Source organism: Molossus molossus, unplaced genomic scaffold (assembly GCF_014108415.1).
Source record: "Molossus molossus isolate mMolMol1 unplaced genomic scaffold, mMolMol1.p scaffold_m16_p_13, whole genome shotgun sequence".
NCBI lineage: Eukaryota > Metazoa > Chordata > Mammalia > Chiroptera > Molossidae > Molossus > Molossus molossus.
The window spans coordinates 6580901-6693171 of NW_023425348.1; the positions used below are offsets into that span (position 1 = coordinate 6580901).

Genomic DNA, 112271 nt, shown 5'->3' on the forward strand with positions numbered 1-112271 from the left:
GAACCAACAGATGGAATTAAGGTGCTCCCTGACATCACTGAGCCCCCAGATCCAGCTGTGACTTGGGCTGTCACTGGGCTTCCGGTTATGAGAGATGTCACTAGTACTCAAAGCCCTGTGTCCATACTCCCCACCTGCCCCCCATCCCCTTCGTCTTACCCAAGTTCTACTTGCCCTGGAAACACCAGTTTGAATGGTAAATGCTCCTGCCCTATTCTCCCCGGCTCCTTTCTTCCCACTACATGATACGTTCTAACATATAATTATACTAGGCGACGTGGACACCAGGACATGTTGTTTATTGTTTGCTCTCCACCCCTTCCCACCAAAATGTGAACTCCGTGATTTTTGTGGATTCAGATCACTGACATGACCAAGCACCAAGAACACACAAGAGTTCTCCGTAAACATTTGTTGCTTGAATGATTAAAATTTAGCAGAGAAAGGGGGCTTTACCAGCTCCAGCCTGGGCTGAAGTCTGCTTACTCTCACTCCATTGATGGAGTGCCCACTGTGCACCAGGCACTGAGGTGGGAGCTGGGCAATTTCTTCTTTCAAACACGACTGGTCAGGACAGAGGGGCCGACACAGAGTCACCCATCGTTAGTCCTGGTGCAGTGTTTGCAGCACAGAGACAGGGCCTCAAGCTCAGCAGGGGACACAGGTCAGAGAGGCCAGCCAGCCTGGAAGGGTTGGTGTCTGAGCTGCCCCTTCCCCAAGTCGGAAGGAAGAGCCGCATGGGTTGAGGGTAGGGAAAGGAGATGAGGAGAAGCCATTAAAAGTCAGACAACACCAAAGGCTGGTGCAGGAAAGGGGTTGATTCTCTTCTTCATGCCTTTAGTCTGGACTGACTTGAAGACAGCTCCATTCTCTGCAACCAGACCAGGTTCTCCCTCACAAGGCTCCTACATGTCTGTTCTCTCTCTCTCTCTCTCTCTCTCAAGTTTCAAGGCAACAAAGATTCACAGCCCCCTCTGGGCCGTTTCCTCGTCATTCAATGCCATTTTCAGGGCATGGTAAATGCTCCTGCCCTATTCTCCCGGCTCCTTTCTTCCCACTACATGACACATAGACCCTCCAAACCCGTCTCGGTTGCCAGGAAAAGCCTGGCCCTCCAGGCCCACCATCACTGAACACCTGGGGCGGGGACGCTTCAGTTCTCATGCTCAGAAACCCACCTCCCTGCACTCTGGACTGCTCCCGATTCAGTCCCAGGACCAGCCGTCACCCCTGCCTCTGCAAGGGCACCCCGACAAGTCCTTCAGGAGACAGTGGGCTACGCAGAGCTCTGAAGGGGCCTCTTTCCCTGGCCCGAAACTCCATCTGCTTGACATCCTATGTGTCAAGTTCCCACCCAGAGGCACAGTTACCAGCACAGATGTAGTGTCCCTCCTACCTGGCCAAGGGGCTTTCCACAGTACAGGGGCACATTGATTTCCTTGCCGCCAAAAGAGCAAAGACAAAGAGACATGTCCACTGTGACTAATCCTGAAGTTTCTCCAGAAATCTAATTTAATTGAGCTAATAACACAGACTTCCACAGGCACAGCTTCCAAAAACATTTCAGCCTCCGGCAGTGTCCCGATGAGAGTAATATTAGCCAGCACTCCGCCTCAGCACCAGCCCACCCACCTGAGGGGTTGACGGAGGATGGACAATGTCATCGAATACCTCTGGTCTATAACCCAGGGGATCCTCCTGCTCTCCGAGAGTCGAGGCTCACACCCCACACCCCACCTGGATGAACTCTGCAGTCTGAGGGTCCATGTTTTATTCTGGCCATATTACAGTGTTAAGAGTTTGTGCCTTGGCAAGAGGTAAACAAAGGTCAAATCCCAGAGCGGTTAATTACCAGCTTAGTTCCTTAGCTCCTCTAAGTCTGTAAAAATGGGAATAATAACAGTACCAGCCTCAGAAGATTGGGTTAATTGAGATAATGCAGGTTGATCACTGCAAATGGAGTGGGCACAAAGCTAAGGTTCAGCAAATGACAGGTTTTATTACTGCTGTGGTCGCCAAAGCCTCGCCATCAATTTCTTCTTGTTCATCAGGAAGCCCGATGCTTGGAAAACCATATTTATGAAAAATGCACAAAGCGTTATAAATGGTCAAAAGGAATCTGACTGGAGGAGGTCGGAGGTGAGAGGCATCTCTGAGGGACGTCCCCAAGGGAAGGGCCACAAGCTTGACTTTTCCAGGAAGCTTAACTGCCTGGAGGTCTGAGCAGCCTGGCCCTGGGGCGTGGGCGGAGGTGGAAAGACTCATTGAGTGTGTAGGTGGGAGGGACTGCCAAAAGTCAGCCTCTACCCCTGAGTTCCACCTTCCCATTCATTCATTCATTCATTCACTCATTCATTCTCAAATATGGCATGAGCTTCCTCCCACAAGCCAAGTGCTGAGGACGCAGCAATGAGCACCACAGACTATGTTCCTGTCCAGGAGCCCACATCCCATTAGTCTATTTGAGGGGGTTTGACTTTTAAGAGTTGTGTTCTGTGCTACTGTTTGGGCCCCATTCCCGGGAACGTAATGGGTCAGGGTGGGGAATGAGCCTTGATTAAGAGAAGAAAGTGTGTTCTTCACAACCAACGGGCAGTGAAAAATCAAACCACAGACAACAGCTCTTCTTGGTTTCTTGTAATGTGCCCAGAGTAGTCGGACCAATCTCCCACCTGTGAAGAATATGAAGGAAGAAAGAAAGAACTTGACTAAACAGTAAGGAAAAGAGAAAAAAGAAACAAAATACAAGAAGCGTGAAATCAGGCAAGTCTTAGACATCCTTTTCAGTCTTTTTTTTTTTTTTTATCCTCACCCGAGGATATTTTTCCATTTTTTGTACAGATAGAGTGGGAGGGAGAGAGAGAAAGGGAGAGAGAGAGAGAAACATCGACGTGAAGAGACACATCGAGTGGCTGCCAACCGCACGACCAACCAGGGCTGGGGACAAACTTGCAACCGAGGTACGTGCCCTTAGCGGGAACCGAACCCGGGTCTCTCCGGACCACAGGCCGATGCTCTAACCGCTGAGCCAAACTGGCCAGGGCATCCTTTTTAGTCTTTAGTTCCTTCCCTTGTCCCAGCTCCTCGGCACACCCACCCTGGAGGGGCCTGGACCAGGGGAGAGGCTGGCTGGTCCCCCAGACACAGCTCTGACCATCCTCGGGGTTGATATATGGGGGTGTTTTCCCCCAGGGCCCCCTCTACAGGAAGTCATGGGGTATTTCTTCACGTCTCTCTAGCTAATTTGTTTTTAAATTCAAAGAGTCATCTTTAAATTTGCAGTTCCCTTGTCACTTCCAGAGAAGATATTGACCATGGCCTCCTGGATTCATTGATGAGCTCTAAGCCTGATGAGGCCCGTGTCAGACTGAGGCTCTCTAAGCCCCGCCCATGGCCAAGCCTTTCCTCTAAGCGGCTTGAGGTGGGAGGGTTCTTGGGACATTTGGTTCCTGTGTTGCTGTGGGCACAGCTCAGGATCACAAACATCCATGTCTACGAAGGACCCACGGCCATAATTTTGACAAGAACTGTCTTTCCTGAAACTCTGGCTTCTTGACACTTACGGTGGTTTTGATCAAAAGCCCTCGGAGGGAAGCCCGGTGCCACCCAGAGGGGAAGAACATAACCTGTCACGTTCAGAAGTGCTCCTGCTCATCCTTGACGTACTCCGTTTTCACTCCGCTGTGACCCTGAAAGGGGCAATTTCTCTGCAGTGTTAGGGACCCAGCCCGTCTGTGTGGGTAGACACAAATGACTGTGCCAGGCTCTCAGCATCTGGGTGCACCAGCCGGCTCCTCGGGGACATCCCCGGCTGCAGCAGAGTCGCACCCAGCCCACACCTACATACCTGCACGTCTCACCTGCCAGGACACGGCGCCTGAGCCTCTGTGCGGCACCTGGACAGACAGAGCCTGAAATGATTCTGAGCAGGACAGGCTGATCTTTTTTCTGGCTTTCTCTGAATGACTATTTCCAATTTGGTTAATTAAACGTAATTCAGGTTTTATCAGTAGGTGCCAGCTCATCTGACCAAATCACCTGGGCCAGAGTACTGAGTCAGGAGGGACCTGGTTCAGTGCCCCCGCCAGCCGCCCCCCCAGTCACTTACACGCCTTTTCTCTCCTTCCCTGGGGTTTCTCGCGCCCACGGGGCCAGACAGTCTCCTGACAGCTCTCCATGTGCAGGTAGATTATTCCTTCTCCTGTACGGAAAGGTTTTGCTTCTAAGAATGCAGTATTGCCTGGAAATAACAAGAACAAGGAGAAGAGGGAAGAATAAGAAGTAGAATTAGGAGGAGGAGGAAGAGAAGGAAAAGGAAGAAGAGGAGGAGGAAGAAGAGGAAAGAAAGATGAGAAGGAAATTAGAGGAGGAGAAAGGGGGCTTCACATTCATTTAAAAAAACCTTTTTGTTTTCAGGTAATAATAACATGTAATTGTAAGAAATAATACAGAGATTCCCCATACCCCTCCCCCAGTCTCCCCCAGGGGTAACGTCTTATATAAGCATATGATAGTATCACAGCCAGGAAATCGACAGTGATGCAGTCTGTGGACTCGATTCATAGTTCTCCAGTTTTACATGCACTCATTTGTGCGTGTGTTTAGCTCTACACAATTTTATCGCGTGTAAATTCATGTGACCACCACCACTGCCAAGATGCAGAACAGTTCCACCACGAGGACCCCTTCTTAGCCACAGCCCACTCCTCCGCCCCGCAAGCACTGATGTGCTCTTTATCTTCATAAACTTGTCATTTCCAGGATGTAGTATAAATGAGTCACATGGTAGGTAGCCTTTTGAGACTAGCTTTTTTCACTCAATCTAATTTCCTGGAGATTCATCCGAGTTGTTACCTGTATCCAGAGTCCATTCTCTCTGTTGCTGAGTAGGGTTCTGTAGTATACTGGTTTGTTGACCGTTCACCTGTTGAAAGACATCCAAGCTATTTCCAGATTGTGGTTATTACAAAGAAAGTCGCTAGGAGCATTGAAGGTAAGGTTTTTGTGTGAACATGGGTTTTCATTTCTCCAGGGTAGATGCCCAAGAGGTTGCATAGTAGTGATATGTTTAGTGTTATAAGAAGCTGCCAGACTGTTTTCTGGGGTGGCTGTACTATTTTACCTCCAACACACGAGAACCCCAGTTTCTCTGCACCCTCACCAGCATCTGGCGTTGTCACTATTTTCCCCAGCCATTCTGGTAGGTGTGTAGTGACACCTTATTGTGGTTTCCATTCACATTTCCTCAACAGCTAATGCCATTAACATCTTTTCATGCATTTACATGCCGGTTGTATCTCCTCTTCAGTGAAATGTCTGTTCATGTTTTTCCTTTCTTTCTAATTGGATAGCTTTTTATTTTTACCATTGATTTACCATTGATGGCGAGTTCTTTATATATCCCAGAAAATTAGCATTGTCGAATATGTGGTTTGCAAATACTTTCTGTCTGTCTGTAGCTTGACGCTCATCCTGTTCAAGGATCTGCTACAGCATGAACGAGTCAGTCGTATTTATGACTTTTTTCTTTGCTGGTCTGCATTTTTGGTGTTAAGCCTAAGAACGTTTTCCTAACACTGGAGCCAGAAGATTTTCTTCCATTTTTTTTCCCTAAAAGTGTTGCAGTTTCACATTTTACATTTAAGTCCATGACTTATCTTGAGTTAATTTTTGGATAATGTGTGAGGTTTAGATTGGTTCATTTTTTTTTGTTTATGAGTGTTCATTTTGGTGAATTTTAAAGGTCATCCTTGCAGCAACCTTTTGAAATGGGTATACATTACCACCCCGTTTTACCCATAGAGAAACTCGGAGAGCTTTAGCGATGTGCCAAGCCCACAGTGAATAAGAGGCAGGGAAAAGGCAGGGTTTGAATGCAGGGCCAAATGACTCACATGCTTTGCATTTAAGGCGGCTCCTCCCGCCTCCTGCATCCTTTCTCTCCTGAGAGCTGCTTCCTGAGTGGGTGTTCCAGTTTTCTGCACACATTTCCTCCTGCGCCCAACCTGCCCTCCCCGTGGTACACGGGCTACCAGAATTAGACCCCCCTGGACTTGTCCAGGTGTCCTGTGACATGTCTGCAGAGTGGGGAAGGGGAGCAAATTGGGAAAGTTTCCAACATGCAAAGAGTTTGTCATTCGGCTTTGGGGACAGGCTCCCACTGGGTTTCGTCATCTTCAGAGTGTTAACAACAGCTTTACCAGTACACTGATTTGGGTGTAGCAGGTTGAAAATTTTAGGCTCCCCCTAAACAATCACACACACACACACATTTATTAAGTCCAAATCCAGAAAATTTCCATCCCTGAGCTGCCAAAATAAAATGCATTGATAGAGGTCAATAGGAAAGAAGACTCGGAGCATCCTGAGGCAAAATTCCTACGGCTGGAAATGTTTCTTGCCCCTTCTGGTGGGCTTGGTCAGACCACGCCCACCTTACTTGTTCGCGTTCATCCACACCCATTCCCGTTCATAGGCAGGAGGCAGCTGAGGGGGAGCTGTTGTCCTCTCCAGCTCTCTCCTCCACCTCACTAGCTGTGGACTCCAGCCAGGCAGGGCCTGCACTTCTGCACTCAGACCACCGGAAAGAAATCTGAGACTCTGGGTTGATCTTGCTCTTTCCCAAATCCCCAAGCATCACTCACCTATTAATGAGAGATCTAGGAGTTCTTTGCCTCTGTGACCTTACACTTAGGAAGGTCCCCTCTCCCTGCAACTTCTCCCAGAGCTTGTCCAAAGAACACAGGCTTTCGTCCTGGCCCATTAGGAGAGATAGAGGGGAGAGAAGGAGCCCAGGGTAGTGACTCCGGTTGCTATAGGGATGTGCATATGTCTGCTTTGCCAGATTCTTCAGAAGCCTCAGGGTTGCCTGAACTGATTTAACAGGAGGGCCAACAGTAACACACCTGGGTCCTGTCTGTCCCTCTACCTCTACCCTCAGAGTTCATCTTCCCAATCTCCTTGCTCACCCGCCCAGCAGATCTGCTGATGTCCCTGACGGTAATGTCCTCTCTCATCTTCCAAGCTTCTGAGGGGAGGGGCAGAGGGAGAGACTAGTCTGGGCCAGCAGAGCAGTGGTTTGTGCAGCCCTGCTTGCTGCGGCCACGCTGGGGCCTCCCTCTATTGTCTCTGGGGTATTTGGGATATGTCTCTGGCTCAGATCAGGTTCCATCACCTCCACCTTCTTTTAGGGAGCATGACTCTAGTCTCTGCACCCCCCCCCATATTCTTAAAAGGCTACCCCTTGCTTCCTATGCCTAATTATTTCAATGGGAACCAAAGAGACCTGGGTTTGAATCTCAGCCACCACATGTTAGCTATGGCACCATTCTCTACCCACTGTTTTCAGGCCCAGCTCCCACTCTGTCAAGGGGGAGATCACATCTGTAAATTCTGTGCCTTAGGCAGAGTAGCTACTGACTCCAAGTGAAGCCCATGCTCAGTAGTGGCCATCATTGGTCCCTTACAACAGTCTCAGGGCCCATCTCCAGTCCTTACTCTGCTCACCAGAAGTCGCTCTGGAGGTGGCATGTAACCTCTATCATGCCCACTGCACCTGGGAGTCGGGCAGGAGCCATGCTCCAGCTGTTCCCTGAGCCACTGTCTGGTCCCTGGCACAGGCCACCCTGCTAACAGGGCCAAGGGGTGCACCTCCCCATCTGCACCAGGCACCCATCCCTCTGGAGGTTGGGGCTGAAAGCAGGGCCAAGTGGGGGAGCTCCCTGTAGACAGACACCCCACTTTTCACCCCACGGTTCTGGGTAACCCCTTCTTGGTGACCTTTAAGCACACCAAGATCGGTTGACAAACAAACAAATAAAACCCACAACAACAAAGGAAGCATTAAGCCTGTGGGCCAGCAGATTCAGACCAGAAAAAAAACCAATTTTCTTAGCCATACTTGCTGGGGGGAGGGGGGCGCACTCAGCAGCGGAGACCCCAGCACAGGCCTGACCTTCATAAACCTCAGTACAGGAGCTGCCTGCATACCCGGATCGACCTCCCCTTAGAGCTGTCTCAGCAGCAGACTGCTCTGCCAGACCCTGCTTCCAACTCCGGGACACCTCTCCCTCCCAGCGCCACCCCTAGGTCAAGGGGTGAGTGCAGCTGAGACAGGAAGGACGCGGGCTGCAAGGGGTCTCTTGGGGGTGCTTCGAAGGGACACACCCTCTTCCCAGGCCCGGTCGCATGGCTGCCTGGGGCTTCCGGGCTCAGGTTTGGGATTTCCCCGCCCTTGCAGGGCAGGCTGGGCTCCTCCTCGTGCGAAGGAGGGGGCGGCTCTCCTCCCCTTCGCCAGCCTGGGTCCCTCCTGTCCCGGGACCAGAGCGCTGGAGTCCGCGCCACCGGGGAGCGGGCCTGGAGGGCTCGGGCAGCGCGAGCCCATGGCCCTGGGCGCCGAGCAGCGTCTGGGCAGCCTGGTCGTCTTCACCAGGGACGACTTCGAGGATGACTGGCGCCCCGTGGCCAGCGGCGGCTTCAGCCAGGTGTTCCAGGTGCGACACAAGCGCTGGCGGACCGAGTACGCCATCAAGTGCTCTCCCGGCCTCCTGCCCGAGGCCACCAGGTACCGGTGCGCCCCCGTGCGCTCCCCCCCCCCCCCCGGCCCCTTTCACAGGGGGACGCAGTGCAGGGAGCTCCCAGGGCGGGGCCGGCAGGGCTGAGGATCGTCCTGGACTCTACCCAGTGGCCCAAGCGGCCCAGGCTCTGCGTGTCTTTGCTCTGTCGCTGCTGCAGCCGGCCACCACACCTGTTTGTGGAGGTCACAGTGAGCAGGAACTACCCTCCAAACTGGTCCTGCCTCCTTCTTCCTGGCACCTTCTTCCTTCTGGTGTCAGGGTGGCCAGGACTGCTCTTGGTGGCCCTCTGCCACCCTCCTCCCCACCCTCGAAATCTCAGGACAGGCAGGGCTGTGCCAGTGGAGAGGCTGTGGCGATGGCTCAGAGACACTCAGTGACCTTGGGGGAGCACAGCCCCCTGCTCATGGCCCCTGCCCAGGCAGTGCAGGCCGAGAGGCTTGGGGGATGCAGCGCCTGTCCAGGCCACTTGCTGGCTCTCACACGAGGTCAAGACTGGAGGCTGCCATCTCCGTCCTTGTCTTTGTCCCAGACTCCCCCCATCCCATCGTGGGCACCTCTTCCTGTCTCCACCCATCTCTGCCTTCTCGCTGAGATGGACTCCAGTCTCATTCCCACTGGATTTGCCGGTCCTGGCTCTGCACTGCCCCCGTGAAGCCACAAAAGGGCATCTGGGACCCGAAGTTTGAGCATGAAAACCATGTCTTTCTCCCAAGGCTCCTGGGCCTTCAACTAAAGGGCTGGGAGAAAGCAGCTGCTGTTGGCATCTTATTCGGATGCTCTTTGTTGTGTTCTCTGCGCTCACTGTGCAAGCTCCCAGGACAGCCTCAGGTCCCACATGCTCAGGTCAGTCCCTTCTCTGATTCCCAGACCTCCACCTGCTTCCGAGACAGCCCAGACCCACCCACCTGCTCCCCTTAGCACCTCCTGTTGCTTTGGAGTAGAGAGAGTATTCCAGGATTTGTCCAAATCACTTACAGCCTTTGAAGGAAAGAATAAAAGGAAACAGACAACATTGACAGACTACATGGTTTCACACTGACAATACCTTCTGCCACTTTTCTTTCTAAATCCCGGGAACGCCCTGGGGCGAATGGGCTGCGGGATTTAATGGTATTTAATGCCTGCTGTGTGCGGAGTACGGTACTAGGAGCTTTACCTGTGTGATTCCACTGGACCCTCCCTTCATCTCCTCCTTTATTCATCCACTTGACGGATGCTTATTGCCCTCCCTACTGTATGTCAGGCACTGTGCTAGACCCTGCAGTATAGTGAAGAATGCAACAGATTTGGCCCTGTTCTCCTGGAGCTCACAGCCTGGGGGGAGAAAGACATTAATCAGCCAACCCACATGTAAATGCAAGTGTGCTACTGTGAGAAGTGTTACAAGAAAGGAGAGATGTATGGTTCTCTGAGAGCTTAGTAATGGTGCTTGACTGAGATCAGAGGAGGCTTCCCTGAGGAAGTTACACTTGCACTGATATATGAGGGATGAGTATGAATTAAGTAGGTGAAGAGGAGAAAGCTTTCCAGGAAGAAGCAAGCGAATGTGCAAAGGGCCTGTGGCAGGAGGGGAATACTAAGTGAAGGATGGAGAGATGGCTGTTGGGGCTGGAGCTGAGAGAGAGGAAGCAGTAGAAAGCTCTGAAGGATGTGCAGTCAGGTCGGGGTTGGTGGTGACAGGCAGGAACTGGTCAGGATTGCAGTATGGAGGATGGGTTGGAAGGGAAGAGTGGATGCTGGTCCAGTTAGGAGACTGTTGTCACCATTCAGGCAGGAGACTATCAGAATCTAGACGTGTGTTGGTGAAAGGGGTAGATTATATAATATTTAGGAAGTAAAAACCTACTCAACTTGGTCCTGGGCTGGTTATGGGGACCACCACGAGGAAGGGAGTGTCAAGGTTAACCTAACGTCTGGCTGGCCCAAAGGAACAAGGGGCCACTAGAATGTCTAGCCTGTGAGCACAGCCTGTCTTTTCTGTTCACCATCCTCTCCCCAGTACCTGGCACTGGGGTGTGCAATAAATATTTGTTGAATTATATTGACAATTAACAAGGGAAACATGAAAAGAGGCCCAGATTTGGAGAGGAAGATCATGAATTCAGTTTTGTACATGTCAGGAAGAATTGTCAAGTAGACTTCAGAGCAAAGGTCTGAGCTAACGATATTAAAAGGTGTGAGTCATTTGTTACATGTAACTGAAGCTAGGACATGAATTACATCCATTCATTTTAAGTACCAAGTGAAAAAACCAAAATGTCTCCCTTCATGGAGTTTATAATCTAATGGAGGAAGACAATAAATAAGTAAATAAATAAACAAACAATTAAATAAATGAATAATTTTATCTATAGTACTTATAACCACCTGATACTTTCTTGATTAAAATACCTAAGGAGAGTTGGGTAATCTGATCTTCTAAGAATATATTTGATCTAGGAATATTAATTTGTTGACCATCTGTGTATGGGGAATAAGGATTGTGAGTTGGGGTAGGGTTGCTATATCAAGTACACTTGAAATCCTTACTAATTAGCTACCATTTGAGTAGAGAGTTGAAGCAAGGAAGGAGCAAGCCATGTGACTGTCAGGGAGAGATATTCTAGGCAGAGGAAGCAGCAAGTGCAAAGGTCCTGAGGTGGGAACATGCTTGACATGGTGGAAGAGTAGCAAGAGGCCAATTTGGCAAGAACAGAATCAGGAAGGGAGTGATGAGCAGGGGTTGAGATCAGGGAGCTGGGTCTGGGGGCAGATCACGCAGGACTTGTGGACCATGGTAAGAATTGGACTTTGACCGTGGCTGAGAAGAGACCCCTGGAAGGGCCTGAGCAGAGTAGTGACATGCTCCGGCTGACATCTTAAAAGTATCACTCTGGCCCTGGCCGGTTTGGCTCAGTGGTTAGAGTGTCGGCCTGCGGTCCAGAGAGACCCGGGTTCGGTTCCCGCTAAGGGCACGTACCTCGGTTGCAGTTTGTCCCCGGCCCTGGTTGGGTCGTGCGGGTGGCAGCCACTCGATGTGTCTCTTTCACATCGATGTTTCTCTCTCTCTCTCCCTCCCACTCTATCTGAACAAAAAAATGGAAAAAAAATGTCCTCAGGTGAGGATAAAATAAATAAAATAAAATAAAGTAAAAGCATCGCTCTGGCTGCTGGGCTGAGAATAGATGGGGGGGGGGGGAGAAGCAGAGAGGCCACTTAGGAGGCTGGGGCCAAGTTGCCGACGGGCAGAGACGGGGAGAAATGGTCAGATTCTTGCTCTGGTTTAAAGGTAGAGCTGACAGGGTGTGCTGAGGGGCTGTCGTGGGAAAGAAAGAAAGGGTTCAGGGGTGACGCCGAGACCTCTGAGGGCTAGGAGGGGAGGCCCGTTCTCCGAGATGAGGGCGGCTGAGAAAGGAGCAGGTTTTAGGGGAGAATGAGAGTTCAGCTCTGGACAGTTAGTGTCCAGCACTCAGCTGGAGACGCTGAGGTTGGCTGGAGACAGCGTGCAGAGTGGGAAGGAGCAGAGGCCCGGCTGCGCCTGTCAAGTAACAGAACAGGAGACGGAAGGAAGCCGAGAGGTGACAGAGCGAGCGAGAGGTTCTGCAGAATGCTGGCGCACAGCTGAAGTAAGCGAAGATTCAGGGAACACAAGAGTGAGCAATTTGCCCGGGCTGGTTTGGCTCAGCGGTTAGAACATCGGTCCTCGGACTGAAGAGTCGTAGGTTCGATTCCAGCCAAGGGCAAGTACCTCGGTTGCAGTTCGGTCCCCGGCCCTGCTGTGGGGTCATGTGGGAGGCAACCAATCGATGTGTCTCTTTCACACCGATGTTTCTCTCTCTCTCCCCCTCCCTCCCACTCTATCTGAACATAAATTGAAAATATCCTTGGGTGAGGATGAAAAATAATAATAATAAAATAAAAAAGAGTGCGAGATCTGACTGTAAACCAAGAACTAAAAATTGCTCATAGGCTAGAACAACTCGGGGTCGTTGGTAACCATAGCAACAGCTGTTCAGTGATGTGCTGAAACCAGACACCAGATGAAAGGCGGCGGTGGGAGATGAGGAAAGAGGGAGACCACAGGCATGGCAGCAGCAGTCTGGGTGCTGCGGGCGCCGTGCAGTGCCCGTGGTCCCCGTGCACAGTCTGGAAGCTGAGGTGCAGCCTGGACCTGCTCAGGTCGTGCGGAGAGCAAGTGATAGGCTGGGGTTCACATCAGGGCAAAGTGCCCTCGGATCCCTTGCTTTGTTTCCACTTCACGACAGATGCCACAGTTTCTGTGAACCCAGAAGGACGTGGAGACAGGAAAAGGGTCGCAGAGGTGGAGGGGAGCACTCTGGAACATAGGAAGCAGAGACAAGAACTGGAGAACTGGGACTAGCCGCCCGTCCAGATTCCAGAAAGAGCAGGTGGCTTCTCCTGGAGCCCAGGAGTGTCTGGCTGGCTTCCCAAGGGGCCCTGTGAGCACATTTCCGGCAGCTTCCACCTGCAGTGCCAACACAGCGTTGCAAATGCTGTGCTTGGAAAAATGTCATTGCTCCCTAATCCTCATCCCACTATCCCCAAACAATCTGTAACAGTTTGCATCTTCATGCTCTGTGGACACCTTCCATGAAATGAGCTGGAGGGTTTGCAGATGCTTGTTTCCAAGCCTTCCCGTAAGCCTCGACCCTGTTAGATTCAACAGAGACGTTTGTGCTGTGCGTGGCAGCGCCGGTGGGTTGTGCCTGCGTGGCTACGTCTCGTTTATCCGTGACGGAGAACCGTGCAGCGGTACAGCTCTTGCTCCAGGAGAAAAGCAAGCTTGGGACGTGCTCAGGCTGCAGGGACCAGCCCACATTAGGAGATGGGAAGAGAGAAAGAAGAGGAAGGAGTGAAAAGGAGGAAGGGAGACAGAGACCTTGGAAATGTATTGTAAAATAATATACTAAAATATCAACAGAGACCACATTTGGAAGGTTAGAATACTGACAATTTCCCCCCCTTTATAACTCTCCATAGATTTTCTACGAGGTATACGTATTACTTTTATAGTCAAAATGGCAATAAGTCATATTTTGAAACGGAAGCAGGAGGCATCATGTCGGTCCCCCAGGGGCTTGCCGGCGACGGGGGAGCTAGACAGGCGGCCGGGATAAACAGCGGGCTCTCTGTGGCCACTTCTGTTGGATGCACTGGCTCCTGAGCTCGCAGACTCCTTTACTCCGCCGGCCTCTAGATCCTACTCCGTGCACCCTGCGGACATCCTTCCCTGTCTCTCTTCCCTCCTCTCCGACCGCTCGAGCTCCCTGGGCTTCCCTGGGCCTGCGCAGCCTGGCGTCAAGCCTGGCCCGCGTGTTCTGCTGGCTGCTCTAGGAGCCAACGGTCCCTCCTTCCATCTGTGCCTCCCTCCCCTCCACAGCTCGGCTGTCAACTGCCTCATCGAAGAAGCCACCACAATGGAGAAGATCAGGTTCCAGCACATCGTGTCCATCTACGGGGTGTGCGAGCAGCCCGTGGGCATCGTGATGGAGTTCATGGCCAACGGCTCCCTGGAGAGGATGCTGCCCACCCACAGCCTCTGCTGGCAGCTCAAATTCCGCATCATCCATGAGACCAGCCTGGCCATGAACTTCCTCCACAGCATTGAACCACCCCTGCTCCACCTGGACCTCAAGCCAGGCAATATCCTCCTGGACAGCAACATGCACGTCAAGGTAAGGGCCCTGCTCAGCCTCTGCCCTTGACTTCGGAGTCTCCTCCAGGTGGCGGGACCGTCTGCCTCTCTGACGGCTGCCACGAGTTTTAAGCAGCTTCCTGAACACTGCAGGAGCAATCACACCTAAAACAGGTGGGCGGCAGGGAATTGGTACGTGGCCGGGGTATCAGGACGCCTGCAATACCCTCCCTGGGCCTCGTCTTCCATTTCCAATGTGGGTAGAAGAATCTCCATCCTTCCCATGCTTGGCTTCAGGTGGGAACGTGTGTAAAGGAACTGACCCTATAAAGGTCATGATGGGCATTTTTTTCAGTTCCTAAAACATGCCACACTTTTCTTCTGCCCCAGGACCTTTGCATGTTCTGTTGCGGCTGCCAGGGACAGTGCTCCTCCACGCCCCTCTTTATCTAGCAAAGGACCACTCATCTTTCAGTTCCCAGCTTCAACATCACCTCCTCAGGCAGGTCCTGATCCACCCCGCAGGCCTCTGTAGAATACGCTCGTTGTGCCTCTCTCTGTCCATATTGCTAACCCAGCTGTAAGCATATAATCCCACGAGCAGCGACTCCATTAGTGCCTATACCCCTTAGCTGGATAGCCACTTAGGACAATGATGGGTGTGAGGGTTCTCGTCTTCCCTGCCTCTGCCTCGTCCTCAGTGTCCAGCTGAGGTGGCAGTCCGTGAAGGGCCCCTTGGCACAGGAATGAATCAGGGGTGGAGGCAAATGCCTCAGGGTCTGCGGAGGTGAGGTGAACAGCAGCTCACCATGGACAGCAGCCGCATCCGAGCCCGTCTGCTTGAAGACGGCACCTGCCAAGCACTTGCTGTGGGCCAGGCGTAGCTCTGAGTGCTTTCTCGTGAATGCTCCCCACGGCTCTGAGCTAGGTGCTCACATTGTTCCAGTTTCATAGATGAGGCAGCTGAGGCCCTGCAGAGAGGAGTAGCCAAGATCACCCAGGTCACGGGGGTGCGCAGAATCAATTTCCAGTCGAAAGTCTGGTGCGTGGCGTGGTGGAACCGGGGAGGGCCGTGCTCTCGGCCACGACACCCGTAAGGACCGAGAGGCCAAGGCAGTTTCCGGAGGCGAGACTCTGTGGGCCCCTGTGCCCACGTCTGGCCTCCTCCCAGATTTCGGACTTCGGCTTGTCCAAGTGGATGGAACAGTCAACCCGGATGCAGTACATCGAGAGGTCGGCTCTGCGGGGCACCCTCAGCTACATGCCCCCTGAGATGTTCCTGGAGAGTAACAAGGCCCCAGGGCCCAAATATGACGTGTACAGGTGAGAAGGGGGCGGGGCTCCATCTCCAGACCCAGGACGTAGCTTGTTGTCACAGCCCTGCCTGGAGCCTGTGGCCCAAAGGGCAGGGCAGGGCAGGGGTGAGGTCTGGCCCCTCCATGCCCAGGTGGGAGGGGGTGTCTGGAGAGGAACTCTGGCTGCAGAGGGTTTGCCTGGGATTGTGTGGCCCGACGGGTGACGCGGGTCTCCCAGGCCACTCAGGGAGCCTTCTCCTCCTCCATCTGCAGCTTTGGGATTGTCGTCTGGGAGGTCCTCACACAGAAGAAACCCTACTCAGGTAGCAGCCGGTGGTACCTCGGATGGGGTCCTGGGAAAAGCTGTGGGAGGGCTGAGGGTCCGTGGGGACAGGTCTGTGTTGGGGGAGCAACCTCACCGGGGGCTCCCATCCGCACCCTCCTTGCTTCTTCTGGAAAGTAGGGTTTCCAGAGCTCACCTAGCAGTAAAAAGGGGCGACCGTCAGCCAGGCCAGGCTTCCTGGCCCCGGTCCCTCTGCTTTCAGGGTGCTCCCCTGCACCTCCCAGGCCCAGAACGTCAGGGATAACCCGGGACTTGAAAGTCAAGCTGATAACCAGGCCTGTTGGTCAGCCTGTTACGTTTGGACAGCAAAGGTCTACGGGATGGGGTCATGTCTGGTCTTGGCTTGGGTGGGGCGGGAGCGGACTAGACACTTAAAACCTAAGGCAGGCTTGCAGTCTGGCTGTCTGCTCCCCATGCGTTCATGGAGCCTGTGGGTGCGCCACCTGCCCAGCCCCCGCCCCTCCCCCCACTGCCTCCCGGCATGCGCACAGCCTGGTCTCCCCTCAAAGGCCTCCACATGATGAGCATCATCATCCGAGTGGCTGTGGGCATGAGGCCTTGCCTGCGGTCTGTCTCCGACGAGTGGCCGGGGGAGGCCCAGCAGCTGGCAGAGCTGATGAGGCGCTGTTGGGACCAGGACCCTGCGAAGAGGCCCTGCTTTCCAGGTGCCCGCCTGCCTGACCTGCCCAGACCGGGAGTGGGAGGGGCGGGTGGGCCCAGAGAGAAGGTGGAACCTGGGCCACCCTGAGGGCTCTGCAGAGAGCAGCGTGCTGGCCCTGGGCAGCGTCTGGGCGCAGTGCTGGGAGGGGGCAGCAGGGGCAGGGCAGTTGCGGGCTGTGGCCGCTGGCCTGTGGGAGCTCCGTGTGCCCGTGGGAGGCGAGTAGAAGCCCCTGTTGCCGAAGGAGCTGGGCCTGGCCCTGCTTCTGCCGTGACTACGGTGTCCTCACGTGTAAACGCTCCCCGACCACCAGAGCCCATGAAAACACGCACCCACGTGAGCCGTGAGCGCCTCAGACGCCACCCCGTCCCTCCCCTCACTTCCTAGAGAGGACAGACCCTCAGAGGGTCAGCGACCTGCCGAACGCGCCCCGCTGCGCCCAGCCCGGGACCCACCTTTTTCGCCCCTGTGCACAGGGGCACGTGCTTGAGCCCGGGACTAGGTTTGGGCGGGAGCACAGGAGGTGTAGGGCAGCCGAAACGGGAAGGACTGCTGATCAGCCTGTGGCTTCTTCTCCTCCCTCCTCCCTGGAGCAGACATTGCAGTCGAGACGGACATGCTGCTGTGCCTGCTCCAGAGCCCTGTGATGGAGCCCGAGAGTGAGGCCCTGGCCAGGAAGGTGTCCTGCAAGCCCTCCCTCCGCCGGCCCCAGGTGCGTGTGGGGCTGGGCCTGGCCGGGCAGGTGCTGAGGAGGCACGCACAGGGCCGCCTGGCTGGGGGACACCTTTTCCTACGTCACACGAAGGTTCTCTAAGGGCTAGTGGTGGTCGTAGCTCAGTCCCCAAGAAAGACGTGCCTTCACGCAAATGTGTGGGATGGAACAGCCGGTCCTGCAGAGGGAGACCTCAGCTCCCCAGGTTTCCCACTGTGGCATCAGTACCGTCACTGTTCTGGCCATTCCTGAACGTGTGAACCAGCCACGGTTAGTGTGGGCTCCTGGCTGAACCCACGCAACCACCTGCTTTCCACGTGCCCAAAGGGAAGTCAAGGCCTGGGCCACCTGGGTTTTCCTCTAGACACAGCTGGTGGTAGGAATGGCGGAGGAGGGGTCTCCTAGGACAGGTGGGGTGTGGATTCTAACTGTGATGCGGAGCACCGGAGAGAGGCAGGACTGCAAGACGCAGAACCGCCCGCTGATCAGCCCTGTCTCTGGTTCTCCCTCCCCAGGTCAGACAGGAGGTCAGCCAGGAGCTGACAGACAGCGGTGAGTCCAGGTGCCACAGCGGGAACCAGAGGGTTCATGGAGGAGGAGAAAGTGGAATCAAACCACACCCCTACCCCAGCCTCCCTGGCCCCTCCCACCTCGCCGGGAATTAAAGAATGAAAAAATATCCCAATGCCTGAGCCACCCTAGACTAATGAAACCAGAATCTCTAGGGTGGTTGGCCTGGCAGTAATTTTTAAAAATAAATTGTTGCTTTTAATTCTAATACACCCGTGGGCAGAGCAGGAGGAAGGGGTCCTAATGGCCTCAGGGGTTCAGATCACAGGGCTCCACACTGATTTTCCACCTGCATTCAGGTGTGCCGAGCACTCCTCTGGAAGTTCTTTCCTACCCAATGTGTCCTCGCTGGGGTATGAGGTGGGCTGGTTTGTGTCCCTTTAAGGATCAGGACCCGGAGCCTCCCAGTTGAGAGCTGGCTCAGGGCAGGTGAGGCTGAGGGGTGGGGTCGGGATTTGCACTCAGGCCTCTGCCTCGTTCTCGCGGGAACTGCCCGAGTCGGTTTTCTAGGGCAGAGGACCCTGCACAGACCTGGGGTATTGGGGAAGACACCTCTGTGGTCTCTGCTCTGGGCTGGTGCAGGAGGCAGGCGGATGGCCGGAGGACCTCTGGCAGGTCCGAGGCCCCTTTCCACCCCACTCTCTCCCGGCAGACGCAGGAGACTACTTGAAGCGGGTCCTGCAGCTCTCGGACAGCGAGAGCCTGGTCCCCAGCGATGAGGAGCTGCGCGTCTATGAGAACAAGGTCACCCCCCTCCACTTCCTGGTGGCGCAGGGCAGCGTGGAGCAGGTGCGGCTGCTGCTGGCCCACGAGGTCGACGTGGACTGCCAGACGGCCTGCGGCTACACACCCCTGCTCATCGCCGCCCAGGACCAGCAGCCGGACCTGTGCGCCCTGCTCCTGGAGCACGGAGCCGATGCCAACCTGGCGGACGAGGACGGCTGGACCCCGCTGCACTTCGCGGCCCAGAATGGGGACGACCGGACTGCGCGCCTGCTCCTGGACCACGGGGCCTGCGTGGATGCCCAGGAGCACGAGGGGTGGGCCCCCTTCCACCTGGCTGCTCAGAACAACTTTGAGAATGTGGCTCGGCTTCTGGTCTCCCGTCAAGCTAACCCCAACCTGCGTGAAGCCGAGGGCAAGACCCCTCTCCACGTGGCCGCCTACTTCGGCCACGTCAGCCTGGTCAAGCTGCTGACGGGCCAGGGGGCCGAGCTAGATGCTCAGCAGAGAAGCCTGAGGACACCGCTGCACCTGGCCGTGGAGCGAGGCCAGGTGAGGGCCGTCCAGCACCTGCTGAAGAGCGGGGCGGCCCCTGACCTCCTGGACCAGAACGGCTACAGCCCGCTGCACACCGCGGCCGCCAGGGGCAGGTACCTGATCTGCAAGATGCTGCTCAGGTATGGGGCCAGCCTCGAGCTGGTGACCCAGCAGGGCTGGACACCCCTGCATCTAGCAGCCTACAAGGGCCACCTGGAGATCATCCGTCTGCTGGCTGAGAGCCATGCTGACTTGGGGGCTCCCGGTGGCATGAGCTGGACCCCCCTGCACCTGGCTGCCCGCCACGCGGAGGAGGAGGTAGTGGCAGCACTGCTCCAGTGCAGGGCGGACCCCAATGCTGCAGAGCAGTCCGGCTGGACACCCCTCCACCTGGCGGTCCAGAGGGGCACCTTCCTGAGTGTCATCCACCTCCTGGAGCACCACGCAGATGTCCATGCCCGCAACAAGGTGGGCTGGACGCCTGCCCACCTGGCCGCCATGAAGGGCAACATGGCCATCCTCAAGGTGCTGGTCCGAGCCGGTGCCCGGCTGGACGTCGAGGATGGGGAGGGCTGCACACCCCTGAAGCTGGCCCTCCGGAGCCAAAAGCAGAGCATCGTCGCCTTCCTAGAGGGCAAGGAGACCTCACTGGCCATCGTGGGCGGTGCTGAGCCTGGAGAGCAGACGGAAGTGTAGACGGCCTGTGGTCTCCTTACCGTAAGGGCGAGGGTTGGTGGAAATGCAGCTGGGCTTTGGCAGGGCCCCTTTTTTGTACTTGCCACCTGCCCCTTTGACCTTGAGGAAACAGGAACCTGGTCCTCTGGGTGATGGAGGGACAGACAGAGGTGCTCGCTCTGGCTTGGAGAGGTCCTTCCAACACCTCCTCCCAGTGGGTGTCCTGCACACCCTGGTCTCCTCCTCCTGTACCTGGACTTTGGCCCCCAAAGTGAATTTCCTTCTCATCCCCAAGACTCCTGCCACTTTCGCCAGTTTCCCCTGGGCTCACGGGGCCCTTTGCACCCCAGGAGCCCTCTCCGAGGACAAACAGGCAGAGGAGACAGAAGTGCTTCCTCTTGGCTCAGATCTGTGTGACTTGACCCCTTTCCTGGATGGAGCCGGGAGAGCCAGGGCAGGCGCTGAAAGTTCAGAGGACATTCTGCTCATCATTCAAAGCCCAGCCCACCCCCTTGCTGCCTGACCACACCTTCCTGGCGGCCCTGGGTCTCCCACATTGGTCTCTCGGAGGGGAAGGAAGGTGGTTCTCTAACTGCCCACGAGTGACCCCGTGTCGCTCAGTCCCTGGTCTCCCTGACCCACCCTCTGCTGTGTCCAGTTACATGGCTAAGTTTCAAACCCTGAAGTCAATAAAGCTGTGGGTTTGAGTCTCCCCTTTAGAGATGGACTGGCCTGTGAAGCTAGGTTGTTTATAGGGGCCAGTAGTGTTAGTGTGTGCGCATGTGTGCGTGTATATGTGTGTGTTAGGTAAGACGCGTGTATATGTTCACACCGGGAGGCGGCAGGGCAGGTGCAGGCAGGAGGGGTGTGGACGGGGAGGAAGAAGTTGTCGGGGTTCTGGGTGGAGCAACCAGGGCAGGGCCTTTCCTGTCCAGCAGCTGCTCAGAGCTGCTGTGACCACAGCCTGGCCACTCAGCGGCTGGTCTGTCCTGTCCTACTGGTCACGGGGCAGGTCAGGGCAGGGCTGGGCTGCTCACACGAACCTTGCGTGCCCAGCTCTGCCGGCCAGGTGGCATCTGCTTCCTCTGTGGCTCCGCCAGGGTTGACAACCTTGGGAAGGGGTGGAGTGGGGCTGTGGGAGGGGCCGGACAGGTAACCCAGGGTCCCCTCTTTTCCTCTCTGCCTTTCCGCCCTGCCGGAGCCGCCCCTCCAACTCCAGGATGTGTTGTGATTGTCAGAGAAAAGGAACCTTCTGCCTCAACTAATGGCCAGCTCCACCCCAGCCAGCTCCGGGGCTGGGCCACTAGTCAGCAGCCTGAGGTCAGTGGGCATGAAGGAGGCAAAGCAGAGGAGCCCTGCTGCCCACGGGCACGGGACCCGTCGTGCGTCACTCGTGCCAAGTTCATGCATCAGTTTGAGCAGACCCGGCTGCATCGTGTCTCCCATCCTGTGGTCTCTGGATTGTGGCACCAGCCTCATGGGCCCTGGACACTTCACCCCGCCAGGCAGCCGCCTGTGGCCACCACAGAGACCTTGGGGGCAGCACTGAGCTGGGGGGTGCCCTAGGACAGCGATTATAAGTCAAGCTTGCACATTAGAATGTCCTGAGTGAGTAGGGGTGGTGAATGAAGGGGCGTATTCACTACCTGGTGCTACCCTTGTCCAATTTAAAGCAAAATCTCCAGGATAGCATCCAAGTGTTAGCTGGAGAGCAGCCAGGGCTGAAAATATCCACCAGGGGGCGCCCTGGGGTTTCTCTCTGGGACATTCCTTAGTGTGTCCAGGAAGAGTCACTGGCTCCAGCCCAGGGTGGTGGCCTTTTCCCTCCCTGGTTGGACCAGTGGGGAGTCCTGAGGACGGGGGCTCAAGGGCACTCAGCAGAAGCAGGCTGTCCCACCCTCCTACTCCTTGCTGGCCGCCTGGCCCATTCTCCTCGTTCTCCCTGAGACCAAGCCTTAGGCAAGACGTAGTTGAACGCGTCCTGGGAGTTCTGTCCTGCCCGGAACATGCTGGAGTGGAGGAGGGCAGGGGAGGGGCACAGGGCTGTTTGCTTCTTGCACCCTGAGGTCTGGGTCTGGCTCCAGGTCCAGGTCTCGGGTTGGGAATGAACCGGAGAAGGGAGGTGGGCTGCCAGGCGAGCCCAGCTCCGTCCATGGGAATGGCCAGGAGTGAACGGCAGAGAACAGTGGTGTCTGTCTCATCCTATTGGAAAGAGTTGGAGGAAAGACCTTGAGTAAAGGGGTAGAAAGGTTAGATGATCCTTTTGCACCTGATGTCCTGTGAATGACAGGGATCCGTGGACGTTCGGACAAGACTAGCTCTAGGAATCAGTGCAGCTCCGAGGGTCCCAGGGTGCAGGTTGGGACCCTAAGACCCCTGCTTCCTCCACTTCCTCCTCCAAGAGATAAGTGGGGTAGGGGTTTCCGGCCGGCTCTGGGCACCACGGCCCTTCGCCTCCTTCTTGTCCCCGTCACCTCACCCCTTTCCAGGCACAGACCCACACAGACACAGGGCATGTGCGTGCGCCCCATCGCAACAGCTGCCCTCTGGTGGTTTCCTAGGGACGTTCAGAATTGGGTGCTAGCGAGGCCCTTGCAATTCCCAAGGAGAGGGTGTCTAGTTGAACTATGAACCCTGTTCAGGGGAAACTGGGGCCGTGTCCTCCTGCGCGTGTCCACTGGAGGTCCTGTGGACCCCTGAGCTCAGAGACCCACGCTGAGCACCCCCTTGCCCTCCACAGCCTGCCCTCCCTCCTCCTGCTGGTGAAGCACCCGAACCCTAGCCTAGGAGTTATTCTCGACCAGCCAGGCCACCCGCACTTCCTGGGAAGGTGGAAACCTCTCTCTGCGACTGTTCGAGAGGACAGCCACCAGGTCCACGTGCTGGGGCAACAGAAGAAACACAGCTTTAATTCCAGCAAGTCAGATTCAACAGCCACAGTGCAGTCTATGCTCTCCAAGATCCAAGGTGCAAGTCCCTGCCCACGGAGAAGAGCCCTCCCCGCCTGCGATGGCCCTGAATCAACAGCCCTGGGCGAGGCGCCCCGCGCTCCTTCCTGCTCAGGGCGCCGGCCACGCACTTGTCTCCTGCACCCCGCCCTCTGGGGTGCGCGCCAGGCCCACCGAGTCGGATCCGGCTGCAGGGTATTGCTGTGAAGCCAGGGCAGAGGGTGGCTGCTGGGCTGGGCTGAGGCCAGCAGGGGAGCTCGGGGACTGGGAAGTGGGACGATATGGGCTCTGGAGACTGTCCCCCTGGATGCCAACCCTGTGCACCCCCACAGGTGTGTGGTCTGAGGTCACGGACACTGCCTAGCCTCGCGCACAATTCTCAGCCACGGTGCTCGTGTCCCTGGCTGGCGGCAGAGGCCGAGTCAGGAGCCTTGTGGGTCAGAAGGGAAGGCGGTTAGTAAGCGCTCAGCATATTCCTTTCTTGCAGCTCCTCCCAAGTCACAGGACGGCTTCCCTTGGAAGGGGCGGCCACATGCCGGCCCTCAGCCCTCGGAGCCCTTGGCAGGGCGCCAGAGAAGACACTGCCCCTTTCCTTTGCTGGCCCCTCAGGGAGGAGGGGGCAGTCTCCTGCTGTGCCTGGGAGAATGTGACCCTGACACCTCTTGGGAGACACCTAACGTAGTGTCAGGTCAGCTGCAGGGCTGGGGAGCCCCATTGGGGGCCGTGAGCTCTGACACCCAGCTTTGACGACCAGCCACAGATGGCATTACCCTGAGCCTCTTCCGAGAGCCAGACAGTGGAGCTGGTGTTAGAAGGGCGAGGGGCCCACGTCCCCATGCACCGGGCAGCGGCGGTCCAGGGCTGAGGCTGGAGCCCACTCTGCCTTCAGCTGGGCACAGGCGGTGTGAGGGCTCGGCCTGCACAGAGGGTAGGAGGGTGAACACGAGGTGGGCAAGGGTAGGCTTACAGCGGTTTGTACGAGAAATAATACCGCAGTGGACACAGAGTAACACAGGAATGAGCTGATTCGCACACTCACAACTGTAGACCTGCCTTTGCCAGCCCTGTGGGAGGGTGGACGGCGCACAGCGGGGGGGTGGGGGCGGCGTGTTTGGACCTGGGCCTGGGCAGGAAAACCGGAAGGTGTGCGTGCCTGAGCTGTTCCCTGCAAAGCCAGCCCCTCCCTGTGCCCCGTGGCGCAGCCGCCCTCCCCTGACCTGACCGCGTCCTTCACTTCACAGGCGGCACCTGCCCCAGGGAGGCTGCCTCCCTCGCTCCAGCCTCACGCCTTCAGGTCTCGGGACAGAAGCCGGGTGAGGCTGGGAGAAAGCCCCAAGCAAGTCCCAGGTCCTCGCGCCCACTGAGAGGAGCTGCAGCTCTGCTGAGGGAGGAAGCCTCGCCCCGCAGGGAGGAAGCCTCCCGAGCCCCAGGGAGCGCTCTGCCCAGCAGCTCCCGCCCAGCCAAGTAGCCAAGCCCGGATGGGAGAGGCTGTGGGAAGGTGTTTTGACCACACACCCCCTTTTCCCTGACCCTCCAGAACCCTAAAAAGCCAGGGTGGGTCTCCCCTTCCAAGGATGCTCGGTTCTCTCCTCACCAGCTTCTTGCTCCCTGAACCCTCAAACCAGAGCCGGGCACCTGGTTGGCAGAAGACCTTCAGGCACAGGATGCCCAGACTCTGGCCTCCTGCTGCTGAGGCCTCGCTAGAAGCTGAGCCCCCTGCCGTGCCCCACCCCCACTAACCCACACACACATGCTCATTTGCTGGCAGCCAGGCTGTTCACAGTCACCCCAAGGTGGCACCCTAAGAGTCTAGTCGGAATGGTTTTTCTTTCTCTATTTCCCTTTTTAAAAGCCTTCTGACCACAGCAGCCTCCTCCAACTTAGCTCAGGGCTGGTCAGGAAATGTGTGGACTGGACAATGTAAGACAGTCAGCAAACCTTCGTTCAAAGGCCGGCCCTGCCGCCAGGTCACCCACCTCCCTGAGAGGCTTCTCCTCGGGCACAGGGGGATCGGCCCGGCCCCCAGGGTCATACAGGAGGTCACATGGGTGAGGCCCACCATGACCCTGCCTAGATGGGAGCTAATGGCACGGACACCGCCTAGGTCCTGGGGCTGGAAGGGCAGAGGGGCGGCGGGCCACAGGGCTGGGCCATGTGCGACTCTGGGACAGATGGTGAGGGAAGGGATCCTAGACTGGCGGGCACACTGCAAATGCCCCAAGGCAGGCCAGTCCCCCACGTCCCTGGTTGTTGGCCACTGGCTGCCCGTCCCGAGACAAACGGGGGAGCAGGGTCATTCCCTGGTCCGCCATTCAGGAAGTCCTCCGGGCAGGGTCCCTGCCCTCACCAATGTCCTACCTACTTGTTCCCAGCCAGGGCCCACCGGGCTGCTGCATCCATGTCATCGTCATCATCTGTGATCGGTGCCCTGGCCCTGGGCAGCCCACACCCGTGGCGGGGTTTCCACACCCAGCCTGTGCTCTGCCGTGGGGTGTGCAGCTTTGAGTTACCGCGTGACTCACGCCCGCTGTCCACTGCAATGGGGCTTCGGGGCGAAGGGGATCGTGTCCACTGTCTTCACCACTTTGTTCTTAGCACCTCGCTCAGGGCCTGGAGCACAGAGGCCTCGGTGAATGCAAACATCTGGGTGGATGGACGGATGAAGGGATCTGGTTTTTCTGCACTGCTGGCCTCTCGATTCCCAGGACTTCTCCCCAGGCCCCGGCCGCCTGCACTCCGGCAAGACCCCCGGCGGAGCAGTAAGGGCCCAAGGCGTTGAAGACTGGCGGATGCACGCAGACTTCTAGGGACAATGCGAAGTGCCCAACGGGGCCTGACCAGCAAGACACTCCTTAGGGGTGCTTCCTTGCTGTGCTCTTGAGGACTGGGGGAGACTCCACCTGCTAAAAACAGGTGAACGACCCCTTGATGAAAAGGCACTCCATGCAAAGACAGGCTCAGAGAACAGGCGGTCAGAGGGCTGCCGCCTGCCCACCCTCCTTCTCCCTCTCTACCCTCGCTGTCAAGGCAAAGGGGCCATGGTCAGGGTCTCCTGAGGAAGAGCCAGGACCCGGCCGCCCCCTTCCACATTGGCATTCCTGGGCCCCATACCCCTCCTTTGCCCCTGAAGTGCTGAGGGGGGAGAGGGGGGAGCCCGGCCCTCCCCCTGCCCACTCTCGCTGTCAATCTGCTGTCTGGCAGAGACTTGAAACTCCCTGACAGTGCAGGCATCCTCCCATCCCGCCCCCGCCCATGCCTGCCCTATTCCCCTCTCCCCTGCCCCCTGCTCTGAAGCTGCCTGCCTTCCCTTGCTCCTTCCCTGTTCCGTTCCTTCCTTCTTCTCTCCCTCCCTGCCCCTCCCTCCTTTCCTTCCTTCCTTCCTTTGTTTTTCTCTCTCCCTCCCTCTGCCATGTCTTCCAATAACCACATCTGATAAACATGTGTAATCTCATAAGATTTCTAATGGTGAGACAAGCCAGACCTTTTATAGACTAGTGTGCAGTGTGTGCATGTGTGTGCACAAGTGTGTGTGCATGTGTGTACGTGTGTGTGCAAGTGTGTGTGCATGTGTGTATGTGTGTGTGTGTGTATGCGTGCATGGTTGGCTATGGTCCATGGTGTGGGTATCAGCGGCTCAGAGGTCCTTGGGGTTTCTAGCCCCCTTGGGGGTCTGGTGCCCCCCAGAAGGTGGGCACTGGGTTATTGACCCCCAGCTGGATGAGGACCTGTCTGGCCACCTTCTGGAACCCAAGTGCTCCTGGCTCAGGAGCCTCTCCAGAGCTCAGGGCTACATTCAGGTCCAGAAGATCAAGCCCATAATGTAGCGTTCAGGGCACGTTAAGTGCTCCTAACTTTGGGGCTAAAGACACCGTCTTTAGCCTGCAGATTATGCTGCCGGCTCCAGCCTGGCCTGCCGCCTGGGTTGGCAGCACTGCTGTCGCTCGAGGTGCTGCGAACAGTCCTCCTCCGCGGGCTGATCTGTTTCACTTAAAACCACAGTTCTGTTGTGGGGTCAGTGCCAAGCCGCGCCGGGAGGCCTGGAGCTGTGACTGGCCCGGAGGCTGAGAGGAGGGGGACCAGGCCACATCCCTCAGGGCCTCCCCCACCTGTCCAAAGGGGTCCGGCGAGAGCCAGCAGCCGGGCAGGGGCAGGCCCAGGAGCACAGCCCGCGCAGCTGTGCGGGGCGAGGGCTCAGGGGGCCTCAGAGGTGCTGGGACCTGCAGCGGAGGGGCTGGGACGGACCGCCTGCTTCCCTGGGGCAGCCCGTTACTCTGGTGATAAGGGAGCGGGGTGTGCTGGGGACGCCCCTGGAAACGCTCCCCTTCCGTCTGGGTTGGAGGGGAGGGTGGGCGACCCACAGCAGGGCCGGAGCACGCACAGCAGTTCCAGGGCCGCAGGGGGGAGGCGGGGAGAGACGCACCTCTTGTCCTCCAGGTTCCTTTCCCCTCCCCCAACGCCCCGCCCGCGCCATGGCCGCGGCCTCCGGTCCTGGCGGGTCTGCAGCGTCCTCCCGGCTGTCCCAGCGCGGACACGGCTGCGCTACGCCTCGGGTGGGTGTGGGTGGCGCTGCCCTTCCCCACGAGGGGCTGCCCACGTGACTCTCGCAGTTTTATTAGTTTGGCGCACGTGTGGAGATGGTACAGAGTCTGGGACCTGGGGGCTCCAAGCGGAGCAGGGCCAGGCTAGGCCAAGTGGTAGCCTCGGGCTCCCTAAGGCCGAGCAGGGGAAGGGAAGGGAGACGGGAAAGGGGCAAAGGAAGATAAAAGGAAAGGGAGTGGTGCAGTATGGCAGGAGGCAGCCCCCCGAAGCACTCAGACACCCCACCCAGGCCCGGACACAGTCACAGGCACCTTCACCGCTTGCCCCAGGCTGGCCTGACATTCGCTGCAGGAAGTCCTGTGAGTCCATCGGTGGCGCTTCGGGTGGGCCCCTCCCCCACAGACCCCCGGGGCCTCCCCTCAGGGCTGTGGAGCGGGCAGGACCCCCTGCTGTGGGAAGTAGAGGGTCCTCTGGCGCAGGAGAGGAGAGAAGATTTTTGGCTTGGGCTTGCCTGGCCTTCATTCTGTGGTCTGGTATGTACATGGATCTCCCCAGGCTGCAGTTACGGGGCCTTGGCAGGAGCTCTGGATTTCCTGGTGTGGACCTGTGGGCTCAGAACTGTCCCTGCCTCTCCCCGGCCCAGTCCAGCCCAGACCTGGGGGCCCAGCCTGAGCCCAGCAGAGGGCGCAGCCTCCCAGCGCTGACTCCGGCCCAGCAACACCAGAGCTCAGAGAAAGGTCCCGGAGGCGGCTGTGTCTTTGGTGCCAAGGAGAAGGGGTCTGGAAGTGGGAGGGGAGCTCTGTGAGCGGCCCCGAGCCACAGGGTCCAGCCCAAGGGCTGGCACCCAGCCTGGCTCTGTACACCACCCGGCAGAGCCAGGGTGTTGCAGCGCGGGGCACGGTGCCAAGCTAACACTGCAGGGCCCGCCGGGCAAAGGGGCGCCCCCACCCCGGCCTGGGCGGCAAGGCAGCGGGTCAGCAGCGGAGGATCTTCAGGAAGGCCTTGCGGAACTCGATGTTGAAGGTCGTGTAGATGATGGGGTTCACGGCGCTGTTGACGTAGCCCAGCCACGTGAAGGCGCTGTACAGGACGGGCGGGATGGCACAGTCACAGTGAATGTTCAGGATGTGTGTGATGAAGAAGGGCAGCCAGCAGATGATGAACACGCCTGGGGGAGAGGCACGGTCAGGCTGGCCCGGGCGGGGAGACCTGCACGGTGGCTGCCGGCCGCAGCCCAGGACTGTCTCCCAGACTGATGTCCACTCCACCCGGCCTGCAGGTCAGGACTGCCTGCTGAGGTGGGACGCCTGGCCTCGGGGCCTCGGGTGCTCAGCATGCTCCACCCACGCGGGGAGCCCTGGGACGGAGGGGCCTGGGACAGAGGGGCCTGGGACAGAGGGGCCTGGGACAGAGGGGCCTGGACAGAGGGGCCTGGGACAGAGGGGCCTGGGACACAGGGGCCTGGACAGAGGGGCCTGGGACAGAGGGCCTGGACAGAGGGCCCGGGACAGAGGGGCCTGGGACAGAGGGGCCTGGGACAGAGGGGCCTGGGACAGAGGGGCCTGGGACAGAGGGGCCTGGACAGAGGGGCCTGGGACACAGGGGCCTGGGACACAGGGGCCTGGGACACAGGGGCCTGGGACAGAGGGGCCTGGGACAGAGGGGCCTGGGACACAGGGGCCTGGGACACAGGAGGCCTGGGACGGAGGGGCCTGGGACGGAGGGGCCTGGGACAGAGGGGCCTGGGACAGAGGGGCTGGAACACAGGGGCTGGACACAGGGGCCTGGACACAGGGTCTGGGACAAGGGGCCTGGACGACGGTGGCTGGAAGGAGGGGCCTGGGACAGAGGGCCTGGCCACATGGGCCTGGGACGGAGGGGCCTGGTACACGGGGCCTGACGGAGGGGCCTGGACGTAGGGCCTGGACACAGGTGCCTGGACACAGGGGCCTGTGAACCAGGGGCCTGGACAGAGGGCCTGGGACGAGGGGCCTGGGACGGAGGGGCCCTGGACACAGGGGCCTGGGCGGAGGGCCTGGGACGGAGGGGCCTGGGACGGAGGGGCCGGGACGGAGGGGCCTGGGACGGAGGGGCTGGACGGAGGGGCTGGGACGGAGGGGCCTGGACACAGGGGCCTGGAACGGAGGGGAACGGACGGAGGGGCCTGGCGACGGAGGAGGACTCGGGCCGACGGAGGGGCCTGGGACGGAGGGGCCGGGACGGAGGGGCCCTGCGGAGGGGCCTGGACACAGGGCCCGTGACGAAGAGGGCCTGGGACGGAGGGGCCTGGGACGGAGGGGCCTGGACGGAGGGGCCTGGGACGGAAGGGCTGGAAGGAGGGGCCTGGACGGAGGGCCAGGAACGGAGGGGCTGGGATGGAGGGGACTCTGGACGGAGGGGCCTGAGACGAAGGGGCCTGGACAGAGGGGCCGGGACGGAGGGGCCTGGACACAGGGGACCGGGAACGGAGGGACCGGGACGGAGGGGCCTGGAACACCAGGGCCCTTGACGAAAGGGGCCTGGACGAGGGGCCTGGACGGAGGGGCCTGGACACAGGGGCCTGGACGCAGGGGCCTGGGACGGAGGGGCCTGGGACGGAGGGGCCTGGGACGGAGGGGCCTGGACACAGGGGCCTGGACGGAGGGGCCTGGGACGGAGGGGCCTGGGACGGAGGGCCCTAGGACACAGGCGCCTGGACGGAAGGGCATGGAACACAGGGGCCTGGACGGAGGGGCCTGGGACGGAGGGGCCTGGACGGAGGGGCCTGGGACGGAGGGGCCTGGACGGAGGGGCCTGGGACGGAGGGGCCTGGACACAGGGGCCTGGACAGAGGGGCCTGGGACGGAGGGGCCTGGGGACGGAGGGGCCTGGGACGGAGGGGCCTGGACAGAGGGGCCTGGGACGGAGGGGCCTGGGACGGAGGGGCCGGGGACGGAGGGGCTGGACGGAGGGGCTGGACGAGGGCCTGGACGGAGGGGCCTGGGACGGAGGGGGCCTGGACAAGGGGCCTGGACAAGGGGCCTGGACAGACGGGCCCTGACGAGGGGCCCTGGACGGAGGGGCATGGACGGAGGGGCCTGGACGAGGGGCCTGAACGGAGGGTCCTGGACAGAGGGGCCTGGACACAGGGGCCTGACGGAGGGGCCGGACAACGGGGCCTGGACGGAGGGCCCTGGACGACGGAGTGGCACCCCGGACGGAGGGGCCTGGGACGGAGGGCCTGGAAGGAGGGGCCTGGACGGAGGGGCCTGGACACAAGGGGCCTGGACAAGGGGCCTGGACGGAGGGGCCGGGACCAGGGGCCCACGGACGGGGCCGGACGGAGGGGCTGGGACGGAGGGGCTGGACAGAGGGGCCTGGGACGGAGGGGCCTGGACGGAGGGGCCTGGACGGAGGGGCCTGGACGGAGGGGCCTGGGATGGAGGGGCCTGGACGGAGGGGCCTGGACGGAGGGGCCTGGGACAGAGGGGCCTGGACAGAGGGGCTGGGACAGAGGGGCCTGGACACAGGGGCCTTGGCACACAGGGGCCTGGACAGATGGGCCTGGGACAGAAGGCGGCCTTGACAGATGGGTCCCTGGGACACAGGGGACTGGGGAACAGGGGCCTGGACACCGGGGCTGGGACAGAGGGGCCTGGACAGAGGGGCCTGGGACACAGGGGCCTGGGACACAGGGGCCTGGGACACAGGGGCCTGCCGCCTGGACACAGGGGCCTGACAGAGGGGCTGGGACAGAGGGCTGGACACATGGGCTTGGACACAGGGGCCTGGGACACAGGGGCCTGGACGGAGGGGCCTGGACGGAGGGGCCTGGACAGAGGGGCCTGGACAGAGGGGCCTGGGACGGAGGGGCCTGGACGGAGGGGCCTGGGATGGAGGGGCCTGGACAGAGGGGCCTGGGACGGAGGGGCCTGGACGCAGGGGCCTGGACAGAGGGGCCTGTATGGAGGGGCCTGGGCAGGCAGTGCTGCTGAGCAGAGGCCCTGGACGGGGCGGAGGGTCTGGCTGGCAGCCTGCTCTGTTGCTCCGGATGGCATGACCAACCCTCCCTAACCTGCCGTGACTGTACCCTCATCTGAGAGACGGGGACAGCCTCCCCTGCCCAGCGCCCCCCACAGAGTTGGCAGGTGGATGTGGAGGGTGCCACACCCTGGGCGCTACATGGAAGACAGGGTCGCGTCAGTCCCCCCAGCCCAGCCGCCCACTGCAGTCCAGCCTGGGTTGTTTGCTGTCACCTGTGAAAGCTTTGCCTCCCTGACAGGGCCGGCCCGGCTCAGGCCCGCTCAGCCCTGCAAAACCGTTTGCAGCTCCGGTCCCTCGGGTCTCGGTCAAGCTCGGGGGAACTGCTTTTCCCCATCCCCCAGCAACAGCAACATTAACCAGGGCCGTCACAATAACACCTGCGTGCACTTGAACAGTTTGTAAGCTGCCTTCACCACTGTCTATCATTTGATGACCACACAACCTTGAGAAGTGACCTACTGATGGCACTCGAGAGGAGAGACAAGCCCGGGGTCATGAGGTGCGGGGGTCACACACTTTCGTGTCAGACTACCGAAGTGTAAATTGTGGGTCCTTCTTGGTCAAGTTATGGGACCACCCTGAGCCTCAGCGGCCCACCTGTGAACTGAGACAGCTGCAGAGTCCACGTCATGGGCGCATCGGCCTGGCCTGGGCCCGGGGAAGAGCCAGCCCCTTGCCCCGCAGCGAGGGCCCTGCCCCCACCCAGGCTGGGCCGACTCACCGAGCACAATGGCCAGCATCTGGGTGGCCTTCCTCTCCTTCTGCTGCGACAGCTTCCTGCGGCTCAGCGTCTTCAGCGAGGTCCGGGTCTTGCCATTGGGCATGGACTGGATCTCGAAGATCTTGGCGATCTTGGGGTGGTCTTTGGCATGCCCATTCTTCTCGGGTTTGGCGGGGCTGTCGGGAGTGCTGTGGTGGGACGGGTCGGGAAGGGTCAGCTGGTGGTGGCTGGGCGGGATGGGGCTGTACCGGGTCCTCTCGGGTGGGCTGGTGCTGGAGAGCATCTCCATCTCCAGCTCCTGGGCTCGGCGGGCAGCCTCCTGCACGAGGCAGAGAGCGCTGGGTAAGCCAGGCACGTGCTCAGGCGGTAGCCGCCCCGCCTCACCTGGCCTCTCTGCCCCCTGGCCTGACCAGGCCGCCCCGGTCCTTCCTCTCCAGACCCCTGCGAACGCCACCGGCCGTTCATCAGAGGCACGGGGGTGATCGCTCGGAGGCCGGGGCTGTCTGGGTGCAGGACCCAGGACCCACGGCAGTTCCTGCCTGCAGGGTCATCCGGAGCAATCCTTACACATCCTCAGTAACCCCACAACCATCTGGGGGGGTACTACCCATACACTTGTCTTTTATTAACTGCACAACCCTCCCTGAGTACCAGCAAGTGCCAGGTGCCGAGCTGGGGCCTGGGGTAGGTTCCTGACGAGTCAGTGCTGCCCCGGAGCTGTGCTCACACTGCACAGAGGGCGCTCCTGTTCCTTCTGCAGCTGACGGGTGCCCCGCACCGCACCACCAGGGGGCGCCGCCTCTCCTGAGCCCCCACACCACAGCTTGGCTGACCTGGAGGGCCTCGGCCTGAGCTGCTGAAATGTAGCCTCCTCACGTGCCCGGGAGGCATAACTGGGGTGCTACCTCGGCCCCAGTCCGGACTCCCTGTTCTGGCTCCTCTCTTGAATGGCTCCTTGGAGTCCTGCTCTTGCCGGGCAGGTGAATGGCGGGGCCCTGCCTCCCGAGGACACCTGCTGGGACTTCCTGTGTTCCCTGCCCCCCCCATGGAGAACCTGCTGCTTGGACCCTGGTGCTGCCCCCACTGGCAAAGCCTGGCGTGGGCTGTGGTTCTGCACCTCGGGCTCTGCTGGAGGCTGCGCTTCCCACCAGCCTGCGGTGCTCCGCTCCCTGGTGGCCGGGCGCCCGCCCAGCCCCCAGCCCAGAACCCGGGCAGCTCCTGCGGGTGCACGGCCGAGGCGTGGGTGTCAGACACAGAGGTCTGCGTGTGCTCTCTCGGCCTGACTCCGGCCGTGGGCGGGTTGCCTGTCCTCTCTGAGCCTGCTCCCTCTTCCGGGAGTTGGAGGTGGACACAAGCAATGAGGTTTACCTCCCAGGGTTGCTGTGAGGATTGGATGCGATCACAGGAACACGGTCGGTGTTCAGTGAGTGGTGATGGCCAGTCTTAGTTTTACCTTGTTAAAAGCCCTTTCTCCCACCCGTTTTCTGTGCTGGGCACCTCTCTGTGCCTTGCAGAAGTGTGCCTGCTCACCCTGTGCGAGGTGTGTGGTCTCGGCTGGGCACAAGGGAGGGGTCCCAGGAAGTGTTTCTCCCTCTGACCGGTTGGTGAGGTTTCTGAGAATCGTGGCAGGTGGGTTTCCTTAGAGTGGGAAGACCTGCTGTGAGTCCCTGCCTGACACTTACCGCTCTCCGCCTGTTCACAGGGAAACTGCCGTTAGACTTCATGATAACGGTGCAGAGTCTCATGTCCTCGGGGTGAGCACAGCTGCCCTGTGGAGTGAGCCAGCACACTGGTCATGACAGGGAGGCGGGTGGGGCACCCAGTGCCGGGCAGGCAGATTGGCAGAGGGGCTCAGGGCAGGGAAGGGGCGTGGGGGTCTGCAGAAGCCATCGAGGTAAGGGAGAGGCCTGTAGTGTGATGAGACGAGGGGACAGGACGAGGGACAAATGAGCCCTGACTTTGTGGGGTACCTGCAGAGGGTCTGGCACCCCACTGGGCACACTCACATCATTCTCACATGGAATCCTCAAGACAACCCTATCAGGTCAGTGTTATTCCCATTTAACAGATGAGAAAGCTGAGGCTCAGAGAAGTTAAGCAAGTTGCCCAAGGTCATTCAGCAAAAGTGGCAGTGCCAGGGTCTGAACCTGATGTGTCTAACCCCAAAGCTCTTGTTCCTTCCATGCCCACACACTGTCTTCCTCAGGGAGGGCTGAGCAGAGGGGGGACTTCACAAGAAAGAGGGGAGAGGGCTTGGAAGAGGGAAGAGGAGAGAAGTGGGAAGGAGCAAGGGAAGATGAGGAGGTGTGCAGAGGGGAGGACAGAGAATGTGTACACAGAGGGGAGGACGGAGAGTGTGCACAGAGGGAGGACGGAGAGTGAAAGAGGGGAGGACAGAGAGTGTGCACAGAGGGAGGACGGAGAGTGTGCACAGAGGGAGGACGGAGAGTGTGCACAGAGGGGAGGACAGAGAGTGTGCACAGAGGGAGGACGGAGAGTGTGCACAGAGGGAGGACAGAGAGTGTGCACAGGGGGTGGGCGGAGAGTGTGCACAGAGGGAGGATGGAGAGTGTGCACAGGGGGTGGGCGGAGAGTGTGCACAGAGGGAAGACGGAGAGTGTGCACAGAGGGAGGACAAAGAGTGTGCACAGAGGGAGGACGGAGAGTGTGCACAGAGGGAGGATGGAGAGTGTGCACAGAGGAGAGGACGGAGAGTGTGCACAGAGGGAGGACGGAGAGTGTGTGCACAGAGGGGAGGACGGAGAGGGTGCACAGAGGAAGGACGGAGAGTGTGTGCACAGAAGGATGACGAAGAGTGTGCACAGAGGGAGGACGGAGAGTGTCCACAGAGGAAGGACGGAGAGTGTGCACAGAGGGAGGACGGAGAGTGTGTGCACAGAAGGATGACGGAGAGTGTGCACAGAGGGAGGACGGAGAGTGTGCACAGAGGAAGGACGGAGAGTGTGTGCACAGAAGGATGACGAAGAGTGTCCACAGAGGAAGGACGGAGAGTGTGCACAGAGGGAGGACGGAGAGTGTGTGCACAGAAGGAGGACGGAGAGTGTGCACAGAGGGAGGACGGAGAGTGTGCACAGAGGGAGGACGGAGAGTGTGCACAGAGGGAGGACGGAGTGTGTGCACAGAAGGATGACGGAGAGTGTGCACAGAGGGAGGACGGAGAGTGTGCACAGAGGGAGGCCGGAGAGTGTGCACAGAGGGAGGACGGAGAGTGTGCACAGAGGGATGACGAAGAGTGTGCACAGAGGGAGGACGGAGAGTGTGCACAGAGGAAGGATGGAGAGTGTGGGCCGCGAAGGGGATGGGATGGAGCATCAGTGAGAAGGAAGGGTAGACAGGGAGATGAGAGTGGAAAGGAGGAGCGAGGAAAAGAGAAGAGAGGAGGCCAGGAGGGTGCCAAGGGCTGTTGCATTTAGACAAAGATCTCCAAGCAAAGACCTCTCCTCCCTGGTCACCTCCACCACCCGCCCCACCTCCCACTCCTGGAGATTCACGTCCCTCCACCGAGGCCGAAGCGTTTGAAATCTGCCCTGCCCAGCTGCTCAGAGCTCCCCGGTCCTGGACTCCCTCCTGCTGCGGGGTCCCTGGTCCCCGCTGGGCACTGGATGACCCACCTCAGTTAACTGGGGACACTGGAGGGGTGGGGGCCTTGGGACCTTGAGTGGGGCCTTCAGGTTGGCCCTGAAGGCCCGGCTGCTGCGCTTGGTGTTGACCCGCTTCCGGCGCCTGCGGAGGACCGTGTAGATCTTGATGTAGACCAGCAGGGTGACGATGAAGGGCACGTAGAAGGAGACCACGGAGGAGTAGACCACGAAGGCGGGGTTGGCGATGATGCACTCGCTCTGCTCTGGAGGAGGGAGGGCCGGGGGCAGGTCAGCACCGGGCCAGAGGTGCAGAAAGGCTCCTCTTCTCCACGGAGGCGCGGGCCCGGCTGCAGGGACCACACTAAGTCTACGCTGGCCCGGAGGCGTTACAGGCAAATAAATGTGCAGCGTGGGCCACAGCATTTAAACACACTGCACCACACACACGGCCTGACCCATGTGGCTCAGTGGTGAGGGCGTCGCCCTTGGACCAAAGGGTCATGGGTTCGATTCCCGGTCAAGGGCATGTGCCTGGGTTGCAGGTCCAACCCCTGGCCCTGGTGCGAGGCAGCCAGGCAATGTGTCTCTCTCACATCTGTTTTTTCTCTCTCCCTCCCTCTCTTCCACTGTCTAAAAATCAGTGGAAACATATCCTTGGGTAAGGGTTGACAAAAAGAGGGAGAGAACCACAGCTGTGAGCAAAAAGTCAAGCTGTGAGCGACTGCTTCCCAGTTTTTTCATTAATGTTTCCTTTGTTACATCGTCATTCGTTCTGCAGTCTATCACCACACAAGCTGAGCCAGGGTGTTCAGAAAAAAATGCCCAAAGATACTCATTTTAAAAGAGGAAGCCATTATTCTAGCCTTTCCTGTAAACTGCGAGGGTGGGGTGGGGGAGGCCTGCCACCTTTTCATCTTAGGGACAAGGTGACTGTGGACGCACCTGTGTCCCCTGGGTTTCCAGGACAAGGTGACTGTTTGTGGACGCACCTGTGTCCCCTGGGTTTCCAGGACAAGGTGACTGTTTGTGGACGCACCTGTGTCCCCTGGGTTTCCAGGACAAGGTGACTGTTTGTGGACGCACCTGTGTCCCCTGGGTTTCCAGGACAAGGTAACTGTTTGTGGACGCACCTGTGTCCCCTGGGTTTCCAGGCTCTCCCCGGTCTAGCAGATGACTGTCCTAGCTCAGGCCCTTCCCAGGTCGATCCGAGCACAGTTAGGCCTCTCCCCACTTCTTGCGATTCCCACAAGAGTTAGGCTTGGTAGCGCACACTCATGGCTTCCTTGCACTTCAGTCCTGTGATGGTCTCCGGAGGCACTGCCCTGCCTCCCTGCGTGAGGAAGCCCGAGGCCGCACCAGCAGGTGGCCCAGTGCCTCTCCTGTGGCCCTGCTCCAACGCCCTGCAAGGGCAGGCCAGGTGCCCGGGCTGGTCTCTGCCTCTTCCCTCCGGTGGCGGAGGCCTGGCCTGAGCCCGGCTGGCCCTGCCGCTGCGGCCTCATTCACACACTATCGCGGGGGCGAGGGAGCCCGGCAGCCTCCCCATGTGTGCACACACCAGGCACACGTGTGCAGGTTGTGAGGCCCTCTGGCCTGCTTCGAGCTAATAAACAAGGTGGAAAATGGCCAGACATCCCCCTAAATCATTATCCCCGCCCCTCGCCCAACTCCGTTGTCACTGACTGTTCATCTCTGGCCCTGCCAGGTGCCACACAAGTAGGGCGTGGCCCAGGAGACCCCCTGGCCTCAGTCCAGGCCGGTGATCAGCCCCCGCGGTCTCCGCCGTGCCTGTGCCAGCGGCTCAGCTCCCTCAGGACCCCGCACGTTGGCCAGCTGAGCCCTCGGCGACAGAGGCAGGCTCACCTGTGTTGTTGAGTCCGAAGAGCAGCGGGCAGGAGATGGTGAAGGACAGGACCCAGACGATGGCAATCATGACGGTGACGCGGCGCTTGGAGCTGTAGCGCGTGTTGTAGAGCATGGGCATGGCCACGGCCGTGTACCTGGGAGGGAGGGGCCACTGCACCACACGCACGGCCAGACGCCTCTCGGGGGAGGACAGCTGGCCCTTCTGTTCACTCTAAGTCAACCCTCCTTCCTGCCCCCAGCTCAGCGAAGACCGTTGTTGCTGCCCAGTTAACTGGCCACCATTAGTCCTGGGCCATAGCTTTCACTCCAGTCTCCCCACTTGGATATCAGGCTTTGTGAGGGGCCCTGAACTGGTCTTTGCACCTTTGAACTGTACCTAGTCCACCCGTGTGGGGTCCACTGAACACAGAAGCGTCTGTTGAGGGACTGGACCTCAGAGCAAGGGTTCAGCCCCATTCGGCAGGAAATAACAACCATGGGAATTGTGTATGAAGCCTGACAGTCCTCTACCCGGCCCTGCTCATCATGAGCTCATCTTGTCTTCCAAGAATCCTGCAAAGGGAGTGGGGTGGGCCTCTGGGAGCCCACGTGGCTTGTGTGCTCGAATCAGTGCAAGGCTCGGCGCACAGCTTAGCCATGGGCCCTGTGCTGGACATGACGTGCAGAGCCAGACACCAGCGCTCCAGTGAGCAGCTGCCTCATCCTTGGTGTCTGGACACTGAAGGTAGGTTCCGAGAACTCCCATGATGTGCCCAAGGTCACCTCAGTTGAAAGTGATAGAACTGGGGCCTCAGTCCGAATCAGCCGCTTTCTCTTCACACCAGTCTGGGCATCTTGGCAGCATCACTGTCCGTAAGGTGACACTTTCCCAGCCAGACACATGCACCTACACACATGTGCATGTGTGCAAACATGTACAGGCATGCATACATGCACACACAGGGACTCACAGGCACAAAGCCAGCCACGTGGCATCACAGACAGAGCCTGACCCCGAAGGACAGGTGGGGCAGCCTGAACGGTGGATGGCCTGGCAGCCTCTCCCACCTGACTGGGCTCACCTGTCGATGCTGATGGCACACAGGTTCAGGATGCTGGCTGTGCACATCATGACGTCCAGAGTGACAAAGATGTCACAGTGAACCCTGCTGAATCTCCACTCGCCCACCACCTGGGGACAAAGCAACACGGTAGGTGGACAGCAGAGGGCAGGCTAGCTCAGCCCGGAGGCTCGGCTCTCCCGGGGGGATCAGGCCACGGGCTCAGAGCGCAGCTGCAGGGGTCTGGGCGAGAAGGGCAGCAATGGGGAGTCGTGCCCACAATGTCTGAGGCCCTGGCCCGTGGCCCTCTCTTCCTAGACACATAGACTACCTGTGCCAAGAACTGTGCTGGAGGAAAGATGACCAACTTATAATGAGGGCTTCAGTGTTTTATCTGTAAAACATCTGTGTGACCACCTCGCAACCCCCTTTGACCAATGAGGAAACCTCAGAAAAGTGCAGCGACTTCCCAGGCCACTCAGCTCAGAGTCGGGCGCCGCTCTGACCCGGGTTCCCGGGAGCCAGGCAGCCCCTTCAGTGCCCAGCATGGTGTGTGGCCCAGGGCAGGGCCCGACAAGTGACTGCTGAGAACAGGGGTGAAGACAACGGCCCTAGGAAACGGACATGTCGGCTCCTTGTTACACCTGGAGAATAGAAGGGAAATCTGGGCTGGGGCCTGAGGAACACCGGAGTGGGCGGGAGCTGCAAGGACAGAGGAGCCCTGATGGGATGAGGAGCACAGCTACTGGCAGGAGCACTTTGTATCCGTCCAGGCCCACCACAGCCACACCGTCCTCACACACCCACCCTTACACACACACACCCTTACACACACAGACCCTTATACACACACACCCTTATACACACATACACCCCTTATACACACACACACACCCTTACACACACACACCCTTACACACACACCCTTACACACACACACCCTTACACACACACCCTTACACACACACACCCTTATACACACACACCCTTATACACACACACACCCTTATACACACACACCCTTATACACACATACACCCCTTATACACACACACACCCTTACACACACACACCCTTACACACACCCTTACACACACACCCTTATACACACACACACACCCTTACACACACACACCCTTACACACACCCTTACACACACACACCCTTATACACACACACCCTTATACACACATACACCCCTTATACACACACACACCCTTACACACACACACCCTTACACACACCCTTACACACACACACCCTTATACACACACACCCTTATACACACACACCCTTACACACACCCTTACACACACACACCCTTATACACACACACCCTTATACACACATACACCCCCTTACACACACACACCCTTACACACACACACCCTTACACACACACCCCCTTACACACACCCTTACACACACACACCCTTACACACACACACCCTTACACACACACACCCTTATACACACACACCCTTACACACACCCTTTATACACACACACACCCTTACACACACACACCCTTATACACACACACACCCTTATACACACACACACACCCTTACACACACACACCCTTATACACACGTACACCACCTTATACACACGTACACCCCCTTACACATACACACCCTTACACACACACACCCCCTTATACACACACACCCCTTATACACATGTACACCCCCTTACACACACACACCCTTACACACACACCCTCACACACACATACACCCCCTTGCACACACCCCCTTATACACACACCCTTATACACACACCCTTATACACACACACACCCTTATACACATGTACACCCCCTTACACACACACACACCCTTATACACACACACACCCTTATACACACGTACACCACCTTATACACACGTACACCCCCTTATACACACACCCTTACACACACCCTTACACACAGTCACACACACTCTTACACACACACCCTTACACACATACCCCCTCACACACACTCTTACACACATGCCCCTTATACACACGCACACCCCTTATACACACACACCCTTACACACACCCTCATACACACACCCTTACACACGCACCCTTGCACACACACCCCTTGCCCACACACACACACCCTTATACACACACACCCTCTTACACACACACCCCTTATACACACACACCCTTATACACACATACTCACCCTTATACACACACCCTTACACACACTCACACTGTTATACACACACACACACGTGTGCGCCCATGCCCTCCCCCACGCATTCACACCGCACGCCTCCGTTTACACACGGGCTCTCGGGCTCACACAGCAGGCTGGCCCTGGCGACTCTGACGTCTGGAGCAGCCGGTCCCTGAGCAGTCAGGACAGGGAGATGCACTCGGGCCTCCACCAACAGGAGAAAAGAGGCGCAGGAAGCCCCTCCCGCGGCAGCAGGGCAGTGCCCAGGCTGCGCGCAGCTGGGCAGCGGGCCTGACTCACCCTGCTCATTCTCAGCGCTGCCCTCTTTTCGGCTCTCAGGCATAAAACCAAATGTCGGCATTAAGCTCAGTGACGGCCCAGCAGTGGCTCCAGTGTGGAGGGATCAGCAGCCTCTCCCGGAAGGCGGGGGCCCTGATGGCTCCGTCTTCTCTGGGGCTCCTGTGGGGCCCACACCAGGACCTCCGCCTTCTCTGGGGCTCCTGTGGGGCCCACACCAGGACCTCCCAGGTCGCAGCACTGGGTCCCTGTGCCTCGGGGCAGCACTGACCAGATGGGCGGAAGCTGAATGCTCTGTGGGGGTGCAGGGGGATGGCGCGCTTTCCTGGCATAAACAAAGTCTACTTGGCACCACTGGGAGAGTTCGGGCCCACCTGGTCCGCTTCCCTTGAAGTGTCCCCCAAACTAGGTTTCATGTCCCGGGGGATCCAGTCTAGACCTTGCCCATTCCCCCTGCTTTCCTTCTTTCCCACAGACACTCAGTATGTGCCAGGCTCTGTCCTGGACCCCGGGTTCAATGATGAGCAGAACTGACAAGTCCCTGCCTCTAGGGAGCTCTCGATCCCTCCCCAAAGGTCTTTCTGGAGCAGGAAGGGAGTGGTCACCCCTCCCCTGCTCTGTCCAGGTGTCAGGAACAGCTGATCCAGAACACAGGGAGCAGCTGCCTCAGGGGAATGTGCTGGTAACATTGTTTCTAGAACACCTACTGTGGGCATTACTTTGTCTCCTGTACTGTTCTTAAAGCTCATAGGGGAGCGCTTGTGTCAGTCACGGAGCAGGGAACCGGATTGGGCGGCGGCAGGGGGGGATGCAAAGCCCATCCTTGGGCAACAGGACCTATGCTGTCCCTATGCTGTCTTGGGAAGACCATCAGGCATGTCAAAGAGGAGATAATTGTGTAAAAAGTGTTCAACAAAGTGTGAAAGGAAAGAGTCTAATTGCAAGGGTGCATAGACTTGGGGTCAAACAGGAAAACGGACTTGCCTGAGATCACCTGTGACTTGGTGGCAGAGAGAGAACTGGACCCAGGCTTCTGTCTGACCTGTGGACCCACGCACTACCCTGCTGCTCACACAGACCGGGTCCTGCAGGACGGCCTCGAGCCGGCTAAAGCTTAACAACAGTGAGCACCTGTGCTGCGCGTACTGTGTGTCAGGCGTGGTCCCCGACTCACGCTCCTGCCCATGGAACATGACAGCCAACCCTGGAGCTATGACATGGCTGCCCACCTCGCGACCCCCGGGTCACTCTCCCTGCCAGGAGCTCACACCCCCTGTGCCTCTGCCTGGGGAGCAAGTGGCCAGCTTCCTGCCCAGGGTGAGCCTTCCGAAAGCACCGCGTCCTGGTCCCCACATGCCCAGTCACACGTCCCTGGTGTCCCCGGCCCTGTGGGGACTGCTCCGACGCCGCGTCCACCAGGCAGCACGGCAGTGCCCCCCCCCCACCCCCCCCCAGGCTCCTTGCTCACGGCAGGCCGGTGCTTTAGACTCAGGGTGGGACTTAGAACTGGGCAGCACGTGTTGAATGAGGGAATAAATAACTGCGGCCTGAGTCTGCTCGGCTGTCTGGCTGTCTCATCTGCTCATCGGGAACACGCCCACGACAGCCCTCCGCCCCAGGGCACGCTGAGGGGTGGGGCTGCAGCCAGGGCCAGACTGTATTCCAGCAGGAGCCCCACCACAGGGAAGTGGGGGTCGCTCCTGAGCCCAGTCCTCCCGCGCCAGCACCACTGTGCCTTCCACACCCCAGTGGGCTCGGGGACGCTCATCCAGCTCCACGTGACATGCTGATGTGGCAGCTATGGGGGCATTTCCATCGCTGGGAGTGTGGTGAGAGGAAAATTCTCAACAGGGGACAGCGTGTGGCTGCAAGGATTCGTGGGCAGGACGTTGGGGCAGAGTGAGACCCCACTGGGGACATTCTCTGGGGACAACAAACAGCTGAGACATGTCCTGTGAGAGGGCTCACTGTCCGTACTGTGGTGGGAGACTGGGAGACGCCTTCTCCAGCCTGCTCTGGACCCCGAGCCTCCCTTACGGTACCGGTGCACAGGCGGGGTCTCACCTGTTCCCGGGACCCCGAGATTCCCTTACGGTACTGGTGCACAGGTGGGGTCTCATCTGTTCCCGGGACCCCGAGCCTCCTTTACGGTACCGGTGCACAGGCGGGGTCTCACCTGTTCCCGGGACCCCGAGCCTCCCTTACGGTACCAGTGCACAGGCAGGGTCTCATCTGTTCCTGGGACCCCGAACCTCCCTTACGGTACCGGTGCACAGGCAGGGCCTCACCTGTTCCCGGGACCCCGAGACGGCCAGGAGCCCAGCACGGCCCTAGATCAGCCACCTAGAGTGTGGGGAGGGGCAGTGGGTCTGACAGCCCGGCGGAGCGCACCCCACTCTGGGGAGAGGGTGCGTCCTTGCCTGCTGTGCAGAGGGGCTGGATGTGTACGGCCGTTCATCTTGAATGCCACGGTCACAGCCGACTGCACACAGTGCTCAGGATGTGCCGGGTTCCACACGCAGCACATTATATACATTAATTCATTCGATCCTCAAACAATTCTATGAGATCGGCACTGTGATTATCTCCACTAGACAGATAAGGAACCGACACACGGAGAGGTCGTTTTCCCTGGGGTCTGAGGCCTGGGCCCTCCCCTGAGCACGAGCAGGAGGGGACAGGCCTGTGGACTAAGGAGCGCCCTTGGGACAGGCCCTCAGACCCTTGTGGATGAGCGATCTGGGGGCCTCACACACACTGGGGTCACAGAGAAGCTGCACCCCTGGCCTGGGGCACCTGTCTGTCGTCTTGTTTTGTGTCTCTTGTTTGTTCCCTTTCGGTCCTACTTAACATCCAGTCGGGTGGCTTGGGATGTTCCAGTCTGCTTGGGCCATGCTGAGGGGACCAGGGAGTGAGGGACGGGGGCTCCCCGCGGGCCAGGAAGCACAGGGAGCCCCATGGGGAGAGGGGGCCGGAGAAGTGCACTTTTCACTACTCCCTCCCCCTCCTCAGCTTCTCCACAGGTCTCCTCTGCTCCAGCCTGCCAAGGGCTCCGTCTCTGAGAAGAGGCGCTTGCCCCACGGCACAGGTACATTCCGTCTAGGCCGCAGGAGGGAAGCAGCTCAGTGATCTCGCCCTGGCCAGTGTGGCTCAGCGGGTAGAGTGTCAGCCCTCAGACCAAAGAGTCGCAGGTTCAATTCCGGTCAAGGCCATGTACCTCGGTTGCAGGTTCGATCCCCAGCCCTGGTCGAGGTCATGCGGGGGGCAACCGATTGGTGTGTCTCTCTCACATCGCTGTTTCTCTCTCTCTCCCTTCTTCCCTCCCACTCTATCTGAACAATTCAATGGAAAAGTATCCTCAGGTGAGGATTAAAAACAAAAGCAAAAACAAAGAAACAGCTTAGTGATCTTAGTGACCTTAGCATTGTTTCTTTCCTGAACACCTGGTCAGATTCCTATGCACCCAGACTGCACCCCAGAACCCTGGGCAGAGAACGGGGCAGGGTCCAGCTGGTGCCCACTCACACCCCTCAGACCCTCCACACCTGCCCGCCAGCTGTCCACCGGGGACTTCCCTATCAGTGGCGTCTCCCCCGCTGTGTGATCTGGGTGACAACGGGCAACCCTCAAGTTTCTTCTTCTGTAAAGTGAGAATAGGACCCACTCCCAGCATCAGCTGAGTGGTTGCCAAGTCTGTGCCTGCACGTGCCTGGCACCACGCCTGTCCCAGCGCCGGCTGCCCACGCAGCACCGCGGGGCACACAGCTGGGCTCTGTCCGGGCTGAGCAGTGGGGACGCTGGTCCCTCCTGAGGAAAGGGCCGCAGCACAGTTCCCGGGGCCTCGAACTGCGGGTCCCACACACAGGGGCTAGAACAAACTGGGGCGGGGGAGGGAGGAGGTAGCACAGAGCAGCAGCACCCCCGTTTGAAGTGGGGAGAGAGGGATGAAGAGTCTGGCCTGAAGCAGGAGCCTCTCCCGTCCTTGGGGTCCTCATCAGGTGTGCCCACTTACAGCAGGACTAATGAACCCGCTCCGGGCCAGCCAGTGCCAGCTCCAACTGTGCGACGCTGCAGAGGCCCCCTCGCTGCTGCGAAGTGGCGACAACGCCCGGGGCTCTCAGGACTGCTGTGAGGGTGCTGGGAAGTACTGCATATACAGGACTTCACACAGGGCCTGGCACTTGGAAGGGCTCTATAACTGACAGCTGGGACTGTTACGGAGACCATCTACCCATTTTATAAGAAGAAAAACAGCCCAGAGTGGAGGAAGAGACCATCGGAGAAAGCACCAGGCGTCGTTGGGTAAAAGCAGTGAGGAGCCCAGACCTGAGCCCCAGCAGTGTCCTCTGCAGAAGGCTGAGGAGGGCTGGGCCCGACCCACCTCCAGGTAGACGCCCCAGGGCATCACGAGCGTGGCCACCAGGAGGTCGGCGACCGCGAGGCTGACGATCAGGTAGTTGGTGGTGGTCTGCAGCGCCTTCTCCCGGGACACAGCCATGCACACCAGCACGTTGCCGAAGACGATGATGAAGATGAGCAGGACGAGCAGGGTGGCGTAGTAGTTGTAGTGCTGCTCGTCGGACTTTCCTTCAGACCCGTTGAAGGGCCGGCTCCAGTTCTGGCTCCCCGGGTCGGCAGGGTACCAGGACAGGTTCAGGGGATCCATGGGGGTAGCAGGGCCACTGGGTGGCCAGGCTCTGGCCAAGAGAAACGAAACAGACACAGGGAGTGAGCAGCAGGACCCCCCCCCCCCCGAGCATGCCGCCCCCCACCAGGACTCCAGAGCTAAAACCCACCAGGAGAAGTTAACAGAGAGCCCTCCAGCCTCAGCGCATTCAGATTTGCCTCCAACAATTAATTTTCTTAGCACGGAGGCCTGCTGCCACTATGCTGCTCGCAGATGGTAAAGCAAATGAGCGAGTATAATTTTTAAGAAGTTGAATAAAATAAATGAGCTTGAGGTGAGCTGACCATTCACTGGTCCGTTCAGTCAACAAACATGTCCTAAGCAGGTCCCGTGCACCACACATGGAGACACAGTAGTGAGGAGCAGAAACACGCATCCGTTCATTCTTGCATCTAGAAATATTTATTGGGCTTTGTTCTACATAGAGCTAGAAACATAGGCCGGAACAAAACACCCTGGTTCCCCAGCTCACAATCTAAAAGAAACAATGGCCAATTAATCAAGCAATTAAACCTGTGAGTGGTAGGCACCGGGAAATGGAACCTGGTTCAGGGATTTAAGGAAGGCTTCATGGAGGAAGTGATGCTCCGCACACACCGGAAGGATGTGTAGGAATTGGCCAGGTAAAGAGTTAGGAGCCAGGGAGGGTCTAGACATAGGAATCACATGTGCGAGACAGAGCTGGAGAGCAGGTGCCCGGAAGAGGCCAGAGAGAGACTCGGGCAGCTGAGCACGGGGGGCCTTGGCCTGAACTGAACTGGGAAGGCCGTAGGTGGGATCACAGAGGATCGTGCAGGGCCTTGGAGTCACACCCGTAGTTTACGCGGGAGCTAATGGCAGTGGGACCACATGGTCGGATTTGCCTCTCAGAGAGATTCCGAGGGTTGTGTAGAGAACGGAAGGTCAGGCCAAACGAGGTGGCAAGGCACCCGCTGGGAGGCTGTCGCAGGAACCCCGCAAGAAACGAGGTCTGCACTGTGCACTCAGAGCCCCGAGGAACAGGCGCCCAGCCCAAGGGGAAAGTCGTCCTGAAGAAGCGTCATCTGAGATGAAGTGGAGGAGGAGTCAGCCAGGGAACCAAGTGCGGGGGAGATGCTCCCACCAGAGAAAACACATCACATCCCAAACAGCAAATGCTTCTGGTTGGCTAAAAGTGCTGGGCATGACGGTGACCCTGGAGGGCCATTCACGGGCCAGATCAGGCTGTACGCTGGGGAGCTCCGAAAGGGGGGTGCAGAGGACTGACCCAGTGGACTGGGGCTCTGGAGAGGTCAGGGCTGCTGCAGGAGACCTTGGAGGAAGTGACATGTGGCATAATTCGGGTGCGAGGTGGCAGTTGAAAGTAGTGGGTGGGGACGAGATTGCAGAGACGTGTTCAGAATCCGTCGCTAACCTGGGAGGCAGGGTCATGGGGTTCGGTCACCGATGGATGTGGGGTGGTAGGCCACGCAGGGGAGAGGATGGGTGAGGATAACTGGATCCCGCGTGGGGCCTGGGAGGCTGGCAGTGTGCTCCCTGAGGAGGGGGAGCAGGGGCTCAGAGGATTGATAAGCCTGACAGCCTGTGTTTTGTCTGTGATTGAAACATAAAGCATGTATAATCGAGTTGGCGCTCCCGCTAACAGAAGTGTTCCTCTTTCACACAATGGAATGCAGTCTATCAGTATTCAGGCATTCTGCACAAAGCACCATGATTTCCAGGTGCTGGGTGCCCGAGAGGGTTTGAAATCTACTGACGTGCGCCATCCCGGGTGAACACGACACCACGTCCAAGGCAGGGTGGAGGGCACACCAACCTCAACAGGTCAGAGGGCCCCACCTCGCCTGGGAGAAGGGTCTGCGCACCTACGCACCCTCAAGACTCGCAGGGAAGTGTGAGAGCGGGACTGGGCGGAGAAGGTGGGCTGCTTTGCAGTCACACCCACGGCCGCAGGTGTCCCACCTCAAGGAGCTTGTGGAGTTGCCTGAATTAGGGCCACAGGGTCAGGCCCGTGGCCCCTCTCACAGGCTGTGGGCTGTCCCCGGGAAAGGGTGTGGCCTGGAGAGAGGCGTCTGTTCAGCAGCGGGTACTCACCAACCAGGAGGCCCACCTGCACGGCCAGCTGTTGACACTCCCAGGGGCTGGGGAAGGAGCAGGTTGGCTGCGCGGGGGGGCTGGGTGGCCCCCTGCAGCACCCACTGCAGAGGGTGTCCAGAAGTCAGAGGATATGCAAGAAGCCAGGTAAAGTCAATGTCCTGCTTATGCAGGTGGGGATGCCAAGGCCACACAGTGGCCAGCACCCTGGATTTGCCAGGAAGGTCCGAATTCCATGTTGTTATTTTAACTGTTTCCGTTGCCAGAGCAAGCGCTTGACTTGGTGTTATGAAATAAGTCACCTTGCTCACCGACCTCCCCAGTCCACCCACCTGCACTGCCTCCCAGGAGCCTCCCACTTTGTGTGTAAAAGCTCCAGAGACAGCCCGGCCGGTGTGGCTCAGTGGACTGAGCGCCGTCCCATGGACTGGGCGGTCCTGGTCCAATTCCCGGTCAGGGCACATGCCCAGGTTGCAGGCTCAATCCCGGCATGCAGGAAGCAGCCGATCGACGTTTCTCTCTCTCTCTCTCTCTCTCTCTCTCTCTCTCTTCCTCTCTCTATAAAGAAATCAATAAAAACATATTTTTAAAAAAAGCTCCAAATACAGTTCCCAGTCACTGAGCATTTAGCGAGCGTCAAGTGCATACATGGTCACTGCCGTTGCTTAGCACTTACTGGTTTAGCTACATGCTCCTGTCTCCTGGGAGGGGAATGGGTGATGTAACCCTGCTGCTGAGAACACCCCAACATTCACTCTGTGGAGTCTAACCTGCCCCTTCCAATGTGATGGGCCTTGGAGCTGGGCCTCGGGGAGGTGGTTAGGTCTAGATGAGGTCGTGAAGGTGGGGTCCTCGTGATGAGATGAGTGTCCTTATAAGAAGAGACACCACAAAGCTTGATGGATCCCTGTCCCCTGCCATGTGGGTGCAGTTACAAGCCAGGAAGAATCCCCACCAGAAGCCGACCACACTGGCACTCTGATCTCAGATGTCCAGTCCCCAGAACTGTTAGAACATACGTTTCTGCTGTTCAAGCTGCACAGTCTATGGTATTTCCTTACGGCAGCCCACGCTGAGAGAGACACTTGCAGAGGCCAGGCTCACTGAAGCAGGGGCTGCCTCTCCCCCAGGGTACCCTCTGCTCCCACCCCAGCCTCCCCGGGCTCCACTCCCGAGCTGGCTCCAGGCTTTGGCTCCTCAGCTGCCCTGCATGCGGGAAGAGGAGGGAGCCGGGAACAGGGAAGCTCCATTTGTGCGCGGCCTGCAAACCTCAGGTCATCCAAGTGCCAGGAGTCACCTGGCCCTCACCTGCCTCCAGTACGCATTGCCCTGCCCCAGCTCCGGAGGGCTAAGGTCTACGGAAAGATCTAGAAGCATCCGCTCCAGCGGGGGGTGGGGGGACCTAGTTCTCCCTGACACCCGGCCACCTCCAGCCTGCTGCCGCCTCACTGTGTGGAGCCTGTTCGGCAGCTTTTCAGCCAGTTGTCCAGTGAGCAAGGTGTGGTCGCCGGGGCAGAGGGACTGCGGAGCTGTCTCCAGCCGCCAACTGGTACGATCTTGGAGCCTTGCAGCTGGTCCAGCCTTCTGCGTGTGCCCTGATTTGACAATGTCTAGCTCTGGGGCAGAGGGGGACCGAGGCGTAGAGGTGCTGCTCTCCCGGTCGCCCCCACCTGCAAACTGAAACAGCTTCTCAGGAGTGTGCTGGACAACACAACTCCTCCCAAGGGCTGACCTGACACTGACGTTTTCTCTCAGGACAAACTAGGAGGCTATGGTCACTCTGTCCCCAGCCTGGTGGGGTGCAGCCTGGAACCCTGGAGGACAGCCGGCTGGTCCAAGGAGAGAGGCGTGGACTCCACCTCTCTGGCTGCAGTCTCGGTCCACCCTCCAGCAGAACTCGCAGGGCGTGAACTCAAGCCACCCAGTTCCCGTGTCCTGCCTCCTCCGAAAGTTTGGCCTTTGAAGGAATCAAAGTGTCTAAGGAGAATGAACAATCTCTTATGAGGCTCAGTGGCGGGTGAGCCATTGCTGTATTAAATGCATGGTTTCTCCCTTTTCCGAGACTTGCAGCATTTCAGTGGACAAGGAGGGAGGTAGCGTTTCATTTGCATTTCAAAGGCAGCTTGTTGGAGCAACTTCAGCTGCATGGGAATTAGAAGTGAGTGCCCCTCCTCAGACCCCACAGCTCAAGCCACCCTGCTTCTCCAGTCAAAAGTCCAGGCTGGGACTTGGGGGTTGCCCGTCCACAGCGCCCCCTGCAGCTCCAGAAATGAGAGGGAGGGGGACATGGAGGGGGACAGGGCGGGGAGGAAGCGTCCACATTCTTTCCTACCGCAAAGGGGAGCAGAGTCAGGAATAGTGAGTGCTCCACTTACTGCCGGGGGGGGGGGGGGGGGGGGGGGGGGGCTGCCTCAGCAGGGGCACAGGAACTGGGCGGCCGCAGAGACAGTCTTCTGGGCCCAGGCCTTGGGGAGGTCCCTGTGGTGGATGGATAGACAACAGTCCCATCTCATCTCCATAAAAGACCTCCAAGCCCTGGGGCTGGGGAGAGGAGGGATGGGAGGGAAGGGTCTGTGGGGAAGAGGTGGAGGACGAAGAATGGAGAGGAATGTTGGGGGGCAGAACAGGAGGCTGAGGAGCGGGGGTGGGTCAGCAGATGCACCCTCCCGCTCCTCTCCCCGAACACCCCCACCAGCCCAAGCCACACACGCAGTGCTGAGGCTGGGGGTCTCCTTAGACACCAGTAGTCACTCCGAAAATTAGAAACAGTGATTGTTTCTTCTGTCAGGAGAGGAGACACCTTCCCCTCCCAGGCATAAGCCAGATCCTGCTCCCAGAAATGCCTGGGCTCCAAGAGTTCCGGGGAGTGGTGGGGGACCCTTCCCCTCGCTGCGGAGGAGCAGATGTGAGCCAAACCTAGGCTAGTGAGGAAAGCAGCCCTCGGGGGGGGGGGGGGGGGGCTGGGTGGGGAGGGGGAGCGGAAGGAAATGCCACACACTGATACACGCCCCTCCAGGCCTGGGGAGCCTCCAGTCCAAGCTGGGGTTCTGCAGGGCAGCTAATCAGCAGCGGAATTTGTCATCTGCGGGGACGTTGTCTGGGTTTCCTCAGAAAGTGCAAAACAGCTTGGACGAATCTCTCCCACTTTTGCTTTCTGGCTGTGTCTGGCCCCACCCAGCCGGTGCCAGGAGGGTGGGCACAGTCCTGAGGGCCCTCAGTGGCCGACCTGAAGTTCCCACCCCAGCCACCTGCTCAAAGCCTCTGCGATGCCCCGGGGCTGAGCTTAGCCAGGCAGTCCTAGCCTGGCCTCCCACCTGGCAGCCAAGAGAAGCTCTCCTCAGATTCCCATTCAACGTCCCCACCAAAGCCACAGCCTCTCATACAGGCACCCTACTCCCTCCCCTGGGGTCCCAGCGACCCAAGTCCTGACCAGGCCCTGTCCTCCACCAGGGCTCAGGACTCAGTCCCGGCTGAGGTCCTCCTCCAACGCGAGGTCTGCCCCTGCCCCAGGGAAGCCTTCCCGGTGCTCCGGCTCGGGCCATCCTCTACCTGCCTCATCACAGGTGTATGAACCATTACTTGTTTACTTATCTGGTTAGGTCTGTTCCCGCTAACTGTGGGCCGCCCTGACATCAGAACCATACCTCGATGGCGGCTCTGACAGGAGCCATTTCCCCCCCACAGCGCCATCCCTTCCCCCAGCCGTCTTGGTACATTTGGACCTGGGAAGCTCTGCTGGCCTCATGCTGGTGACCCCCTGAAACCCCACCCCCACAGAGGTCTGCGGGCCACTCCATGGGGATACCCTGGGCCTGTGCAGCGTGGCCCCAGGCCCTCACTGGAAATGAGTAGTATTCCATCTGGCGAACACCGCGCCACTCCCTGGTGACTCCATGAGGACCTCATGCAACTTGAGCGCCACCAGAGGCTCTTCCGTGACGGAAACTAAGAGGCAGCTGGCAGGCAGAGGGGATGGCAGTGGATCTCAGGGTGCCTCGGGGCTTTTGCCGACCTGCCCCTGCTCAGTGCTGGCGGAAGCCAACCTTGGTGCAGCCTGGTCCTTCCCGTGCACACAAGGCACAGCAGAGGCAGCCACCAACTGTGGGTCGCTGCAAACAGGTTTCTCAGGAGCAGTCACAGGCAGCGTCTGACATTTACCTGAATCAGAGTCCCTCCCAAAAGGCCTGTGAGCCAACACACTCAGCAGCCAGCCAAAGAGTCTCAGAGCAGCATCCAGTTAGCTTCACATCCAAAGGGAGGTCTCGGCAGGCACCAGTCTCTGCTGAGGCGAATTCTACTCCACGTGGTCAGTACCTGCACAGCAGCTCATACACAGCGGTCAGGGTCGACCCTCACAGTCAGCCAGCCTGAAGGTTGACCCCATTCACAAATGGGCCAATAGCAATCAAGATTCAGTTATAACAGGAGGGCTCCGGTAACACACAAAGGGACAGTCTAGGAGCATCCAGATCAGGTGATCAAGGAGACTGTGCCACTAGGTCCCATAGGACACCTATGCCACTTTACCAAGACTAGGAGATATAGTAGATCTACCTAATACATAGAAATAAACACAAAGAGACAGCCAAAATGGGGAGACAAAGAAATGGGCCCCAAGTGAAAGAACAGGAGAAATCTCCAGAAAAAGAGCTAAATGAAATGGAGGCAAGCAATTTACCTGATACAGATATTTTAAAAATGAGTTATAAGAATGCACAAGAGCCCTCGCCGGTTTGGCTCAGCGGTTAGAGAGTCAGCCTGTGGTCCAGAGAGACCCGGGTTCGGTTCCCGCTAAGGACACGTACCTCGGTTTCAGTTTGTCCCCAGCCCTGGTTGGTCGTGTGGGTGGCAGCCACTCGATGTGTCCCTTTCACGTCGATGTTTCTGTCTCTCTCTTCCTCTCTCTCCCTCCCACTTTTATCTGAATAAAAATGGAAAAATGTCCTCGGGTGAGGAAAAAAAAAGAATGAAAATTTCAAGGAAAATAGTGAAAATTTCAGCTAGAAAAAGGACATAGAAACCATGAAAAAGAACCAATCAGAAATGAAGATTACAATATCTGACATCAGGAATACACTGGAAGTAATTGAAATTAGGTTGGATAAAGCAGGGGATCAAATCAGCAATTCTGAAGACAAGGTAGAAAAAAAAACACACAGTCTGAGCAGCAAAAGGAAAAAAAGAATTTTTAAAAATGAGTACAGTTTAAGGGGCCATTGACACAACACAAGGTGTAACAACATCTGCATCATAGGGCTCCTAGAAAAACAAGAGAAAGAGCAAGGGATCGAGAACCTATTTGAAAAAAATTATGGCTGAAAATTTCCCTAACCTGCTGGAGGAAGAAGACACAGAGTCCCAAACAAGAGGAACCTGAAGAGGCCCCTACCAAGACATCATAACTAAAATGACAAGGGTTAAAGAAAAAAAACAAAGAATCTTAAAAGTAGCAGGAGAAAGACAGTTAGTTACCTGCAAAGACACTCCCATAAGACTGATTTCTGATTTCTCAATAGAAACATTTCAGGCCAGGAAGGACTGGCATGGAATATTCAAAGTGATGAAAAGCAAGGACCTACAACAAAGACTACTTTACCCAGCAAGGCGATTATTTAAAATTGATGGAGAAATAAAGAGCTGCTCAGACAAGAAAAAGCTAAAGGAGATTGTTACCACCATACCAGTATTACAAAAAATGATAAAGTTCTTCTTGAGGAATAAAAAGAGGAAGGAGAAGGAGAAAGAGAAGGAGGATAAGGAGAAATCAAGAAAAAAAGAAAAAAAACAGAGGAACAAAGTTATAAAGAATAAAAAGATGATAAGTATGTACCTATCATTAATCACTTTAAATATAAATGGCTTAAATGGCTTAAAGACATAAGGTAGCTGAGTGAATAAGAAAGCAAGCCATATGTATATATGGGACCTACCTCAGAATAAAAAATACACACAGACTGAAGGGAGCAAAAAGATATTTCATGCACATGGAAATGACAAAATAGCTGGGGTAGCATTGTTTATGTCAGACAAAATGGATTTTAAAACAAAGGTTATAATAAGAGACAAAGAAGGACCCTAAATAATGATAAAAGGAACAATCCAAAAGGAGGATATAATCCTTATAAATATTTATACACTCAACCTAGGAGCACCTAAATATATAAAGGAAATCTTGATGGACATAAAGGGAGAGATCGATAGTAATACAGCCATTGTAGGGGATTTTAACACCCCACTGTCATCAATGGATAGATCATCCAGACAAAAAAGCAACAAGAAACAGTGGCCTTAAAAAAACACTAGATCAGATAGATTTAATTGATATCTTCAGAGGATTTCACCCCAAAGCAGCAGAATATACATTCTTTTCAAGTGCACATAGAACACTTTCTAGGATAGACCACATGTTAGGACACACAAAAAATCTCAATAAATTTAAAAAGATTGATATCATGACAAGCATCTTCTCTGACCATAATAGTAAGAAACTAGAAAAAATCACAAGAAAAAAACTGGAAAACACACAAAAACATGGGGGCTAAATAACATGTTACTAAACAATGAATGGGTTAACAATGAGATCAAGGAAGAAATAAAAGTATACCTTGAAACAAATGAAAATGAGAACAAAACAACCCCAAATCTATGAAACACAGCAAAAGCAGTCCTAAGAGCAAAATTCATAGCATTACAGGCCTACCTCAAGAAACAAAAAATATCTCAAATAAACTATGTACCTTTATATTTAAAGAAACTAGAAAACAAACTATAAACAAAGCCCACCATGAGTAGAAGAAAGAAAATAATAAAAATTAGAGCAGAAATAGACCAAATAGAATCTAAAAAATAATACAAAAGATCAATGAAACCAAGAGCTGGTTCTTTGAAAAGATAAACAAGATTGACAAACCTTTAACAAAACTCATCAAGAAAAAAATAGAGAGGACCCAAATAAATAAAGTGGAGAAGTAACAACTAACACCAAAGAAATACAAAGGATTGTAAGAAAATATTAAGGATAACTATATACCAACAAATTGGATGATCTAAAGTAAATGAGTAAATTCCTAAAAACATATAGACTTGCCAAACAAAATCAGGAAGAATCAGAAAATCTGAATATACTGAAATTAAAAAACAAAAACAAAAAAACTCCCAACAAACAAAAGTCCAGGACTGTACAGGTGAATTTTATCAAACATTCAAACAAGAACTAACACCTATCCTTCTTGAACTATTCCATAAAGTTTAAGAGGAGGAAAGACTCCCAAGCTCATTTTTCAAGGCCAACATTATCCTAATTCCAAAATCAGATAAAGACACTAAAAAGAAAGAAAGTTATAGGACAACATCCTTGATGAACACAGATGCTAAAATCCTCAACAAAATATTAGCAAACTGAATTCATCAATACACTGAAAAGATCATATAACATGATCAAGTAAGATTTATTCTAAGGATGTAAGGTTGGCACAAGATTTGTAAATCAATTAACATGATACTCCACATAAACTAAATGAAGATAAAAATCACATGATCATATCAACAGACACAAAAATAGCATTTGATAAAATCTAGCACCCATTTTTGATAAAAACTATGAGCTAAGTGGGGATTTAGGGGACATACCTCAATATAATAAAGGTTATTTATGACAAACCCACACCCAACATCATGCTCAACAGGCAAAAACTAGAAGTGTTTCCCTTAAGATCAGGAACAAGACAGGGATGTCCACTTTCATCACTCTTATTCAGCATAACACTGGAAGTCCTAGATACAGCCATCAGATAACAAGAAGAAATAAAAGGCATCCAAATTGGAAAGAAAGAAGTAAAAATGTCATTATTTGCAGATGATATGATGTCATATATAGAGAACCCTAAAGATTCCATCAACAACTACTAGAACTGATAAATGAATTCAGTAAAGTAGCAGGATACAAAACAAATATCCAGAAATCAGTTGCATTTTTATACACCCATAATACACTATCAGAAGAGAAAACTAAGAAAACAATCACATTTATAATTGCATTAAAATATATATATATGAATAGCCCTGGCCGGTTTGAGCATTGGCCTGTGGAGCAGAGAGTCCCAGGTTCAGTTCCCGCTAAGGGCACGTACCTCAGTTGCAGTTTGTCCCCAGCCCTGGTTGGGGTCATGTGGGTGGCAACCACTCAATGTGTCTCTCTCACATCGATGTTTCTCTCTCTCTTTTTCTCCCTCTCTCCCTCCCACTCTATCTGAAGATAAATGCAAAAATGTTCTCAGGTGAGGATAAAAACAAAAACAATAACAAAAAACTATGAATAAATTTAACCAAGGATGTAAAAGAACTGTACTCAGAAAATTATAAGACACTGAAGAAAAAAAATTGAAGAAGATACAAAAAAATAGAAGCACATACCATGTTCATGGATAGGAAGAATTAACATCATTGAAATATTCATACTGCAGCAAACAATCTATAGATTCAACGCAATTCCTACTAAGATACCAATGATGTATTTCACAGAACTAGGACAGATACTTCAAAATGTATATGGGACCACAAAAGACCTCAAATAGCCACAGCAATCTTGAGACAGTAAGACAAAGTATAGGTATCACACTACCTGATATCAAAGTATATTACAAGGCCATAGGAATCAAATGAACAAAATAAACACACCAAACAGAAACAGACTGATAGTTACAGAGAACAGACTGATTGCTGTCAGAGGGAAGGGGCTTGGGGCGCTTGGTGATAACGGTGAAGGGATTAAGCAAAAAGAAAAGAACACTTCATAGATGCAGACAATGTGGTGATCACCAGAGGAAGGGGGGTGGGGGGAAGTAGAAGAGAGAATCGGGGGGGAAACGGTTACCGAAGGAGACTTGACTTTGGGTGGTGAATACACAGTACAATATACAGATGATGTATTATAGAGCTGTACACTAGAAACCTATATAATCTTATTAACTAGTGTCACTCCAATAAAAAAGAGAGAATCGTACTTATTCTGTCTCGTTATGATCTTCTCCCTCCCCGGCACGGCTCCTGGCTGTGGTGCTCAGTGAAGAGAGGCACCCCTGGGAGCTAGCATGCCCCCCAGTGGAAGGAGCCAGTCCCAGGAGCTCTCCCTGCCCTGCTTGCTGTTTCTCTCCCTGGGTCCTTCTCAGGGGGTACAAGTAGCCTCCTCTGAGACCTCCACCTGGACCGCTGGGTCCCAGTAATGGTGATAGCTGGGGTTGGAGTTCCTATTTGTCGGGGTCCATCCAGGAGTTCTCCAGATGGGCCATCCCCGGGGCAGGCAGGGTTACAGGCATTGAAAGAGAAAGGGGAGTCTTGGTATGTGGGGAGGTGGGGAGGTGGGGTGGTGGGGTGTTGGGGAGGAGGGGACATAACCCGAGTTCTGTGGGAAGGGCAGCACAGAGCTGGTGGGGTGGCTGCTGGGCTCCCAGAAAACCTAGGGGACAAGGTTCCACAGCTTCTAGCTCAGCACCCCACTGCGGGTGTGACGCTGCAGCAGCCGGCCCAGGAGGCCGGAGCCCGGTTCTCATCAGTGCCAGCCCCCTACAGCACACCAGGCAGTGCCCGAGTGCAGCGGGGTTCACGGCTCATCCGGGGAGCTGCAGAGTGGGGTGGCACGGCCCACGCAGCTCCTCCGGCTGCGGGATTTGTTGAGGAAGCTGGAGGGACAGAGGTGACAGTGCCTGGGCCTCTGCGGTTTCTGCTCGTCCCCAGGTGGCCAGGTGGCCCTGCAGGTGTGGACTGCCTCACCAGCTGGGACAGCCGAGGACTTCAGAACTTCCTGGCCTCATCCCAGGCCTCCCTCCTGTCCCCATTTCCGAGCCAGGGTCCCCCAGGGTCTACCATGGGGTGAAGCAGGGTCTGGGGACACAGTGAGTGCAAGAAGGGGTGTCTGCCTGACAGCCCATGCCTGTGGATTTTGATGGCTCCGTAAAAATGTCTCCTTGCAAACTGTCAAAGTGTCACAGATTAATTAACTGTTAGCTGGAGTGACTCAGTGGGGAGGGGGTGGGGAGGGCCGCGGGTACTGCTAAGCAGGGTGGTGGCGGCGCTGTGTGCACTGCCTTCTGATGAAGAACCCTCACTTCTGCGCCCGTGCAAGGGAAGGGGCAGATCCGTGCACGGAGCAGGAGCTCGGCTGGTGGGAAGCAGGGTGGAGGGCGTGGGGCCCAGGCCCCTCCCAGAGGACGGGAACACAGTGGGGAGAAGTGGCTAGAAATTGCTCAGATCTAAATTCAGAACAGAGCCCACAGGCTGGCACTGTTCTCTTTCATCCCTCCCCTCCCCGCCCCTCCCCACCCCCTGCCCCCCAGGAGGAAAGGGGAAGCTGCCTCCCTTCGCCCGGGGCCAGGCCAGGTCACCCTCAGCTGCCAACTCCCCAGCAGGAGCGGGCAGAGGAGGGAGGCTGGGTCTCAGACCAGCCTCCTTGACCTTTACTTTAATTTCAGGGAAGAATTGAGAAAACATGCTCTTGAAAGTCAAGAGGGAGACAAATCCTGAACCTTATTGCTCTAGAAGAAGGAAAAACAATCCTGACTATTTAGCAGAAAATTGCTCTGCTGTATGAAAACACAGCCCCGCTCATAGAATCCGAGAGGGGATCCAGTCCAAACAGCAGCCAACGCCCACCACCCACCGGGGGACCCTCGCCCCATGGCACCCCGTGCTCTGGCTCCTGCAAGCTGGCACGGGGTGGGGGGTGCAAGGGAAAGGAGGGGACATATTTAACTTGGTGACTCCCGCCTATCTGGGTGGCACCTCCAAGGCAGCAGGTAAACCTTCACAGGAACCCAACCAGCAAAACCCGGAGTGTGGAAAATGCTTCAGAACAAATGACCTGGTTTCCTCCAAAAATAAATTGTATGGAAATAAAAAAAGAAATGGAGGAGGAAGGCAGATTTATAATAAAAGCAACTTAGAAGCCGTAGCAGCCCAATGCAACATGCGAACCTCATTTGAATCCTGATGCCAAGAAATCAGCTTTTTAAAAATCTTTGACTTTTATGAGACAATTGACAATCTCAAGAATAGATTTTTTTATATTAAAAAATTATCATTAATAATGTTTAGGTGTGGCAGTGACATTCCAGTTAATTTTTAAAGCATCTTTATTTTTCAGACATACGCACTGAAAATTTTACTGATAAAGTAAGTGAGTTATTTGGAAAGAGTATGTCGGAGGTATAGAGAAAACAAAACTGGCCTGAAGTGGATTGTGGCCGAACCTGGGTAATGATACACTGAGGTTCACTGTACTGTTCTTTCTAATGTTGTAGCTGTTTCAAATTTTCTATAACAAATTGTTTTTAAACAAGGGAGAAGTCTGATCTCCTCTTTAATCCCTGCAGCCCCCCCCCCCCCCCCCCCCCGTGACGCAGGCCAGACTTCGGGCTGTCTTCCCGGCCCTGTTGCCTTGTCATAAACACTGCCCGCTCTCTTGCCCGTCGGGCCTGGCAGACTCTGCCTCTGTCCCCATCGCTCCTTTGGTTCTGTCCGCTACAGCTGGGGTCCCGGGACCCTTTGGCAAAGACGTGCCAGCTTTGGTCTAATGGGGCATGACTCCCCGTCCACAGAGGACAGTGGCTCGGCTGGTAGGGACAGGAGGTGGGGTGACACCCACTCTAACGGCAAAGTAACAGCACGAGCTCCTGTCCTGCCCGGCTCGGAGCGAAGCGCTGCGCATGTATCATTGCGTCTCATCTGCGCAGCAGCCCGGGGAGGTGGTGTTTCCATGGTAAAGATGAAGGAACAGCACAGAGAGGGCGAGGAACTGGCCCAAGCTCACCCAGTGCCCCAGAACCCGGACTCTTCCCTGCACAGCAGTGTCTGGGTCGGGGAGCACCTGGGCGGAGGAGGGGAGCCTTCAGAAGCCAGGTGAGAGGTGCACCTGCGGGACAGGTGCCTCTGCCTGGACTACAAACACAGCTCCTTCAAGGGTGTGTCCCGGGCCTTGCCCCACCAGACTGGGGTCCCCAAGGGCCCACAGCGGAACCCTCACAGCCTTATAAGGAGGGGAGTGGGGTCCAGGCCACGCCCAGGTGTCCAGGCATCAGGCTCCCGGTGAAGAGCGGAGGAGTGTGGGCGGGAACTGGTCTCCCCTCACCCTGGCTCGGCCCAGGCGCTGCCTGTGGGCTGGCCCTCAGACCATGTAGCACCTCCCCCTGCTGCTCCCGCGTTTCCTGCCCTTCCCGGGGGCACGGACCCCCAACAGGGGCGGCACAGTGGGCCTGGGCACTGGTCCGCAGAGCTCCCGGCACCTCACTCAGAGGAGGGGTGACATGGGACAGGCCGGGGCATGGACAGAGCCCTAACTTCCTCTCCCACATGAGGAAAGTAGGACAGGAGGGCAGCCACACGGGGCACGGAGCCTGATAGCTGTGCCCCTCCGGACCCCTGTCCCCAACATGTGAGATTTTTCTCAGCAGTGATGACCGGAAAATAAAGAGGAGCAGCTTCCCTCCATCCTGGGAACTGAGGGAGGAGTCAGTGTGGCCGGGCCTTGAATTTCGGTCTCACCTCCAACACTTGCTAGCGCTGTGGCCACGGCAGTGTGATCACTCTGGGCCTCAGTCTTCTCATCTGTCAAATGGAGACAGGCTCTCCCTCCTCACTGGTGTGGCTGTAACACTAACTTAGAAAGTGCAAATGAAGGGGCTAGTACTTGGTAGATGCTCAATGAAGGGCGCTGAGCTGTGTGAGGGGCCCCGAACGAAAGAGAGCCCCTATTTTCTGCCCAACATGTAGTTCCCACCGCCCAGCCCTGAGCTCGAGCCCTGAGATGTTCGGGGCACCCGGCAGGCGACCTTGGCTGGTCTCCACGTGGACTTGAAGCCACCGCGACTCTTCCCTCCAAATCTTCAGCAGAAAGAGCCCCACGCGGCCTGCAGCCCTTCTGGAGAATTCTAACGAGACGACAGCCACGCAGGCTCTGCTCTGGAAGGCAGAGGCTGGCCCGGCACACAGGGCACCTGGAGGGCTCCGTGAGGGGCACGGGATTATTTATTTCATCCAGTACCCACTGCGTGTCCGTGGGGGCTGACGTGCAGAAGGGCAGCCCGGTTCCCCTAGACGAGACACTTCTCTATCTATTTACAATTAGTAATTAGTAATAACTTAACGAGAGCAGTCACCTAACTCAGAGAGTGGAGGAAGAATCACATGGAAGACGTGTTGCGGAGTATCTCAACACTCGGAGTCCCCGGAAATGCTGAGACGGTACACAGAGCGCCGGTGGGGCGCGAAGAAATGTAAGGGTAAGAACTCAGGATGCTCTAGGAAGCTGTGGAGGTTACACGTGTAAGTATTTGAACAAGTGGTTCATATGATAATCTGTTAAACAAATAAAAGACTAGGCCTGTCTAACCTGATTGTAAAAAATAAAATAAGAAAGAAAGAAAGAAGCGCTGGGACTCCAGCCGCCCTCTGGCCAGCTGTGAACAGGTCAGCCTCCGCTCTCCCGGGACCATAGCCGCGGGGGCGGTGGGCGCCCTCCCCGCTGTCTGCCTGTGCTCCGTCCGCGCGCTCCTGCTCTGGGCCTGGCCCATCCCCCTGACGTGTTGATGGGCAGAGGGTGTCTGGAGCCTGCTGTACATCCTTAGCGTCTGCTGGGGAGGCTGCTGGTGACGCCAATGTCGCCGAGAGCCCGGTGCTGCGTGCACGGCTCTGAAACGTCAGAGTGACGAGGTGACGGCCAGCGAGGTACAGGAAGCCCTTTGCCTGGTCTCTGGCTCAGAGGACGCACTCGGTTGTTCATGTTCTCTTGATGGCTAACCTGGAACAGTAAAAACTATCCCATTCATTGTGGGAAGAAACCTCAGAGGAGATTTCATCTCCTCTCTTTATTTCCTAGATGAAGAACTAAGACCCAGAACAGTGGAAGGTCTTGCCCCAGCTCACAGAGTCAGCTCCTACCAGAATGGCAATGAAGGTCTCCAGATGGTCCCCCTGCTTTACCCTACATGGCTGTCTGTCTGGCTGATGGAAAGGAGCATTACATGGCAGGTATTAGCCACCAGCGTGGTCCCTATCATTATTACCACCATGTGCATTTTCAAACATATTAAGTCAGCGAAAGGAGAAAAAATTCTGGAGGAGCCTTGGGACTCTCTCCTGAGTCTCACCTAAATTCATCCAACTTCTGATGTACGCCCATCTCCCCGTTCCTGCCCGCACAGAGCCGGGCAACGGCTGGCATTCGGGAACCGGCTGGTCCACCATCCCCACCCAGCCCGGTCACCTCCTGTGAAAACCCTTCTCTTTTAACCTTTTCTGCTCAGGGCTGCTTTGCAAGCCCACACTCTCCCCCTTCCTGTGGATGCTGGGGAAGCCGTGTCCACCAGGTTATGTGCTCGTGGCGGTGGCCAGACATCCAGAGTGTAGCCCAGGGCCACAGGCCTGGCAGATTCCTTTCATTTTGCTCCTTGAGATGATTCCTGTGGGAGGTTGTCTGTCTCATTCTTCCCCAGGAGCCTAGGGATGGGCTGAATCTCGGGGGGTGTTGTTCAGCAGCCTGACAGAGGCAATCACAGAGACAACAGCAGAGGGAAACCATCCAACTCCAGGAGGGCTTCATGACATGCAAAGAAGGCAGGGAACTCCCGGTGGGGAGCTGCTCAGCCACGGAGGGTGCTGGGCAGGAGGGACCCTGCGTACTCCGGGCCCTCTTGGGTAACTGCTGCCCCTGTCTCTCCCGCCTACGCAGAGGAGGGACAGGGCCAGGGGGGGCCGGGAGGAAACATCACCAAGGAGGCATCTCTGGCTGGAGCTGCCACACGGGTTCCCGATCCTGAGAACTTCTGAGGCAGAACATAAACACTTCGGTCTTGTCTTGGGACTCCTGGGACACAGATGAGCTAAGTTTTCTGAGCCGTCATGGCAAACAACATAATGTCGCTAATCAAACTTCCTCTGCGCCCACCCAGTTTGATACATCAGCCCTCGCTGCACTAAGTGGAGACGAATTAGCGGTAATGAGGCTGTGACAGCTCCGAGGCACAGGCTGACGGAGGGCTTTGACGGCTGTGGCGGGAGGGGGCTCCTCAGGGATCGGTTCGAGCTGCCAAGTTCGTGCAAGTAACTCGCCGGTGCCAAGGCAGCACGGCTTCCCCCACGGCTCACGCGGCCACAGGCACCACGTTCAAGCCAAGGTGTATCTGACACACAGCGGGTTGTCTTCCTAGAACAGGCTCATGCCTTCAGGCCCAAGGCAGGCCAGAACGTGGACTCAGCATGTCACTGCGTGGGAAAATGCAAAGGGCAGGCTGGGAAATGCTGCTTCTTTGCAAGGCTGCCTGCTGCTTAGGCACAGCCTCCACCAGCCCCACAATGGAGACCCAGCGCTGTCGGCTAATCCGTTTCACCCCAGAGGTTGCACACTGGTAGCCTGCGGGCCATGGCCATCTTACAGATAGTTTTGTGGGGTTCACATAGCACTGTTGAAAAATTACTGTTGCCAGTATTTAAAATGGGAAGATTTTACGTGAAAATGCAGGTCTCCAGCTCCTGCCGTGGAAAGGGTCACACGATCTTGGAAACGGATCATCAGCCTTCTGCAAGGTACCAGCTGGGCCAAGCAGCAGCCCTGCTCACCCGGGCGCACCCTGACTAAGGAAGGCAGAAGGCCGTCCTGCAGAGGTGGGCCCAGCTCGGGGAAGGGGCCCTGCCTGCACGCTAAGGATGGAGGAAGAAGAAGGAGCTATAGCTCTACCCAGTGTTCCTCTACCCTGTGTGCCTCCGTTTGAAAAGAGCAAGGTCCCAAGGTATTAGCAGAGCCCCCTTCCTCCTGTCCCCATGCAGCCCCAGCCGGTTTGGGCACAGTGCCCTTGAGTTTTCCACAGTCCCCACCAATCCCTACAGCCTCACACCCAGCTGGTTTCATGCCATTTACATTCGCTTCCAGGCCCCAGAGTAGATCTGCGGCCCCTGTTTTATAACGGTGTCTGGAGTAATGGCGTTGCTAGTGTGTTGCAGAACCACCAACTTTGCGTCTGGAAAGGCTCTGATATCCTCTTATTTGACTCTTGCCCTCAAGGCTGGTGGTGGCAGGAGATGCCACCCTCAGGCCGCAGAGGCTTGAGGGAACTCTGATGCCTTGGGGGCAAAGAGGAGGTTTGGTACCACTCCCAGCGCTTCCTCTGGAGGCCCCATCCTGCTGCATCTGAAGCTGGGGATCCCTTGCAGCCCTTTATGCCCGGCTGACAGACCAAGTGACACATAAAAACCAAATCTCTCTCCAGAAGCCTCTGCTCTAGACTTTCTGTGACTGACCATTTAAGTACATTTGTGGCTCAGGAAGTGGCCATCTCTTCAGCAGCTGGGGTGTGCACCGCGGCTGAAATAAACTGCATGTTCCTGGCAGGAGCCAGACAGAGGCCTGGAGTTCACTGCACACAGCAGCCTGAGAGGCAGGGCTGCTGTGACCCGGGCAGGGGCCCTGTTCGTGACGTTCGTACTCTGCGCAGTGGCTGGGCTCCCTGCGGGAAGGCTGGCTCTGCAGTCCCCTCCGCTCTATCTGTAATTCTAACCAGTATACCAGGGTGCACTTGATGGAGGAGAGGCCCAAGAACCCGTCCCCACTGGGATGTGGTGATGGCACTAAACAGGTGGGCCCAGCTGCCGCTGGTACCTTCTGCTTTTACTTCAGATAATGCCAACATGTTGACTTTTTGGAGAGGATGATGCTCAGTGATCTCTGCCTCCTCCAAATTCCTTTCTCACTTATGGTCTCTACTGCCTCCTCCTCCAAGCAGCCTTCCATCATCCCCTCCAGGGAGAACTACTTGTCTATTCATCTTCAATCTCAGCACACTATTTGTTCTTGGGACTTGTGGCATCAAAACCTGCAGGTGTGTCTCCCCCCACCTCCCGTTCCTCTCTTGCTCTGCCGGCATTGTTACATGCCAGACAGAGAGTGGGAATTCAGCAAACGGCAGCTAACTGGGACGAAAGACCGTTTACTTCGGAAGCACTCCCGTGCGCTCCGGGTCGTTGGCATGTCGGCTGAATGACTGCTCCCCGATCGCTGTCTCAGGAAAGGGTGCTGACAGACGCCCGCGGTGCCCGCACGCCCGCTCCAGCAGCTGCGCCGGCCCCTTCTCCGGCACCCGGAGAGCTGTGTGCCAGTCAGCCAGATCTGCTCCCAAACCTGCTCACGGTTGTTCTTGTCACTGTCATTACTCTAGTTCTCTACTTCACGAACAGCAAAATATGAGCACCAGACTGAAATGTGGGCTTCATACGAGCTCAGTCGGATGCACTGAGGACACTTTGATAAAGAACAATCACTAGAAATAAACAAAGATCCGGACTCGCTGTACGTGAATGAGAACTACAAGTTCTGACACTCGAGGAGCCTACATTGGTACTGTCTCACAAGGTCAAATCTCTGCTCTGCTTTACAAACAGAAGCAGCAGCACAGGGAGCGGTGCGCACAGCTTTGGGGTACCGTGCGAACAAGGCGCGGCGGAACTCCTGCCGGTGGACTTGGATTCTAACACAAGACCCGAGACATACACAAAAAGTTTGGTAAATGGAGGTTCTAAGGTGACATGAAATGTTTGAAGTATCTTTTTTTTTTAAATCCTCACCCAAGGACATTTTTGCATTTATCCCCAGATAGAGTCTGAGGGAGAGAGGAGGGAAGAGAGAGATAGAAAAACATTGATGTGAGAGAGACACATCGAGTGGCTGCCACCCACACGACCCCAACCGGGGCCGGGGACAAACTGCGACCAAGGCACTAGCGGGCACTGAACCTGGGACTCTAGAGAAATACAAGCAGCAAGCAAGACTCCGGGGCCTGTGCTGCCCGCGTCATCGCGGATAAACCTTTAAAACAAGCGTCCACGGTCCACAAACACCTGCCCAGGACTTCAAAAGCCTCAAGGCCGTAAGACAAGGAACTGTCACAGATGGCAGGACACTAAGGAGACATGAGAACAGAACACGATGTGGAAACCTGGGTGAGATTCCGAATCAGAAAAGGGTGTCAGTGGAAAAACGGGGGAAATCCAAATATAACCTGTCATTTAGTTCACAGTATGGAACAAACTCTGCTTTCTTAGTTTGGATCATCGCACCCTAGTTAGGTAAGATGTTCACATTGGGGGAAGCTAGGTGAAGGGTATATGGGAACTCTCTGTACACTTCTGTACGTCTAAAATCATCTCAAACAGAAACAGGCTTCCCACTGTGGCCACGGAATGGTCAGGCGGGAGGCACCGCCAACCCGGTGTCTGGTGAAGGGGCGGGGCCGCAGCTCCCACTTGTAGGCAAGGTCGCTGGAGCTCCCCCAGGGAAAAGAAGAGTTTTCCTCCCCCTCATCCATAGTAGATGGAGTGTCGGGTGTGACTCAGTCTTCTGGTGCCAGGGGCAGAAGGCAGGGGACAAAGAGAAGGAAATTAATATCTGCCAATTGATCACTTTTTAATACTGGTCCTTTTAATCACCTACCATATTCCGGACACAGTGACATTCCTTATGTAGGTGTTCCCCTCAGAGTCCCACAATGCCCCCTGTTTTCAGGTGGCTGAGGCCCAGAGAGGTTCAGTTACGTGTCCCCAGTGCCAGCCGGTAGGTGGCAGAAGCAGGAGTCCCAAGGACAACTGTCTTGAGCCAGTGCTGGTACAGAGACGCTGGGAGGGGCCTGGCCTGGGAGGCTCTTCCCAGCCACGGTTCCGGGGCGTTCCCAGGGGCAGAGTCCGTGAGCCCCAGTGAGTTGTTCGCGACCCCAGGAGGGCTGTCTCTCTGACCTGTGCTCCTCCTGCTGCGGCTCCTGGGGGCCCGTGGGCGCCTGCATCGCTCCTGCTGGGAACATGGACCATGATTCACATGTGTGACATGAGTGGAGGTCCTGGGCCCCACCTGTCCAGGGGTGCTCCCTGGAGCACGAGGAGAGCTGCTTCCTGAGCCTGAGGTCCATGGACCCCGCCCCTACTTACACAGGCACCCAGGTTTGCCTTAGTCACCTCTGCGGAGAAGACGTTCCCAGCCCTCGCTCGGGGAGTCAGACCAGCTGCTCCCAGCGCCGGAGAGAGCCCACGCAGCCCACGTAGCCCACGCAGCCCACGCAGCCCACTGGCAACAGAAGCGACTGCTTACTGACCCCTTCGGCGTCCTGGACACTGTTGTACTGGAACACTTTCTTCTGATTCTTAAAACAACCGGAAATAATCGTTTAAATGTTGAAGCCTTTAAAAAGGTGAGCAGTGTTAATCCTTTACTACAGAAAAGTGGGTGGGCTAAGGCAGGTCATGACCCCGCTCAGCGGCAGGTGCAGGGGAGGCCGGAGGCCCCGAGGCAGGTGCCCAGACGCACGGCAGGGCCTGAGGTCCTTGACCCCGTCAGGGCAGGCCCCACAGCCGTGCAGGCCGTGCAGTGGCCCTGCCTTACCGTACAGGTTGATGCACAGTTGTGGAAACAAGGAGGAACCAGAGTTGATCACGCTGATGTGTGAAGACACGTGCTGCCTCTCGCGGACCAAGGTGCCTGTTTCCACCTGCGGCTCCGCTGAGCGACTCCGGGGCCTCACAGCTGGTAAGTGGCAGGTCTGCGGTTCTGACCCGGGCCCTCGGCTCCCCAGGCCCGTGTTCGTGCTGCCATCACGAAAGCCAGGTCCGCTGGCCTCGGCTCCGGTGATGTGCGACCAGAGAGAAGCCCACTGGGACTCATGTTGTCCCGGCGCCACTTGGGACCCAGGTGTCTGGAAATGAGGACCAGGTGTCACCGCAGCAAGGCCTGTTCTCTGTTCCAAGCAGGAGGAGTTTGCACGGAACCAGCCTGCACCTTGACTTAGCAGGGCTGGGACGGGCCAAGGACAGGGCTGCACGCACCGAGCAGACCTGTCGAAGCCTCACAGCACTTGGGGACAGACCCAGCAGCATGTCACAGCCCTGAATCTGCTCCAGCTTCCGGAGATAGCAGCCCCACCGCAGGTCTGGACCGAAGGAGGCATGGGCGCGGCCGGCCAGCCCGCACTGCAAGGAGCTGTGAACCAACGACAGGTCCCTGCCAACAGTCACCATCACAGTGGGCCAAGGGCAGGTCTCGAAGCATCACGCTTCTGCCACTGAGCACCCCCCCCAGTAGGTGCTCACCGACATCGGCTGGACGAGTGACCACTGTGCAAGCAGCCTGACAGGGACAAGGGGCCGTTCCCCCGTGACGGTGTCTGCGCTGGGCACTGCTGGGACGCTCGGTCAAGGTTCCGAGCTGCAGTGATATTTAGGGAAAGAGCAGAACTAGCCTTCTTATCTCGCAAGTGAAGCTGCTTAGACAAACCAGACGGGTCTTCCCAGAACTGGAGCCAGAGAGGTGCCAAGTCCCCGAGGCCAGAGTGAGAGGGCTGAAGTGCAGGAAGGACCTGGGGGCCGGGCGCGTCCCCGTGGGGGAGGACTGCTCGCTCCTGAGCTGCGCTCACACTGGCCCAGCCCTGCTCCCTGTGCTTGTTACGCGCACGTGAGGAGCTCACACAGCCTCTGTCCCCAGCACCGGCGCCTGGACGCACCCTCCATGCTCGGGTCACCGGCTCACCGGGGAGGTGGTGCTGGGCCGGGAAACGGGAAAAGGTGCCCGCGTTGAGGACGCTGCTGCCACGTGAAAGTGTGCGGGCTCCCAGGGTTTCCTGAGCCCACAACCTGCACCTTTGTTGGAAATCTCCTCAGTCCAAAATGCTGGCAACTGATTCCCACGCCGCGGGAGCCAAAGCCCTTCAATGGGCCAGACCCCGCCTGTCCTCCACTCACACCTCCCAACACCAACGCCAAACGGAGCCACAGTTACAGATGCCGGATTCGCCACGGCCGCCCTGACCAGGCAGGGCAGGTTCCTCCTCCCTCTTCAAGAGTTGAGGAGGGTTCGAGAGGCTTATTCATTTGCCCAAGGCCACTCGGCTAATTAGTAGCCAGGCAGGATCAGAACTCACATCCCAACGCCACACTGTCTCCAGGCCCTAACGGGAGCGAGTCCAAGCCGCAGTCTAACAGTGTGACTCAGGGACCTACGGCACTAGCGGGTTGATCTTACTTGGTCTGTATAAGCGGAAGGGTTCTAGGGAAGCAAACAGACATCTAACTTAAATCACAAAAACAGAGAGTCATAACCCCTCAATCAATCCCCAGACTTGAGCCAATTCATAGACCTGGAATCTCTTGAATGAAAGGGAGGCCAGGTCCCTTCAGGAAGAATTCACCACACTGTTGGAAATGTGTGCATTTAATCATTCCCCAGACTCCTCCCCAGAGGGATCTATGGCCTTCACCAGGTGATTATGCACCGGAGAAAAAGACATACTCTGATTTTTCAGGGGTAACTGGATGCTGCCTCTGAGCTGACACCAGGGGACCCCGAACACCACTGTGGTCAACAGTCCTGGTAGGACTCACAGAAGCAGGCGATCGACGGGGTTCTGAGCTGGTTCCTGACCACAATGGGCCCAATGGGCCCCTGAGCCCGCCCTGTGGCTATAATGAGACTAGACATACGCAGCAACTGGCAGCGCCCCCCAGAGCTCAGGACCCCCAGACCTGGAAGGAAATGTGTCCAAAACCTGCCAGTAAGGCAACAAGGCCAAGGCCATCGGACTCTCGGGAGGGCACTTTGCTTATTCTGTTTACTGTCCAAGGGGCCCACCTGCAAGACAGGTCGGGGGGTGAGAATTGGTAACATGCTTGAGTGACCTCCATGCAGTACAGAAGATAATCCCAAACTTCGTGATTCTGTCGCCTTGTAAGAGAGGAATAAGTTTCGTGTCTGATTCAGCAACCCCACCCCAGCGTCCTTCCTTTCCCCACTGATACATTCAGCTCTGTCACCTGGCTGGTTCTCTAACTAATGAGTTAGGTAAATCCTTCGCATGTGATTGTTTGAGAAATACGTGTTTAACCTTTTGAAAACTACTACTTGAACAGTTTGCATGACTCAAAAATAAGCACTGTCTGGCCAGAGTGGCTCAGTTGGTGGGAGCATCATCCCACGCACCAAAAGATTGCCAGTTCGGTTCCCAGTCAGGGCACACACCTGGGTTTCGGGTTCGACCCCTGGTCAGGGTATGTATGGAAGGCAACCGATCAATGTTTCTCTCTCTCTCTTTCTCTCTGAGCTGGTCCTTGGTGAGGATTTCAGAAAACACAGGGAGATCCAGCAGGGGGATGGTCCAGAGGCCGAGTGAACGGACTGTATCATTTCTTCTCCCTCAGCTGGCTCCCCGCCAGCCCAGTGCTCCGGGCTCACACCGGCCTGCCTGTAGGACAAGTGACACGCTTCCTCATCTGACCGCCGTGCATGGCCTCAGGCTCAGCCTCTGGGGTCACACTGCTGCCCTCAAAGTGAGAGGTGGCTGATTCCAGGTCACATGTGGGACACAGGACTTTCCAAGTAACTGAAAGCATGACATCCTCCCTAGGAGTCAGAGATGAAGACCATGAGAAAGGTCAGTGCCATCCGGCAGCCTGGGGGCCGGTGGAGCCTTTATGTAAATAACGAAGCATCATGCAGGAGGGAGCTGCAGAGCACTTCTGCGGTCCCCACGGGGCGACTGGTCTATGTTACCCCTTGCTTTCCACTCTGGGGATCAGGAGGCAGGACCGCTGGGGTGTGTGTGTGTGTGAGTGTGTGTGTGTGTGTGTGAGTGTGTGCACACATGTGCAGGTTAGAGAACACAGGGATAACATCTGCCGATCCAAGTCAACCCCAGCTCCCCAGGGGACAATGCAAGCCCCATATTTTCTAAAAGACTTCCCTGCCCATGTGACATCCGAGGTGCTGCCGTCTCTGAAGGGGTTTGTTGTGTACAGTGCCTTGCACTACCCTTTATTATGCCATTAGAAGGCTTGGGTCTCGATCCCCGTTCTGCAGCCTGTTAGCTGTGTGCCTCTGAGTAAGTCACTTAATCTCTCTCTCCCTCTCCGATGAAATGGGAGTAACAATGCCCTTCTCTACTTCCTGGGGCAGCAAGAAGCAAGTTTGAGGTTCGCATCCTGGCCCTATACATACAATAGCAACAATACATGTTGGGAAATCTTCACTGCCGCTGCTCATTTTACACGTGTATGAAATGGGGTGGTGATAATTGCAATATTACTCCATTGAGTTGTTGCAAAGGTTAAATGAGATAACGTGCTGGGTGATTATTGATGTCTAGCATTCAGTGCATGTTAACTATTTTAACTGAAGATGCTTCGAAGCAGTAGGGTTCTTACAAAGGAAAAGCCGTGTGAGCCTGACTGACCATCATCTCGTGTTATCCCCAATGTATCAGATGTGTTAGCTGTGCCTCCTCAGGCCGGCCTCAAGCTTATGAAACCTTTGAACAAATATTTATTGAATGCTTTCCAAGTGCTAGGCAATGTGGACATCAACATAAGACATAGTCATTGTCTTCAAGACCCCCGCTCAGGGAAACAGACAAGTACAAGGTGATTAAAACGTGACATGCGACAGAGGACAGCACATGGGAAGGTCTAACCAGGCTGGAGTCTTTGAAGGCCAGGCCAGGTCACAGGCTTAAAAAATCCCCTCCCTGTTCCTTATGCCCTGTACCCTCTCCTAGGGCAGGGTCTTGGACCTAACAGACGCTCAGTATCTGTCTGTTGCATAAACATGGAGAATTGGGCAAGCTTTCCGATTAGCGAGGTCACCTTGCGGGGAGGAGAGGAAGGAAGCTAACGCCGATGGAGAAGCGGGTACCGGGAAAGGTGCTGGAGCGGCTGTGCGGACCTGCCCCCCTACGCTGCCTTCAAGGACGTCGCCACCACCCCGTCCCTGTTTGAGTATTTACACGGTGAAATCGGCAAATGCGACAAATCAGAACGTTGCTCTTTTCCTGAGAGCTGGTTGTTAGAACATTTACCAGAGCACAACCATGAGGATTGCTCACAATATTTTATTTTCCAGTTCAGACAGACTAAGTAATTTTCTCCAAGTCACATGACCAGAGAAGGCAGATTTAGGGTTAGAATTTGTCTCGGTCACTCCAAGGCCCTGGCTTTTCCCTCTGTGATTTATGGCCCTTCCCTGTCAGGGCCCTGTGGGTCCGAGTGCAGCCTCGTATCTTGTTCAGCTGAAGAGGAAAGAGGAAAGTTTCACCTTCTACTTAGTCTCTTTAAACATCGGGCTCCCCAGGCCCAGTCCAAGATCTGTGGGAACCCCATGATAACCACCTTCTTCATTATCCTCACTGAGAGTCCTTGTTCATTTCTATGAAGAATGAATGAACCTACGAAGAGATGTTCAACACTGCTAGTCATGAGAGAAAACGAAACTCAAAACCACAGAGAGATATCAGCTTACAGCATTGGGGTGGCCACTAGTTATTCATCAATTATTTATCTATTTATTTATAAAAAAATTTTGGAGGATTATCTGTTCAAATCTTTTGCCCATTTTATAATTGGGTTATTTCTCTTCTTATTATTGAGTTGTATGAGTTCTTTATGTATTCTGGATACTAGTCCCTTATCAATCTCCTCCCTTTTGTGATGGAGTCCTTGGAAAAGCACAGGTATTTTAAATGTGATGAAGTCTAATTTACCTATTTCCTCTTTTGTTGCTTGTGAGTTTGGTGTCATAGCTAGGGAACCACTGCCTGACACATGAAGACGAACCCTAGGTCTTCCTGTAAGAATTTGACCGTTTTAGCTCTTATATTTAGGTCCATGATCCACTTTGAGTTAATTTTTGTGTCAGGCATGAGGTAGGGGTATACATTTATAGGATGGCCACTTTTTAAAAGGAGAAAATAACAAGAGTTGGTAAGGATTTAAAGAAATTGGAACCCTGAACACTGCTAGAGGAAATGCATAGGTGCCTCAAAGAATTAAAAATAGACTAACCCTGATCAGCAATCCTGCTTCTGGTTGTACGTCCAGAGACCCGAAAGCAGATCCTGAAGGGATACACACTCGTGTTCAGAGCAGCATCATTGTAGCCAAGAGGCAAAAGCAACCCACGTTTCCATCAAGGGATGAAACACAGTGTATACACACAATAGAATGTTATCCAATCTTAGAAAGAAAGGAAACTCTCACACATGCTACGAACATTATACTGAGTGAAATCAGCCAGTCACAAAAAGACAGATACGGTCTGATGAACTCACTGAGGCATCTAAAGTAGTCAAACTCAGAGCAACAGAAAACGAAATGGTGGTTGCTAGGGGCTGGGGGTGCAGGAAATGGGGAGGTGGTGCTTGATGGGTACGGTGTGCAAGCTGAGAAAGTTCTGGAGATCCAGCATACAACAGTGTGAATACACTTGACATTACTGAACTGTAGGCTCCAATAGGGTTAAGATGATAAATAAGAAAAGAAAAGAAAAAAAATAAATTAATGGTGGTTCCAAATGGAATTCACCTTCTTCTCCCTCTCTGCCCCCCCAAAGAATGACTGAACCGCAGAGCTCACGGGCCCTCAGTGAGGCAGCCATCTCCACGAAGCCACTGGGCCGGAGACTAACCTGAGGGTTCCACCAGCCCCAGAGGTGACTGTCATCCAGATTCTCCTATGAAGAAAACAGACACAAAATATTCGTAACTTGCCCGAGTCTCCATGACTAGTTCAGACAGGGCCAAGCAGTTTCGTAGGAATTCTAAAAATGGATGCATTCATCGAACAGTCATGCGTCTGCCCCTGCTGTGTGCAAAGCCCTTGGCTCCACCTCATGCCTCACGGGGGCACCGGGGGCACCGAGGTGACCATGTTCCTTCTCAAAGCTCACAACCGAGTGGGAGGGGCAGGTGAGTGCCTGGAGCTGCTGGGAGGGCAGAGGGAGCTGTGCCCACTTGCCCCACTGTCCCCTCCCTTGGACAAGTGCTCCTCCGTGAGGCTCAGTGACCACAGCCATAAAATAGAGATGGTATCCCTTCCCTCAGTGGGCTGGGCGGTTAAAGGACATGTGTTTAGTAAAGTGAACTGCTGTATTGAATGAATATTCACTTAGCCATTCTATCACAGAAAGCACAGGTAAACCAGAAGAAAGGGAATTCTCGGCAGTAGGAACAATGACCCTTTTCTCCTGGACAGCACTCCTTGGACGGGACGCTTCTGTCTGCTTCCAGGCAGGGAACTTGTGGTGTCATCTCCAAGGCTGGCAGCACTTCTGTGTTCGGAGTTGAAAGAGCACAACAGAACTGGCTCTTAGCAGCTCCAGCTCTATTGGCTCCTGCGCCTCCTGCGCCTCCCCCGGGCTCTGCTGTAACTGACTCCCCTCAGAAGCCAGCAGCTGGAATGCCCCATCATCACCACCCCCCCAGAACCAGGACCACAGTTGGTGCTGCCCTGGAACAAAATCTGCATTTGCATCTAAATGAAAGGGGGAGAGGAAAGCCCAGGGCCCAGCTGCCCATGAATGAAATCACCAGCGTCCATGTGAGATTTCCATGTGCCTGCTTTCCTGCCGCTTCTGCCAGAGCCGCCTCTGTGCTCTGTCTGCACTGCAAAACCCAGGCCCCTGAAACACCTAATTTGGAAATTACGTGCTGTCCAAGTGGCAGCTCTCCGGCCTGCTGGCTTGATGCTGGTCCTGGTCCCTCTGCAGGTGGAGGTTCCAAGCAGCTGATAGGCTTTGTCACCTTGGTCCTGCTCAGAGAGCCTGAGCCAATGACTGCCCCAGCCCTGGAAGTGCCACCTGGCCGCAGCCTCTGGTTCCCAGGACTGCTCACTGGACACAGGGCAGAACAGGCTAGGACCAGCCGGGGTTGGGAGGGACACAGAAGACCTGTGCACTGATGGTGGGGAGGCAAGACCAAATAGAAGGGATTAAAAGGGCAGAGCAAAATGCAAAGGTTTCTTAGCAACCTGTGGGGCTTCCCTCCAGCTGGGGGCACAGCCAAGATCTGCAATTAGAAACACTACTGCTGCCCTGACCGGTTTGGCTCAGTGGTTAGAGCGTCGGTCCTCGGACCAGAGTCCCGGGTTCAGTTCCTGCCTGGGGCATGTACCTTGGTTGCAGTTTGCGCCGGCAGGGATGGAGTCGTGTGGGTGGGGACCACTCACTCAATGTGTCTCTCTTGCAACAATGTTTCTTTCTCTCTCTCCCTCCTGCTCTATCTGAAGATAAAAGAAAAAAAAAAAAGTGTCCTCGAGTGAGGAAAATAAAAGAAAGAAAAACTACCGCCTAAGGCCATCGCTCAGCAGGTGAAACGTGTCTAAGCTGAGGATTTTGCAGTTTTTGTAAATAAACACACATGTCCCTGTAACACACACATAATTATTTTTTAAATTAGAAAAATGGTTTCCTAGGCTTTATCTTTTAATAAATGCTTCTCTCATCAATTTCCTAGTCTGTGCCCAGACTCTGCTTCCTGCCCTGTATCTCTGGCCCATATCAGTGACACAGAATGCCAGGTGGGGGCCACAAATACCACCAGGAGCAAGTGACAAAAGCGCTGTGTTTACTGCTTCTCACGTGGTATTTGCTAATGTGGAAACACCCCCTTCACGGGTGCTGATGAAGATCCACGGGGATCACCCGCACAGGGTCACTGCTTCCTCTGTGCATCAGCCGAGATGGCCACGCCGATGCCGTCGAGAGAACACGTGTCAGTCATGATCCGGAACAAAGGTGCTGGCCCATCACAAATGCTGCTGTGTGTCCACCGCCCCCAGCAAGCACTGGTTATGGACGGTCGTCCCTGCCACTTCGCGCCCCGACTTCCACGGCTTCGCTCTATCGTGGTTTTTCAAATATATTCATTAAAAAGTTGATCAAGACAGTGAAATGATACAGCACATGGCTGTCTGAGTCAATTATACACCCCTGCATTACAATTAAAATTAAAATTACTGTGCGTATGGACTGTGGGCCTATGTATTCGAGCACCCCGGAATCCGTCAACGCCAGGTGCAACCGCTCGAGTCTGGAGCGGATTAACCGCGATAAACGAGGGCGACTGTATTAGTGTGCGCCCGCGCACGCAAACATGTGAATCAGCAGCCATTGAATGCCCACTCTGGTGCACAGCTCTGTGGCCAGTGTTTGAGTATTTAAAGGAAGTCTCCAACTCATCCAAGTTCTGAATGCTTGGCATGTACACATTCTTTCGTTCACACGTTCACTATACACATGTGCAAGGTCTGCGATGCACTGAACACCAGGGACGGGAGAGGCCCTGTCTCACGGCTGACACGGAGCCAAGACGATACGCACCATCTGTAACCTAGCATAGCCAGTATTTTTAAATAGTAGATAGTATTCATGTGGGTATATTGAACATTCCCGCAGGCAAGAAAGCATCGGATCATAAAACTAACACCTGCATAGGAGATGTTTCACAGCAACATCTGTGACTTTCGAATGCAGGTCTGGGCGAAGGGAGGGATGCCGACAGCAGATGTTGGTGGAAACAGTCTGTCCCCCTGGAGGGACCTCATCCGATCCCATCCCCTCGTCTCAGAAACAGGAATCAGAGGACAAGAGAGGTTAAATAGGCCTAGACCACCCGATTAGGGTTGAACAACTTTAGCCAGGCTCCCCCGGGCACTCCCTACACCGAGGCCTCATCTTTGGGCCTTGCCTTGGACCTGCCTGGCCTTGGTACCTGACCCCACTGGCCTGCCTTCAGCAAGGATCCTTTGAGTCCATTTAGCAAGACTCTCCTGACCCTTGATGACTCCTCTTAGCAATTTTCCATCCACCGACCCCCTCATTCTGCTCATTGGCCATAAATCCCAGCTGTCCCTGTACATTCGGAGCTGAGGTGACCTCTCTCCCCTCCTGCCAGTCTTCACACCTGTCGCAATAGGCCTAAATGCATCTTCTCTAGTGCTTGTTTCAACAAATGGAAGACTTTTTTCTCTTTAACAGAGTGGGCACTGAGGCTGGAACCCAGGTCTCCTGACTCTCTAGACCCCATAAAGGCCCCCTTGGGTCCAGCCTGCAGAGGAAGAGAGCCCAGCGAAGCAGCAGCCAGATCTCCCAGAACCCGGGCAGCGGGCTCCCAGGAGCAGTGCCGCGGTCTGGCAGAAATATACCGGGTTCTGGTTCTACGTTTTGTTTTACTTTTTGTGTCCATTGGGTTTTCCTGGTCTCTGTGTCTGAGCCCTGGAACTCAGAGGTTATGCTTAGAGGCACGAGCAGACTGACTGTCTTCAGACCAGTGGCTCCTCTGACCATCACTACAGTCCAGCCGGCCAGGCGCTGGCAGGGCGGAGGCAGCCAGCACCGTTGCTGTGCTCACCCAGCAGGCGCTGGCTGGTGCCCCTGCCTGCTCCAGGCCTTGCTCAGCCCCGTGGAGCATGTGACTGTCGCAGGCAGGCACTCGGATGGAAGGAGACATCCACTGTCTGGCGAAACAGGGGCAGGGCAGGACTCGGAGGGGAAGACTGTGGGAACGCCCAGCTGGGGGGGGTTTCCCTGGGCCACGGAGCATCTGAGTTCTGCCCCAAGCTGGACTGTCCAGGTACCACCCAAGGAGATGACTGAGCTGCCAGCCTCCGAAAGGACAGAGACTCCGCCAGCTGCTCACGAGCTCCTGGCTCCTTTTCTGACAAAGGGGTGTCCAGGGGCCCTCAGCCGCAGCCCCCCTCATTGCCAGCCTCCGTGGCAGCACCTCCCTGGCCGGCTGCAGCGTCACTGCTGGTCACACGTGCTGCTGCCTTTGCCCTTTCCCTCCTCTCCCTCCACCAGTACCACAGACTCCCGGGCCATGGCATTGCCATGGAGACAGAGCCGGCTGATGCTGTGGAGGGCAGGTGACTGCCCAGGGGCGGAGAGAGATGCCGAGAGGCCAGGAGGCCTGGCATTCTGGGTGCTCAGGGAACTGGTACAGGCCCCAAGCCAAGCCCCCGATTGAGCCTCAAAGGCCTCAAGTCCCACAGCTGGGCTGAGAGAGCAGCTTCTTGGAAACCCTTTGCTGAGCCCCTTGCCAGGCACAGTGAGGAGGCACACTTTCTCGGGGGCTCCCTCAAGTCACTGAACACACAGTTCCTGAGCACGCACTCGGGCCCAGGTCATGGCGGAGCAGCGTCCGCCCTGGAAAGCCCGGGAGAGCGGACTCCGACGGCCGCCCGCCCCGCCGGGAGAGGCTCCACGGTGCTGCAGTTCCCGGGTGACTGCTCAGGAGGGACCGCAGGAGGTGAATTGCAAGGCTGTGGGCTCCTCGGGTGCACGCATGTGATCCATGCCAAGGGCCCAGAAAGTTCCCAGCACCATCAGCATCTCCTAGGTCCTCGAGGACTGGCCGACTGGGGGGCAAACTTAGGATGGGGCTCCGTGGGGTTTGTGTCAGAGCCGCTCCCCACTAGCTTCTGCCTGAGGTCCTGGCTCTCCCCCTTTCTCAGGGAGACACCCAGCTCCCTTCCTCCACCCCCGCAAGGCTGAGCTGGGGGCAGGAGTTGTGAACCCCTCCTTCTGCCTCCACCCCTCCACAGCAGGGAGCAGCTCCGTGCAAAGCCACGCCCAGTCCAGATGCGGGGAGATATCTCCGCGAGGGTGGGAGAGAACACGGCTGAGTGTGAGGTACACCGAGAGTCAGGAGATCTGGGTGCTGGTCCTGGCTCTGCCCTCGGGGACCTTGGATAATTCTCTTGGCCTACTGGAGCCTCAGTGTTCTCATCTGTGAAATGGGAGCACCAGGCTGAGTTGCTGACACAGAGGAGGCATATAATAAAAGTAGTAAGTGCCCGGGAGTGAGTGCCCAGTGAAAAACTCCAACCCCTCCGTTCCTAACCACTAGGTGAGGCACTTCGTATCAGCTCCCAGCCTCCACCTTCCAAGCGCTGCAGGACCCAGGTTCCCACAGGCCTCCCCTTTCTGGAACACTCAAGGGACCCCCTTCCATCCTGTCTCTTTCTCCAAACTCCCCTCTTCCTAAGCGTGGTGCCAGCAGGTCAGTGAATCCCCTTTGATCCCGCGCTCCCAGTCACACTAATTGCTTGCTTTCTTGTCCTTATTTGCCTTCTAACTCAGGAGATGAGGCTTCAATTAGATAAGCAGGCAGCTGTTCAAGAACAGGTGACAGGCAGGAAAATGGTCCTGCCCTGGCAGAGGCCAGAGGTGTCTACAGGGACCAGGAACCGGCAAGGCAGGAAGCTCCCTGCGGCAGCTGAACAGTGTCCCCCTCGCCAAATTCATGAACACCCAGAACCTCCAAATGTTATTTGGAAATAGGGTGTTTGCAGATATAATTAAGAATAGTTATTAAATAGTTAAGGCTCGAGATGGGATGATGTTGGATTAGGGTGGGCCCTGAGCCCAGTACCTGGTGTCCTTACAAGAAGAGGAGAGGAGACAGAGACATGGGGAGAGTCCCTGTGAGGATGGAGGCAGCGACGGGTGTGCTGCCACAAGCCAAAGAGTCAGGCGCTGGGCGAGGCCAGGAGGAGCCCGAGCTCTGGGGGGAGCACAGCCCTGCCACACCTTCGCCCAGGCGCCCAGCCTCCTGCACTGAAGAGCATGTTTCTGTCGTGCGAAGCCCCCAGTTCGTGATGCTTTGTTAGAGCTGCCCTAGGAAACCAACCCGGTCCTCGGCTTACACGTTCCTGTGCCGTTTAAGGATCACAGCTGTGCACTCTCGGAGAGGACTGTCCCCTCCCCCTCTCCCTCTGGACACTTTCCCGATGCCCCGGGGTGCAGAGAATCCCATTTAGAAGACAAGCCAAAGGCTTAGAAGGAAGGCAATGGACGTCTGCTTTCTGCAGGGTGGCTGCCCGCCTTCAGTTCCTTCAGGGTAGTGGAGCCCAGCCCTACTAAGATGTGATGTATCAGCTCTGGAGCAAGCGTCAGCCTGCTCTGCAAGGGAACAGCACTCCTTCCTTCCTTCCTTCCTTCCTTCCTTCCTTCCTTCCTTCCTTCCTTCCTTCCTTCCTTCCTTCCTTCCTTCCTTCCCTCGTTCATTCGTTCTTCATTCATGCAGCAACTGTTTACTGACAGCCTACCTCCTGCCAACCATGTGCTCCGTATAGGGCAGGGAACGACCCCTTCTCCTGTCCCCGCCTTGCTGCCCTGCTCAGACCTGACTAACGAGTTATCCGTGCACCTCATTACCATCATTCACGATAGTAATCCAGCACCCAAAGGCTCTGCCTGTCGTCCACTGCACTGAGCACTAGCTTGCCTACACTCGGCTTCGTGAGAAATGGGAGTGCTGATGGCTACTCGAAGCTGTGAGCCCCTCAAAACGTAAAAGAACCAACTTGGTCCTAATCGGCACTTCACTTCGTGCACTTATCTGCGTTTCCCAGGCAACAGAATAGAGCTGACTGACAAAGGTCCCCAAATCAGCAATCTGACCCAGACATTGAAAGAAAGAACGAGAAGATGATTTTTGGAGCTGGTGAATTTCGAGAAGGTTTGGTAAAGCTGTCTGAGGCCAAGCAGTGTGGCAAACACCATCTCTGGCTATCGGGCACAGTGCAGGGCACAGGTGTGGTGAAGTGGGAAGTGGGCTGGGTCATAGGCAGGCCCAGGTCTGGGTCTGGTCCTTCTAAGCAGCCACAAGACTCTAGATACATTGCTTACCGCTCTGGGCAGTTTTCTCATCTGCGCATAAGGAGCTAGTCCAGGTCCCTAAGGTGCCTTGCAACCTTGACATGCTGGGCTCTCGCCAGCCTAGACCACTTGCTAGAGGGACTTTTGAGCCTGCCTTAATAATGGGGGGTTCTAAAGGATCAGCAGAAGACACTGTGCCCTCCTGTCTTATTATTGTGTGTGTCTGTGGGGGATCCTCTGATCACAGTCCCACCACCTACAGTGCAGAGGGCTGATACCTAAGCCTGAAGAGGTAAGAACTCCACACCCACCTTCAAGGGATTTACCACCTAGTGGGCAAACAGGCAATCATAATATAGTATAATAAATCCTACATTTCAAAGTTTGGAAATAGAGAGGAGGGGTCATTAGCCAGGCTGGTGAGACAGTGTAGTGGGAAAATCAGGGAAGGCTCCTTGGAAGAGGTGACGACTGTGTTCAGTTTTAGAGGCTGGTTAGAAGTTAGCTTTTAATGTCAAGGGCTGGAGAATTAAGGCAGAGAAAACAACATGTTCTTTTATTTCATTTTTATTTTTTGATGAGAGAAACATTGTTTTGTTATTCCACTTATTTATGCATGTATTGGTTGCTTCTTATATGTGCGCTGACCAGGGATCAAACCTGCAACCTTGGCATATCAGGATGATGTTCTAACCAACGAGCTCTCCGGCCAGGGCAAGAACACAGCATCAAAAGTTGGCAGTGGTAGAATGAATGCAAAGGAAAAAATGTCCACAGACCCTTTTCTTCCCCTTTCCTTGTAACCCCCCCGGCATCTCCCAGTGACATCTTTACACCCACTTGCCACCCTCCTGGCTTCTTTCTTCTCCCCTTTTGCTCCCATTCTCTGCAGCTAAAGAAGGGAACGTAACCCAGTGCGTTCATGAGCTAGAGAGGGAGCAGGAGAGAACAGCCGTGGCGGGATCTCGAAGGGGTGTGTGCCGTGTCACAGAAGTGGGCCCCGTGCTTCCCGGCCTCCACTCAAAGCAGCCCCCCAGGAGACATCCGTACACCCCGTCTCAGCACGACCGTCTCTGCCCTCTCGTAAAGACTGGCCTCTCGAGGTGCATGCCACCCATCTATGTCCCCCATCCGTCCCTGTCATGGTCATCCACAGATTCCTGGTCATTTCCTTCCTTCACTGAAGACCTTGGCACCTAGTCCTGCCATTGACTTGGATGGAATCAGCTTCTAACATCTTGGCCTCTCAATTCCTGATCCTGTCCCTTCCAAGTACCCCCCACTTCATCACGCGGGACTGCTCCCCTCTGAAATCAGAAACTCAGTTACCCCACTGTGACCACAACTGCCTCCGCATCCCAGCTCAGCCGCCTGCTTACCCCAAGCACCGTGTCTCTGACTCGCTGCCGCATCAGCCCGCTAATTCTGATCCTCAACAATGTCCCGTGCTCTCAATACCCCCAATGTTCAGGCACTCTACCAATACCCCTAATTTCCTTGTTTTACTGTCCTTCAGTCTTCTTGGCTTCTCCCGTGCCTTCAGCCCCCACAGCCTATCAAACGCCAGGTCTGTTAGATTTAAATAGCTGAGCAAGTCGCACGTGCCTTTCCATCGCCACGGCCCCGGTGCAGCCCCGGCCTCCCCGCCCGCCCGGCTGAAGCTCTAACTGCTCCTCTTCTACTCCTGCATTTCTACCACCATTTCTCAGCAAGGCTGCCTCTGTGATGTTTTTAAGAGATAAAAATGAAGTCCATTGAATTATTCTCCAACTTAAAGCCCGACCCTTCAAAATGGCCTCTTATTATCGTCTGGTCCCCTCGCAAGGCCCCAGTGTGTACAGCCCGGCCCCTGCCAAGGCCTCTGGCCTCCCCTGGTACTAGCCCCCTTCAAACGCCCCTCTTGAGCACTTAGCTCCTCTGACCTCCCTGAATGCCCCGCGGCACGCTGAGGGGTAACAGCAGGTGCGGTGGAGGGCCCGGCAGAGACACGCTCCAGCCCGGCTCTGCCGCTCAGGACACGGGCTCTTCCGTGGACACTCTGAGTCAATCCCTCCGCGTCTAATTCCTCACCGGCAAGGACGTCTGTCTTCCCTCCAGAGGAGAGAAGCTAAAATGCGGGAGGGACCTTAGACACTTCTCTGCCTCCCAATTGTAGGAAGAATGATCGTGAGTGTTCACGTAGGGCGTGCCATGCGTCAGGGGCTGGGCTAAACACTACGCACAACCCTCGCAAGCAAGAGCCAAGGTCACCTCCGTTTTATGCAGGAAAAAGCCCTGAACTTCAAAGGGGTTCTGGTAGCTTGACTGAGGTCACACAGCTGTTTCCTGGCGGAGCACACACCTGAGTCTACAACAGTCTGGCTTCCAAGGTCACCTTCTGAATCATTTTATGATACTGGGGAGGGGTGGGGATCACATTTTTTAGAAGTGATTTGGGGAAATATAGATTCAAATTGTTATTGCTTTTGAAGACTCTTAGGTAAGTAATGCTTATCTGTACCTTTTAAACTAAGAATCAGCCCAGTTCCCCAAACTTTAAATCTCAGATTCAAAACAAACCACTCGGGCTCCAAAGACCGGTGCATCGTGTTTGTCTGCAGGTCCCCAGGCTGACCTGCACCAACACATGTGCATACGTTTCCTTGACAGCTCTCCCAACACCCTCTTCTCTGTGGGAGTGTCTCAGGGAAGTAGGCTCTAAGTCCTATGACAACTGTGAAGAACTTCCAGCCAAACTGTAATGTAGGTCAGCAGAGAGCGCTCGCTGAAGATGAAAGAGAAGGTCTGAGCATCTTGCTGACCCGCTGGACCTGTAGAGGACGCCCCAGCCACTCCCAGACACTCTTGTTCAAGTAAGCGCAGCCATGGAGAAGTAAGCCATCACTCACCTTCCACACCCACCTTTCACTCACTCACCCACTTACTCAAGGGTTAACGTAACTACCAAGTGCTTAGCACCATTTTAGGTTACAATGGACTCTGAAGACGTAGGAAACAGACTATGAGGGAGATCTGTCTAGCGAGGAAGACAGACAGACATGTGCAATTGAAAAGATCAGCATTACACATTGAGATGGTCCTAGAAGAACCCTGGCCGGGTGGCTCAGTTGGTTGGAGCATCATCCCATGCACCAAAAGGTTGTGGGTTTTATTCCCAGTCAGGGCACACATCTAGGTTTTCAGTTCAATCCCCAATTGGGGTACCTATGGGAGGCAACTGATTGAAGTTTCTCTCTAACATTGATATTTTTCTCTCTCTCTCTCAAATCAATTTTTTAAAAATGAACAAAATGTCCCTGGGTGAGGATACAAAAGATGGTCATATGAGAAAGGGGCATAGAGCTGTCCTAAGGCAGTAACTGCAGTACTTCCCAGCTCTGTGAGCCTCACTGGCCACATCTGCAGAATCGGGGTTATAACAGGGGTTGCAAGGACCAATAGGGATAGGGTACGTGGAAGTGATTTATCAACCAAAGAGATAACTATTGCCTCATGGATTTTTTAAATTAAAAGGGAGTTGCAAATGCAGAGTAGTATTATAATTATTCCATAGGGAATAAGACAATTATTAAAATGCTTCACAATGCATGCAGACTGGATGGTGCTCCTGCCCGAATGCTCTTCCCTGGCATCTGGGCAGCTCACTCTCTCACATCCTCGAAGTCTGTCCTCGCATGTCACGTCCTCAGTGAGGTCCAGCCTGCCCACCTTGTTTAATATGCAAACTTCTCTCTTCACCCCTCAGCACCCACATCATCTCACTCTGATGGATTGGTTTTTCTTTTCCCAAGTACTAATTGCCTACTAATGTACTCATAATTTACTTTTATATTTATTTTTACCAGTTTTCTCCTCCCACTACAATGCAAGTTCCAAAAGAGCAGGGATCTTTGTTTTGCTCACTGATGTATTTTCAACCAAGATGGATGCCTAGTATATACATAGTAGGTGCTCGATAATATTTATTCAATGAAATAATTAAAAGCAAGGTGCAATTGAACGGCTATCATACCAGACATTCAGAGAAGAGAGTACAGGAGGAAGAACATAGAAATCAGTAGCCCGGTCTGGAAAGATAATGACTGAGAGGTTCATGGCCACAGTGTGTGACGCATGAACACTTTCCAGTCTCAGAATAACAAGACAGAGGGCTCCCCTTGAAGCCACAGAGGCAGTTTTGGTCCAGCACGAGGAATCCATCTTTGTACATGGGTAGGGAACCGATTCTGTGTCATTGTAGAAGACGAGTTTGAATGAATTCATGAATAATTTCAGAATGTGTATTAGTTATGTATTATTGCAAAGCCTAGCAACTTAACACAACAAACATTTATTATCTCACAGTGTCTATGGGTGAAGAATTCAAGCAGTTCAGGTGGGTGGTTCTAGCTCAGGGTCTCTCAAAAGGTTGTAGTTAAGTTCTGGCCGATTTGGCTCAGCAGTTAGAGTGTCGGCCCATAGATCAAAGGGTCACGGGTTCGATTCCCAATCAAGGGCATGTACCTGGGTTGCAGGTTTGATCCTCGGCCCTGGTCATGGTTATGTGAGAGGCAACCAATCAATGTGTCTCTCTCACATCAATGTTTCTCTCTCTCTTTCTCTCTCTCTCTCTCTCTCTCTCTCTCTCTCTCACCCTCCCTCCCTTCTATTCTATCTAAAAATTAATGGGAAAATAACCTCGGGTAAGGATTAACAACAACAACAACAAAAATGCAGGTTGCAATTAAGACCTTAGCAGGGGCCACAAGCATCTGAAGGGGTGTCCAGGGAGGGAGGATGTGCTCCAAGACGGTCCATCATGTGGCTGATGGCAGGAGGCCTCAGTTAGTTGCCAGGCAGGCCTCTCTACACCACTGCTTGACTTCCTCATGACATGGCAGCTGGCTTTCCCCAGAATGAGTGATCCAAGGAAGAATAGGGTTGAAGTCATGATATCTTCTACGACCTATCTTCAAGTCACAGCCTGCCATTTAGGCATTCTGCTGGTGTACACAGATTTGCCCTGCTCAGTGTAGGAGGTTACACAGAAACGTTGACACTAACAGGCAGGGAGCATCAAGGGCCATCTTGGAGTGTGACTGCCACAGAATGGCACTAAGGGAGGATTCAGAATGTGTGGAGGGCAGCATGGCTCTGTGGACAGCAGTCATCACCTCCCACCACCTCCCTCCAACTCACCAGAGAAGACTGGCCGAAGGGCAGACTTTGTGCCACTATCATCTAGAGTGACCCAGGCTGCAGCCATGCAGTTACCCAAGGAAAGATGTCTATGAAAATACCTTCGTTTCTTTGGGGGGCCTGGCATCTACTTCTTGGGACTCCGGGTGCTAATTTCTGCTTGTTGGTACACTTCTTTTCTTGGTTGTGCCATAAATGAGTGTAAGGGCTGAGGGAGCTCAGAATCCAAGAAAGGAATGACCGCATGCTTCGAGGAGGATGACCAGGACATGGAGCCCTGCCATGCCCTCCGAAAGCTCCCAGCTTCCCTGGATTGCAAGCCTTTTCAAGTGGTCAGTGGTAGCTGCATCAATTAAGAAAGGGTCCTCTCAAAGGAAAGATTCGCGGAAAAAGAAAAAAGCCAAAGTCGTCCGGCTGCTGTGGCGTAGTGGTTGGGTGTCGACCCTGCACCAAGAGGCCCCCAATTTGATTCCTGGTCAGGACACATGCCCAGATTGTGGACCTGATCCCCAGGGGGAGGCATGCAGGAGGCAGCCAATCAATGTTCTTTCTCATCGATGTTTCTATCTCTCTCCATCTCACCTACTCTCTCTCTAAAATCAATAAGAAAAAAAAAATTTTTAAAGCCAAAGTCAATGAACAGCTTTCAGGGTAGAAGTGTGCTAGAAACTATTGTGTTACATCCTTTTCTCAGGCAGGACCCTACTTCATCCAAAAAAATAAGTGGCATTTACTCCTGTCATCAATGACCCCAAAGATGTATTTCTGCCAGCTTTGGGGTCTTCCCAGTATGAGGTTCTTTGGCCCTCTCAACAGGGGGAGAAGAAAGAAGTCTCCTTACCCTTGTGCACCCAGATGTTCTCATTTTTCATGTTAATGGACATGGCCGGTGCCCAAGTGCACCACAGCACGTGACAATGACTATCACGAAGGCTCCAACCCTTGGGAAGCAGAGGAAGGACCTGGAAAGCCAGGAAGAAAAACCCGGCTGTGCAAAGCCATCCCCATGAAGACCACTGACCTCCTGGCTTGCATGTGGGAGGATGGGAGAGCAGCTGAGCCTAAGCCAGAGACGACAAGCCACCCGGACCCGTCACCCAGGACGAGTAAGAACTTCTGAGGGCTGAGCACCACAGAGCTGGTGCAGATGAGTGGAGAGTGCAAGAAAGACATGCAGGCTTGAATTTTGTAAAAGTCTTAGAAACGTGCTTAATTTCAGAGCTATAAAGTCAGGTGCTGACTAGAGCAACAGAAAAGCAGCTAAAAAGTTCCCTCTGGAGTTTCTTAATAGTAACACTCATTACAGTTACCATTTACGAGGTACTTAGCTAGGGACTCTTTCAAATCTATTGTATCTATTGACTTAAACACTGTAACACAATGAGGTCAGTATCACCATCCTCACTTATAGATGAGAAGCCCAAGATGATAGAGGTTAATCGACTTGCTTAAGGTAACACAGCTAGTAAATATTAAAGCTAGGATTCATATTCTGGCCATCCAACCCCAGAGCCCACAGGCTTAACCATCATTCTAGGTTTTCTTTATACAGTTTAAATAAGGGACAAAATGTTGGTAAATGTCATTTATAAAACGCATGGTGAGGTTAGAAGTCTTCTAGCTTAGTGACCCTGCCGCCCTTCCATTCTGCCTCCGTCCCCTCTGTGTACATTGCCTGCTGAGGTTCACTTCCAGCGCATTTCATCCAAAGATGGTCAAGATCCAGGTACGGAACAACACTTCTTTTTTTTTTTAATCCTCACCCGAGGACATTTGTGCATTTATCTTCAGATAGAGTGGGAGGGAGAGAGGGAAGAAGGGAGAGAGAGACAAATCGATGTGAGAGAGACACATTGACTGGTTGCCACCCAAACCATCCCAACTGGGTCCGGGAACAAACTGCAACCGAGGTACGTGCCCTTAGCGGGAACCGAACCCGGGACTCTCTGCTCTGTAGGCTGACACTCTAACCGCTGAGCCAAACCGGCCAGGGCCAGAACAACAATTCTACCATGGTCCTCAACTTTAAGAATCACAAGAAGTTATTTCATCCATCCTTTCCCCTCTGCTGGCTCCTCCTCCTTTTTTGGTATCGTATGCGAAGCTCATTGACACTCAGTGTATCAAAGAAAGCACCTTCTTATTTTTATTCTCCTCCCTTTCTTATTCTGCGTGCCACTTACATAGGCCAGAGAGAGCTACTGCCTTAGCATCAGTCTGGCTTTGAATCTCATCCCGCATACTAGCCCTGTGGCCTTGTGTAAGCCACTACCTCTCTAAGCCCGTGCCTCTTCCTGTGTAAAACGGGGATACTGACGTGCCTGCTTCACGGAGCTGCAGCAGCATCAAGAGTTGAAATAAAAAACACGTGTCAAGCGCTCAGCAGAGCACCCCGCACGAGCAAGTGCATGAGAAATGCTGGCTGCTGAGATGCTGAGACCAGTGACGGAGGCTCTAGTGAGCAGGCCCCTTGTCAAAAGCAGCCCTTCTGAGGAAGACTGTGAGTAAGCCACCGCCCCAGACCAAGGATTCCTGGAGAATCTCCAGTGATGTTGCTGCCTGGGGCAACAGGAAAAGGAGGAGGCAATTATACAGCGTGTAACGAAAATAACTTCATTCCTAACACCTTTCCCTGCTGGGCCACTTGGAATCCAAACAGCAACAACAAGGTGGGGTGGGGAGGAGAAGGGCAAGCACGTTCTAAAGGAGCCCAGTGAACGGACAGGCCCCAGGACTCACTTTGGCCCCCAGACATCTTCAGGGGATTGTCCTTGGGGCCTGGGCTGCTGTTCTGAACACTGGGCTGCACACCGAGTGGCCGTGCCTGGAGGGCAGGGCTGCCAGGCTGGTGGGGGCCTATTGACAGGGCTGACACTGCCTGACTTCACTCACCATCTTGTGTCTGGGAGCAGGCTGCCATCACTCAGAGGGCTCCAGGGAAAGCCAGGGTCCTCCCTCCATCTGATCCCCACCACTGCAGAAAACAAAGAATTCCCTGTCTTCTCTTGGAAAAAGCAAAGATCCCTACAGGTGCCATCAGATTATGACGAAATTGCCCAAACTGCACTAAGCCAATGCCTTATACGTTCATACCTAACATCAGCCTCTCCCGAGGGCCCCGAAGAGTTCGCTTCTCAGCTCCCACCCCCATACCCTGCCCCCACACTCTCCCAGATGCCCAGTGGACTCCAGGTCTCAGACTTGGGGACACGCAGCAGCACAGCCTCTCCAGGGGATGGGGGAGTACCCAGTACGTCAACTATGGCTCTTCCCTGTACACTGGAGCCAGCAAGGACCTCTGCTCCTCCACAGGGAGCCGTTCCCAAGTCTCCCAGGGAGAGAGGAGCTCGCCCTCCCAGGGGACATCCCAGCTGACAAGGGTGTTGATTTAACCCACTTATCAAATTGAGGCGAAAGGGGAAAGAAGAGGGAATACGTGCAGACCAGAAGGACAAGCTCTCCTTTCTCCGGACCCAAACAGGAATAAACCAAGTGGCTGAATCTTGCAGTTCTACGCTTCCACCCACACACTGACACTATAATCAAGCTGCTTTCCAAGCCCGTGCATTTAGATAATGTGATTCTATTATTTAAAAAAGTAAAAAAGAAATCTTCAATTACATCGGTGATGGTGTCAGGTGAGAGGCAGGATGTATTAACATTGGGTTCCGCACTATTAGAGTAATTAAAAGACTGGCGATAACAGTCTGTCACCCAGAACTGGTGAATAAGCAACTAGCACACCTTTAGTGGCTCCATTTAGTACCCTGGAGAGCTGGACGGCTGCTACATATTCCCAAAGCCAAATCATTGAGTCCTCCCAAGGCCATAAGATGTCCTATTGGAGGTGAGGAGGAAAATGTCCTGTTGAGGTGCAACTAAATGAGAGGCCACCTCCAGGGGAGGGTGTCTGCTGAGAAGCTGAACCAAACTGTGCCTTTCTGCTGTCTGTGGTTTCCAAGCTCTGTCTGGATGCAGGATGGGTGCTCTTTTGCTAAGCAGAGCTTCTGATTAGGTGGAGAAGCTTTGGTTGCTGAGCCTAACCCTGGTGCTTTGGAACTAGAAAGCTTACACCACTCCTTTTTGCAGAACTTAAATAATGGGAGAGAGACCACTACATTTCTGGATGAAAGGAAAATCTTTCCTGTTTGGAGTCTGAGGCATTCAAGGATGACCTCTGAGGAGCCCAAATAATCTAAGGTAACTAAGATGTCCCAGCAGAATGAGGCTGACGAGGCAGCCATCCTAAGTGATTTTCAAGACCTTGAATCTGAGGTTACTATTACCTGTGCTACACAACCTGGTGCTTGGGGTCCTGGCACGGTAAAACCTCAACTTTGATCCTTCTTTCCCTTCCTAGGTGCTGAAACACTTTCACTGTGGGAGAATTATGGGTATTATGCCCCAAGGCAGAGAGGAAAAAACAAACAAACAAACAAAAAACGGAGGGTGGCAGGTCAGAAAATATGAATCACTGGAAGGAAAGGGGTTGCTTCAAAGAAGGCTCATCATTCTCATTCTCTACCTCCCCAGTCCATGCCATCTGCTTGGCGATGCTTCTTCTACACCGAAATGAGACTTTCATTTGTAGGGAAGATGGAGACAGTTGTTTCCAGGCCGAGTCCACATGCTTTTCCCCTTACACATGTTTATCCAGAGAACAGTGTAACCTCAGTCCTGTCTAAATTCACCAGCTCAGTCCCAGGTACATATGAGGCCATATTTTCTGTGAGCCCCAGGACTCCCTTTGTTTCCCCTGGTATAGGGGGAACAGAAGAGCTTCTCTCAAGTTCAGGTTTGCCTGCATCATAGCTTGTTCTAGACAAAAGTAATTTAGCCTTGCATGTGAAGGTAGAAGTCTCACTAGTGCACAAGCAGCATTACTGGGCTCACCCCTACCAGCTCCCCAGCTTACAGAGCACCAGAACGGGATCAATACAGTCAATGTGTCACTGCCGGCAGGGCAAGAGTGGCCACCAGCCTTGGGGAACATGACGTACTACTAAGCTGAACTAATCACTCCTCGGTATTTCAGGAGCCGTTGGATTAGCAGATCACAGCGCATACATAATGAAAGACATTAATTCCCTCAGAAGGGGAGGGTAGGAGGAACACATGGGTTGGCCCCAGAGGGGGACAGTTAGTATATATACAGATCAATCTGAAGCCATACTGGAAATTCTTAGAGAAGTCAAAAATCTATTTTAGGAAGAAGAAAAGTCCAGAAAGATCCTGGAGCAGAGGAGATTGGGCTGAACCTTTTATTGCAGCAAAGAGATTTAATCAGGGGGATGATACCTCCATCAACAACAGTCCCACGCCTGAAAAATGTAACATGTATAACTGCAAGAGGCAAGAAGGGATTGATGAAAGACTCCAATCATGTTCCTTCCAGTTAAAGGAGTTAAAGTTATATGAGAGGAAATTTCTTAACCCAGTGTACATATGAATCACCCAGAAATATAGCTAAAATATGCAGTGCATTCCTGGGCCTCAGCCTGAGATTCTCATTCAGCAGTTCTTCCAGGAACAACCAAAAATATGCAATTTAACCAGATTCTCAGGTGATTCAGATGCAAGAAGTTCATTAAAATGAAAAATTACCTTGGAAAATGCCCTAGACTTCTACAATAAAGCAGAGTCCCCCATTTCCCAGGCACCTCTCATCCCCAGGCTGTGCAGGTACGGTAGAAGGAACTCAGAATGTTCTTCAAGAGAACAAGGCTGGGACTACCATCGCCCTCACTTGGCTTTAGGTCTAACCCTCTCAAACCTCTTTTGTCAGATGTTTGATTTCAGAGAGAGCATTACTTCCCCCACCTCACACATATACCAGGAATTTTGAACACTAAGCAGAGATGTAAAAGGCAGGCGGCTTGGGACCCAGCAAACCACCCTCTGATTCTCTTGCAATTGGTCACATTTACCATGGCTTCTCTCTCTGCCCGCCTTCATCAAACAGCAGCAACAGGGGGAAAGATGAGAAGAATGATTTCTTTTTCAAGTGGTCCTAATTCTGCAGGATGAATCAGGGTTAAGCCTAGTATTTGCATCCAAAGGAGAGAGAATCACTGAAAATCTAGTTCCTGGGGAGGAACAAGGATTAGGCTGAAGGGTTTGCAGCCTGGTCAAAATTCAGAAGTGATTGGGTCTGCAGAGGAAAATGGAAAGATATCCGCAGAGTGTCTTGCACTTCACCTACCTCAGGAGCCCCCAGTACAAAAAGTAGAGGGGTGCCAGGTGGGGCAATAGTGACTCGCTCAGACAGCTTCCCTGTGAAGGACCTGCCCCTGCGGGCTGCCGTGCTGGGACTGGTGTCCATGGCGAAGCCTGTTGTGTACACGTACACACAGCTCCTTACCTCTGCTCCTCCAGAGCAACAGCACCCAGGCGCCCGCCTCAGACAGGGAGGGGGCAGGCCCCTGTCTGGCACTTAGCGCTGCCTCTTGCCTCCGCATCCCGCCCTAACAAGGCTCTTGGTCCACTCCAGAGTCGGACAGTCACTCTCCACCACCGATCCCACCATCACACCCATTCTCAAGTCTAGACAGGTCTGCAACCCCAGCGCCGTCTTCCAGGGGACTGAGCGGTGGCGAGGCGGAACGCTGGTTCAGGACCACGGACAGCGGCACACTGGCCAGCAGCGGGGTGGAGCCAGAACTCGCTTCTCCCTCATCCTGGGCTCCTGTCCTCAGAAACGGAAATGTCTGGGGTCGCACCACCGCAGAGTTGCGGAAAACAGCCCTTCTCCTTCTCTGGCGGTTGGAACCTGGGGCCGCGCTCCCTGGGGCCCCGGGCTCGGGCGCCGGGCAGAAAGCGCCCCCCTGAGATCGCCCTCCGAAGCTCGGCTGGGCGGGCTCGCTCCCGGCGCCCCTCGGAGGCTGCCCGAGCCCTGCCCGCTCGAGCCCGGAGAGACGCCCCGGGCGGCGCGGAGAACGCGAGCGTGGGGAGGAGGGGGGTGGCAGCCGCTGCGTTCCGGCCGGCGCCCCCTCGCACCCCTAACAAGCGGCCCGACGGGAAGTCCGCGGAGAGCCCGACCGCAGGCGGAGCAGTCTGAGGCAGATCGCGCCGGCGGCCAAACTTCTGGCCCGGCCGCACCAGCCTCCCAGCTCCCTCCTCCTCGCCCTGCGACTTGCCTGGCCCGGGGCCGCCCGTCGCCCACCCTGCTGGCGCTTACCTTCAAGCCATAGGGAGCACCGGCGCAGAGACGGCGCGGGCGGCTCGAGGCTTCCGGCTCCCGCCGCATCCACGCGCGGCCGCCCCTCCGTCAGCCGTCTGGGCCGCCCCTTTCCTCGGGGGTCCCCGGCTCCCGGCCCCGCCGCGCCGTGCAGAGCCCCGGCGGGAAGCCGCTCGGCCGGCTCCGGCCTGCGGGGAGCGGTGGACCGGCAGCGGCGGGGCGGGGCGGGGCCGGACGCGGGTTTGGGCGTGCGGCGCAGGGACCGGGCGTGGAGGCGGCGCGGTGCGCGCGGAGGGCGGCCAGCTCCGGCTCTGATCCTGGACAGCTCCGCGGCGCCCGTGCGCGGGGAGCGTGGGAGGGAGGGGCGGGGCCGCCCTGGCCACGGGGCGCCCCGGGGCCCCGCCCCTGGGACAGGCCCCGCCTTGCCTTAGTGTGCGCGGGGGTGCGAGCTCCGATCGCCTGAGCTTGGAGGGAGCGGCGTGGGGGTGGGGGATGCCGCCATCCCTGGCTTTGAGGCAGGAACTGAGCAGTCGACTACCCGTTGCGCTCGCCACAGCCCCGCAAGTCACACCCCGTATATGCAGGGCTGCCGTGACAAGCGTCTTCATCGCCTGCTCGTCTGTTCCCTCCTTTGAGAAGGCAGAGAACAAGGACTGGGGGGCTGGGGGCGGGGGTAGTCCATCCAGGAGTCCCGTAAGGAGGAGAGGTCCAAGGTCCGTTCTCTGACCTCTGCTCTCGGAAACCCTGTGGTCAGCCCCCTTTTGTTGCTTCACTCAGGGGAAAGTCTGCTTGGAGTTGACCTGAAATAAAGATTCAAAGAGGGGCCTCCGGGGTTCCGGTTCACCTTTAAATCCAAACGGAGGTGGGGTGGGAGGAAAGGCGGCAGTGGGGAGGGCTGCTCCACTGAGGTCCTCCGCCCAGTATCATCTGGGCTGCAGAGAGTGTCCTCCCCCCATTACCACCCCCTTCCCTTTCTTTCTTCTTTAGGAGTCACTTACTGACTAGACCCCCTTTGCTGGTCTCTATGTCAGATTCCCGGGTCACAGAGAGGAATAAAACTATGTCCTGCCAGTGCAGAGTGGAGACCTCCAGCAAACAGGGTAACATACCACTGCGGCTCCACAGGAGCCATGGAGCACAAACTAGAGGCCGCACAGGGGGCCGGCCATGGAAGAGGCCTCGTTCCACGGTGAGAAGGCAGCACAGCATTTCAGGCAGAGGGAGCAGCTCCGGCCAAGGACTGACCTGCATGGCAGGGAGTCGGCCCTTGGCTGGAGTCAAGCCACTCTGGGCCACAAAGAGTGAGTTTTATTTCCTCCAATGACCCACACAATTATAGAAAATTGAATTGCAAAGGGCCTTGGCATTCATCTAATCCTCACTTTCATTCTCGGGAAGGGAATTGGAATGGCGGTCAAGATTCCACAGATCAGCGCTGGACCACCCCCCATCTGCCATGCACAGGCTGCCCTTCCCTCCCATGCAACCATCTTTTGGAGGAAATTGGAGGAGGAGTAAGTGGACATGGTATGCCTCTTCCCCTCCTCCTTGCCTTTGCAAGCTTCACAGGGAAATATTACAGCAATCGGGAATCCTAACATTTTGACATATTTGCTTTCAAAGCAATAAAACATTACAGACATAGTTGGAACTCCAGTGTTCCTCTCTGTCTACCCTTAGGCCACCCTTTCCAGGCTTAATCCACTTAAGGAAGGACTGGGTGCCTGCCAGCTCAGCACCTCTGCATGGGTCCAGGGACAGAGCCACCAAGCAGAGAGACCACCCCTCTCCTGACTAGTCAGAGGACTTGGATTGGTGCCCTGTCACCTACCATTTGTGTGACCTTGGCTAAATCATAGAATCTTGCTGAGCCTCAGATTCCCCATTTTAATTGGATTTAGAAGTACCTTTCTCTCCGGCTACATTGAGGATAACAGATGAGGGTGGGTGTTTGACAAACTGAAACCTGGCTGCTCCGAGGTGGAGAGAGTGACTTGCTCATTCAAGTGGCAGGAGAGAGAGCACGATGTGACCCCGTGGGGTGCGCCAACCCAAGGACACTGCAGTTCTGCGCTGCCTTTCGCGATCTTGCATGGCTGAGTGGGCTGCGTGCTGTGCAGCGTGCTGGGGCGAGAGGGAGGGATCGTCTAGTGTTCAATTAGCAAACACCTCGCTCCTGAAACAACAGCACAGCAAACGGTGCACTCCGGATGGCAGGGAACATCTGAGGCCAGCGGGAACTGAGCAGAGGTTCCCCACTTCCAGCGCCGTCGGGGCTCTCCAGAGGTCGTTCAGTGCCTCCCCACCGCCAGGCACAACTGTACTGGGTTCAAGTAGGCCAGGCGGGGGCAGGGTGAGACTTCTCCTTATAGCTTTCCTCTGAGTTTCTCATCTATATGTTCCAGAGTCTGAGTGAGGAAGTTCTTACCACCCTTTTGTTGAAGGTGGTAAGCGAATGGTTGGTAGTTAGGGGTAGGAGATGGGTGGAGGCAGGTGGGGGTTTTGTGGGCCAGTGGGAACGAGGATAAAAAGAACTGAGCCCGCAGATAATAAGGAATATCTAGAACTTCCTTTTGTGCCCCCAAAACTGCCTCCAAGCTGGGGAATGAGGCATGGCTGGGGCTTGTTGAAATCTGATGCCCCCACACACTGTCACAGCCCTTCTGAAAAAAAAAAAAAAAACACAAAAAACGAGGTGCCTTCCCTGGAGGGGTCAGAAGCAGAGCAGGATGAGGGGTGCAGCCTCGGGACTCTGCATAAGTCCAAACTCTGCGACCTGGGAAGTTCTAAATATCTCTGAGCCCCAGTTTCCTCCGCTGTAAAATGAGGATAGAGATCCATACAGCTGGGTTATCGTGAGTTTAAGTGTGAAGGACAACCTACACCCCCTGGTGCTCAAGGTACTTTGTGCGTTCCCCCCTCTTACAGAGAACTTCAGCTGGAGGACGTGCAGACGCCCTCTGCGGGGTTCGAGCTCCAGACTGCCAGACCTACTTTGCAGGTGGAGACTGAGTCCCTATTTTCAAGCTCTGGGAATTTTTTCTTTTCACATCCTCTGTCTTTTGTCATTTTGTTCTTATCCCATTTGCACATGACTCTGACAATGCTACGGTGGCAAGCCTGAGCCAGAGGTGTGGGGCAAAAGCAAATGAACACGTTCTTCTTATACTTGATTATTTCTCTCAAAGTGCAGAAAACCCCAGTGAGATGCAGAGTTCTTGGTTACTGATGCTGAGAGATCCACAGCCCATGTCAGAGTAATCTAGTGGCAGGACTGAAAGCAGGTGAGGCTAGTCCTCCCAAAGGAGGGATGCGGAAGGAGGGGATCCTTTTAAAAAGACAGAGGGTGAGAGCACCATCTCTGACCAAGACAGGTGGGCGGAGAGAGTTCCCTGAGAGTTTTGACATCTGCACACACAATCACCCTTAGGGACGGATTCCTCACTGGTAGACTGCAGTGCGCTGTTCTCCCATCCGAGTGAAATGGCCATTGGACATGTTCTTTGCATCCTCCTAGTTTGGAACGATGAAGAATACAGGTGTGGCCCTGACTGGTTTGACTCAGCAGTTAGAGCGTCGGCCTGCAGACTAATGAGTCATGGGTTTGATGCCGGTCAAGGGCACGTACCTCCATTGCGGTTCGGCCTCGGCCTTCGTTGGGGTTATACGGGAGGCAATCAATTGATGTGTTCCTTTCACATCAATGTTTCTCTCTCTCTATCTTCCTCCCCCTCTATCTGAACTCAATGGAAAAATGTCCTCTGGTGAGGATACAAAAAAAATACAGGTGTGACCCGCTTTATGAGATTCTCTTATACAATTCTTCAGAGTTATGCAACAGAAAAATTAAAGCTCAATTTTATAAATTGATTTAATTGCTTGATCAGAAGAGATCATAAAAATATACACCTTGTTCACAGCACCCTTATTCACAGTAGCCGAAAGGTAGAGGCACCCCAAGTGTCCCCTGAAGGGTAAATGAGAAACAAAATGTGGCATAGCCATACAATGGGATGTCATCAGCTTTAAAAAGGCATGAAATTGGTCACATGCTTCAAGGATGATGAACTTTGAGGACATTATGCTCAGTAAAGTAATCCAGTCACAAAAGGACAAATGCTGTATGATTCCACCTCTATGCGGTGCCCAGAAAAGCCGGAGAGTGGAGTGGGGTGCCAGGGGCTGGAAGGAGGGGTGAATAGGGTCAGTGTTCGAAGGCACAGAGTTTCAGTTAGGAAAATAAAAAAGTCTTGGAGACAGCAGGGTAATGATGGTTGCACAACAGTGTGAACACACTCACAGCCTCTGAACTGCACACTTAAAAAGGGTTAAGAAGTTAAATTATATGATGTGGATTTTACTACAACACAAATATATCGAACTTGGTTTCAGGGGTCACTGCATTTGCCATCTATGTGAAAACAAAATAAAACATCTTGGAAATTACTAGGTAAGTAGATGGAGAAGTGATTGGATTTAAAAAACAATCACGTATATAATTTCTGAAGTTGTATTTAGGGAAGTACAGTCAGTACCTACTGCTTAGGATTTTTTCAGCCTTCTCTATAGTTAATAAAGCATCTTCTCATCTGTGGTCTCATTTGTTTCCGATAGTCTGGGCAGGTCAAGGATATTAATTCTGGACAGCACTGGACAGCACTGGGAAGGCTGTTACAGGGCTCACCCTTCCAGAAGACGGACCGGCACCGAAACTAGGATGTTTCTGATAGTCTGCAAATGCGAGGACCCTCGACCACTCAGGTTTGAATGGTGTGCAGTGCAGAGGAAGCTCCCAATAGGGGAGAAATGCTCAATCCAAGCTTCCTTTATTGCGGGCGAGCAGATCGGGAGCAGAGTTCTGCAAGCCAACCGGCAGCATGTGGGATTCTTTTCCTCCGGACCTGCTCCTCTGCGTGTGCTCGCCAGAGCCGGGGACTGTCCCTGCCGCTCGCACCTTCGCTGCCTCCGGCGCAGTCGGAGTGCCAGTCAGGGACTGTGGATGTAGAAAACAGTTTGGCAGATTAAGCAGAAAAGGAATTCACTGAAGATATTTTCGTAGCTTACGGAGTCACAGGGGAGATTATAGAACCAGGCTGGTGAAACAGGCAGGAACAAAAGAGCCTGATGCTGTGCGGACTTTGACCAAATCCAGCCTACACAGCACTCCAGGGGGAGCTTTGCCATTGCGGGCAAATGCTGGGCGCCAGATGGCATGGCCACACTGCTGGCACCGGACACTGGCATCCCCTGGAACTCTGTCGTGCTGCTTCCGGAAATGGAAAGTGGTGGGGATTTGTGCTGCCTCCACAGTGGCCGCTCTGCTGTCCCTGCTCCTCTGACTCAACAGCGCTTGAGTGAAAATCTGGGGTGTCTGCCGCTCCCTGACCTGACTGAGAAAGAACCACACAGTGAGGGGTTCCTGGCTGAGGAAGGAATGAAGCTGCACAGCCAAACCACAATAACCCACTACACCCAGATGCAAAAAGAAAAGCATCCAGTCCTGATCGCCCTACTTCTACTGCCGCAACCTGTCCGCACCCCACCCTCATGCTGCTGGTCACCATCATCGTCTCCTGCAGATCATTACGCTTTTCCCTGGTGTCCTACCTCCAGCCCAGCTTGCACAATGTACAAGAATGTTTCTAATACAAATCCTGATCATGTCACCCCACTTCACAACCTTCCAGTCTTTTCGTTGCCTTTGAGATAAATGTTAATCTTGTTAAAATGGATTAAATGTCTGCCGCATCTGTCCCCTTCTCTCAGCCCCATGTCTGCCAGTGTCCCCTCTGCATGAATGAGTCAATGAATGAATAAATGAGTTTGGAAAATGTCCCAGAGATGAGCTAGTCCAATGCTTCCCAAATATCAGTCCTTGGATTGGATGCAAAAGAAACTCCTGGGAAACTAAGAAAAAGGTAGAGATTTGGGAACCCAATGCCAGATCTGCTCAATCAGAATTTAGGGGAGAGGTGTTCTCTATTTCTGAAAGCTGATCGACCAATGGTCCTGAGCCCCAGACAGGTAGGGAGGCACTTATCTAATCTATACCCTTCCTTCTGTATATGTGGGGCCAGGGCCCAGAGAGGTTAAAGACTCAATACATATCAATCAAGCTTGGTATTGTAATGATGCAAAACTTAGAGCGAAGTTAATCTGACACACTTATTGTTGTACATATCATTATTATGCCACATGGTAATTAGGCATAAATAGTGGGTAAATTATCCAGAGAAAGGACTATTATTACATTTATAGAAACCAAGTATTTGGGGGGTCAACTCGGGAGGAGGAGAAAGGACCATTGGAACTACTAGGGGGCCTCCAAGCCTGTGACCTGCACTCCAGCAGATCTGATGACGGGGTCTGCCCACGGGTCTGGAGAGTCAGGTGGGAGCTGGGTTGCTAGGAGCTCTTAGCTCAGACTGGAGGAAGACAACACAGCACCTGGCCCCTCCTTCCAGTGGGGGAGGGACTGGACTGGGTGGCGCATCGTGGGAAGAGGAAGGAAACGAGGCTGTAGCAGGACTCAGGTCCTTCCACTGCCAGAACAAACTGAGGCCTGGGGTTTAAAGAAATCCCCTTTTCTCCCTAATTCCAGACAGAAGTGTCTGCCTCACACATTGGAATTGCCTGTTGTGCTCTGAATACATGTGCCAGGCCCACCTCCAGGGCTATGCCCACACTGTTCCCTTTGTCTGAAATGCCTGGCCACTGTCCCTCACATCTCTATATGTCTGATTCCCACTGGTCTTGCAGGCCGGGCTCAAATAGTTGTGCTCCATAGACCTCTCTTGATCTCCCAAACCCAACCCAGACAGAGTGCCCCTCCCCAGTCTTAATAAAGGCATGTACCTCGTCGTGGCATTTATGGCTTCATTATTTGTATTCTTGTCTTATTTTTTAGTTAAGAGTTATATTCTCTGGCTCCCAGTCCCCCTCTCCAACCTGCAGCACAAAACCCATCATAGGGTAGACTCTTGACAAATATTTGCTAAGAGAAATCTCCCTAGTTAGTAATCCATTTGGTATATACTCAACTTAGTGTGAGCTGGTTTATTTCCATTGCTTTAGTTTCCTAGCGGAGAGGCTCTGGGATGTTGACGTTTGGGTGGGGGAGGGGTGGAGAGAGTTGGAGGCAGCGAGGAGAGAGGTCCTGGTGTCCAGAATCTGGACAGAGGGTATCTGGATGGGTTGTGTCAACTGTCTCAGGGCTTTGAGAATAGCTGGGTGTTGTTATATGTCTTGACACTGAGGCATGAGGATATAGAAAGAAGCAGAAGGGAAGGAAGGAGGGAGAGAGGGAGTGCTACAGAGAGAAAGAGAGAGAAGAAGAGGAAGGAGGAGGAGGAGAAAGAGGAGAAGAATGATGAGACCAAAGAAGGAGAAAGAGGAGGAGGAAGAGGAGGAGGAGGAGAAGAAGAGAAGGAGGAGGAAGGAGGAGGATGAGGAGGAGGAGAAGGAGAGGAGGAGGAGGACGAGGAGAAGGAGGAGGAGGAGAAGGAGAAGGAGAGGAGGAGAAGGAGGAGAAGGAGAGGAGGAGAAAAAGAATGATGAAACCAAAGACATAACTGGTCCCTCTTTGTACTTCGAGATACTCTTGCTTTGAACATAGCCCCTTCTCCTCCTCAAATAGGTAGCCACCCCACCAATCACCCAGCCCTGACTGATTTCCTGGTTAGCTTGAGCTAAAGGAGAAGAGCACACAAGTCCAAAGTCAGAAACTTCCTTGTCCATGCTTCTGACAGAGTCAGAGGCTGGCTCTCCTATTTGACTCGTCCTCCCCCAGTTCGATCACATAGTTGTGGTGAGGATCAAATGTGATCCTGTCTACCGAGTGCCTTGAGAAAGAATGCCTGCCCATAGGAAGTGCTACATAGCTGGGGTTGACTCCTACTGGTGATGTGCGTGACCTCTGAGGCAGGTAGACTTATCTCCCACACAGTCCTCAGGACCATCCATGACTGATACAGGAGGGGGCGACAGAGCTTTAGCATCCAGGCCTTGCCCTATGGGAGCATCCCATTTGGACAGAGAGAGGACACAGACCAAGAACACAGTTGCACAGTCATGGGTTGCCTTCAATGGGAAACTTTTCCTCTCATTGTTGGACAACCTATGGCAGCCAATCTATGAGGTTGTTTGACTTCAAAAGTTCTTTCTCAACTGAGACCATCATGAGGAGCTGGACCAATTAGATTTTCTCTATTAGGAATTTGCACTATGAGATTCTCTAGAGAGAATGTTTCCATTGGTGTTGGGAGCAGAAACTGATGCAAGAAGAGATAAGAAGGAGGGAGAGAACACGAGCAACCATAAATAAGTGACATTTATGAGTAAACTGGATTATAAGTAAGCCGAAGGTATGAGGGGGTTGGTCCACAGCCTGAGAGTAGATGAACACGAAGAAGCAGACATGTGGCATAGAAAACACTTCAGTGAAGATGAGAACTACTGAGGGTGACAATCTGTCCAGATCACTAGAGCTACTTGGGTTTGATCCAGTCTTCCAGTTTTGATCTCTGCAAAATCTAGTTAAACTTCAGTTTCTGTTCTTCAAGGCCTGGTTGTTAAACCTTGCTTGGTACCTGAGTCCTAACTATGTGGTTGAGATTTCTGACTTCCTTATTTCCATGTTCTTCCTTATACACTTCTTCCTTCACCCAAAACACAGGCATATACTGACTCAAGGTGACCCAAGAAAGCCTCCAGTCTTTTCCACTGGTGTTCACAACCACCCTGAACTGGGACCTCGTTCCTTCTCCCTAAGACCCAGGCTCTACCTTCTTGCCCAGATCCAGTGCTCTAAGCGGGATCCTTGACTTGCTAAATAACCTCTATCACTAGGGGCTCCTTCTAGACCTCCCCCATCTTCATCAACTCAAGGTCAAGACCTAGAAAGGGTAATGAGACAACAGGACAGTAGAACTCGGGAGGGAGGGACACGTGGTGGTCTACTTACATCTGACAGGAGACTGAAATCCCAAGCAGAAGACCTGGCGGCCCCTGCTGACTACTTCCTGGGTCTTCTTCCGTCCACACCCTGAACTGTCCTTTCTCTGGCTTCTCCAGCTCCATGGCCCTTCTCCATCCTCCCCAAGATGGTCACTGCCCTCGGGGCTCCTGGCATCAAGGCCACCCTGCACCCCCGCGTTCCTTTTTGATATGGACAGAACCCCCCTCTCCTCAGATCAATACAGAATAAGTTGGCATTTTTCAACTATAGAAAACTAGAAGAAAACCAAAACCCAACATAACCTAAAAGGGAAATAATGAAAAGGCCAAGCAAGACACATTCTGTTTGCCTAGAACATGTGCTTCACCCTGGGGCTACTGAAGCCTCACCCCAGGTCGCCAGCAGGCTCATCTTGGCTGGTATAGGTTTGGATTTGTTCAGGGTGGGCCTGACGCAGGGATTCTCGGTGGCTGCCTTGCCTCTCTTCCAGGAGGCCTCCCTCCTGGATGGACCACTTTTTAACACATTAGTCCCTCTTGTCCCTGTAGGTCCTGGCCCCTGGACCTCAGAAGTCTTTATGCAGGCTCTCTTATCATGGCCTTTCTCCACCGGGATGGTTTCTAAGACACTGATAAACCGACCCTGGCCGTGACCCAAGTCCAGAGGTGTTGATCACTACTTGTTAAAGAAGGACACGACACTTCCCTGGACTTACTCTGCTGTCGGCATTGTGGTTCACACTTGGACATTCCGTTTAGTCCTCACAAGCCTTCCAGTTGTACAGATGGTGAAAGGGGTCAGGAATTATTTGAAGAGGGAGTCCGGGGCTCAAAGCTGGTTCCCTCCAACTCCAAGCCCAGTTCTTTGCTATTCATGTGTTCGTGCAGCCTCTGCACCAGGAGGCCAAAGGCCTCCCATCTCACATGTCAGCTCTCACTGGCGCGGGGTGGCCTGGGGTGCTGTGTTGAGAGGCTTATGAGGTACCTCTGTGCTCCGTGGGGGAGCATCATGACGAATCTGAGATATCTGACCTGGGACGACCAGAGGGAGTGACAGGCCCTCCATCTGCCATGTATCTGTTGCCCTTGGTCCAAGCCATTGTGGCAGCCAGACGGCCTAGCAGCGGGCACCACTGTGGCCAGACCGCTGTGCCCTACATCCGCCTCCCGCCACGTGGAGAAACATGCCTCTTCTCAACCAAGACTGAAGACTCAGCTTCGCTACTTACTGGCAACATGGCCTGAGGCAAGTTACTGCACCTCCTTGAGCCTCAATTTGTTTGTCAGTAAAATATCGCTGAGTATAATACTGAACCTCATACGGTTTCCACATGAATCGGCATAATTCATGGTACAATGCTCTACACACAGCAAGTATCTGACAAACAGTAGTAGCAGTAATGGTGGTGGTGGTGATCATTCTGTCAGGGCCGATAGCCCACCCTGTTGCACACACTAACTTCCTGTTTCTACACTGCCGAGGCAAAACGTGCCCAGTCTTCCCAGCTCGCTCATACTCTTCCTTGGCTGCCGTCGGGTCTGTAATCGTCAGTACTGCCCTGTTTACCATGAAGTCTTGTTACTCTCTACTCTGCTGTCAGACATTTCAAATCCTCCCCCTGGCCCCCCTTGTTAATGTGATTACATGTTCAAATTGTTTTATTAAGCTTGTTCACAGACGTGCTAGCATTTAAATCCCTGGTAGAACCCTGGCCGGTTTGGCTCAGCGGTTAGAGCGTCGGCCTGCGGTCCTGAGAGACCCGAGTTCGGTTCCCGCTAAGGGCGCGTACCTCGGTTGCAGTTTGTCCCCAGCTCTGGTCAGTCGTGCGGGTGGCAGCCACTCGATGTGTCCCTTCACGTCCATGTTTCTCTCTCTCTCTGTTCCTCTCTCCCCCTCCTACTCTACCTGAACAAAAAATGGAAAAATGTCCTCGAGGGAGGATAAAAAATAAATAAATAAATAAAAATAAATCCCTGGTAGAACATGGGAGCTAATTATCATCTTCATTGCAGAAGATGACCTGGTAAATAATATGTGTAATTTAATTGTCAAGGTGAACCCCATAAAGGTTAATGAGAAATCAGAACTCATACACAAAGCTTTTGAAATTTCTGGGCAGGTAATTCCCAAGCTTCGGAAGCAGTAGGGGTGAGATTATTGTGGCACTGCAGGCTGCCACCCTTCCTGGGCCTGGACCCTCCAGTGGAGAAGGAGGCTCTTGGACCCAGTACTTTCTTCAGACGTAATTCTTTGAATTAAGCATTTCTTAAGGGCCTTGTGCTTTTCTAGTGAGTTAGGACTGCCTCATCCTCCAAGGACATCTATTGTTTTCCCCACATGGTGAGTCCTAGCAACTAACTCTCCCGGCTTTGGATTCTCTTTCCAGGAACACCTGGCACCTTCTTTCCCCAAGCGGCCCAGCCGCGCCGCACACCTCTGGCGAAGCTCTCCTGCCGCACCCCTTGGGCTCCTCCACCGCAATGCAGATGCCACGGCTCCCTTGGAGCCAACTCTCCAGCGAAGAAACGTTCCGTTCCCTCAGACTCTTCAGCTGAGCAGCTCTTCTCTCTCGCTAACTGAAACTCGGATGGCTCTTTCCCAAAAATGTTGCTTCACTGCAGGCTTCTCAATTAGGAATGGCTCTTTCTTCCACAGCCCAGAAAAGTCTCTGTCGGAAGTTAGAGATGACTTTCTCCTTGTTCCCTGATACTGCTTTCAGAAAATCTGCCTCTAACCCCCTGCAAGACCTGCCTCCCTGAGGCTCATGTCCCTGCCCCTTCTCATCTTGTCTTCCCCAGGCCCCAAGACATCCATCCCCACCCCGCTGCCCCACCCCTGGGTGATTCCATCGTCTGCATGGACCACCCATCCAAGCCCTAGGCCCCCAGTGCTTCCATCACCTGAGCTATCGGCACCTTCGCCTGCTCCTCGCGTCAGCGGGCCCCGGCTCCAGCCTGAGTCTGGACAGCAGCTTGGACCCTCCACTGCAAACATTTTCATTCCAAAGGATTCACTCCGACTTCGATCTCTTATCTTACCATCTTTACTGAGCTACTTGTACCCCGTTTCATCTCCAGCCTCGTCAGTACCTCTTGTTCCCTGCGCTCACTCACCTATTGGTCTTACTGTTTTTTTATTCTTCTCTGTCTAGCCAGGACGCCGTGGTTTATCATTTGCTCTGTTCCACTGCCAATATTTTATCCTCTTGCCATCGTCATTTCCCAAGTTTCCCATCTTCCCACCTATTCAGTAATTTCCATATTCCGTGCGTGTGTGCGTGTGTGTGTGTGTTTACATACTTCTCTAACTTCTCTGTTGTTAACTCACAATTCTTTCTTGCTCCCCGTCTGTGCCACGGTTCACTGTGGGCAGAGTATGTTTTCCCTGACCTACTGACGTTGAGATTGAGATTGTCATGTGACTTGTTTGGGATAGTGGAAGGGACAGTGTGTCTGTTCTGAGCTGTGGCCTTAAGAGACCTCGCATGCTCTGATCCTCCCTCTTCAGCCCGTGCCAACACCACGAGAGGGACATGCGCTGGCTCACGTACTGGCCCAAGGAGGGGGAGAGGCCCACAGAGCAGACCCGGATTCGCAGACCTACGACAGGATGCAGCCAGCCTGCAGTCACATGAGTGAATCAAGTGACTTTATTCTTACCGTAAGCCACTGAAGTTCTCCGTTCTTCGCCAAGATGGTCATTGCCCTCGGCCTCTGGACGGGGTTGCTCCTTATGCAACATTATCGCATCCGCACTTGACTAGCTCAGTCTCCTTTATCTTAATCTCCTTTCTTCCACATATTTCTCACCAATATCTAATTATGCTTAAGTCTCTCCCATCTTACAAACTGTACGTCACACCCACCTGAGTCCTCTTCTAGCTATGGCCCTTCCCAGCCATTCTCTCCTCAACGACGATTCTTGAAGGGTCTCTTCTCACTGCCTCTAGGACTCACCCCTCATTCTCGCTTCGTCTTCCTGTGGTCTGTCTCTGCTGCCCTACCTCCCTGACACTCTTCTTGCCAGAGTTGCCATTTACCAGCAAATACTTACTGAGCACCCACTCTGTGCGCTGGCTGGACACTGGGCAAGCGCTCTGGCTGGACACTGGGCATGTACTGTGGCTGGACACTGGGCGTGCTCTCTGGCTGGACACTGGGCTTGCACTCTGGCTGGACACTGGGCAAGCGCTCTGGCTGGACACTGGGCAAGCGCTCTGGCTGGACACTGGGCAAGCACTCTGGCTGGACACTGGGCATGCGCTCTGGCTGGACACTGGGCAAGCGCTCTGTCTGGAAAAGATGGGCATGGAGCTCGTGGTCTGGGGGCACAGAGATGAGGAACGAGGCACAGCCCAGTGAGATTGGACCTGAGTGGGGATATGAAGACTTCACATGGGAGGGCGCAAAACCCAGACCTGGAGGTCAGGGAAGTACCTCCAGAGGAGGTGACATCAAATTTGAGAAAGAAGGGATGCGTAGACTTAGCCAGGCAAAGGAGGGAAGGAAGCTCCAACTGACTGGGAAAAGTGTGATATTTTTAAAGACACAAATCCCATCAAAATTACTGCCTTGCTTAACTTAAAGCCTCAGACATTCTCCTTTGTGTCCAGGTAGCCATGGGAGGTTCTTGTTTATGATTTTGTCCCCACCGGGCTCACAGTAGGAATTTGATAAATATTTGGTAATACAAAAGAATTAACAAGACATTCATAGGTGAAACATGAGAAGCACAAAGTTTGCTAAATTCCCTAGAAGGCTACTGTTGATCATTGAATGCTATAACAAAACTACATTAGTATAATGTCTAGTTTAATGTTGGCTGCATAGCTGGTGCTTGATAGAAGCTTATTGAATGCACATATGTTTGGGAATTTAGGGAACTTAAATTATAATCTTGTAATCCTCACAACATCGAAGTGAAAAAAAACTGAATTTCTTAAAGGTCAAGTAAATTTCTCAAGATCGCTCAGCTAAGTCCTGAAGTGGCCATTGGATGCCAGGGCTTCCGGTGGCAAAGTCTGTGCTCTTCCCATGAAACACACACAGGCCAGTGCCACGTAAGTCATCGCCGTGGGAGGCCTTCCCACAGGTACGCCGGGCGCTGGGCTGTGACAGATCCGTAGCCCAAAACTGGTTCAGAGGAGGAACTGCTGGCGAGAGGACCAGCCCGAACACAGGAACGGAAAGGGGGACAGAGGGGAGGCTGGCGAGCTTCAGACAGAGGGCTGGTGGACCCCGAGGATCCCGCACATCCGAGGATCAGACCGAACTCAAAAGGCTGACTCTGGAAGCGCCAATCCAACCTTAATATTTGAGCATCAAATGGTTCCTGATACACACATCCCGGGCAAAAAGAAACATGATCACTAACGCAGAGTGTCATCGAAGAGGAGACAATACCCCAGAGCTGCTCTACCCTCCACAGGCCTCCATGAGACACTGTATACATGCATAATGCTAGACGTGTGTGTGCAAGTCCCATGTGGGCCACCCAGTAGGACCAGCAAAAGCTGCCTCTTTCCTAGTCAAAGCTGTGTGAACCACTGGAATGCATAAGGCCTTGAATGGATTTGAGTGTGAAGTTATACGCTTATCTGTTTGCAAATCCTCCAATGGGTATGAAGTCTCAGTTATGCAAGATGCCTCAGTCCCAGCAGAGACCCGCCCACTGTACGTGGGCCTGGACTTGACAGCACTGTACTGAGCACTTACAATTTTAAGAGACAACACTTAACATGAGATCTGTTAATTTTAAGAGAACAGATCTCATGCTAAGTGTTGTTAACACACACAAGTAGACCACAGAGAGGCCCAAGGAAACTTTTGGAGGTGATGGATGTGTCTATTACCTTGACGTTTTCACAGGTGTAGGCACATGTTCAAATTCATCAAATTATATGCACTAGATATATGCAGCATGTTTGTATATAAATTATACCTCAATAAAGCTGTTAAAAAATAAAAAGAAACATCTGAGGTAAAACTGGAGAACATAGCTTTATTATACAAACACCAAAAATGAGGTAGAGCCAGAATCAAAGACATCACTGAGAAGCTGGTGCTGCCTGGGGCTGGGCCCCCCGCTTGGGGTGGGAAGGCAGCCCGCGTGGGGTGGGGTGGGAAGGCAGCCCGCATGTCGTGGGAGGGCAGCCTGTGTGGGGTGCAGTCTGGATGAGCCTGCAGAGTTTGTTGAAGCCCATAAATGTTCAAATTGATATTCCCTATCAATAGCATTTACATCGACTTCCCCTTCTCAATTCTGAATAATTTCTTCAAGTTTAACCAAGACTTTCCTGGTGCTAGATTTTTTAAGCTTACATTTCAGAGATTTTATGTCTTATCATTTTCACTTCTTCTTCATTACCCAGCAGCACTTGCACACAGACAAACAACAAGAGAAGCCACGGCGGAGCGAAACCGAAGAATGGAACTCCCCCTGCAGCCCAGCACCCAAAGGCGAGGATTGTTAACTTGTTGGTATATATTCTCCCAGAATCTCTGTAAAAATTTAAATAAAAACGAGACCATACTCTCCATACTGTTTCATGTCCTGATTTTTTATTTGCTAATATAACATTGGACATCTCTCTGTGTCAACAAGTCGTGGCTGTGCAGTGTTCTCATACTGGTGTCACTCTGAACCTGCTGTTTGCCATCAGACTTGTCTCCAAACGTCGGATATCATCGTTGTAAATGAGGCTTCGGCGAGTCTTTCTATGCATCCTGAATTACTTCCTTAGGGTCCTGCCTCCCCTTTCCAGCTCCCCCCTTATCAGCTTCTCATGCTCGCTCCTTTCTCCAAACTGAACCTCTTTGGACTCCTTAGGCACGCCACGCTCTCTCCGCCTCTGTGCTTTCTACACACCCTCCCTGCTGCCCAGACCTTCTTCCTCAGCCTGCAGCCTCGTGCCTGGCTAATCTCGGTTCATCCTTCAGTCATCGCTGTCTCAGAGGAGCGTGCCCTGACCCCCGCCACCACCACGCCCAGGCAGACGGGCTCAGCTGTGCTTCCCATGGTGACCACCATCACCTGCCCTTCATTTTGCTAGAGCAGGAGTCAGGCTGAGGTGTAACATCGTTTCCCTGTCTCTCCCCTTCACCACGGTGTGATGTCCGCAGGATAAGGATCATGTCTATCTATGTGCCTGGCACATAATTGGCGCTCCAGAAAAATCTGTTGAGCAATAAGTAAATATATTCCTAAGAATACAACTGCTGGGTCAACGGCATGGACTTCTGAAGACATGATACATATCGCCAAAATGCTCCCTCAAACGGCCGTCCCGTGCGCCTCCGCTCCGATGACGCGTGAGCATGCTCACTTCCTCGCGTCCTGGGTAGCTCTGCAAAAGTCTGAGATTTCTGTCCACGGGCTTCATTTAGGGAGCACTGACTGCAATGCTGTGCACTGGGTCATTGAAGAGTCTCAGCTCAGTGGGGTACAGACACGAAAGTTACTGTTTCCAGTCACTGCTCTCTGCTGTGTTGTGTTGAGTCCCTTTTCCCCATCACTTAAGGACATTTTGGGCAGAAAGTGGATGTTCCTGTCACTTTCAGTTTTTCAGATCTCAGTCCAGACTGTTTAAACCTCCAAATTCCTCTCTGATTCAACATTCTTCCTGCCCGAGGCCTCAGGAAGCGTACGTCCCCGGGGACCGGCGGTGGCCGGGGCAGCGAGCTCTCTTCTTTCCCGTCTGCTCCTCCTCCTTTCTCTTCTGGGTCTAACTTTCTAGACTTCGGGGCAGGAAGGAGGCATGAGGAGGCAGGTCCCACGTGAGGTCCGTGGACCCTGCTGAAGGGGTGGTCTCCACGAGGGAGGTGGGGCTTAGGAGCAATACAGGGGCCTACTCAGAGAGGAGGTGGCTAAGTTCCCCTTCAGTGTGGGCTGTGACCCCCAACCGTCCTTGTGTGGCGGTTCTCCTCACTGATGGCGACAGTCTGGCAGCCCACAGCGCCGGGCCCTCCTCGCTCCACGCTCCGGCAGGTGGAACGCAGGCAAGGCTGTCGGTTCCTCTGCGTTCTCCAAGGCTGATGGGAACAGGGCGGGGACCTCCACAGTCCCTTCTCCCTCTGCGGCATGGACCATCTCCAGGGGCCGTCTAGATATCTCTAGACCAGAAGCAGCCAGGGGTCGGCAGTCACCTGTCTTCCCAGAGGGAGGAAAGGGAACTGCCCCTCCCCTCGAACAGTGAGGTGGGCAGCTCCGAGGCCAGCTCTCTGCATGCCCTGGCCCTTCCCTTAGATAAACAAGCACGGGGGGACAGGGCTCAGGATGGGCCTGGGTTGAAGTTGGCAGGCTGGTTCTGCAACCTTAACGCACATGGTCACAGTGCCAGGCTGTGTGGCTCTGCTCCTGGCTCTGCTCTTTAGAAGAGAGTGCTTCTCAGGCCCTCTGTCCGCTGCTTTGTTTGGACCTTGGCCACAATTCAGGGACACCAGACAAATCCCCATCTTCACGTTGTTGCAGATATACCCAGACTGAGTCCTCAAGAGTATTTTTATAATACTTGCGGAACCAGATTGCACATGGCTATTTTGTGTAGCAGCACTGGAGACAAGTGGAGGGCAAGTCCGGGCAGTGGGGGAGTAAAGGGAAAATAGCCACATAAAGCAAGACAGACAGAGCCCAGAGCGCTGTGACGTGGCAGTGGGGAGGGTGAAGGCTGGACCCTGAGCAGAGTAGGCAGTCTGGTGCCTTCAGGGGCCTTTTGGGTCAGGAGACCTCTCTGTCCAGTCTTGCCCGTTGCCAGGGGCACTCAGACACGTCACGAGAAGCAGAGGGTTGGGGAGAAAGGGACCCCAGTGAAACCTTCTCAACCTCCCTAGATCCTGCAAATGCAAATGTCACATTCAATTGAGCTGATGCTCTGGCTGAAGCCCCTCCCTCTCCACTGGCACTGGCCACACTAATCCATTTGGTTACTTCCTGAAGCCTGAGCCTTTACGCACTGCTTGGGGGGCAGCAGTGGCCACGCAGTGGCAGAGCCTGGCAGGGCTTGCTGCCAGCCCCCAGCACCCATGAGGAAAGGACGTTTGGACAGGGTCTCAGTGAATCTGTCGCAGTGAGAAGGGCGCTCTCCCTCCAAGCTCTCTTGTATGGTCTGTTGGAATAAGATCCTCAATATTGCAATTACAGCCAGTGCACTGGGAGCCTTGGGATTCATTAGCCCCGACTGCAGTGGCATTGATTTCTTGTTTACTAATTAGCTTACCAGAGCCCCCGGTGGCATCACTGCTCTATTTACATAATTAAGACATAAATCTTGAGCCTGGATAGCAGCCCAGGCAGTAAGGACACTGGACACTAAGGACAGCAGGTGCTTGAAAGCGTGTAGCCAAAGTTCCACACCTCACCAGCTCATCCCGTGGGCCTCAGTTCAATGTGCTGAGAACTTCTTAGAAACCTGGTATTGGAGTTCATGCCGCGGAGATCAATCCACTGAAACGAGGCTTAGAGAGGCTGTGATGGTTTTAATGTGCTCACAATTTCTTGCTTTTAAGAATGTGGTGCAAGTGATGTGTGTGGTTTGAAAAGCTAGTCCGTAATGTTTGGGCTTCTCTCCTTCTCCTCCCTCCTCTTCCTCCTCCTCTATCTCCTCTCCCCCCTCTCCCTCTCTCCCTCCCCCTCCCCTCCTCCTCCCCCTCCCCTCCTCCTCCCTCTCCCCTTCCCCTCCTCCTCTCTCCCCCTCCCCTTTCTCCTCCCCCTCCCCCCTCCTCTTCCTTCTCCTCTTTCCCCTTCCCCCTTCTCCCCTCCCCCCTCCCTCCTCCTCTCTCCCTCTCTCACTCCCTCTCTCTGCTCTGGGGAACAAGCACCATGTTGTGATGACGCTCGAGCAGTCTGTGGAGATGCCACATCAGGGGAGAAGCTAAGGCCTCCATCAAGGACTGGCACCAGCCTGTTGGCCACGGGCCTGAGCCATCTCGGAGCTGGACCCTCCACCCTCAGACAAGCCTTCAGGTGATGCAGCCCTGGCTGGCACCTTGGGGACCTTCTCCTGAGAAATTCCAAGTCAGAGCCACCCAACGGAGCCCCTCCCAAGTTTCCGACTTACAGAAGCTGTGAGGAGCACAGTGTTTATTACAGTTTCAAGTCATCGAGTTCTGGGGCGACTGGTTACCCACTCGGAGAACACGTCTCTGCACGCCGCTTCTTCAGGAAAGGGTGGTCTGACACCAGGGCCAAGAGAGCCAAACATGTTCATATATTGTAACCCAGTCTTTTTCTTGTGAGAATTTATCTTATAAAAATACATTTTAAATGTAGAGTCACGAATTTGCCAAATACTTGTATAATTGTGTTCATTGCAGCATCATTAGTAATAATGAAACTGAAAGACATTAAACATGTCCATCAATAGAGTTCGGTTAAACAAATGATGGAGAAAAACTGAATAATTCCATGTAAGCATTAAAGAAATTAAAATAGTAGCAACAAAAAACCCCACATTTTTCTGCATGTAAAACTCCAATTCCAGACTGTCTCACCAATGAGCCTACCAGCAATTTATGGAATACTTGACTCTTCAGCCAAATAACCATGAGGAATGAAGAAATAAGAGACTACTTTCCAACTTAAGTGTAACCTTGATACCAGAAATATTAGAATTCAGGACAACTATAAACAAGTGTCACTACTGAACATAGATGCAAACATTTTTCAAAACTGTTAGAAACCAAATCTAAATTTATAGAACAATATTTAACATGAATAAGTTGGGTTTAATGCAGAAATGCAAGGCTGAGTCAACATTAAAAAAATAAATCAAGGTAACTTACTTTATTAATAGAATAAGGGGAAAATCACAATAAATGTAGAAACATT

General features: G+C 54.6%; 2 protein-coding genes across 3 annotated transcripts; one reads left to right on the plus strand and one right to left on the minus strand.

Moving 5' to 3' along the window:
* Positions 1–8381: 8381 nt before the first annotated feature.
* ANKK1 (ankyrin repeat and kinase domain containing 1) lies at positions 8382–20361 on the plus strand. The gene is made up of 8 exons (XM_036258981.1): positions 8382–8563; positions 13957–14251; positions 15383–15534; positions 15780–15829; positions 16359–16514; positions 17104–17225; positions 17735–17771; positions 18442–20361. The coding sequence occupies exons 1-8, from the start codon at positions 8382–8384 to the stop codon at positions 19743–19745; spliced, it is 2298 nt and encodes a 765-aa protein (XP_036114874.1). The 3' UTR covers positions 19746–20361.
* A 7804-nt stretch (positions 20362–28165) lies between these two features.
* Positions 28166–92804, minus strand: DRD2 (dopamine receptor D2). Of its 2 annotated transcripts, XM_036258742.1 has the most exons (8): positions 92492–92804; positions 45318–45633; positions 38482–38591; positions 37418–37554; positions 35630–35820; positions 33638–33724; positions 31956–32274; positions 28166–28379 (listed from the first exon to the last, which is right to left on the minus strand). In XM_036258742.1, the coding sequence occupies exons 2-8, from the start codon at positions 45600–45602 to the stop codon at positions 28186–28188; spliced, it is 1323 nt and encodes a 440-aa protein (XP_036114635.1). In that variant the 5' UTR covers positions 45603–45633; positions 92492–92804; the 3' UTR covers positions 28166–28185. The 2 variants fall into 2 exon arrangements, with proteins under 2 accessions (XP_036114635.1, XP_036114636.1); XM_036258743.1 differs by lacking the exon at positions 33638–33724 and having other exon boundaries at positions 28170–28379.
* Between the last annotated feature and the right edge of the window lie 19467 nt (positions 92805–112271).

Bases quoted from the DNA above. Each gene is read 5' to 3' on its own strand.
- DRD2 (XM_036258742.1), bottom strand. From the start codon at position 45,602: ATGGATCCCCTGAACCTGTCCTGGTACCCTGCCGACCCGGGGAGCCAG. The intron at 35,821-37,417 runs GTGAGCCTGCCT...TCCCTCCTCCAG, and splicing joins CTTCGGACTCAACAACACAG to AGCAGAGCGAGTGCATCATC. The intron at 33,725-35,629 runs GTCCCAAGGCCC...CTCACTCCACAG, and splicing joins ACCTGAAGGCCCCACTCAAG to GGCAGCTGTGCTCACCCCGA.
- ANKK1 (XM_036258981.1), top strand. From the start codon at position 8,382: ATGGCCCTGGGCGCCGAGCAGCGTCTGGGCAGCCTGGTCGTCTTCACC. The intron at 8,564-13,956 runs GTACCGGTGCGC...TCCCCTCCACAG, and splicing joins CTCCTGCCCGAGGCCACCAG to CTCGGCTGTCAACTGCCTCA. The intron at 17,226-17,734 runs GTGGGGCTGGGC...CTCCCTCCCCAG, and splicing joins TCCGCCGGCCCCAGGTGCGT to GTCAGACAGGAGGTCAGCCA.